The sequence below is a fragment of the Hylaeus volcanicus genome, chromosome 1, assembly GCF_026283585.1.
Source record: "Hylaeus volcanicus isolate JK05 chromosome 1, UHH_iyHylVolc1.0_haploid, whole genome shotgun sequence".
NCBI classification, from domain to species: domain Eukaryota; kingdom Metazoa; phylum Arthropoda; class Insecta; order Hymenoptera; family Colletidae; genus Hylaeus; species Hylaeus volcanicus.
Genome location: NC_071976.1, coordinates 22575173 through 22719351, shown reverse-complemented (window position 1 = coordinate 22719351; position 144179 = coordinate 22575173). Strand labels below are relative to the sequence as shown.

Sequence of the window (144179 nt, the reverse complement as noted above, 5' to 3'; positions counted from 1 at the left end):
TCGATCAAACGTAGTTCCTACAAAATATAATCTTCGATATTTGGCATGTGTCAAAACGAATTGCACCGTTGTTATACGTGAACCATTAATGATCGTTGCAAATCTCGTGATGCGCGTTTATTACGTTCCTCGACACGTATGAGAATTCCTAGGAGCACATCGCCCTAATTGTGGAAACGACTTCGTTTTCAGATAAGCCAAGCGCAAACGGAATATGGCACGATCTAATTCAGCCCACGTTGGTTAGATTGGGATTAAGAGGTTTGATATTATAATGCAACCGCAACGAAAGGCTTTTCCGTCGTTCAGGAATTCATCGAATGCTGTGCATTGTGCCTAAAATAAAATTCAAATATCTCGCCATTAAATTGATTGTTCACTAATATGTATATCTCTGATCAACTATTTGATGGCAGTACTCGTTCAAGACAAAATTAAAAATTACGGATGAGGGTTTTAGTCAGCATAGTCTTAAAAGTAATAATGGTCTTGATTCTAAGTTCTAACACTATTCATTTATAGAGAAATATGTATGTATTTATAGAGAAATAAAAATATGTGTATGGTATATATTTATGTTTTCTATTTTTTTGCTATCATATATATGCTTTTCGTATATAGACGTATCATGTATGACACAGAAACTAGAATGGTCTATCGGCGCATTAACGAATAATATTCAGTGATTTTAAAAATACGCAGCCAATCGACGCGGTTTAATGTTATATTCATCGTGCGATATCAGTCGGAGATTCAAAATTGTGAAGCTCACGGACGAGCGCTTTCCGTTTATTCACCCGTGTAATATATTCGCATGGAAACTAAAGCGGAAATCGTGGAACAACAACCTCGCACTCAAATTACACGCCGTACTCCGCTCTTAAAAGTGCAAATACAGGATGACCTGTAATTCTCGGTACATCTGCGATAGAGACCCCTGGCGAAGAAATAAATTCATAATATTTAATACAATATTATTTATACGAAGCTCTGATTTCGAAAAAGCGGGGATAAACATTTAAATTCCATTTAATATAATATTGTAAAACGCGTTACTTTTAATTTATTGGTTCATACGACAATTCATGGTTAAATAATTATTAATATAGTCTGTTAGTTAAATGAGAACATTGTGTTCAAAGTTTAGTATATTTGTAGTTAATTTGTTTTATAATTTACACTATTATATTTACTTCATATTGTTGGAAAAGAGGACAATCAAGTTTTCCTTAATTTTAATAAATTGATATACAGTACATATATCTTCGAATACATTTTTAACTATCTGAAATAATGAAATTGTTAAACCATTCGCATTTATGCTATATAGTTTATAAACTCGAAACATGTTCTTATAGATTACGTTCTGTAATGAAGTTAGTTCAGAAGTCCTAATCTACACCAAATATTACGGTTTTATTAAATACGGTGAATGTTCTAACATTATTGAACGGTAATATCGGTACTTACATACTGCAAGGGAATAATGGTACAGGGTCCTGCAGTAATTAGCAAAATGGCATCGAAAGGTTTCGAGAAACGCAAGTAGCTGCTAGAGGTCGGATCTGTGTTTTCAAAGACATTCGAAACTTTCAGAACTGCGAGTTTCGAATCGCTACGAACATTATTTGATAGTAGAAGCTCTTAAAAGTCTTTCTCGAAATTAATATTCTAGATCGAACTTGAAGACATGATTGACCCTGAGAGTCTTGGAACTTTCAATCACTTTCGAACATTTTACATAAATAAATAACTGAATATATAGATTCATAAAGCATGTGTTTAATGCATTCCCATAGCTAGTTTTTCGAAGTGACTGGTGGTGTAGTAATTAAATTTTATGTAAGATTTCATGTAATACAAATTTTAGAATTATGAGATGCGTACATTGTACGAGGTATAAGACCATTCTGAATTATTTGGTCGGTAAACGTATGGTTACTCGTTGTATTGTGATTACGAATTGAATGATGAATGAATGAATGGATATCTATGGAATAATACCATAATTTACTGAATCATATTAATGAATGACCTATATGGTATTCATTAGCGACAATTTTAGCAATACGAAACCATTATTCCTCTTCGACTGTTCACATTTCTCTTACATTTGAAGATTAATATTTTCAGCTAAAGTAGCTTTCATACTCTTTATTTATGTTGATCCATAAATGCATCGTTTGAGCTGATGCTTCGTAAACGTTATCATTTAAATTGTTATTATCTATATCTTGTTATTATCATTATTCCAGTATCAAAGAATCAGTTCAATAGTTCATTATTATGTGGATACTTAAAGGTATTTGGAAAAATTTATTTCTGTACGTTGTTTTCGAAATGAATATCAATCTCCTGCGCAAATTGTTTTAATTACTAACATTTCGCCAATTAATGTCATCGCAGCAACGTAGTTACCCTCCGCGTGAAAGCATCGTCGTTAAATTCACACAGCCTGTAAAGTGTCTTCGCACGTACTTGTGCATCAAGGAACTTATCACATACTTCAAAACTATGGGATACATGAAATGGCAAGAACTATTCGCAAGTTCAGAATACCCTTAATAAAACAAAGGAGACCGACTTTGAACTTTTAATTAAGGATACGGAAAGATAATATTTATACCATAATTTTTGCGTGGAAATTGCAGCTTCAAAGGATAAAGTTTTAATTATGCGAGCTAACTTTATCAGTACTGACACAGCTTCTTTGCTTTGCGTTTATTTTGTTTTCTTTGTACTTTAAACTCCTTTCATCCGTATCAAATATTTGTCAGAGAAAGAACGTATTAAACGTTATAGAATACATAATTCAGTGCTTCTGAGGAAAGTAAAATAAATTTATCGCTTCTAAGTAAAAGACTGACGAATATTTTTGTTGAAATCTCTATCGTCCCTTTATAGATATTTTATTTATAATACATTTTAGACTGCGAAATAACAATATTGAATAGTGTGTTTAGCGTTTAAGGACATTTTACATTCTTAGGAAAAAACTTTTGGAGAATGTTTAAAATTGCAGAAGGTACACCAAAAGCAAGTAGGAGGAAAATTATCCCAGCCGGTACTACATGTTCAGTGTTGGTTTTCATATATGTTAATTACTGTGGTCATTACGAACTCTAATTGACAATGATATATGTGCTGCTGGCCATAAAGTATCAGTAATGAGAGGCGACAAATGATTCATTGTCCACTGTAGTCGAGGTTATTAAATGGAAACACTACATACTACACTTTATACATATATTTAAAGCTATTTTAATAAAAGCTATTTTAAAGATTGCAAGTAAAATTCAGATAATTGTTTAAAATGTTCATTGAAAAAATTATTTTAATTCATAAACGAGTAATAATATTCGGTGATATTTATATGTTTCGAAATTCTCTTCTATATCGCAATGTTCCTATTGCGTTTTTTAGTTTCCAATAATTTAATTCCAAAACAATTGACTGCGTTTGTACTTTTTTTCACGTTTTCTATGACTCATTAGGAAATCTCGAATCCTCTATAATAACTTTCCTTCGTATATTCCTTCGATATTAATTCAACGGTTGTGTCATTATAACTTTAATCAAGATTATTACCGTGTGCTAATTAGTTCATTAGTCACGTCTAATTTGTAATTCATAAATCTATTTTTAGTTCTAATTAAGCAAACTGCTTACACGCGCGTCAATAAATTAACATTGTATAATGAGTGCCAACCATGTAAAGTACTATCAACTCTATTCTAAGTAATATTATATTTTGAACGATGAATGATAAAAAATACCATATGAACATTAATAAACACAGAAACAAATTTGATCCTTCAAAAGAAGTAATATATCAAAATAAAGATTTGCACTCTGTTTCTTTCTCTTGAACCGTTTACAACCACGTTACACAAAGTGTGTTATATAATCAGTTACAAATCGAAACCTTAATAACCAGTAAAGATGTTACAAAAGTGATTCTTGTTGATTAGTAATGGTTGTCATTAGTTTTTCAAGCCTCAAGATCACCATCAGATTTTAATAAAGAATACTTGCTTCTCTGCACTGTTATAAAAAGCGCAGATATGTTTTTGTTAAACGATTTTCAGATAACCTAACCTTATGAAATTAATTTTTAATACGGCAAGTAATATTTGACAAGGTATTCAATAAAAACCTCCGGAAGGTTTCCTTATAAACAGTTTTATATTCTTCGTTTTGTGCTTGTTCGAACGAGCAGAATAGGAGCATAATTTTAGTGCACGTCCGATAATATTCTGTTCATACCTTCAGGGGCTCTCGGTCTCGCATCCATTACGCAATCTTCGACGAAACATCTTAAGGAGAAATACTTATCGGGAAGAAGTGTAGCGACTGCAAATACGTTAGAAGACGCCAGACAAGCATAGTTTAAAGTAGATATCCAATATCGCACTTAAGCTTGTCATCACTGATATAAATCATGTGTCGTCGTGAGGGCGAAATATTAGAGAAGAGTTGTCAAAATCTTAACATTTCATCCTGTGTTTTCTACTTGACACCAATATCATCACCAGTTTGAGTTTCTTATCGTCTTAAAGTTACGATCTCGGTAACTGGTTTCTTAAATTGTACCTGTCAAAAAGATACCAGGTTTTAAGATACACCCTGTGTACCTTTTTCATTTATTAAACTCTTTTTTTTAAACTATTAATTTGCTTTTTAAGAAGACCCGATCACCGCTAGGTTCATCCCTTCGCAACCATCTACCAATGGTCTACCATCTAGCAATTCGTCGATTGAGAGACCGAGACAATGAGGGGAGAATTACAGTCGTGGTTCGGAGAAGTTGATTAAGATTCCCGGTACAGGAAACTCGTGAAAAATCGGAAAGTGCTTTCGGTGGACCGAGAAAGAATAAACATCGTTTCACGACGAGATCTGCCCGTTCGAACGGCTAACAGATATATTGATCTCAGTGTGCCCGGCGAGCTCTCGAAATCTCTAAACGCACTTGGGCGAAATTGAATTGCAAGTGACGGCAAACAATTTCCAACGACGGCGGCGGGAAAGAGCCGGATCGCTTTCACGTGCATGGCAAATATATGGACAGTCGTATTGTCCTGATGATCCGCGGTAGTAACGGGTGCAGCATTACTTCGATCGATAGGACAAGTAGGGGGTGTAATAGAGTACCGAGCACACGACAAGTACCGGGCCAGTATCAATCAGTACAGAAACGCTCTATCTGTGCGTCACCTATCAGACAGGATATATCGACGTAACTCGAGTAAATTGACGCGGGACATTGGTTTAGGCCAGCAATTGCCACGTACATTCCAGCAATATGTCGTCCACGTGCAGCAAAGATCATCCACGTTGCTATTCACATATTTCAATGGCTCTGTCGCGTCGCGGTCAACGAATGTTCCGGTTCCAGGTCACGGTAGAGAAGGACACCAGTCAGCTCCGTGGGTCCCTGGATTTTTAAATAAAATGCTCTTTTGTCAAGCATTGTTGGAATATTTCAATACTGCTGCGACGAATAATGGAACACTATTTGATCGATCCCAAAACCTCTCACCGTTGCTCGCTAAAATAAAGATTTTTAAGAACTATTGCGGTTTATCGAATTTTCCTATCTGTTTGTAATGCAGCTGTTGTTAAATTTGAAACTTGAACGTCGCCAACAGTAAGTAACTGCTGCTCGTTAACAACTTCTAGGAAGCTCGAAAAATGGTGATTTAATGTCTTCACTAAAGAGATTCTGAAGTAACAGACGTTCCTGGTAATTGAATGTTACCCCCTCACCTTTTCCGCCAACTGCCTCTGCTCATCCGTGAATTCCGACGATGGTAAAGGGTTAAGGAGAAGTTGTAAGATGCCCATACGGATGAGTCATAAGGACGAACCACCTGTTGCCATGGTTACCGTCTCAAGTGCTTTTGTGCAAGTTCCAAATTGTCAAGCCTCAGGAAATAGATCCAACTGAATTCTTATCTGACTATCTAGATGAGTTATTCGACGTTATCTGTGGTTGGAAAATTTGTGTAAATACAAAAACAACTTTAGCTCTTTCTAGTACAGAACAATACTCGTTTCACTGTCTGGGATACAAATAAACAAGACTGTTACTTTTTACCTACATACGATATTAAGGTTGTATTCTAGACTAAAGCGCCAATTTTTAGGTATTCATTTAGATTTTACGATATATTACATACATATCATTCTGATCATATCATTGCGAATTTTTTACATTTACATTCATATCTCAAGAATGTACTTAATTTTTTTTTAACGAAATTAATGAAAATTAAACGTAATATAAGTGATCTTGCCAAAAAGTAGATTTCTTTAAAGTTCTAGACTAGAATACCCTCTTAAAGTCATGGGGATTATGGTCGATATTTCGATTACTACTAATTTCGATAAAAATTTATATAAAATAACATTTTTCTACTAAGCTAAGTTTAAGTATTGAAGTTGGTGGATTTGTTGATCAGGATGAACGAGCTGCTAATTGCTCATTTGGAGGAACATTCCTGACTAGCAATCAGATGGTTGTTGGGGGAGTCTGTTTGAAGGTCTATTGATTTGGAGCAAGCAAAGTTCTCATGTACCATTAATAAGGACGTTTGCTAGGAACACATATTGGCTCGAGTCCGGTTGGGTCTAAGGCATAATTATATACGCGTAGAAGACGATTTGACTACTATAATCAAGTAAAAAGTAGAAATCAAGATGAATAAATAATAATTTTGTTTTCTTTTTTATTTAAAAAAAAAATCAGGAAGATGAGTGATACAAAGTGTTCAATATGGCCAGAAAATACGCTTGATAACTACTAACTAACCTCTGGAATATTTGGTTCTAGTATTCTAAGGGGTCCTTGTGGTTGATGCAACTAGCAAGCTCTCGAATGTTTGGTTCAAGCATTGTTGCGGATAAACGTAGCTCATATTTCCCCATAATATCGAGTGGTTGAACATTTCTAACAGTAACAAATAACTGGAGTAAACTTAGATTCAACTAAACATGAAGCGAAAAATCAGAGAACTCGGTTTAATTTATTTATAATGAAATTTTGAAATGAAATTTTTATAAGTTAAAATATACTTCGGTTGAACGAAAAATGAATACGGAGCACGTCAATTGTGCTCATAAAATTTCAGTCGTCAGGTTATTTATTTTTCGCTTAAGTCCGTACTTTCTCGTTTAATTTTATTTCCCAGTAGGCCGATTAACGATCGGAATATTGAAATTACTGAATTTCAGTTACGTTGAATTTCCTGTTAATCGCATGAAAGTACGTTTCTTCGGATTTCGTGCTGCTTTCAAAGTAACACTCGATCAACGTGTGAATGGGAGCAATCCGTAAGCTTGTTTCAACGTAGTTTCGCAATCAGTATTCGATTGACAAACTGAGGAATGTACCCATCGTTTAAAACCGGGTCGATGGTCTTGTCAACGAGTTCCAAATACTCGTACCCTTACCGTTATGACATTTGTTACACAGAAATAGAGTTTATGTACCTTGGCAATTCCTGGACGAAGTCAATTATTTATAAACGAATTATGTACGTCGAAACGAACTAAATGATCATTAACAGCAACAAAAGATGTAGGTTTAAAATAAATGTGGTCTGGGGTTACGTGACGCAGGTTGGAATTGGAAATCTGGCATTCATAAAGGGTTTTCTAAAAGAAGCTTTAACAAATTTTTTGTTATCAAACACAAATGGTATTAAACAAATCCAACTTTTTTATTTTAGTGAAAGACAATGTTGTTTAATACGTTGGCAGCCACGTCACCCATATATGGGTGACAGAGCTTTTCGCTAAGGAACTTCAGCAATTCATTTTAAAAGCTGTGTTGACGAAATCAAATTGGGATAAAATTCGTAAATTTGTATGAGAATACAAAAATAAGTAATACGACAAATGTTAGATTCTGTAGTCTGTAATCGTTTCGAGACAAAATCTTAGGCCTGGAGACCTTGTCGGATGAATCGGTTTGGCAGCCAACGTGTTAAACAAAATTATAAAGCCCCTTATAAGAAGTCCTTGTAATATAGTATGTAAAATATACAAAATAACAGATACATGATTGAAATCCTCTAGAGATAGAATAAATTTCTATTCAGGTTCTATCTTATTGTCTATTTCCTATACAAGTATGGATTTGCATGAACTGTCTCATAATTCTTTATGTACAATGGTACATCACTGTTGTATAGAATCGAATAGAATTGAAATGCATTTTCATGCAAATGGTTGACTGTAGAACGGATACAAATGGAGGAATCCGTCAATCCGAGTATGCGACAAACATTTCATCTTAGTAACTGCATCCACTTGGGCGGTGTATTTCGACGAAATTGTTCACTTCCAGTCTTAAGGTCTTTGTAGAGCGATGCTAGTGAAACGGGTCACGGCGTTCCCACATGAGATTTCTTCTTTTTCGAGACAGCGAAGGAGATAGGGAGAAAGAGACCGGCGCGCAGTTGGTCCCCTTTTACATGAGATCTTTTGTACTTAGACGAATGTTATCGGGGAGATTGAATTGATCCTTACAAATCGAGAAAGTGGCGCATCTCGCCGGTGCAGCCTTGGAATAAAATGGATGCAACTAACCCATGAGAATCCCAAAGAAAAGAGACAACAGGTATTCGTCCTGTATAGCGTTAACCAACATCGTAGTATCCTTTTCTTCTTTCCCAGAGGAATTCTCGAAAGGCTAGAGCCGAATTAACGGAAACCATAGCCAAGTTTGGGGAAACGCTCTGGAGAATTAGAATTCCAGTAGTTTAGTTTCTGCATTTTCGTTTGCCGTATAGATTCCTCTGTCCCATTTCGTTGGTATAACCTGTCTTTGGTTAAAGATTTATTCTATTAATAGTTGTTTGAAAGTTTACGAAACTTGGAAATACTACGCTGTATCGTTCCGCCAAAAAAAAGTAGTATAGGTAGCGAGAAAGAGACTGGGTCGCAGTCTTCTTCTAATAACTTGATCAAGGATCGTACATAACATCTATATCATAATTTCGGTGTATAGCGGTCCGTGTAAACATAATAAATGTCAGTCCTGCTCCCAGAAGCGTTCTGTCTTGGAAATTATCGCCAAAACTGTTTCCAACTTTCGCTGCAGTTATCCGAACACGGTTGAGTAACAAATTAACGATGGAACTTGGAACGAACCATCCTCGAGTCAGTTCGCGGGCTTCCTTATCCGAACTTCTAAATTCTAAGCGATTAGTTCAACTTTTGAAAAAGTTTCTTCAAGCAAAAACCACCCGAACCTTTCGATATTGGCCGGCGGTGAATTCATGAATTTTCATTAAAATCAATTGTTTGAAAGTTGATTCCTCGAGGTATATAAATATTCATACAATGCATTTGAAATATTCGCCGAAAACTTTAGATCGATTCGGTTCACGCAAATGGGAACCGAATGAAAGTATAAGGTAGTAATTTATCATCATAATGACAATTCAGGGAACGGTAACTGCGCCGTCCGTTTTGCTCTTTGACAGGGTATTATACTAACCGGTGACAAATGAATTCACGTCCGTGGACACGACGGTTCCATCGCCAAAAAACGCTTGTCTCACTCCTTCGGGCAACTTAAATTACGCGTCTGCCACGAATATTTACCACAACTCGTTCCGTTTCTTTACATTTCGTGTGGATCTTCATGCATTGTTCCAGTATCAGGACTTTCACTGATATTCGATTACGAACGAAGTAAGATAATAATCCGAAAATTGATTCTATTTCGAATAAAAGATATGCAAGTATTAGCATGTTACTTGCTAATAAAAAATTGGAATTTGATTTACAGAATGATATTATGTTTCATATTGCGCGAATCAAAAGTGACCGCTACAACAGTTCTCTCCAGTAACCGTCGCTAATAAATCAGTATTCAGTGTTCTTATTTGCCATTTACTATTCGAATAAAATTTTTCCATTCCTGGGTATTCAGACGAATTGTAAGGAATTGGGCTTGTTCAAGTGAGGCTGAACCCCAGAAAGCCTATGAGGAAGCCACTTTCGACAAAGGAAGTGAAGAAAGCTCGCTTACTAATGGGTCGAGAACATGCAGACTGAACGAAAAAAAAGCGTATAAGAAAAGTAATCTCTTCGGAAAATAATAGATTTCAGGTGTTGGGCCCTGAGGATCTCCAATCTGGTTCCCTCTAGCTCCTTGCATCGTAAATGAACGTAATTAATTTATAATTCGTAGTTATACAGTCAATCCCAAAAGTATTCGTACCTCTTATGTCTATTAAAGGAATTCGTCTAAATTAAATGATAGGTGTTTTTTTGAAATAAAATTTTCATTATAAATGTATATACACGTGTATAGTTTGTTCATTTACATATTTTCGTATTATCAACGTGAATATCATAAATTTTAACATACAAGCTTAATTGAATCTTGACGATGGAATTTACAAACGCACAACTTGTACGGCTTTGCTAATGTTCAAAGTAATTTACTTCCATTCAACAGTGTACCAGAGAAAACAATGTATCTTGGAATTCTGGCTTCCGTATTCTTCACCATACGGACGTCTGAAGTTGCTGTAGTAACAATAAGTGGAAATTAATTGGTACTTTAACAGATTACTTAATCGTCTGTTAATTACTTCATTTTAAAATTAAATTGGAATATGAACTTTTATATGTGTGACTACAACATTCTATTACAAACGGAAGGAGGGTCGAATAACGGATGACAAATAAAAATTCCATATAATTATTTATTCGCGAGATACATTTGACTGAACAGTTACATAAACAAGCTTTAATTGTATTTAATTGTATAATTCGTAATGCGAGTTTTATTGAAGAAATAATGCATCAACAATTATTTATCCTTTATTTGGTATAGGAAATTAGTGTTCAAATAATAAATTTGCCCATCCTTGATATGCGAAAGGATACTTCGAAAAGATGAGTCTTCAATTAGACGGATAACAATGACACGGAAATCTTTTTCTAAGATTTAAACATTCGTTCAGTTCTTTTTTAAAATTCATATTTCTTTTCCATATGTGCATAAAATGCATAAATCGCATATTTCCTAAGGCCGAATAGAATGCTGGTCGAGTATAGCAGACAGTGTGGCCACTTTTAATTTGGCACATGTTGAAAAGAATTGAAAACTCAAACGAACAGATGGAAGCAGGCATTTTCTGAAAGTAAAGTCCGACACAGACTCTGCGAATATTAAGTTTCAAAAGCAATAAGGCAGGTCTCAGAACTTCAGAGCAGTATTTCCGTCAGAGTATGTCGTACTTCTTAATTAACTACGATTATCCACTGCAGCAGTTGCAGCGGAGAATGAGTTCCATGTCTTACGGAACTTATTACACAAAAGATTTGAAACGTAATATACGGAAATTACGATTCTTCGAATGTAGAGTAATTACTTTATTGTGTTTCACATTTGAAATTCGTTTAAATAATATTATTACACATGCAAATATTATAAAAATTCTGAAAATAAAAGCATTAATTTGCTTTTTATGATGACTACAATTTTAATACCGACAACAAATTGATAATAACTAATGAACAGTTGCTTTTAGTTATCAGATATTTCTTTTGATTCAATTATTAAATTATACATGGATCTCCATACACCAATGGTCTTAAAAATATGGCACTGCAGTAGTGAACGCAGCAAACCCTTTATCGGAAAAATTAAGAGCTGACAGGTAAGAGAAATGGATGAAAGGAATCTAACTCTGGCATATGTCCAGGTTTCAGCACGTCTACTCCATTCATTATGTGTTCACGTGCAGGACTTTACACGTTAGTCGTTTGTCCTCGAAATTCCTCCCTTCCCTTTTTTATTAATATTAGATGTAGAAGTTAACTCGGCGCATTTTTAAGGTAATTTTGCTAATTATTTATAAAGAAAAACTGTACACATTCTAAGAGAGCACATATAGTTATAAAATCGAATGTCGAAGCAATTTGTGTGTTTCATTACTAAATATGAAGATTAATACTCTAGATTTTCACTCCCAACCCTGTCAAGATTTGTGAATTTATACCAAATTCTTTGTTAAATATTTTATATTTTGCACATTTGCACTGGAACGTCATTCCAGTAAACTGTCCCGAGGGAAATCTTCATGAATGGGTTTCTCCGGCGAGCACATCGCCGACCAATCGGATAAATCTATCCGTTTCACGGCTCATCACTGATCGACTGAACGCAACGAGTAAATCTCCTGCGGATCACATAAGTATTCGTACCTTCTCAAACGCTGACTTGGAACGATCAAAATATTTTTAGGGTAAAATGTAACAAATGTCTTTGTTGATAAAGATATACACTGCGTTAATAGAGCTTTTGATTGATACAAACGTTCTTGAAACATAACATTGCAACATAACAGAAATATATCAATTGCCTGGTTTATTGCACATACAGTGGCGGACAAAAGGAAGTTCAAAATAGTATTTTGTATCATATAATATTATTTAATTTGTATTATTTAATTCCTATTCTGGGATATCCCCTCACTCCATACGGCATATATACTCCTTTGTTTACACGATTCTATCCAAATGTAAATGTATTACTGAAATAATTACGCATCGAAACGCATTGTCAATAATTATAAACTACTGGACAAAATTAGCGGAACACTTTTTTAAATGTTCATAATTATGAGAGTTTTCAAGCGATTTCGGTGAAACTTCGTGAGGAATAGTCTTCAAGTCCCGGGTGTCTTCTGGGTGTGTGGAAAGTTGCATTGGCGAGGGTTGATGTTAAGGGATCTCTGTATCCGCCATTTTGAATTTCTAAATTTTGAGTTCAGATTGAGTTCAGCGACCTCACAAACCCCTGCATACCAAATTTCATCAAAATCGATCGTCAGAAAAAATGGATATAAATGTTTCTCTTTCAAAGAACTTTGAGGGATCTTCCAACCAGGAAATACTACAATGTTTACTATTATGTCACGGAATTTAGAGGGGTGTTCCTTCCAGGAAATACTACAATGTTTACTAGTATTTCTCGGAATTGGAACGGCCTTCCAAGGACGCTATATGTATATATATATGTAGGTCACAGCACCTGTCAGTCATTTATAAATGTCTATAAAATAGGAAACTTTGAGATGTCATAGCTCAGCGTGGAATTGTCCGATTCGATTCTACCAAAATTCAATTTGAAGGGCACAATTTCTACTACTTAATACATAGTTATTATCATTGTCAGATACTTTTAAACAATTGTTTTTTTTAAATATATAATTAGTAAATTCATATTAGTTCATAATTATGAACATTTAAAAAAGTGTTCCGCTAATTTTGTCCAGCAGTTTAGTACGGAACAGGTACTTCTTACTCCACGAATAATGAAAACAAAAGTTTTTGGAGAATCGATAGGATTCTGTAAGTGAAATCTTTTTCAGTCACGCACGTTTATGGAGTGGAGAATCGAAAGTCTAAAAACGTTATGGTCACGTCTTTCACGGAAGGGACATGACGATCGTCAGCACTTCAACAAGGTAGATTCACAAGTCCAGCTTGCTGGCTGGAAAAGTGCCAATCGGTTTGACCTACATTCGTTCGAAATGACAATAGAGTGAGCGGTACTCGTTAAGAACTCTGATTACCTCGAGAATGCTAAAACTTTTCTCGACTATTCTTGCGATCCGAAGTTCCTTTATCACTCTGATCTGTAGTATTCGACTCAAACATTGTACAACATTCATCCCTTTGTCTCGTAGCTTCACTTCAACTTAAAATTGCAAGACAGATCTTGCATGTGCGACTAGCAAAAAGAACTTTAAAAATGGGACACGTGTGCGATATTGCTTTATTTCAGCATACGGTTTGTTCGCCGATAAAATAGGTCAACTGAATTTATTAAATTTCTTGTCATTCGGTCGTAAATTCCGGATTCAATTTGGGAACTGTTCAATTGCCACAATTTTCAGCAATTCAAATATAGCGATGTTATCAGAGATTCTATCAATTTTTTTAAGTATCCAGGTAAAAAAATCTTTATCTTGATTAATAACAGGTAACACCATAACGAAATAATAATCTCGGTGACACGGGTTTCAAACATTTAAGAAATCGTTATTATTAATCGAAGTTCCAATTCAATTCAATTTTTTGCCAGGAATTTTGCTATTGTAAAAAATATAATTTATCTAAAACTTGGAAAGAACTTATTTAAAACTCATTTGGGGTATACAGGGTGTTTCATAATATGTAGACGCTTTTTGGATGCTACGGTACTGACACCAGTACAAATCGAAAGGTCATTCACCAATTTTTCGAACTGCTGCTTCGTTATCGAAATATAAGCAGTTGAAACTTGCAGGTGTGAGTGAAAAAGTGAGAAAGCAGATGACAAGGACGAAACGGCTGTACGTTGACGCTACAGCCCAATTGAAATTTAATTCGAGGATAATGCCAAGCTACCTAATGTCAACATTTAGCGAGGATATGTATGTTAATTCAATATCAAAGCGACACGTGAGATAGAATACAAGTTCACATTGTAATTCAAGGCACCGTTGTATACATGACTTCCGGAACAACATGGCAATAATCAGTTACCCCTGGGATACACCCCTGACGAGCAGGTATGATGTTGAGTCTCAAATTAAATATGCGACAGTCACGCAGATCGTCGATCCTTGGATATTAGTTCATAACATGAAGGACATCATGAATTGATATCGTTGAGTGGTTGTAAACTTCAGGTCCTAGGATCTGACATTCAGACATTCAACTTATTACAAGTACAAGGTGTCCTGTTTAAAGCGAGACAGTCCAAGGGAATGAAAGGAATGGAGTTATTAAAAAATGTTCATACAAAAATTATTTGGTACAAAAGGCCAAATTGTGTTGTGCAAATAATCTCTTTTTAAAGACAATTTTCTTTCGTGGTATTATTACAAGCAGAAAGAAAAAACTTTTTGAGTAAACTACATAGAATGAAAAAAACAGTTACACTCATCTATTGATCAAAATATCCAGTATGCATGAAAGATTTTATTTGGTGATATACAATAGAATACGGATATACTGATTGATTATTCGCTCCAACGAATGCGCACAAACAAATACAATAGCATTTATTCGAGCAAAGGCAAAAAATTGAATGAAACAAATGTAGTTAAATAGACGCAGGTGTTCATTTCACAGCACAGCTTTTCGGAAAGAGGTGAAACTAGCTAACACGTGTCGGACACAGAATGCTTAAAAATTAGATTTTTCATCTCTCTGCAGTTTTAACGCCCTAGGGAATAAAATCGACGGGTTAGCCCGAATGCGACAGTGCTGTTTGCTGACCCAGAACTGTAGAACCTAAAATGGGGAAACATTCCAGTAGTAACAAAGATTACACAGCGCGTGAAAATAGAAATCATTAACGACGGTACTGAAGAAAATTGAACACGTTTACATGTGATTTGAAATTATAAGAATTTGGAACAATATTATCTCAGAGTAATTCATCCATAAGTACATGATAATGTACTTAATTATAGTCAGATAGCATATTTTTGGTACATATTTGTATAATAAATTTTTCTTGAATTAAAATCTAAACGTAAGACCTTTTAAGATTTATTAAATAAATACAAACGATGTATTCAAAATGATACACAAAAAAATATGTCCTTGCATTTGTCAGATTTCTATGTTAAATATAATTAGTAGAAGAAAGAATGATTAAGTTATCTGCATTTTCTAAATGGTTGTTAACACATTAAAGTAGTGAAAATTGCGATCTTGTTTAAGTTATAATAATAGACAAACAGAACTGACCCAACCAGATCAGAAATTACACGAGAACAGGAATGGTCGTAAAAATAAAGTGGAACAAAAAATTCCAACGAAACGAACATTTTTTAATATTCACACGTACATACAATAGATACGCGTATTCAATAAATACTAAAAGTACTTCGCTTTAATACCTTATTGGAAAGGAGAGTATCGGGTGCAAACATGGGATCTTATATTTCAGGTTTAACTGTAATTAACTGTAAGCATTCTGTTGGTTTCGCTGCCATCGTATTGGAAGCACCCCAATTGCTATTATCGTTTCAGCAAGTATTCTGTACCGCATCACCGGCATCGCTTCCATAGCGGGCCAGAAATTTAACGACGGGTATAATTTCGGAACATCCTGCGAATAGCGATTTTGGCATGGCCAGGCCACAGGTTATACTACCTGTGTAAGTAATGTATTATTCTACCTGTTGCCCGATGGCTTTGCAGCCCATAGCGCAGAGAAAAGGGTTTGAACTCGCTTAAAGCTTCTGCAATCTTGTAGCGGAGTGACAGTTTCATTATTTAAACTTCGCCCTTCCAGTACATTGCTCGTCGTGCCCCTTGCTAAAAGATCCCCCTTAGGAACATGATATTGACTATTATGCATTAACATTGTCCCGCGCTACCTAATTTTAACCGAGCTTTTCAGCGCTACTTGAATAATTTATACTTGATTTTTATGTTTCGACAATGAAAGAAAAAATTGACAATGAAATATTCACATCGTTGAATTAATACTTTTATAGTACATTAGGCTATCACTGTTAACATTTCATCATAATATCACAAGTCTTTTACGTCCTGAAAATCTAATTTGTTAAATTCGCTATTATTTGCACATCGATGTATTTTAATACTAATACACTATTGACACAGTATGCGCATTTTTCACGTATTACTTCCTCCTACATTGACTATTATGCAATAATGAATAAAACTGAACCAATAACTACCATTGTTCCTAAATAACTAGAAAATTAAAAATGTAGTCGTACTTAATACATTATTATTGGTAACACGATTAAACTTACAAATTTTATACAAGAACACATTCTTCAAAATAATTCATCTTGTTGTCACTGGCGAAAAAATATTGACGGTTCCAAACGGCCCTGGAACAGTTGATTATTGACTGTTTCGAAATTCAGAAGACATAGGAAGTGCAGAGTAAATAGTTAAGAAACGTGGCAACTTGGTTGAACGTTCGAATTTAGGTCAATTGTGTGCAAGATTTACGACGAAGAAAGATTCGACTTTTAGCTTGCATGTGTCTTTTCCTAGACGTTTTCAGTGGAGAATTCTACTGTAGATACTAACTTACGAATGCTTGAATATTATAAGTGGTTAAGTTTATCTTCTATTGGCAAACACATGTACACAGCAAATATACAAGATATGTAAACTCTTAAACAAGACTGTAACAAATGATTGTGTCAAGTAGTAAAAAATAAACTAGATTGGAGAGATAGGGGTAATAATCTTGCAAAAAAAAAGATCAAGCACCCTAAGAAACTCAAACTAAGAGCAAAAAAAGAAGCAGTGCCAAATAACCTTCAAAAAGAAAAGATTGGAACAAGTAGTGAAATTCATTTCTGGCACAACCTTGCCATAAATCTTAAAGGCAGTAGTACGAGTCAATGCTTTCTGCGCCTTGTACGTGTAGTTTCAGCTATTAATAGCTCGAATGCACAGCCTCAAATATAATTTCGTCATTGTCGATTTTCGTCTTAATTTAATGTGTAGAATTCTTCCCTTTATATTTATTTACGATTTCACATCCTAAGGGAGTGAAGTCAGAGAAGCTCAATCAGATTTGTATCACCAAGAGACACCGAGACGTCTACGAAGGAACCAGATGTAATCTAAATCGCGTCAGGTAGGAAACACTCCAGGGTCTTTAGTTAAAAGACCGGACACCGTTAACCATTCATTAACGGCACCTCAAGGCGTGACGTCATTGGGTGTATTATTTGATATCCCATTCCCTGAACGGCATAACTCAATATTGGCCGGTTCACCGCCATTACGCGGTTCGGCTATTAGGACCTTCGTCCTCGATTATTCTCTAGGCCGTTGCAATTTCGATTCTCGCCTCAATCGTTTGTATCGATCTTCTCTCAAGCAGGAAATACGGTCACTCGATTACCTGCTCGTCACGGTTGGCGCTTTTCAGACGTCCATGCTATACATTAACGACTTACACGAAGGGACAATTTCCTCTGTCAAATTAACGAGTAAGTGATATCAGTATTAGGGCCTATTCAATCAAATGCCAGGTGCGTGCGGTGTAGTTTGAGAATGCGGCGCAACATGGATAGCATTCAATTATTAAAATCTTATCCCTATAAAAATTAAACCTAAATAGGAATTTATTTTATTCTGCAAATGTTATAACATGAACTCTACTTTCAATCTTTTTTATATTCTTGCATATTGTTTGCATTTTGTAGTTTCTTGCACATTCAAATTTTCTATAAATGCATCAAGATCCGCTGTTTCGTGGCAATTTCGCGTCGATCGATTGCCCGTCACGATAATTCAACGCGGATTGAATTCCTCGGCCGAGGTTGTAAATCTCGGCCTATCCCTCGGACTTGTTGTCTTACCGCGACGCGTTGTTTCCGTAAATTAATGCGGAAACAACTGTTTCGACAATAACTTGTTTTGACTTTCGAATTGACTATGCAAGTGACTGTTCGACGTATGTTTTCGAAGTTGTCTATTCGGCGTTCGTTTTCGAAGTTGTTTATTCGGCGTTCGTTTTCGAAGTTGTATATTTAGCATTCGTTTTCGAAGTGACGACTCGCTGCCGTCTTGACTCCCGCGATGGTGTCGGAGTCTCAGGTCACACGCTGATTGGTTTTCGCAAAATTGGAAAATTACCAATCAGCGTGTCCCCGTGTGCATTGGGCCCACCCTTCCTAGCTCCCTTAGAGCGTCTTCGTTTAGGAAGGGTGGGAACCTCGGTCGGTAGCGGGAGGACCCCGAAAGTCCGGCGATGCCGGGGCCTTTCCTCCAGGTGAACATGTGGCGTACCGAAAGTACCGTTGGATCCGAACGTGACCGTGCCAAAGCCACCCTTCGGAAAGACCGAGTTTATGACAGGAAAGCGGCCGTTGAGGACGAAGCAAATTGAAACTTTAACGTTATGGTAGGGCCATCGACTAAAATAAATTACTAAAACGACTCGAAATGTCGACTCAAAAACGGCTATTTGACGGTCCCGTCATAAACAGATTTTCGAAATCCTCGACCAAATGGTCCGTGGAACGGAACATTCGCAGTCTACTTATCACATGTCGTACTTTCTTAAAGAATTTAATATATTGCCCATAACTTTGAATTAGAATCTTATTCTTCAGAAAATTGTAATGTTTCGATCAATAATTTTCAAAAAAATCATTTCCTCAATACGTCAATATAAACTCGCGGCATAATTTGTCATATACATACGAATAGCTAACTGCAAAAGTGATCTCTCTGAAAAATTTAAATTTCACATGAGAGGCTGGAAACTGAACAGCCCGTGATCAGAGGCACTCAAAATTCTGAATATTTCCATAAATGCACACTGCTTGATTTCAAAAAGGTTTCGCGTCGAATTATCAAGTATTTTAACGAGGATCATCCAACATTTTTATTTTACGTGTGCTGCGTAATTCCACTTTTGGCAGGTGACCAGATGTCGCATAAAGAATATTGAGGTACTTACACATATTACTGAATGACGATTATTTTTTATCCTTAAAGGGATATCCTTATAGTTTTAATACAAAATTGCAAATGCACAAAATAGTTAAAAAAAAATAATTGTATGCAGAATTTTATTTCTATGAAAAATTCGCCTGGATTACTCGTGAACGTAACCAAAGGTGAGTCAAGCTCGCGAATCTACGCGAACCCAAAAATTATATAAGCGGTATGCGAAACTGTGCGAACAAGTACTCCGGATGATGAATAGCCGCACGAGATACGAGTTAATGTTGCAAGAAATGTCTACACCCCCTACTGTCCACAAGAATTGATAAATACGGTACGCAGAGGCGCCTAACCACAGAAACCACCGCTATTTCCATTTGCATTGGTTCTATCGCAAAAGCTCGTGTACCTTCCTCAAACGAATATTAAATGTCGAAATACGTACCTCCCCTGCTCATGCCGCAATTTCCTGTTATTTTGTAAACGTTTAACGAAAACATTGGGTAGATAGTTTCACCAACCGACACATTACACGTTATTCAAATCTATTTTGTTATTGTTATATTTAGCTACACGAAAACACCAATCATGAAATTTAGATGCGACAGAGCTAGCTGTAATCCGTTACATTAGAAATTTATTATGAAATAAGTTACTGTACCTGAAATTGTAGACTACATTTTGTAGTTAATTGTAGGACTACGATTACAATTATACAATGTAATTGTACGATTTTGATTAAATATGCGATTACGACAAACTACAATTATAGTTATAGTGACATCGTCCGTGTCAAGAGATTGTGACCGACCTCTGAAGAGCCTCACAAGTAGCTGACTTCCGATTTTAGTACAAAGGGTTGAAAACTCGCTGACGCAAGTGCACCGTATCTAAGAAGCGTTACTCTGAAGGGAACTTTGTTGAATACGCGACTATTAGAGAGTTTAGTCTCATTACGGTTTTGACCCACTTCGTCTACGGTTTCTAAAACTTTTGTTTTATAGTATATTGTCTTAGATGCATTTGTGGTTCATGCTACCATTTAACAAAACAACATTACTAGAACAATTGCAATTCTAATCCGTGACAATAATATATAAATTTGTATGAAGATTTTTACAGTTATACTTGTCCAAAATTATTAAAAATAAAAAATGTAAATTCTCAAAATGTATATTCTTCTTACAGTAGGTATTCAAGGACCTGGAAATCCGAGATTCTGGAAAATTGGACTCCAGTTAATCGAGGACCTACTGTATTGTAATGTGAAGTCGCTTCTAGAATCGATCGGTGGTGTCTGCCAAAAGCGTGATAAGACGTGGAATTATTGTTTTAAGTGTCCTCGAGAACTTAGACGCGCTCGGGCACACGTATTAAGGTCTGCTGGAACGTCCTGGAATGTCCTGCTAACCCGTGGGCTTAGAACAGTTCGAGTGACTTAAATGCAAGTTGAATTCACTCAAATGCCCCGGTGCACCGAAGGCCTGAAGCAGTGCGATGAAATCCTAGTTAACGTCAAAACAAGCAGTCCTGGAACCTCTTGGCCCTAGGAGAACTATCTGCTCTCTTCGCTAATTAAAGTCAACTGACATTTCCCGCAAAAATGATTTTCTCAGTGGCACTGCTGATGGTTAACGATATCCAATTAATTTTTTCTCCGGTGCCGCTCTCGAGGTTTTATTGTCTTCTGTACATCGTGCAGCATTAATTTTTCTTGTTTGAGATTAATACTGTACACCAAACGCGACACTTTTTTTCTTTTTGATAAGTTTCTATTTATTACGTGACTGGAACGGTAGATAGTATCACTACGATGGTGAAGCATACTTATGTCGTCTCGCAATATAATTTCAGTGGCTTAATTTCGGTACATGAAATGGCATCTGTGTTCATTGAATATTTTGTCACTTAAAGATTGATTTTGTGAATAGACCCCTCGCAGCGAAAGGGTTAAAGGTAACAAGCTGCGAATTCCTGAAATGGTTGGCGATAAATTCCACGAATCAGCCGCGTCTGTTTCCCACCCAATGTTCGGGGGTGGCTGTTTACGACGTTGTTTACTGAAGTTCACGACACGTGTGTCGTGTATGTGTCGCCATTGCTCAGGCAATTGTTAAGAACTGCTTTCTTCCGAAGCTGTTTCAACTTGTGTCGCAACATTTCTATTTTATTGGGGCTCGGTAAAATGATATTTGTGTGGATGTATCTATCTGCGAGAAATACTGCTGTCGTAAATAACACATTTAAATTAATAGCGCATGTATGTGCGAATGGTTATCAGAAAATAGAGTCTCAATATTAGAGAAAAAGTAACACGTTAAAAATGATACAAATGATCTGCATTGCAATCGATCCAAATGAAGTTCATTGTGCAGTGTTTTCTACATTAACACGTTTTGAAATCAGCATCCAAAGAAATGCAAAAAGAAAATAGACGAAGGGGATCAAATTATGATCGATAGGAATACTTCCACTCTGTTGTTTTCAAAAGCCAGGAAAGTATAATTAAGCCACCGCGCGACATGCACTGTGAAAGGAATCAAACTCCGCTTGCTTGCGCACTTGTTCCAGTTCCGATTGCATTCCCAGCACGACCAGTGATTGTGTTTTCCCAGAATCTTTTTTTGTTTTTCGGGATTCGAGAATTTCCGTATTTCTTTTTTACTCGCTTCTCTGAATTTGGGAGTCTAGTTCAAAAATTCTCGTAAATAACAGGAAACACAAGAGTTTTCGAAGTAAAGTAATGTTATTTCTGTACAAATACACATTATTTAATGTCGGACATTAATTTTTAATATCGTCTTATAGATGGACCTACTGTCTCGTAACTAATGAATCCTATATGTAGAAATCGAAAACTTCTCTTACCTGCAAGAATAACGTTCAGCAATACACGGATACGAATACCCATTACTACTAATCAATCATGAAATAGCAACCTCTGCGGTAAGATAATTAAGTAATGGATGAATTCTTTACGGGTGGAGAGAACTCATTCTGTTTACACTGAGCGTCGCAAAGGCAGTCGCAAACAAGGAGCCTTAAACAAATATTTGTACAGTCAACAGACACAGTTATGCAGTCCATTTCAAGACAACTCAAAGATATTCATGCATACAGTGTCTGAGTAAATTCTCTTTCTCACATTGTCACAACAATAAAATTAGTTTTGCACAGAGAAATTTGTTTAATTTTTTAGAATGAATTCAAGATGAGATAGACACATGCAATCTAGGCATAGAATTAAAAAGATACAAAGATAACATCATCTGTTCATCAGATCATAAATGTCAAGTATTAATTCCATTAAGTGAATGAGTTACTAATGAAACGATGAGCTTGCAATCCCTGATGAAAGCGATCATATAACGATCAAGGTATACGATGTAAGATACACTGCAAATGCAGTATCATCAGAGCTGCTTTGTACATTGTGCAATCAAGGGAAGCACTTTATATACAATATTGAAAGTGTTTCGATATGTTCAGGAACACATGCGTTCCGTATTGATAGTATCCTTGATTATTATGCAAAATTACCAAAACACAAAGGCAGACTCTAAAGGAAAATTCAGTAATGCCGAATACGTTGACATACTTTTTATTTAAGGTACGCGCGATAAGAATGAAACAAAGTTTCCTTCAGACGTTATGCAATCAAGAGGAGCATTACGGATGTAGTTCTGTGGCTTGTCTTGGCGTAGAATTTCTGTGCAAAGTATATGAAGAAACGAATTGTTGTAACGTGTGCTGCATTTACTTATGAAACAACTGCATCTATCGCTTGCTCGTTAGCTAACAGTCTACGCCACTGTATCGATGTTAACAGAACCATTTTGCGCATTCGGTAGCTCAAGCAATTAATAACGATCGACAATATTTTCCTGTACAGTTTTATTAACATTAAATGTATGAGAGACATTCTGATACTCTTCTTATTCCATGTTCTCTACTACTTTAAATTCTCTCAGAAAGAGTACAAAATTTTAATTACGAAATTCGAAGCGACTAAAAATTCTGTGGAATACAAAATAAAGAAATATGGTCAATGTAACGTGTTTCGTTAACACTAAATAATTTGTATTATAGATAAAGTGTCACACTTGTAATTTGGTCAAATATTAGTCTTGAACATTTAATCATCTTGATGTGAACAAAAAAGAATTAAAAATTCGGAACTAATTTATAACTTGGTAAAGAAATATTAAAGTTATCTATATTATATAAAATTATTAAAAAATTCTTTTAGCATTATCCCTGAAATTACGAGAGACGCCTCCTATAAAGGACTTGGTCCACTTTGAAAGACTGGATCATAAAGTAGGTGATCGTTGTTTGTGTCTGATCCTGTCTATTAATACTGTCTCTCAAGAGTAAAATAGAATGTGTGCCAGGTATTACGGTAATAATGCTGTTTCGGATACCCGCAGTCTTCGTTATTGCACGAAAGGATGTTACCTAAGCTGGTCTGACTGAATTGATTGTTCCATGGTTACTTTATTACGGAGCAAGTGACCAGGGGTTGATAAAGCGGATTATAAATATATGATTTGAGTTTAATTGCTTTCTGCCAAACTGACCGTGACTATTGCTGGGCCGACTGGCTGAACTGACCGATTAAGTGAAAGCCTGATTGGCATTCGTGTGTTCGCTAACTGCTGAATTCTAATTGAACTGTAACTCACGGATGCCTCAGTACTTCCGAATGTCATGATTGTCTGCTGAATTCTAACTACCATTAAGCTAATAAGTTGTGCAGAAGTTATTTTGCTAATTTCAGTGAGCATCATCGATTTGAAAGCCGGAAAAGTCTGATATTTGGAATTAATTGATAATAATATTAGGTTCGTAATAAAATTGTTTGGTGATGTATGAGATGTTTATGCTTTGAAAAATGCTTCGGATAATTAACAAAATATATTTGAATAAAATATAGTAAATTTGGGAAGCCAAAGAGGACGTTCGATATATAGGGTTGATCACTTAAGACAGATCACTTGAATACATAAACATCCGCAGTTTAGTCACGAAGAAATAGGAGAATTGTTTTCTTAAGTTCAGTGGATGGGAATACTGTGCGAGATATTCAAAGAGAATATAGGTTAACCTAAAAGCTATGTTCAAACAAGGTGTCAGTATTAATAATGTTTGCTTTAGGTAAGCCGATACATGTGTTAAATAATTTACTATGACTATACCGTCTGCCGTGCAGCCAAATTCTGCACAGATAAATTCTGTCCTCATTTGCCCCAGATAACGTGCAATGTAGCCCTTTTAGTTTTCACCCTTTGATGCACTTTTACCTAGCGTGCATTGATGCCATTTGTCGGCCAGCTGCATGCACCCTCGTGTAAATATGGCTTACCAAAGGTACTTAAATTTTCACATTGTGTCACCCTTTCACAATCCCGCTCGAGTTACCTTCGACGAAATTTATCTGCCAAACTCGCAATGATTGCTCTCCCAGCGAGCGATGGTTTCGTGTGTACATATTCGAAGCTGTCAATCGTTTCACGTACAAATAATCTCTGATAATAAATTCTAATTATTATCGTCGTGACATCAAACACTATTTGAATACCGTCGTTAGAAAGAGTTTATTATTTAGCATAATGTATATTGCACTATACTAAAAGTAAAACAATCATTGTAATTTTATTCTGTCGTAACGAGACACTGTCGTCTGGATCGAGACGGGATCCGTGGATTTTTATCAGTCCGACGATTGTTCTACGATAATATATATTTATAATAAACGTATCTAAATTCAATGACCGTTATTCTCTGCGACTCATTCTCCCACTCTGCGCCCCTACAAATAACCAAAATTAGCAATATATTCCTTATTAAGTGCAGGATCAAACTTCTATTATTACTATCCAATAGTATGGAATAAACAAAGATGCCCTATCTTCTTAATCATGTACCACAATCTGCTTTGAAGCCGGAACACAGGACTGTGTACACGAGACTGTGCATTAGTATGTTTGCTGTCCTTGCTGGCCCACTAGGTGGCATAGTAAATTCGTCATAATTCAAAGCTGGGAGAGCTGGCATCGTGGAAAGCTGGTGTACTCGTTTAATTTCCGTTACTTCTTGTAATTCGGCATTCTCGTTAATCCGACGGTGCTCGAGTCGCATATGTGCCGGATTACCGAGACTATCCCGCACTGTAATTCGCGTATGAAAGCAGTCACAATTTAAAACAGTTTACGGTATTCACTTTGAGATATACGGTATGCATACCTAGTTGATGTGGGTGTAGGACCAAGTTTCCTGTAAAGCGGCAGACGTTTGCATGGAGGGAACATCAGGGGACAACGGAACAACATGAAAGCTTAGCTAAGCTTTATGCAGCTTTGCGTAGCTTTGTGCATCCGCGATTTCCTGAAGACGGGTTATACAGCTTGCGTTAAGCCGAGTGATGTCAAAGATTACTCACCAGCTCCGTACTATACCTTGACCGATCGAATCGATTTCGACCACAGCTCTTCGGAATAGTTTGCAGCTTAATCATTCATTGAATTCCGACAGAGCATCGATTAAACTTCGGAGACGTATAGAATATACGTTTCGACGTGTCAGGGTGTGAAAACGTGCTGCAATATTAATGTTAATCTATCGAGAAGGACGGCAAAGATGAAACTGGCTGCGAAGATGTTACAAGTGAAGAGAGAAAACGCTGGAACCTGGAGATGCGATTTTAAACTAAGACAAAACAGAAGATTTTTGAAAAAGGTAAAGCCCTTGATTAAAATGATCGTTGGATCTGTTAAGTCGACACATCACATGCAAGTTCACCCAGATCTAAACAGTTCTTTAAGAACAGTCGTAGATCTTAGTAGGAGAGATGCAAGAATCTTATTCTGAAACTGGCGAGAAGAAGGTACTCATATTCGTCGAAGCAAGGATTCCTTCGCTTATCAAGAGAGAGGAATGAGAAGCTAAAGTAGGCGAAGACATGAATGGCTTTGCTAAACGAGTAATACAGCGACGGGTGTGACTTTTTCGCTATGCGTGATAATTAAACTGCAGATGTTTGTAAAAATTCAAATCTCTTCATAGATAAAAAAAAAAAATTGAAATTATTTCTTATTATTAAGTATTTCTCGTAAACGATGTAACATGCACATTACTGTTGATATTGTACATATTTTTGCATTTATGCTCGTTCTCATTTTAACATACTTCGAGTTGACATAAATGGATAAAATCCGCAATCTAATGATAATATTAACGGCAAACCGAGGTGGTATTACGGTATCCGGTGAAGCACCATGTACGTTCAGGCGTTTTCGTGCTGTTGTTAGGAGCGTACTAATTTATGCGCGGTAAATCGGTCAGCTTCGGTACCATGAAATGTTGCACGATATAAGTTACGTGCATGTAAAGTATCTGTTATGTAAATCGTCCAACGAAATGTCTAAGGTCCACGTGCGCGGTATCTCCGTCTTCTTCAGGCTAGCGTTGAAAATTATAGGCTGTTACTTTGGAACGGTCTATCCACAGGCGGGACACGCCGTGCAGAGACTGCCACGCGGTTGGAAGATTTGTTGGAGGTGGCGGGCTGTCTTCCTTAGTCGGCCTCCGCGAGAGACAAGTTCGGTCCCCGGTCTCGTCCAGGGTCGAGTTCGTTCGCAGGGCATTCATAAATCTTCGAACTTTAAAGCCAGACTCGCAGTGAGAACATGAGAGACACGACGATACGGGGAGCGATACGAATAAGTGATGTCAGCGGCCATCGCGCCACTCACCTTATTAAGGTGGGAAGCGATAGTAATGGATCCATCGATATTATTTAAGAGTGCAAAATAAGCGAAGTTTATGATTTTTTCTTTAGAGTAACGTGTGTGACGTGAGGTAATAAATGTTTTTTGGCTGTATTGTATTGTAAATGTATGACAAACAAATATTTTTGTATTCAATTTTTATTCACTCGTGTCTCTGATACACAGGTACGTAGATGTATTAGAATACTAATGCAGACAGAATACTAGATGTATTCCTTTTAATTCGATGTTTTAAGAATAAGCGTTATCTGAACAAATTTCATTTTTTCTTACATAGACAAGGAAGAAGGAATAATATTCATATATCAGAGAATGGTAGCGCATATAGTACGACCAAGAAGAAGGCGATTCTACGCGTGAAAACAAAAGAAAGAATAAAATTTCATTGTTACCGCAAGCGCCAAAACGCCTCCATACATGGCTGATTATGTTATTGTTTCTCACTCATTTCACGTCTAACATGCTTCGTGCGCGCACGAATGGGTCGTAATAGAGATACTCCGTTTTTTCCACTCCGATGTTTCTTAATTCATCGTCCTCCATTTCCTTTATCGTTTCTATTTCTTGCTTTCTTCTGCTATCTTCTCCTTTGATCGCTTTTCCAATCGCCGACAACACCATTGGAAGACCTACATTGGAAACTATCTGAGAATCCAGAAAGAAGATTGGGAAGAAAGAAAAGTGGCCCATCGCGATGGTCGTGTGGTGGATTTCAGCGTGGAAACTGGTAATATAAAGAGATAGTCGTTCCATAGGATGGGAATAGGTTTTCGAGAAAGGAATAAACCTTACACGACCGTCACGATCGATCGAATATTTCATTCTCCTGGCGTGGACGTAACTGGGATTTATACCATTCAAATGAACAAATCGCACAAGTCTTTCTCTAACTTTGTTACGCACCATTCTTTAGGAATCTACTCACGATACCAATAATGAAAAAAAAAACAGATATTCACGTCGAAGAAATGATTTTCTATTCTCTTGACGTCATTTCGCCGAATCTAATGTTGCCCCGTAACTGGCAAAGAATAAAATGGAAATAAAATCGATGGCAGACAGTTATACAGTTCTGTGCAGAGTTTGTGATTATTAGATTGCTAAAACAAACGCCACGAATCGGGAGAAATCGATATCGGTAGATAGAAATTGGTTTATTCATGATTATGACAGGTTTTTGTGGTATTTTTGTAGCCCATCTGCCTCTCCCTTCATCTATGGTTCTCTACCTGAAGAGAAATGCGGTGATTGTTAACAATGACAGATATCTGGTCCTTGTTAAAGAGAATACAGTAATTATCTGACAAGTCTTCTCTGTTAACGAGCACTGCGATAGTCGAGGATCAGAACGAACGACGTAATTTAGACACCTAGTCTGGAACAGATCCATGACAAATTGTCGATTTCATGGATGTCCTTTGTCAGATGTCTACTTCAATTTCACGCGCTATGAACTGCGGGAATTGAACGACTTAAGTTGCAATAAATTCATACACGATACTCCGTTTTCACTATTCAATTGGCGTACACTTTTATGAGTACATATCGCGCACAGAAATACGCTTGATTATCTATGTTAAAACTTTTATTATAAAATTCATTAATAAGTCGTTAATATTTATGCGACCTATTGTAAACTTTAATTCTAAGATATTCATTTTCTCTGTATGATGACACTATCATTGGTTAAAAATATTTAGCCAACATTGAATTGAAAGAAATGGAGAATTACTGCTGCGGATACGAAAAAATTTAATTTAGGTAATCCCGATGGTTGGAATTATTACAATCATAATTTAAGAAGAGAAGAAAAATTATCGAATCGTCGACAAATGGGTCGTCGGAGACGTCCTTATAGACGGGGTAGCAGTTAAGTTCCACGCGAAGACTGAATTCAAGTTTTCACAGTAGTGAAAACCCATTATTGATTGTATAGAGTTAATCGACGAGCAAATGCGAAAGTATGCTGAGTAAAATTCTGACGGAAATATATTTAAACGTGGTAATGTAGCTGCGCATATTAAAAAGTAGGTTGAAGCGTACTTTTCTACTAAAAAAGGAAATTCTTTTGAAATGTTCAGCAAGATCTCTTGACTTAAACGTAATTAAGAACCCTTGAGAAAAATTTGCATGAGGTTTTTGAATAAAGGAAACGAAATTTCAGAACATAGAATATTTTTAATGTGCGTTCTACAATAATAGCAAACAGTTTGTCGAGAAACAAAAAGAATTGTAAGACAATTTACAATCACTTTTTACACTGTCAAGTAATTTGTCTTTAATCTCAGGCCTAACGAAGGCTAATGTGATAACAAATGATCGGTAAAATAATGTTTGTCCTTTTACGGGCTCACGTTTATGCATGATATTTATGCATAATAAATAGACATAGGACACATAATGTGCGTTGACCTTGGTAGTTTTAGTGTCAAGATAGCTTATCATGCAAATAAACATGATCATACCGAATGTATAGCATAGACATATCCTAATTTACTCGTGCAAATTGCATTCGGCACAACCAAACGAATACGCTCGGCTGATCGAAAAAGTATAATTAATTCTCGAGGCAAATGTTACAGTTGGCTAGCAATTTCCTGCTGATGACTCTTCACATCTTTCGTTCCGTTGTGTGCCCCAGATCCACTTCCACGATTTTCATTTCGCCCCGATGAGTTCTCTGAAAGGTAGGGCATCCGTCTCCTCTGTACTTTCTTTTCTTGAATCGTTCGCCTCTCCGACGAAATTGGGACTAAGAGAATATACTTACCTAGTGCACAGTGCGCAAGGTCTTCTACTCCAAGTGTTCTCGAAGATCTTCGCTCTCGCGGTACTTTTACGAGCGCTCTGACCCAGGCTTTATCGTTTGAACATAAGCCTTGTTCTGCCAGTACGAGTGGAGGACACATTTACGGTTCCACGGACACAAATCTTGTTAGTTCTTACACCTTTTCAATTGGTATCTTACAGCATATTCGATTGATATTCAAATTAACACTCGGAGGGCTGTAGTTTCTGAATTTCTCAAAGGACCACCAGCGACTTTTGTTACACACATATTATGCTGGTTATCTATAGTGTTTATTTTCAAACTCAAATTTTCTAGCTAATGTGAAACTATATAATGTAATGTACGTTTCTTTTTTTGGCTTGTTACAGGTACTAACAGAACACAAAATCAACTCGAAGACACACTAACCAACCATAACCTTCGAGTCTACGCACTATGATAATTCTGAGGATTCCACCGCATCGGCTTAAGTCGTGAAAGCGATTTGTAAATAACGTGTCCCGTAAATGAAAAATCGCGGATTTCATTTTTAATTAACGCACGCTTATTTAAACCACTAACGCACCGTGGGTTCCGGATATCCAATCAGCGGAAACAGTACCTTCAGAATCAATTTAAATACTCTATCTCTGAAGAGAGGAAACAACGTGGTTATACGCAAGAAAGGGTGAGCACGTAACAAAGTCAAAAAAAAAAACTCCATTTTCTCTGCGTCCCAATTTCTCGGTGAGTCATTCCGTTCGTAATGAAAATTGAAAGCGGACCAGTTTGCCTTTTGGTATTGCACAGAAACAGGCTAAAATCTCTGCACGCTTATTTTAACACCAGTCTTCTTGTTATTTAGTACCACAGTTGAAGAAATACCGATGTAAAATTTCGGTAAACGCCATGAGCTATTAATTAAACAACATTAACAACAAAATTTTCAGATGTAGTGATACAAACATTTAAATTGAAATGATCGAAACTAAATAGAAATGAAGTCTATAGTGAAAGCTATTCAAAATTCATAATCTTTAAAATTGCTGAACGTCTACATATGTTATAATATTGAATTTTAGAATAATACACAAAAGGAATATTATTAATACATTACTTACATAAATATTACGTATAAAGTGATGAAATGTCACACCTTAAATGAATTAATTTTTGTACTTTTCCACTGTATATACCGATGCACTCAAGATTTCTTGGTATTTGACGATCGAGAGATCAGTAACAAAAAAACGAATTTACGAATGAACGATCTAGTATGTCATCGTAGATTTACAAAAAAGTGTGAAATTCTCTTATCTGAATACTTGTGTCCCTTAATTAGTTCATATAACGGAGATTCTACCGTATTTAAATTAAACTGGCTGAAGACTGTTTGAAAAATTTGCATTCGGTGAAATTCGATCAAATTTATTGTTTTTTTGCATCCTGATAGAAACTCAATTTGCTACGGTGGTTCCGACGAAAGCACCCTCTTAAATTGCAATCCTCATAAATTCCTGACTATTCGTGGCGAATTCCGAGAGTGCGAGTGTATTCAGTAGGAAAGTACGCTGCTGGCAGGCGTAGAGTACGGAAAAGCAGCAACATTCGCTGACATCACGCGTCTGTGTGCAATCGATCGACTCCAAATCCGTAGTGACAGATAATGCTGGCAATCCAGAGAAAAAAATAAAAATAAATGGATGGTCGAATTCGTTTTTTACGACGAACGTGCCACAATGTGGCCAAATCGTTTGAAAATCTGGAAATAAGCTCCAACATCGTGGAAAAATAATGTAATTGAGTAAAATCTCTGTAGACTTGTATTTTCCATAGAAAGAATTAAAAAGGTATGAAAACTATGACTTGAGGTTTCCCCAATTTCATACAGACAGCAACGTATTACAAAATCAAAGTTGAACAGTGATCGGTTTGGTGTAAAATGTCCTGTAAATCGATTGAAAAGTAAAAATAGGAAAAGACCACAACGAAGGAGAGACGAAATTCATTGCAGGACACTTCGAAGAAGCCTGCGACTGCGTCACCAGGAGATCGCGGAGCCCTCCTCGAAAAGAAGGAGCTCCGCACAAGAAGGGGCACGTAAACGTACCCCTGGGCCCGCCGTGGTGTTGTCCGCCGGGGGTGGCGGTGGCAGCGGGGGTGGAGGTGGGTGCAGACGACGTGACTTGGAACGACGTGGGGGTGGCGGTCGGGGGGCCCCCTGCCTTGCCACCATCAGCTCCTCTGTTGCAGGAGGCGCGGGGGGTTGTGGCCCTGTGGTGGGGCTCCCCTCCTATAAAAAGCGTCAAGGTATCTTCTTCGTCCCCCAAAAAATTGAAACGTTACATTGTTGGAATTTTTATTCGAGTAATAATCTGTAATGTTTCCAAAATTTTCTGTTGAAATTATTCTTATTATTACTAAAGAACAATTTTTTGTTTAGTTAAACCAATCTGCATGCGTTATTAAATAGTAGTGATTTCAACTTTGCTGTTTGTAATTAGATTCACAAGAAATTATAATATAATGTTCGTTTGACTGATTGAAAAAATTAATTACTTGCAATACTAGTACATACACTACTTATTATGAATTTTGAGATCATTTTGTTAATGATTGCTTGTATTATGCAGTATAACAAACAATTTTTAATTTTAAACCAAGCTATAATTAGCTGTTAGTTGCATCCAGTGTGCAGAGATGAGAAGTTGGCTACCAGGTCTGATTGATTCTAGATCTAGGAGATTGTATTGTTACCAGTCAGACTTGCTAGCCTACTTCCCATTTTTACACATTACTAAATCTGCATGAGTAGTAATGGCTCAATAACTGTTTTATGCTAAATTCGAACCTGAAATGACTTCAGTTAAATTTAACTTCTTCAACTTATTTAAAACCGTACTAAAATTCAAATTTAACTATTTATGATACCACTTTGATGAATTTGTAGTGGCTGTGGAAATAAAATAATGTTATTTCAGTGTTAGTTCAGTGATCAAAACATAATATTTGTTTAAACATTTCACACCATTGTATATTTTGAATATATTTTACCTATAGAATATTTTATTATCTTCTTTGCATGGTGAAATCCACATTAAGTGTATTTCTATGTAATAGTTTTTTTTTTCTGGAAACATACAGTTAATAGCCACTGAAATAAATGGATATTAATAAGAGATTATTACTCTAACAAAAATGACCTCATATGTATACGGATACGAAATTTAATAAGCATTTTTTCATTAGCCAGTAGTTCCATAAAGCTTCGTTCGAATCTGCTTTCAATATTAAACGACTAGTGAAAATATCACTTTTTATCTGCAAAATAGTAATTCTACTGAATATCATGTCTTTTCAACATTCGTAAAATTTGGTACATACTACATGTATGAAATTAAATAATAAAAATAGAAACTATGCAAGAATATACCTTACATACACTTTTGTCAATGTGTTAAGGTTATTATTTAATGAAAGTGGTGTTTTGATAATAACGAGGACATTGGATTCGTATGCTGATCGAAATCCACCGAGGCGAAAATGCATATGCATCTCATACATGCGCTTTACGTATATTTTAACGACTGTGGATAGCTATAACAATGCTGTTATACATTTTACGTCAAGCGGATTGTTAGAAGGAACATGAAACGTGCAAGTACAGTATGCATAATTCCAACCCACTAAGAAATACGTGAAGGAGTAATAATGGCAATTAATATAATAATTCAAACCGTAATTATGAAATTACTAGTTACTTAGTTTTAACAATGTAATAGAACTCCATCCATTGTATTGTATAATTTGTAAAACATCACTTTGTTAGACAAGACCATAAATTGTCTATTCATCACATCCACCGACGGTGCCCTTAGATAGACATCTTATTCCATGTCCTAAACATCTTATTCCATGTCACAGCGTATCTGGGTCACCGTGGTCATTCTACACGTCTGTATCCGACATTTATAGTCAACAAGCCCGGATCTTGATTAGGCAGCTTACATCGTCGAACATGAAGTCACGATATCGCTACATTATCTACTGCTTTTTTTAAGTCTTTAGAACATTTTAGTTAACGTATTGATACTTTTTATTTCTTGAATTTATCTTTCTTATACTTTCTAATACAAACCAGTCGCGTATTATAGAATGTGTGTGGATAGTATTTAGAATCAATGATGAAAATTATTGAGAAATGTTATTTCACTATTACTCAGAATAGCATATAATAGCATAAACTAATAACTAGTAGCGGTACTATGATCCAAATGCAATTTATACGTGAAAAGACGGATTTCCCTCGCATTGTGAACATCACTCAGGGGTTTTATAGCTCTTTAGAGTAGAAACAGAAAGACCTTTTCCTGCGACCTACGACTGGGTTAATTTGTACAAAATTTAGGTCGCAATGAAGACGGCATTCGCTCGAAAGCGCACAAAAAATGGGAACTCTTTATGGATTTTTTCTTTCTTCTAAAAGGTGATAATTCTTGTCTTCAACATTGTTCCATTAATGTTAAAGTTACATTTTCACGCCGTTTCATTAAACAATGACAAATATTTATCGCAATATAAGTATTATTTTGCGATTATATACAAAAATTACTACTTTGCTAACTTCCTTCATCGGAATCATAAAAAATAAGAAAGAAACCTCGTTTATTCTAATCAGTGGAATTTTCTTCAAGGATCAATGCTAATTAAATTAACCACTAAAACAAAAGCGAAAGTTTTGTTTTGAACAGAACTCTTTTGTCTCTGACTGACACAACTGACGATGTTACAATATTGTTCCTGTAGAGTTTCTGATAAAGCGTTAAAACAGGTTAGCAAAGTACGTCCCATTGAAAAACACTCGCGTGATTCCAATTAGCCATTACTGGTGAATTGATCTACATTAGCCTTCAATACTCCGTTCGCAACCTCTTGCGGTACTGTATTCACGTTAAGTGCTTTCAATTTAATTCAGTCTCATTGCATCTTTTACCACACTGTGAGCGTTAAACCAGTGGTAGCTTTCTGTTACCGTAATTGATTCGTTCACTTTTTGAAAATCAATTCCAATCCGATATTACGTAAGAATGTATGAGGCAAATTTGAAGACATTTTTAATTAGAGAAAGCAGAAGCATAGCTAATAATTTTCCAAAAATTGACAAAAATTGTGGTATGAGCTTAGAGAACAGAATCACTAGTGAAATTTGTTGAGTTTTAATGGTGAAAATGGTGATTCCAATTTTCGATAATGCTAATGTTTTATAATATATTTTCTTAGAAAATGTCTTCTTTAATAAAAAATTTAAGAACATAACTAAATAAAAAGTCCAGATACATTTGTTACGTTTTACTTTGAAAAGTCATGCACTTTTCCTGACCGAATTTCATCAAATCCCTGTATTTGCCTCGATGTATTTCGATCAACACGGTATTAATAACAATGCTTGGAAAAAGAGTATTACATATAAGCTGCAGCGAATATCTGATAACCAGTGTTGCACAACCTTGTTAGAAAAGATTAAGCTGCTTTATATCTTTAAACTTTTACTATATCGAATTAAGAAACAAAGGGTTGAAAGTGGAAAAAAAATAATGCCAGAGGTACAGAAATATCTCTATGCAATTTTGAACGCCATGAATTCTTTAAAACCTGTGCCGGGGAAATCTGAAACTAAAACTAAATTACGTGCTGATAGCATTTTAACGCGATTCCCGTGTTCTCGTTAAAAATTCAGTTATTTTCGCGTGACGCCACCAAGCACGATCTTCATTCGCGATTTACCCAAAGCACCAATATATCACGACGGATCCTCCCGTTTAAACTCGAGACACCCTAATTTCTCAGTTGCGTTGGCCTAAGTAACTATGTCTGTAACAGAGGTTTTGATAGAAGTTACGTCGGTACCTCGGATCAACATGCACCCGAAATACCTTCCCAAACTATATTTACCGTCCGCTGTTGCGTGCAAGGCCAGGAAACGTTAATGCTGTTCTTCGAGTTTGAGCTAACCGCGGGAAATTGGGGAAAATAAGCTCACCGAGACTAAGAAAACTACCAGCCAAGATGATAATAATACGGTGCCTCTGTTACGTACAATAACGCCGTGCGAATAACTCAACTCGTCAGATGATTCTGCTGAATAACTGAAAACTTATTTTAATGTTATTACTTGTGGTGCTCCTGTATTTTCGAAAATACGAAAGTAAATACTGGGTGCTTCGTTACGAAACACGAGAGGTAAAATTTGTCGGAAACAAGTGCGCTCATTAAACATCAGTAATTTTCAGAACTAACATGTTACTATCTTTCAACGTAATGATGATAAAAGTAATTAAAATTCATGATCGATACTGACACGTTTCCAATGAAATGTATTATTTGGATAAATATTTCATATTGTCCCCTACAACTAAAACCATGTATATGCTAGATGGACAATAACCTACATTGTATTGTACGTTCATGACTCAAAACAATATAACCACCACTGACGAAATTAGATTATTATTAATTTTTCTATATTTGCATTTGGCATAAATGCATAAATATCAACAGCTATAATTCTGACAATTCGAAAACTTCTTAGAAATACCTTTTTAGAAATATATTAAAGAAGCAATAGAAATATCGACAAAAAGAATTCAAATTCAGAAAAAAGGAGTGTCCCCTTAAGCAGTGACAACTCAAACAGTCTTGGTCGTTTTGGGTAAATCGCAAGCCTAATTCCTGAACGTCTTCATAGATTACGTGCGAAACCCACGCAAATCGCTAAGAGTCTTCGCGATAAGCATAATTCGGCTTAAAATTCTGAAGGTAGCGGTGCCGCCTGGGGTCGAGGTAGCCGTGAACGTGACAGAGGTCGCGGGGGCGGCGCGAACCTATTCGGTTCAGGCGTCGCCCCCGCGAATTACGCTTCAGGATTGCCAGGCGTAACGCCGGAGCTGCGGGAAGTTGTGAACATCCTTGGCGAGAGGAACCAAGTCGGCACGCTCACCGGCGTGGGACCACCGCCTGGAGCCGTGGACAACGACGGCCAGGGGGACGAGGAGGAGGGCACCTCCCCGAAAAGGCCACCGAGACCCCTCTACAGAAGGCTGATTAATTACATTCGACAGGCTTGGACTGGCGTGAAGTTTGCGCTAGGTATTATATCTATGCTTGTGGATGAAAGTGACTTGATGTAAATGAGATTTGCATAACGAGGGTGATCGCGTGATTTGCATGCACGAACGCACGATAGATCGAAACTGTTTCGAATCATTAAAATATGAAGTTTGGCTACCGCGATATACGCAAACTTTCGGAGCAGAGGTTTAGATGCTGGAAGCTATGATTAAACTGCAGAATAAAGAATTGATGAACTTTACGGTACGACTCTGCTGTAGGTTTCTTTTTTATGAATTTTTATTACATTATTTTGTCATGTTAAATGTAATGGTATTGTTACAGAGCTTCAAATACTATTAAGCAGACCTTAAAAGTTGATTTACTGAACATTAATATTCGACAAACTTTTTTGTTGAAAGCTAAAATTTAGAAACTATGAGAACTAAAATTAAACCATCGTTAAGTAAATCTCTGATTCAATGTATTATTAGATAGTGTTAGAAAGTGTTAGATCACTTAGTGCACGATTTTGTGTAAGTAATCTAAGAAAGAAACGGTTTATAGTAAGTGTTTTCAGAGATAACTTTAAGTGTCTCCAAAGAGCACTTCAATAAGCATAGCGAGTACGGATACTTAGAGAACTGACTGTGTATACTAATACAGAAAATTTTCTTCTAAGGTGTACTCTTTGTCTGAATAGGCTGATAGTTAAAGTGTTACTTTCGATTAAATATTATAGACATCATAATAGTCAAACGACACAGATCACAAGGAGATCATATATAAATTTTTCTTCTCTAGATTTATTATCAAATTCTCGTACCTTGGTGGTTTTAAAGAATTGACCCAACAACCTGATTAATTTATCCCACACGGAGCATTAAAATGCACGCCACTGGCGTATGAGAAATTTAAGCGCGGGTATCAAGCAGAATAAACGCCAGGTCGGTTATACGTTTCCCCAAGTTCGTGCCAATTCATTGCATGCTCTATCGTATCCGTGAGCTGCATCCCATTAAGTGGCTGAAACGCATTTTCTTAAAACGTGTGAGTCTCTTGAGCTTCTGTTGCATCGAAGCTAGGGGCCACTCACGTGGTTTACCGCGGATCAATGTTGCATGATTCCTACATGTTTCTTTATACATACGTGTGCACTCGCCACTACTCTACGTGTTCCGAAGGTTATTGTGTTCGACTTATCTTCAATCGGTTCTTTTCCGATACTTCGACGAGTGGCTATCATTGCAGAGAGCTTTCTATTCTCCCTGGCCAGCGTCGTCGTACGATCATCGAGAAAATTTGAGGGAGACACTCTTAAATGTATCGTGTCACATTTAAATTAAACTAATGAAAAATGTATGCCACTGCAGGAATACAACTGTGAATTTGTAAACAGCGTGACCCATCAGATGCTACTACCAGATAGATGCTTCTATCAGTGTAGAATAATTTTTCTAATAACAATCCAAGGTTTCAATTTGTAGAAAAATTTGATTTATTATAGATATAAAGTAAAATAAATCGATGTTTTCCATTAAAATAACGGGTGCCGATGACGTTCTTCGCCGTTATATGCAAGGCTTTCCATCCGTACCGAAGGTAACTGAATTCACGAGAACGTTTTCCTGGCTGGAATTCAACGCCTCGTTTAATCGAAACGAATAAAAGCATACGTCGATTCCCATCCAAACAACCTGACAATAGGTAGCACGGCATTCGTGGAAAATTCATTTAAACACTAAAGTGTACACGTTCGTGATTGGTAAGTACACGCGTGTCGATTGCACGTGTTTCAGATCGTCGCTCGTGTCAAGGCAGACGCGGATATGTGAATGTTAATTACAACGCCTTTGTACCGTTAGACTAAAACGTTGCTATTACAGATTCTGAGTGAGAATTGTAGAAGCCACTTTGTTGCCTGTGTGACGGGGTCACACAGTGTAACTAGGTGTTACGTTACAAAGGAAATGCGTCGAGCTTGTCATTAATTTCCTATCGGAATTTTAAAAGATCGTTTGATGTATTTAATAATCGAATTACACATTCAGCGATAGCGCGTTATTCTGGTTAGTGGAAGCATGAAATTGAGCAATCTCAAAACTGGGTTAGGTTTATCTTCCTGGATTTTCACTGTGACACACGACGCCTGGGTTAATAGACGTGTGCCATAACCTAAGATTGCAACGAATCCCCCGAATCAAATTCTCCCACGTCGTGAGAGAGCATCGACCATACTTCACGCGAATTTCAATTACGAAAGCGCATTCTTTCGCGTTGCTGTATCGCAACGTGGACGAGATTTATGCCATAACCACACCGCAGCTCGCAACACCATTTTTCAATCTCCAAGGAAAAAATCCAGCCACAAACAGTTGTTGCTAAAATTGTCTTACCGTTCTCGTGTCTTTTTTATATATTTTTCTATCGCTTATTTAGTACTAGAACTACTAAGCTATCCTGTCTATTAATATTAATTACTTTAGATGGTAATAAAGAAAAAACAATGAGTTAATTTTTGAAAAATGTCAAGTACATTAAAGAAAAATGTGTCGTGTGAAACTTCCAATTTCTTAAATGTTTCTTCTGAAATAATATTTGTGTATGTAATTCTAAATTGGCAAAGGAAATATTAAGAAATTTCGTCATTCAATATCGTAAATTCCCATCTATATATCCTGCATCGACAATGCGATTCCTTGAAACGATATGCTTATATTGCTACCAAGAGACCAAGACTATCGCTAGTAGTAACATATCGTCTAGGATCAGACATAACTGTGCTCATAGATAACATTTGGGACAGGTTAGACGATCCTCACGATAGATAACGCAAATACGTTTATGTAACATTTTCTAAAGAATATCTTGTTCAATGAAAGTAAAGTAATATACATAATTCTGATATAAATATAATATCTTCAGACTGAACTGATAGGAGTTTAAAAACATGATTTGTTTAATGAATAGGTTAGATATTTCTCACGTAAATGAATATGGAATTTATGGAAATATAGATCAATGTAATCTAATCAAAATGTAATCTAATTAATGATCAACAATTACGATTGCCGTGACACCCATTCAGTGATTAATGATTATGATTACTGAGTAATCAGTGCGCGTGTTTAATGAATAATACAAATATAATCAAAACGTATGTAAGCATCAGGCATGATTAACCTGTTGACCATTACAAGAAGTAATTAATTTTGAATCATGATTCAGTTATGATTGAAACGAAAACATTTCAAACTTTCGTACATTTTTTATATGGACAAATTCTTTTATTTGAATAACAACTACTTTGATTTTTCAAATTTTCACTTAAACAAACATGTTAATAAATTGAAAAATATACAATGTACCTCGATTCATTCTAATTATACGTACCGAGTTTTACAATAGTATGTATCATATACATAAACATACGAGCGGGTAATTCTGCGACCTACGAAGTTGAATCAGGCGACGTCTGTATCGGATAGAAGTTTGTTAATATAGTTAGCTGTACAGCATGTGGAAAATGTGAATAAATTTCGTTCCCACGATTAACAGAAGAATCGTTTATTTTAACTTCGCAGACTCGGAATACGAGGAGGAGCAGACGCCGCGATATAGACCGGATTCTCTGGCGAGCCTTTGTCGAGCAACGAGATTCACCGAGGCCGAGCTGAAGAGGATATATCGTGGCTTCAAGGCAGAATGTCCCACGGGAGTCGTCAGAGAAGAAACTTTCAAGTGCATCTACTCACAGTTCTTTCCGCAAGGTGGTAGGTACATTATAGTATAATATTTTTAAAAGTGTTGCTCTCTTCTCTATTAACGTTGAATCTAAAGCAACGGGGACAGCGGGATTGTAAAGCAAGGGACAAAGTATTGTTCAGAGCTTGCCGTGTCACTTTAATATTGTATATTTTTCAATTACAAAAGGTATTGTGATCGTAATGAATAATGATAATTTTCATATAAAAGCAAATATACACATACGTGTAAATATCCCTCAGAAAGTTAAGGTGGCTAAAAATGATCAAAGTGCACCCAGAGCAAAATTAAAAAACAGTTATTTCAAGAATAGTTTCAAATACAACATCCGCACCTGTGTTGCCTTTCACTGTTTATTTAAAGTCTGTATGCACATTTCAATTCTCTGCGGTTTACGGTAACACGGAATTTCGTCAAAAAAAACATAAGCAACAGAAAAGATGTATGCGTGTAGGTGCGAGAGAACAAAAAATACAAAGCAAGGAAAAACAAAACCGAATAGAGCAAACAGCCTCGCCACGTTGCGTTGAACGTGCATTAATAGTATCCATGGTAACAAACTCCTACGTCAAAATGGCCTAGTACTTCATGCATTGCACATCCTCCAGGAGCGTTAGCGATATCGATACCCCTGGAAAAGTGTTTTTGTATCTGTTTCGAGCGTTTTTATATGCTTTAACATCCGTAGGCGAAACACAGGTTGCTGTTAAAAGACTGGTAAAAAATGTTGCTTTATCTAATATAACGAGAAAAAAAATTCAAATCAAATCCAATTCAGTGCGAGTACAATTGGTATCTAATCATTTCTTAAACAAGCGTGGCTGTCTTTTCTTATATAAAAACTTATTTTTGCATTTAATGGCCTCCGTTTTCCTATCTTACTTAGATAAGTTATGTTTGATACATCTCGTAGGTAGAATTTAAACGTTGAAATACTTTTTAGGTAGACGTAAGTACACAAGACAGTCATAGCACTCTGACAGTGTCGATTTTTCTTCGGGAACGGTTTTATGGGTGAAAGCGACATGTCGTACCAATATCATGATTTGTTTGCTGTTCGCCGTAAGAGGAAGATCGAACGTGAATTTACGAGCGGTAGACCCGAAAGCCTCGAAAAAAAAAAAATAGTGAACGACAAATAGGCGTATTTTATCCGCTTATCTCTTGTCAGCGCTATTCAGCGCATCGTGATACATCATGTCGAGTAGTATTAATTTATGCCTAAATTTCAATCAAAAACGACTGACACTATAAACTATACATGACAAAAAGTTCCATCTATATGCAAATGTCGATTCCTAAAATTTCGAAGGGAGTTTAATATACTATATTTATATGCGATAGCTAATCTAATTGTAAATAAACCTACATGACGGAACTATCGTTATATTTTTTCTTTTTTAATGTATTGATCATAACTATGAATGTGTATTTTTTATAAGTATAACTTTCAAGGTATTCAACGAGAACATAAGCAAGCAAAATAATTTCAACTTTTCGTGATAAATACTATAATTTAATCTATATTATATTATAAATATTTCTCAATGATTTTACAATGAAATGTTACGAGTACTCCGGTCACATTCTAATTAAAACAATGAGTTTTAAAAATATATGGCTTCTACGTGCAAAATGCTATTAAATACTCGCAATTTCATCAATTTATTCCTTTTTCAATATCTCCATGACGTTAATGCAGCGTATAATATATTCATCAAATTATTCCTGCGTACAAAGTGGCGCGTACCAATATAAATTTCAATAATGGAATCCTGATGCACCTGGTTGCATTATTCTCTTTGCGAATAAGTCAATGATTATTATAATACTTCTGTAGAATATATTTAATATCTAATGTACATACGACCGATGATATTCTTTTAGATGTATGGGACATTCCGTCATATAATAGTCACTTTTAAAATATTAAGTTTTCATAATAAATAATACTAATTATCTTTTTTCATAATTAATAATACTAATTTCAATTTATACAGACGTATGAAATAATTAAGTGTATGATATACGAAATTTTATCTACATAATCATAAAAACAACCCCAATCTATTAAACCAAACTTAAATGCAACCTTAGTAATCTTAGTAAATTAGTAGCCTAGTAACCTTAATGGTTGGGGAGACCTTAAATAAATTCATTTAAAAAAAAGTCAGTATCGTCGGAGTCTCTTTTATTTTATTACTTAATAACACTTGACTGCCGACATGGCGATACCGTCGAGGAATATTCATGTAGCCATGAATGCATGAATGTCCAGGAGTCAGAATGATCACCCGCAAGCGACTATGCTTCTTATCAAAGAGGAACATGTTTGTACTTATCTAAAACCCCTCCAGCATATCGAGAAAGGTAAACGAAACTCCTACGTGAAATTCAGGTCAACCTCGTACACCGAAATGAAATTTAGACGTTTGAAACTGACTAGGCGAGCGTACAATAACAGAACATTCAAAGATTTGACAGTCGATCGATAGTCGAAATTCGAAGAAGTGAAGGAGTCATTAAAATTAAGAGTCATTTCTGCTCTGGATTATTATGTTGTTGATTTTGCAAATTCAGTTACCAATATTATCTGATTCTTACACAATTGTTTCTTCAATGACGAAATGTTTGTTGTTAAAACACATAAGTAGACTGCGGATTTTTATGCAAAATAAAATCTTCGCGAACGTGCCTACAAAAATTGAACCTAAATAGGAATTTATTTTATTCGGCAAATATTATAACATGAACTTTATTTTCAATCTTTTTTATATTCTTGCATATTGTTTGCATTTTGTAGTTTCTTGCACATTCAAATTTCCTATAAATCCATAAAGATCCGCAGTCTACACATAAGTAACTATCTTTAAGCAGGTTTTCAAAACAATAATTGAACCTGGTAATGAATCGAACAAAATTGTTGAAGTTTGAGTAGACCGGTCAATTTATTAATGTATAATGCATGAGAGTTGCAAACAGAAACAGATTTCATCGTTCGAACAGTATACTTTACAAAATGTTTAATTGCTTCAATTTAAAGTAAAATTGCAATAGAAGTCGCAATCCTTAAAGTCCATAAACCGTTATACAGCTTTGTTTGAACTCAGAGATCATAATTGGAATAACGTAGTTACAGAATAAAATTGTTATTTAATTCTAAATGTGTCAAAACTCTATCTTGGCGGGTGAAATTGAATATTCTTCTAGAAGGAAACTAACTTATAATACGGTTTGGTCCAGTCCCTCTACTGTAAACAGGGAACTCATACAAAGTTCTGTGAAAGGAAATACGAGATCGAACGAAATGTAAGTGAAGAAAGTTATTGTTAGTATTCGATAGACAACCATTTCCATTCTTCCGAGTATTTCGCAGAGGGTTCCGCAACCTTGGAGCACGAAATATACGAGTTTGTTTTTCAAACTTTGTCTCCTTAGGAAAAGATGGGTGGTTCTCGCAGTGTCATTCTTTCAAAATTAACATTACTAGGGCAATTCGTTACGCGAATTTCGACGTTTGCTATTATTTGCTGTTTATATTTGAAATTTACCCAGAATCTTGACATGCAATATAAACTTTTCTAAAATTAAAATAATAACTTAAAATAGATGAATATAAGTGTATGTATGTAAATGATTATATGTGTATCTTAACTTCATTTTTTAAATCGATTAAACAAATTGTTGACGTATGAACAACAATTGTGCCAATTGTGCGACAATGTACAATTTCTTGTCTTAACTGAAACTTATTTATAACCTTTATCTGCCTCATTTAACGGAATAACGACTTCTTTCTGCGCACTCGATGCAAGAATGGTATCTTACTCGACAGAAATGGAGTAGTGTTTCAGTTAAGTAATTTCAAGCATAAATCTCTTTTTTAAATGAGAAACATTTCCCTCGGATAAGTGGAAGTTATTAACGAACACTGGCTGGGTTTCACTTTACGAGCGACAGTAGATTCGACGATCTCAAAAGGTTTCTGAAGAAAGCCATCGAGTGTTTGCCATCTGGGAAATTGAAGTACTTATTAAGGCTATCCTTTCAGTTTTTAACGGATATGCAATGTCGTTACGGAATAGCGATTCCGTTTTCGACAAACATTTTCCAAAGATAGAGTTGACTATTCACATTAAGGGACCGTTATCGTACGCGTGAAAGAAAAACAGATATTTTTTTAAGAATTTTTATTTCACATAACACTCATGGAGTGGCGATATTTTATGCGTACTAGTAGGCATACAAAACTATATTTCAATAATCTGTTATTTATCCAATTCTCAGTTACTAAAAGGTATTCTGAAAATGATATAATAAACTTGTGGTAACAAAATTATTGTACCACAAAGTTCCTCGCATCATCTTCCAAATATCTGGAAAGAATTAATAAATATCTATAAATTAAATGATTTATAAAATTTTATTCTAATTAGCATATCTTATTTGTTTGTACAGCCAACACTAGCCAGTACGCCCATTACGTTTTCAACACCCTGGACCAGGATCATAGTGGTATCCTAAGTTTTGAGGTAAGTTCCTTATCCCCATTACTGAAATAAATTTTAAGTGTCAGTGATGAAATTTCAAGTTAACTTATTGTTAGTCAATTTAAATTAAATTCTCTTGGAATTGTGCAATAAGTAAATAAGCGAGATTTGATTAATAAGTTTCGTACTTCTAACAACATTTTATGTAAGCTTTTATTATTTTATTTAAAGTTAAGCATTATACCCTCAGGATGTTATGAAATAATGCTATTCTCCGTCCTCTATTCATCGTAAAGCATTGCCAACATCGAACAATTAAGCAGTCCCTCGTTTCAGTAGACAAGTATGCTGCAGACAAATATCCGTTGCAGATTAACGCTAATTACCAGGTAGGATGCCGATAACGAGCAGCACAGATCTAGATAAGTTTTCCAATCAATAGCCGAGGCCAATCAATCCATGATTCGTGGTTAATTTGATGATCGATATAGCGCATACTCGTCTCCCCGTGTTTACGATTTCCATCGCAGCGCCGCGCCGTGAAATAAGAAAAGTAGAGGAATCGTCGGGGGATAATTACCAACTAACACAATTATCTCTGGTGGCTTCGGGCTGAAAATGTACTTTGTGTAATTAGCCCGTGAGTTACTTTAAACTCGCATATTACCGCGTCTCTCTCTCTCTCTCTCTCTCTCTCCTTCTCTCTCTGCGGCGTACGTTTTCCCTCGTTCGTTCTTCTCCTCTTCTTTTGTGCGCGATAAAGTTCATACGTTCGCCTTTGACGCCCTCGCCAGTTTAATTGAGTCCTTCTATGAGATTCCTATAAGCGAGCGTGTTTGTGGAATAGTATACATCAACGTTAAAATATGATCTTCCGTTTTTCAGCAAAGTTAAGATTTTCAATGGTAGAGGTGCTCGAGGCTTTCACGCACCGGTACTTCATGGTTGATACTAACAAGCCGTGTAAGCGAGACTTCAAGATTCAAACGACAGACCGTGCCGCGTCACTGTTTCGTAGTTTTAAAGTTAAGATTTTTACTGTCTTTCTGTAACTTGACATTCAGGTCAAATATTATCGTGTAAGTTCCGAGCGACGTTAAATACATGGTGGCCTCTGATATTTACTTGTATAATGATAGAATGACGAGATTAGAGTTTATGGTTGGTCGTAATTACAGTACGTCATACACCGGGTTAGCTTTCAAAGGGCTTCATATTGGAAGTATACGAAATTATTCATGACTCGCAGGTCTCTCTAACGTATACTATAAATTGTTTTCACGTTATTATAGTTAATCACACGATTATTCAAATGTAAAAATAGCTCTTACCCCCTCTCGATAGTCTGTAATGTATAATCAACAAGATCAACATTTTTTTACTAGATGATTCAAACTAACAAGGGTGGCTATCGATTTTAAAAACTCAAGAAATTTTAAAACTTGGCTTGAGCTTCAAGCTATCCAACTGTAATAGGAAACCATTTCTGTCTGGCGTTGAAAAATATCTCAAGAGGGTGAAACTATCCTTGGAAGAAATGAGGAACTCTTTTTAACGAAATAGCTTTAGAGTGATAAGAGAAATATACAGAAAATTACAGGAAAAATGGTTCGATTCCTTTTCTGTTTAAACAATTGCTTGTTTAACGAATTAGTGTTTAAACACATCAAACGAATTTTATTTGCCTCAGTTTATAAACTTTAAAGCCCAACGCAATTTTCATTTTTATTTCTTTTATGTATCTAACTATTCGAAAGTTATTTACGAAAAAATATCTTGCTCTTTTTCAAGAAATAGTTTCATCCCCTTAAAATGTTTCCTAGATTCAGAAGAAGATAATTTTCTTTTATACATCTTATCACTTTAAACTTATTTAGGAAGAACAAAAAACCGTGGCGTGTTTCAAGGGACAGTTTCATTCGCTTGGAGTGTTTTTTAAATCCAGAAAGAAAAATAGTTTTGTGTTAGCGTTGGACAGCTTTAGGTTCGGACCGGCTTTCAAAATTCCTGGAATGTTCGAGTTTGATAACCTCCCTTGTAAGAAGATTACGGGGAATTTTCGTCTAAACGGTTCTAATGCTGATGAACGGAAGATTTCCCTCTCCAATTATGTACGTTATCTGGAAGGTGACCCTCTATTAGCCCAGCAACACTTTTACGTAGCATAAGCCCCTATCAAGTTCAGTCGCATTACGAGCTCACCCTGAAGGTCTGCAAACGCGAGAAGATTACCGTTTCCCCTTTACAGCATCATACTTTTGGCCGAGCGATTTTCATCTTACGACAACACGACTTCTCCATCTTCAGCTCTTCCTCGCTGTCTTGTGCTTTCCTGGCGTGAAACTTGTATCCTTCTATGGACAACGAGGAAGACATAGAACGACTTTGAACTTAATCGTATTACTGAGCCAAGCTTAAACACTGCTGTTCTGCCTGAATCTTAGCACATTTTTTTGCGGCACCCTTCTTGATCGAGTAAACATTGCTCGTAGAGATATCATGAGCATAAAATTGAATCATGAGATGCTGCAGAAAATTAGGATCACGTCTTATACATCTTGATATTCCAAATTTTAAAAACTCCACTCTCTGTATTTGAAAACTAGGGATGGATAAACCTGTAACTGACATATAAAATAAACCAAGTCCGGGAGAAGGATTACTGCATCAAAACCAATATCAGTCAAAGAGATTGGAAGTGTCCTCGCAATTCAATTAGTTTTTACTTTTTAGCAACGTCCGTTGATAGTATAAAAGGTTTTCCCCAAGAGGCTTTAGGATTTTGTTTTTTAATAACAAAATGCGCCTGTCAGCATAGTCGTAGTGGATCACGAGAGCTTTCAATTAAAATGAACAAATCGGATGTATTCCATGCAATATTTATTTGGCATGTATTGTATTACTAAACAACATTTATTTTTCAAACAGACAGCAAATGAAACAGTATTAAGTATTCCATTCCAACATCGTTTCACACAATCGTTGAAAATGAAGGGTTTTTTTTTAAAGGGACTCCAGGATTTTGTTTCATCATGATAAAATACACCTGCCATCGTTGTTGTGTTGAGACGCTTAATAGATATAATTATAATTATGATTATTATATAAAATATATTCCATGCCATTTGTGTTTTATCAAGAAATAAAATCCTAAAGCCCCTTTTGAAAACTCATTATATCCCACCTTTAGAGTTTCAATCCTTTATGCCCAATTGAAATCATGTTCGACGTTCCGTAACCGTTGGCGTAATCGCCACAGCCTAAATCAACAATCGCTATTTATTCCGAGCATCGCTGTTTGCAGTTGAGACTGATGTAAACGCACTCCTCTGTTTGCGAAAGAGGAATTCCTACCTTGGCGTTATAATGCTTACTTGCACTACATACCTATAGCTTATTTACAAACAAGTTACCGCATACAGCAGTGTTAAAATCGAAAATTAATACCCACGTCGCACTCATCGTTGAATAAGCATATATCGATGAAAATATTAACATTACACGATAGAATAATACAAGTACTGAAAAATAATGAAACATTAAGGATTGAGAATTCTCAAACTACAAGGTGCAATAAAAAAGAAATTCGGGAATTTCTAAAATATTCAGAAACAATAGATTCCAAGATGATAGAATCATTAAATGTACCGTATGACGTTGCAGCATATGAATTGCAACGTTTTCTGATCGGCTGCTCGAGGACTAAAGCTATCCACAATTTAATTGTTGAGCATCTGTGGCTAATTGAATCGACAACAAGGTACATTCTCCGTCGACTATTTCAAAGTAGAAAACGCTGACGTAACTGGATTTGCCGTAATTGAAGCGTTTACTAATCCAATTTGTCCCATGAACATGAACTCTAAAGTGCTTTCGGCCGTGTCGTATACACGCCACGACTCGTACTGCAACCCGTCATTATTCATTCTTTTTGCAATTTTCAATTACCCTGTATTCGACCGAAGATGTCGATGCCATTAGTGTTAGCTCGAGCATACTGTGCCCACGATGTCGAATAGTACGCTACAAATTGCTCCGTTTAGCTTCGTGCACGAAAACAATTTATTCATAACCGAACAGACTCTCCACCTTAACTCTTGTTCGCTGCAGATCGTTAGTAACCATTCAGGAGACTGGAGAAAAATTGTAACATGGCTGTTGTGGTACGGTATACCAGACCTCGAAAGTAAACTTGGTAAATACAAACGATGTACCGTATTTTGCAAGAGGCCTTTACGAACCTCACCTAAGAGGTCGTCACACAGTTATATAATATGCCGTCGATTTCAAAGGTAATTCAAAAGAAGCTTAAGGATTTTGTTTTTCATCAAACACGAATGGTATGAGGTGTATCTGGGTTTTAAATTTAAAATAAAAGTACGTCTGATTACACTTGAAAGTAAACAATTATTTCTATGACTAATCTGACAGGCGTGGTTTCGTTATTAATATTAAGACGGTTTTTTCATAAAATTGTTTTTGAATGTGAATAACTAGAAATAATCGTTGACAAAATATTTCATCAGAAATGAATATCAATAAAAAATATATACATGTGTACAGATCAGTACCTTTTTTACTCAGAATTCTTCTAACACTTACAAAAGAAACATATATGCGTATGTATATATTATACATATATATAATATAATACATGTATGATCCTCTAACGTTTCTCTATTGTATTGAAATAGGACAAACAGGTCAGCTATTTAAAACGCGAACTTTTTTGTTTACCGGCGAAACCCTGGTGTTCCTATTGTTGTGAACGCTGGCGATATTGTGTTAAAACAACAAAGGAATGCGGTAAAAATGTTTGGGAATCAATACTAAACTGTTAGGGAGTACTCGTTGCAAGAGGAACTCGAGGTAACATGGGCATAGACGAATTTTTGCTATAAACTAGAAAGGGAAAATGACTCGGAAATTTTTAATAAGAAATGATCGAAGCTCGAAGAAAAAGTCACTCTTTACAAAATATTCGTCTGCCTTCACTGATTATCATCATGGAAGTCGTTCCTCCATTTCTAAAAAAATCCACTTTTCATCCTATCTAGTTAAGTTACCTCTCAAGTTCGTTGATGTCTTTTTACTCTTTTTTTTTTACGTCACAGGATCCAATTTGCCACGCCAACAGCACTGACGCTCTGACGAACAGAACTTTTTGATCTATGGGAGAATCATTAACCATCCGGGGGCAACATACACCTTAATGCAGATGTCCTTTAAAACTGAGAAAAAATTATTCTAGTTCATCTAATCATAAAAGGCATCTTAATTTGTTTTTTCTGTCATGAAAATTGTTTGTTGTGCGTATTATACTCCAAAGTTAATTTTATTAAACGTTAACATTTCTCATAGTTTTTACCAAAAATAGAATGTACGCAAGCAACAAATGTACTTTGCCACAGTCAAAAGAACAAAAACTGTAAATCTTAGAACTCTCATCTAACGGTATTCACTACCGTGCGATGAATTTTTTTTTGTGACGAATTAATTAAAGTCTGAGTAGTTACGAAAGTTCCTGGAAAGACGAATTTAATTTTTATCTCCAGTGGACCCCTTATCTTAATTGAAATTTCATCGAGTGGAGAAACTGCCTCGATTCTCTTCAAAATATAGACAGAATTAATGAGCACCTTTCTTCCGCGAGTGCATTTCAAAGTGTACCGGAGAATATATATATGGAATACACGGAAGTTATTTATGTGCCGTCGTAAACGTTCCCTTCCTACGGAAATTCAAATACGTATGAGTGGTACAATAGAACAGACGCGAAAGTTGCGAACTGGTCTCCTTCTAGCGCTGCTGAAAGTTCTCCTCGAATTTCCATAATAATTGTTCTATCAGGATTGGAAATAGTTCACAGGCTTCAATCGTTTTACGATACACCATGTGGAACGTATCCAACTATATTCTATGTGGGTCATTCCACGACAAATCGATCACTTTTTGTGGTCGATGCCAAGGATTGTATTCAAATTGAAATATCGTGTAGTTCGCGTAAAATGAGAGTATGCTGTATATACTAAAATTGCGGTTAGGGGATACGGAGAAGAGTGATTAAGCTATCATTTGACTGGTTTCGAATTTGGTTAAGAAGCATATGGCGTTACTGCATCAGTTTTCCCGACTTATAAGGAGAATTGCTTTTTCCCGAGCCAAAAAACGATTTCTTTATTGTTTTTCATTGAAAAAAATGCAAGATTTTAATTTGAAATTTTATACATGCATTTATTACTACATTTTATTACGATGTACAAGTTTGTATTGAACGACTTTCCCAAAAATGTAAATGTTACAACATGTTGAACGTGACGTCACAAAACGAACATTAGTCCCTGGTTGGCATGATTTCTACCGTTCAAACAAACTAAAATAAAACTATCACGACATCGATCACCGAAAGCGATCAATTTGTCGTGGAATGACCCATGTACAATTGACGAATTCGGTTCGTTCTTGTACGCGTATATTTTCATTCTGAACCGAGTTTCCAGCTTGCGACTTGGCCAACTGGAATTAGAGTTTATTACCCGTGAGAAAAGATATTATTTGATGTTACCGTTGGACAGACACTTATTGTACGATTAAATGGGCTTTTCGCGTGATCTCTCTGGTTTCACGTAATTCCGTGTTCGCGTGAAGAAAAATTGAATTTAACGAAAATGGTGTGGTGTCTGTTGCAACAGAAAATTCTCTACTGCGCTTATTTGTTACCTCAAAAATGAAATAACAACATTCAGTTATTCTCTGCAGAGTATTTCAAGGACAATTAATCATTATCCTTGGAATAATCGTTCCAACCGCGACATCTGCACCTCTAAATCAAACAATGTTTTTCTCTGACACACTGTATATAACGATAATTCTATGAAGAAGATGGTAAATATTGGTACGAAGATGAAACTGCTACTGCTGAGAGAACCAATTTCGTTTTTATTTTCCAGGATTTCGTTACCGGCCTCAGCATACTGTCCCGTGGTTCCATTGACGAAAAACTACGTTGGACATTTTCCCTCTACGACATCAATGGCGACGGCTGTATCACGAGAGAAGAAATGACGGACATCGTGACAGCTGTATATGAACTGATGGGGAAATTTGCTGATCCAAATTTGGACCACCAGGGCGTACGTGAAAAAGTAGACCGTATGTTCCAGGTATGAATTTTTCATTTTTTTACTTCCACGGGGAGGAACTTTAAAGTGAAAGCTTAAATTCGGTAAAATTACTTTAGCGATAGAAAACTAGCCTCCTGTTCGTCGTAATCATCGTAATCTTAATCAGGATTCAAAGTATTTGAACAAGTTAGAACCCGTTTAGAAGAATGTATTTTCATTTAGGTTTCAATTCTTTTCTGTATCTGTGAAAATATGAATTTGAACTATCGATAAGAAGTTCTCGCGAGTGCTGATAGCCTTACTCGTTCATTTCAACGAAGGAAAACGAGTGCCTGCTTGTAAAGCATCGACCCAACTTCAATGATACAAGAGAAATTCTCCTTTTAGCGGTTGTCACATTGTTAGCTGCGAATGACAGCGTCTGCAAGGATGTACTCGTACCCTTTGTTAGCTTTCTTCTGCGTTGAATAAAGGGCGACGCAATTCGTTCTATAGTGACAATTTGTGCAAACACTTTAAACGAGTTCCTGTTATTTCTTAGGGATATTTAGCTTTGGCACGTGGTGTGTCAAATAAAAACATGAAGAATCCTTTTTATTAAGGGAGCAGTGTTTTTTTGAACGAATTTTGAGCAATCCTCATGATTTTTTTGTTGGTAGTTGAAATGCTTAACATAAATTTCGACATTTAGTACGTTTATTTATGGATGTATGGACAAGATTTGTTCAATTTAAAATTGCCTTACTTCATTTGTTTAGATGATAACTTCTAACTTTGTTCCGTAACTTGGTCCCTAACTTTGTCAATTTTCCAAATTCGATAAAACTCTCTGGGTGATACATTTTTCAAGGTCTACATTTTGAGAAAATGCCAAGGAAGTAGATCTTTTGAAAGTTGTAAAGTGAAATACCTTAGGTAGACATTTTCATTAAGAAATATTGACACTGAAACTTTATACATAAAAGATTGACATACTTCTTAAACATTACTTGTAGAATCTCTATTATTTAAGAAGATAGACTCACATCACTGCCATATCGAACTACTCGTATATCAAATCCGAGGTCATTGTTGTTGGAATCAGTCGAGAAACTACATACGACTATGTCAAGTGTAGATTGACTATGTACAAATCATATTGGAGAGTGACTGGGGACTGAAAATGAATTATTCAAAGACATTTTGCCTGTTACCTCGTTAACCCTCGTCGGTGCTCCTGCTACCCAAGTTTTTCATAACGAGTGTGCCAATTTTCTTTAGCGCCCAAAGTGGTGCAAGTTTGGCAATTGCAGAGAGTTTCCACACCCGCGGTTTCTAGGCATTACGTGCGAGAAAGTTCAGAAATTTTTAAGGGAAAGCCCACGGGGTACGAATCCGGGCACACGTGGGTCATCGGGCAAATTGGTTATAGTCGCAAAGTAAACGGTACTGGCCTCGTTACACAAAATTGCACGCCATGTCAACAATGTATAAAAGAAAGTCTTGTCATACCAACCAGGAACTATGAAGCCATTTTAAAGATAACTGTTGTAACATACATAACATAGTGTCTCTAACATACTTTCAAAAGTATAAGATGAGTGATGCATTAAATTTACATTAAACAATGCAATGTTAAACAATTTTCTGCGAGCTAAATAAATTTCCAACTTACGTCATAATTAAAGCCAACAATATATAAATATCGTGATTGTTTATAGAAGAAATGCATTTTTCGAGTTGTATCACATATTAATGAATAATGAATGATTATTTTTGCTAGCATAAATCAAAGATCTATCTCGGTGCGCCTAACAAAGAAGATAAACTTTATTAAAGGGAAGGTGAAAAGCATGAAATTTAAATGTATTCAAATAAGTTTCTGATTTTCATCAAATGGAGCGCGTATAAAGGGTGGGCGGAATACGTAGCGCAACCAAAAAGGGGATGAGTCGCTACGTAACAATAAATCGATGATATGGAATAAAATTGTTTCGTACAGGACTTCGTTTCCGAGAAAATTGTTTTTGAAAATTCATGGACGGTACTTCTATTTTGTTGTGTTCATAAGTATCGACTGCGGTGTGATGTTATCTCTTTTAATTGATTCACATTAGTTACACAGAATAATAAGGTCGAGGGAAACAGTTATTATTTCTGAAATTAATATTAATAAGCAGACCACGCAAGTTTATGCATTTATGGTAAATGGAAATGTGGAGAAATCTATGAAAATGTGCACTAATGCAAAAATATATAAAATATCGACAATAATGTACACGTTGTACTGTTTAGAAGATGAGACATAGTTTCATTTAAGTTCGAAGTAGTCTTTTTATATCTATAATAAACATTAACTTGCATAAATATTCGCAGTCTATCAACCCTTGGACTTTTATTATGTTAAAGTACCAACCGTCAAGTTCTCAATTATAAATGTTAATGTTGGGGCTCGTTTGTTAAAAGAACAATGCCATCATCGAACCGACTGAGGAATTACAGTAATGCCTGCCATGAAATGACCAAATCGGGACTGCCAGTTCAGTTGAAAACGGGTTAGATAGCGATTCCTATCTCGCACCTGGTTTGAATTCGCACGTACCGTTCGAAGAGGAGGGTAAATGAGATTCAACGTCAAGAAAGCGCGATGTAGAACAACAGCAAGCGAGTTTCGTATTACGTACGTTGAATAAATGGAAATTTGATCTCGCAAATGTAACTTAACTCGTGAGTCTCATTACTGTCCAACGTCGCAATTGTACAGTATAGTATTTTAGCAGTTCTAGTTTTAATGAATTATCCATACTACAATTTTTTATGAATGAAACCTTTTGCAAGGGTTTAGCGTTGCATATGATTTAATAACATAACTAATATTAAATAAAAATAAAAATGTATCTATTAGTCTTTTCATGACTAAATACAACATTTTAAAAGACAATGTATATAATACGTATATAATTGATATTTATGGTAAATGGAAATGTGGAGAAATCTATGAAAATGTGCACTAATGCAAAAATATATAAAATATCGACAATAATGTACAAGTTATACTGTTTAGAAGATGAGACATACTTTAACTAAATTTTGAACTAGTTTTGAACTTTGACTAAATTTTGAATAAGTCAGCCTACGATAACCATAATAATACTATTATATTTATTTTTGTATACAGTATCTCGTATAACATTTTACAGATTTACATGCGTTAAAGTGTAAAGATAAACGTATTCACGAAAAGGTGAACGTAAATCAATGATTCCAATAACGAGCGAGCAAAATTTAATTTCTCATTGAAAGTCCATTCAACGCTTTCATTTCGTTTGTGCTCTTCTCTGTCTTTCTCATAACAAAGTTTCAACAAAAGGCAATAAAAGCATCACGAGGCGAGGTGGAGCAATCGGTGGCTCAATCGATGCTAATTAATCTGGGGGGAAAGCGGATGTAATTGATGCAACCTATAGCGCACGCAATTCGTTATCCCATATAGACTTTTAATTAAAAGCCAGTATTTCATAGACCGTGGCGAAGGGGTTGCGATAAAATCAGTCCCATTGTTTCTGAAAACCGTCTACTAAATTATTGAGAACCCTTCATGTCTATGTGCGTAGACACATGTGCAGTTCGTATAGCATTTAGAAACAAGGTCAAGTAGATTCAATTATGCATGAATAATTTTGAAACTGTTATCTGTATCGGCAGGAAATCGAAGTGCTTGAAATCGCACCGTTTCATTCTGCGTGCTCCAACTTTTTCTGTTTGAACTTTCTAGTATCCAAATAGAAATTTCATAATATTTTAATTATATTTTAACTATTTTATCCAATTTGGTAATACTTTGGCTTTAAATGGTGTATAGCAATAATTCAGTATTGTCAGTCTATTATAAGAAATGGTGAACGCATTTTACTAGTAATGATTATTATATGAAAAATGATGAAAAATTAAATAAAAAAAGCACCTACGAACGTTAAATGAACAGTGCATTTTCACCGTGTGTGGGTTTATGGCACATCAATTGCCTCTGGGAGAGGTAGAATTGGACTGTCTTCCTGGGAAAGTTGGCTGACATTTTCGAGCCAGCCTCGTGCCTTTAGGAAACATGAACAAACAATGGAAGCGAGAATGGTCGTCTCAAAAACGGCATTGTCACTTGTTGCCCGCAGCGTAAACGCAGTCAAGTGCCCTTAAGTAAATCTTAACACCCGGGTCACTTACCTAGGTGCCTACATCAATTTAAAGACTCCCAGTTCATTAAAAAAGAATTCCTCTTTGAGTAGTAAGTAATATCTTTGGTGCAAAGTGCAATAGTATTGACTTTCACTCCGAATCTGATAGTTGAACTCATCGATAAGTCTTTTGTGGTATATCCTACCACAAAGAGTATATATATCAGTTGATTTTTAAGCGAAAATATGTAAAAATCTACCAAATTTTCAAAAATTCGTAGCTTATAACCTTCGCAATAATACAACGATTCACAAACACTTCTGCTATGATCATTTTTTCTCAGATTCTTTTCAAATATTTCAATACGACTCTGTCTTTTTCGGTTTCAGTTAAATATTACCTTCCTGCTATACTTAACAGTGTTTATTATTGAACCACATATATTGGTTTTGAGGCCGCGTACTCCATTGTGCGAGGCAAGAATTTCCGTGGTAAGAAGTATTGTAAATATATATACATATAAAGAAATAAAGAAAGATATTTGCACCTGTTGCAGAAAATGGACGGAAACAAGGATGGAGTAGTGACGCTGTCCGAATTTTTGGAAGCTTGCCGCGCGGATCCGGACATTTCAACGAGTATGACAGCTTTGGACACGGCCTTCTGACACTCGGCACGATCACGATACACTCCATGGACCTGAAGGGATTTGTCGATTTGTGAATAAATCGCTCAACGTTGTTCCGTATCTCCTGGAACGGGGTGAAGAAGAACTTCTCCCAAATTGATTAGAAAAATCTTCGAGCGATAGGGGGATTCGCATCAGCACCAGCGAATTTCGAGGATTGACGCGTCACGAGAGAAATCGTTATAGATATTTTTCCTATATCTTGTTTAACACGATCGTCATTGAAAGATCCAACGCGCGTAACGACTCGCCGAAATATCGCTTTCATCGGGGCGGTTTCACATCGAACGACAAGACGAACGGCTCCCTCTAAATCAAAGGTCGCATGAAATGGTCGTGAGAATAATGATCATCCTTTCGAGAATTTCTAGTTGTAGTCTCAGTATGCGTATCGCTAGACAAGAAAGGACTAGACGAGAGAGGATTAACATATAACAAAATGATAAAAAAAAAAAAGAACAAGAAAACCGATACTTCGTGGCTGTTAGTTGTCGCGAATGGAAATTGTTATGGACTGTTTCCAGTAGTTCGTTTTTAAGGAACGCGCGCTACAAACGATGAATGAACACGCAGATTTAGGAAAAGCTATTAATAGTAACAAAAAAAAAAACACACACACAATTCCTAACGACGATGAGGTTAATGAAACTTTAATAGGCGGAAGTTGGTGTTTAATGTAAGAAGACAGATCGTATTCCCGTAGCACAGTGCGTCTTAAGGGAAAGAGAGGAACATTTTTGCGAAATAGCTTGTTAGGATTTCCAAGTACCAAAGAGCACGCCACCGAGACTCGACGTCCGAACTGAACGCGGCATTGTTTGTGCCAAAGGAATCGCTGTACCAAGAAAGAAACGAGAAGCACAGATATCTCGACACATCGTTTGTATAAAATTAATAATTGAGCTTAGCTTCGCCCAGTTACGTTTCTTTTTTTCGCTTAAAAGAAACGATATTTCAACGAAAACCCGTTCGCATTGAGTCTTGATACCGAGCGGCAAGCATGCACGGTATTAGAGCATGGATTCTTGAATGCTCGCGTACCAATAATAACGTAGCCTAGTTTTTTACAATAACCATATTTTTTACGATGCTTATATTTGCCGCGTTAAAGCGTAGTGCTCGAAGTGTGTTTAATTGAGACTATTCGTCAACGTAAGTTTTAATAACGTAGCGAAACGCAATCGAGGTAATTGTAATTATCGTCTCGTGGTGACAGAGTCGTAAACTTTTTTCTCTGTTTCTGTTTGCGATACCGCAAGGTTGCAAAATTATGCATCAGGTATCGTCTGACCGCGTCCAACGAACGCGGTTAACCCGAACTTAATTCGCTTTCCAAAACATGCGTATCTGAAATCGTCAGAAATATCAGCTCCAGACTTTAATTCTGTATTTTCGAAACGATTGTAACTTGGCGTTTGGTTTTCAGTTTGCGCGAGAAGATATTAACGTGCGGAGATACTATCTTCGCGCGAGAAGAGTACTATAAGCCACGCCCTGTCTGTCTCCGCACGCGCCATATAGCTGTGAGACAAAGTAATCATTGTCATCATCTTGATTTAAAACAAATAATGATTGACGAAATATTAAAAACGGTACATCTTTTATAATTTATTCAATAATGCTTACGTTTTCCTCCAAAAAATACTCAAATTGCGTCACATAAAATCAATTGTAGGTACACGAAGTTGTACGAATACGTACAATATAGGTCGTACGAGAAAAAGTAATCATTGTTGACTTTAAAATTCAAATGATTGGTTCAAATATGCTATTTAAAAAGATGGTGGCTGTGGCGCATCCCACGAAACGTGGCTTGTAGTACTTTTCTCGCGCGAAAATAGTAGGTCACTTATGCGACGCAAATGACTTTCTTTGAGCGACGCAGGTTAAAACGGGTAGCCGTAAATCTCGTACGATTTCTGATGATAATAAAAAGGAGAATCGGACGTGCTGACAGATGAAAGCACGAAAAATATTAGAAAAGTTATGAGCAGCGTGAATGCGCGAAAAGATGTTAGTATGAGACGTAGAAAGTATATCGTAAATCCCGCTGGAACAGCTGGCCATGTTGAGCAGGACTCATTGTTTCTAGTACGTAAGCGAGTAGACTAAGCGACATAATAAAAGTATTTATTTTTGTGACAGGTAAACGAATTATTAACCACGGTAAGATATTAGCTCGTAAAGACTGTGTGCTGCTAAAGAAAGAGAGAACGGAACGGGCAAGTATTAGAAACAACAATGAATGAAGGAAAAGAGGCGTGAAAGCTCTGTTGATTTCTCATTCCAACGATCTTTGATCAGGAATACTAGATACCGAATGTTATTGTAATTGCCAACGTTTTGCGGTGAATGGACCAAAATATCAGGTGATCACGACTGTCGATATACAGGGTGTCTCACGAAATATAGTATCCTACAGAGTAGGGGATGATTCCGCGTGAAGAAATAAATCAGAGATAGAGACAAAAGCTTTGCAGTTTCAAAAACAAGCATTAATTTATTTCAGAATGCTCGATTCCCCGATTTGAGGCATCATCGCTGTTTGTAAATATTATAATTAAATTTCATTTTTAAACAATTGACAGGATTGAATGGTACTACCTAAGGCAAAAATTTGTTTATATATAATTGAGAACTTGTAATTGTAACGTTTAGGTTATAAATTATCTAACGAAATTTCCATAGAATATTATTAATTATTTTCCAACATGATAAATAAAATAACAATTAAATATAATTATAATATTTGCAAATATCTATCGAAAGTTGTTCGAATCTTTGAGACTGCAAACTTTTGTATTTATTTCTAACAATTGCAAACCTTTGTATTGATAAATTGGAAATGTAAATTAAAATTTTTTCGTGTAACTTCATCTTCGTCAGAATCTGCTTTAAAAATTGATCAGGTATGTTAATTAGGGGAAACAAGATAAAAGCCAAAAATATTAAAGCATTTTTCGATATTTAATCGTTTTTTACTGTGCATCTATGTATATCCATTAAAACTTTATTATTATGGTAAACATTAATTATATTTGAAAGAAATTTGTAGTGACGAAACTATATTATTTTAAATCCATTCGTAAAAATTGGTTGTAGGATTCAATACAGTAAGTTGTGACATAAATTAACGCATGGAGTAAATAGATGCGTAAATTTAATGTTTGGTAAAATACACGCGTACCTGACAAATTTTCCAAATTTATTTGATCAAGAACGAAACCTTGCACAAAAAAGCTTCATTTTACATTTGCAATTTCTCTTTTAAGAATCACCCTATACGTGCTAGTTCTACATCTGACAGTATACACTACAGTGGTCGCTCTTTAACTGTCTTCTACCTTTTTAGCAATCGCGTAGTTATCTCCGCCACTTTAACTGCGTTTAACTCTCACTTTTCCTCGCTCTTGTTATCCATATAAATAATCACAAGGAAAGTTCGGTAACTCAGAATATCAAGATAAATTTGAAATTCAGAAAAAATGTAGTTCAAACGATGCTAATAACGTGATTATATTTTCTTCTTCAATTATTATATAATTACGCTATATATTATATTCGATTATTATATAATTATTAGATGGAGAAACTAAACTTTATATTCATTCATTTGTAACTTTAGTTCAAGTATCATATACAAAGTGCTGCACTTTCTTTATCAGAGGCGAACATACCTAACCACGCCCAGTGAAGCGCCTAACTTCACCATAACCGTGATGCCCCGATCCAGAGCCTGCGACAGTAAGAGTGGCACCACTGTATATTTAATCATTTTCCATCACTGCCTACTTCTGAATTAATGTAAATAAGGCGGATTATCTTGATAAACGGAACGAGACGCAATGCATCGAAAATTCGAGCCCATTATAGCATGATGAGTATTTCCAAAAGAAAGAACTACAAGATGCTGTAGAAAACACTTAAGCCGAATGTTAAATCATTCCAGAGACTACTAGTAAAATTTTCTTTTCCATCTTCCATAAAACGTTGCATCAGCCTCGCGTTTTCTTCTGATTGTGGGTTTCTTAAGTACTATACAGGAAGTCTCATTTAGTGTGAGCACCCTAAATGTCTCCGTTACCTTGAACGGAAAAAATTGTTCTCATAATATAAAAAACTTTTCAGTTTCTCGAAAAAGTATCTCGAAGTCAAGATATTTATGATGGTCACCCTAAATGAGATAGCCTGTACACACGTAAACACGATGCACGTATAAACAAAAAAAAATGGAACTCAACGGAACGAGAAAGAACACGGAAATGGATATAGGCACAATGGTATACCGAAATTCACTGCGTGCCATAACTATAAAAGCAGGTCAAAATTTTCAGATTTTATATGTTTCTAGTAAAATCTATAATGTTCCTTCACAGGCAGCGCTAGTGGCTTTCGAAGATTTTCGTAACCTTAAGTATACACAATCTACTCGATTTAACTTAATTTACATCGTAACGTGTGAGATTCATAATATTTGAGATGGTATCATAGTTATGGCGCACAGTGTAAATATTTCTCCGATTTTTAGCAGCGCCTACACTTGGGACATAAAATTTACGTATAAAATGAGGCAAACGTCGAGGGTTGCCTCGTATCAACTCGATCACTACCGCATGTCTTTGAAGTTACTGAAGTAAGTATAGAGAAGACAAAAGAACGAGGTGATTATGTTGTCTAGTGATTTTCAACCTCAACCAAATGTTAGATATAGATGTCAGAGAAAACACGTAAGGTATTTCTCGTTTAACGCCGTTAATCGAAAATACTATAGGTCTAAACATTAGACTCTAATGTGTTGATAGGCTTCTTTCTTGCTTTACGAAAAATGTCGAAGCAACTTTATTATTTTTTTAAAAGGAGATTAGACTAATCGTACGATCAAATTTCTTCGGATTGTACGTAATAGAAACTACGTAAATACTAATAGATGGTGAAAATAATAGTGCGATATTAGAAAGTCTATCGTTTGGAGAACACAATTCTAATACACAAGGTGTTTCTTAATGTCCGGAGAAATATTGCAAGGCTAAGTTTAGGATCGAAATTTAAAAAAGAGTTCGTATAAATGTATATTAGAGATCTTTTTATTTTTTAACAATATTCTTAGTGTACTGAGTATTCAAAATATCAACAGAAGTTCGGTGTTCGTTGACAGGTTGAACTCTTTCTAATAGTTTGATAAACCTTTACACTTTCTCTAAAAGAAAACGCAGAGAAAGACTGTAATCAACATTCCTTATTGTCTTTGGACCTCGAATCTATCCCTGCAATATTTTCCATATGTTAATGAACATTCTGTATATCAATCTATCTTACACTCACTCGACATACATACGTGTCAATGTACATACACACACCAATGCACACAAACACGATCACATAACACAATAGCGAATTGTCTTACCTTACTTATAGTGTGTTTAGCGTCTTGCGTCTGTTAAGACCTTGTATGTATGATTAGAAACTATTACCGACCGATAATTATTACATTAATGTCGATCGTTGGCAGAAACTATAATATACGTATTTGACGTGTGTCCCGTAGAGCGCTTCGAAGAAAAGACGACAGATAAAGGAAAGAATCAGAAAGTATTTTAAAAAAAAAAAAAAAATGAATTCCATGATGATACGAAATTAAATTGGCAATTTCGCACATGGCTGGCATTGATGTGTAATTTAAGATATACATCGTACAAATTCGATACCATATATCGTGAACAACTTATCAGATTATATAAATTTTACTTTCTCGAGCAATTTAACAGAGTATTTTTCTGGTATTTTTCCTAAGGACCAGAATTCGTATTTTCTAAGGCGCAATGAAGAAAAAATATCGAGAACGTTTCTCTTAAGTTTATCGATGTAGACAATAAGAAAAAAATTAAAGGGTGACATTTGTATTTTATCGAAAGCGTAAGAATCGGTGTACACGTATCAATCGTGCGTCACGATTTTTACTTTGTAAAGGTTCAAAGAAAGTAGAGAAAGTGGTAGAACGTTTTCGCCGGTGTGGCTATCGAAACACTTGCAGCAACAATTTTCGAGAACACCTTACAGCGAGATCGTCAAACAGATCGTTGATTTATATTTGAAAATTGTTACCAAATGTTTTATAAATCTGTTTGACAGTCTTAAAATGTAATTCCAGCGTTTGCTCTATACAAATATAAGCAAATGTTAACAGCCTGATTCTTCACAGTTGATACTATCCGAGGCTTCGGTGGGATAAACCGTGTCGCCAGCATTGCAGCTAGCTTCTTCAGGGTTCCTCGTAATGAATTTTTGAGAAAAAACATTTGCTATTATAAAAGATAAAAATGAAATAAAACCACGTTATTTGAAATAATTTTCGAATAATATCATTTCAAAATTGCCCAAGCTGAGTGAATACCTACCTACAAGTACAGTAATATCTATCAAGTTGAGACAAATTTCAGTGTGTCATTGAACCCCTGAAGAAGCTAATTGCAATCCGATGGAACGTCGGCATATCTTACTTATAGGACATAATGTACACCCGAAAGCCTCAGTTAGTATCGATCAAATGTTTCAAACGTTTGCTATTTCAAAATCACGATACTGGCCAGTCAGGTAATCACAGAAGGTATTTATGGAATACTGAACGAATGTTTGAAAAGCATCTACTTCTAATCATTTATTAAGCTTCACAAAAATGTTTCGTGAAATCAACGACTAAATAAAAAGCAAAAGGATCTCGATTCTTTTTGCGTTAATTGGTGTTTACGAATTTCGACGTTCAAACTTTATTCGCTCTACGTTGAGTAGGATAATACACGATCACGTGTATTGCTTCACGATATTTCCCAAAAGTGGAGGCACCAAACTTTTGAATAACGTTTCAAAACTTTCTGTGAAAGGAGAGTTAATTCTAATGTCAAGCATTAATATGTGTTAACTCTTTGGGGCAGAGCATCGAAGGATGAAAACACTATTTAAAATGCACAGTACTTTTTTTTTTATCACATTAAGTACGCATATTGTATTGTTCAAGTAAGAATGAATCATTTAAACAACGATAATAGCTATATATTATGTCGCTATGCGGTATATTAGTTGAAAATAAAAAAAAAACTGAATTAATCAATTCATATAGTTTTCAAAATTATAGTCCTGCATGTAGGAATAGGATATTTTGAAGTTTCTATATATTTCTAACAGTAAAGAGGCACTTTACACACTAAGCATAGCCAATTTGTCCTCAAGCCACACCTTAAGTCAAAGAGAAAATTTTGATTCTACGAGAATATAAGGGAAACTCGAATAATTTCGTGATATTATCTAAGTTCCTTTTCTTGAAAATTCAAATAAATACATATCGATAAGCTTCATTAAATGGCAACAACTAAGTGTGTATATATGTACTGTAAATAATATTTTAATACTTTAGGTAATCATCGAAAGAACAGACATACCTATTGATTTATTCGAATAAGAATAATTTAAATCTAAATATTCTTTGCACGGAAAACAAATAAAATTTGTGTTGTATTCCTATAGTTTGATACAGTGAAGTGAAACACCACTCCATATCAAATTTTCCATGGCGCATGTCACCGTTTCATTTTTATTATCTTCGTGTTTCTTTCTCCGGTGTCTCGATGTAGGAAACTTATTTTCTTGGTTTACTGTAAATACATTAATATATATAGCTTTTTAATATCAATTTTTTCTTTCGGATATTGTTTGGATGTTGAAAATCGATTGGTTCGAGACGTTTTCATTCCTAGATGGCGGACCAACCTCCATTTCATCATTTCTAACAAATTTATTTTCTGAATGAAAATCGGAGACAACCATAATATCAGCTGCTAGAGCATTATTGGACCAAATTCCTGTTTTACGAAAAGTCCTGATATTTTTATAATTCTATAATTGAGTGCCGATCCTAGCAAACTCCTAACGTTGTTACGCAAATCCTAGCAAATATTGTAACCCAGAAAAGTTCAAATATTATATCTAAACCTCTATTTTATCTATTTATATTACAAAAAGGATCAATATTTTGTATCAATAGAGAACGTAACTTCGGTTATCTTATCCGTAGACATTCACAGTTAACACAAAAAAAAACTGGCACTTTAATAAATAGACTGCGGATGTTTATTCATTTATAACAAATGGAAATATGGAGAAATCTACGAAGACGTGTGGTAATCAAAAAATACATACCACATAGAAGATATGATACTTTCATTTAAGTGTCGATTCTTTTTCTGTATCTATGAAAATATGAATTTGCATGAACATCCACAGTCTACTAATGATAGAAGTATACATACTTTGCGTTGCACAAAACAGATACCATCTGATTACCTCGGTATAATTTGATATATCCGAAAATCCGCTCATATTATTTTATAAATCTAAACTATCACAGAATTAACATCAGCACGAAATTATTCAAATTTCCAATACACTAATGCTTATCAGATTGAGACTTAATCATAATCGTACGGTCTCAACTCGAAGAACAAGGGAACCAAAATTCAATCTGTTCTTATCTCCCCTCAAGGAATATCGTGCTGCTGCTTAGCTGTTTATTTCGTATATCAATTGAGATATTGAGATGACCTCTTTGCAGAAACTCATTCTACTAGAAATATGATATACAGGATGTCCTAAAAGTGTTGGAGTTCCTTGAAAGAGATGGTTCAGGGGGTGATTTGAAACAACTTTTTTTTAGCGAAAATGTTGTCCAAGGCTTCGTTAAGGAGATATTAACAGAAAACCCCGACTAATCAAAGCGCGGCCGCCTAGCGCGTAGCCTACGCTACTGCGGCTGTCTAACGCGTAGCCTACGCTACTGGGTGGGCTCGGGGTTTTCTGTTTAATATCTTCTTAACGAAGCCTCGGACAACATTTTCGCTAAGGAAAAAATTCTTTCAAATCACCCCTTTCAAGGAACTCCAACATATTTGGGACACCCTGTATACAGCCTGTATAGAAATTTGATAAGATGTGTTGTTACTTTGAATGAAGTCTATTATTAGCACACTGTGGCCCAAAGATTTAACAAAAAAATTGAAGGAAACTGTCTCGATTAGCTCCACTATAAACGACAAAAAGAATCTTAAGGGGTACAAAATGCATGTAATATCCCATCTGTTTTAATGTAGACAACACTGTATGTGAATAGGATTCAACGATCTATCTTCTCTATACGAAATCTATCTTCTACTTAATAGCTAGTTGCATCTTTAATAGAAGATATTTACGGTGGTGTCTACTAGGCATAGTATAATTGCTGAACAGAGAGATCAAAATGGTATAGATCCGTGCAAAGGGCTCGATGTCCTGAAGAAATAAGCTAGCTAACGCGACGAATAATGTTGGATAAGTCATTGAGCCATTCGCGGTCAGCATCAATATTTAAGAGAAATTATTAAATAGAAATATGGAAGATTATGGTCAGGCTGTGCTCGCACTGGCTGACAGATGGTCCAATCATATAGTTTACTTATATTCATAAGGAGAATATTGCGAACATTAAAATATAGACTAACTGTGTTAGACGGTGCACGAAAAATTACGGAGCAAACAATGTTACATTTTCCTTTAACAAGGATTACAGGTTCCGTACGATGTACGAATTCGACAAAACCATTGAGGAATTTCTGCTTCAAAATACATATTTTAATTTCACATTTAAATAGTAGCCTCATTTAATGGTTTTCTATGGAATATTCCAGATATAAAAACACTGAAACAATATCAATATTTGTAGTAGTAATATGCAAATTTAAATTCACATGTATGTCATCAAGGTTAATAATAATTTTCTTCTCTTTTCAAAATTGCAAACACTGTAACTTCGAAGAATATCATGTCTTTAACCTTGGATTGGATGTAACTTCGGATAATCGCATATTTTTCATTACTGACCAGTATTAGTACAAATCGATATTTCCAAAGTACCAAATAATTCTACATGCGTGTAGCTATGGTAAACTGTTCCAAAGTTTCACGGACGTCCATCGTACGTGACGTGCAAATTTTCAGGCACCGTATTCTGATCACAGTTAGTTGAGAAAAAGAGAGAGTACATACTATACGACATGTTAAATATGACGGAATTTAAACAAAGAAAAAGAAAATGGCGAGAAAGTGGTAAAAATATTCATATGACGTTATATTTTCGGTGTAAATCAAGTGTATATGTATATATCCGTGGTAAAACTACGTATATCTTGTACCTATAATGTACCGCCGGAAGCAATCCCTCTTTGGAAGCAATTTTGCAATTCAAAATTGAACAGAGTAAACCATCATGGATTCGTCAAGGATAATCGCGTGCACACGAATTCGTGTTTTTTTATTTCTTTCTTTAACCGTATAAGAGGACTTGTTTTCCATCGGTACGAACATATAACGGACTAATCGTTTGAATGTTGATTGTTAAATGTTAGGATAGAGAAACTTAAGAACATGCCCTCGCAGCAGATATTTTACATCGAGGACACACGTTTCGTTGCGTACATGATTATGTTAGATTAGCAAGATTCTTTCATCGAAATGAAACATCGATCATTACTTATTTTCACGTTAGACACATGTTCTCGAGGATTACTTGAACGATACGATATATACGATTAATCTTTTTCGCGCATTACGTATCTGCTAATATATATTGGCCAACTTAAAAAGTAATGTCACTTTGCTGTTTACACATGTCAACAGATTTGTGTCATGTGTAATACCGAATATTCTATTAAAATCTTACAGTATTACACGAAGCGTGTAGAATCAATAACCACCAAATCCAGTTCTCACAAACATACAGAAAGATAATGAACTCCGAAATTCATCTATGAATTCAAACTAAATCGATCAAATTTGTTTTTAAATGACCTACATGGTCATTTTTGATAATAAAACACGGCCTATAATTGTTTCCATCTGTCAATAATCATAATGTTACCAATTGAAATCTAGAATATTTTATTTATATTTAATATATCTGATACAAATAAACAATTATTTACGAATAATTCGGTTTCCCTTTAAAAACAATTACATTTTACACTCACGTAGAGGAAAGAAGTCCTGAATAAACATCAAATTAATTATTTTAATTGAACGCCAGAAAAAAATAGATAAATTATCATGTATATAGTTTAGAAAAGAAAGATCTGTGACTTCTGTGAGTTTAAATAATCGATCGAACGCTTGTTAGCAGAAAAGGAAAGATGAATTGTCTGGTTTAAATGCAGTCACTGCCGCAATTTGTTCGCAACGAAATTTACTTCTCGCTAAACATATTTTGACACTGCCTCGTGGTGGTGATCATACATCCAAAAACTTGTATAAACAATTGTTAAATTTGATTTAAATATTAACTCGCCTATAGCGACGATTTAAAGACGAACGAAAATATTTTCAGTTTGAAATCATCGTTTGAAACGCAGCGTTCACAGCTACCTTATTGTTAGTTATGTGAAAGTCTAACCATTCGTATAATTATTATCATAATTAGTTATTATACTATACTTGAAGGTATGTAACTATTTTATAAATAAATAGATAATCAATGTTCAATGATTTGTATTCTGTATCTGATATTTTACCTGTGGAAAAAAGAAAACTTACTGCATTCTCTGTAATGGGGAAAAAAATATGTCTTATAAAAGTCATAATCATTTTATTTCAACTGTCCATGTATGTACAGCTTATTCTATTATTTATATCACTTAAAATTAGTATAATACTGCTATGGGTCTTTGTATGTGTATTTTATCAAACATTTTCAATTAGGATAAAATGCATTATCAAATTTTATGAACAATTTATTTTGTATTGATACATCACTGTCATCTCAACATAGAAACTTATGATACAGTTCTTTTCAAGTAAAAAGATTACAATATACTAATGGTGAAGAGTGCATCTTTATAAAAATGTAGTCTACATACTTATAAAGAAATTATGAAGATTCCAGCTTCAACTTTTCCGTTAATTGTAGACCAATATAATCCCAATATCTCCTCCTTGTCTGATCATATTTTTCAGATAATTCTTTACATAGCTAAAGTTACATATACTCATAAGTAACATTAATAATTAACAAATATATGAGGAGCTAAGAAGACAAAATACCTTTATAGCATTATTAATATGAAATATCGAATTTGGCGACTCATACGATATAGGTACTTCTTCAGAAATGTCTATAATACAAGCCAGTAAATGATTAACACGACGCCCATTAGAATACAATTCCTCGCACTTCTGTCTTACTTTTTCATTATAAGCCAAACCATCGTTATCGTGCATCAAAATTCTGAAAACATAACGTGTAATTCACATAATATCTAAATCAACTAATTTTCTCTTTTGCTAATGCTAATAAATGATAGTTAACAACAGTACCCTCGTAGGTAGTTCCATGCACTTTCATTTTCCACCACTAATGTTATTTTATCTAAGGCATAATCAATTTCTCTATCAATTACATTTTGTTCGAATTTTGTTGTATTACTTATTACAAAATATCGTTGATTCCAAGCAGAGTTATTGCGAATATCTTCGTCCAACAATTGTTCCACATACTCCAGTTCTTTACTATATAGGCTGTAGATTATACAGATAAAACATTTGTTATATTGGATCAATTGAACTGAATGCAATAACATTACTTGCATAATATTTTTTGAACCATAATTGTACAAAGAAAAAAAAGATGAATGAAATATACTAACTTAAATGTTTTTATAATCCACTGACGATGCTGCCAAGTATGATAATTCTTTGCATCTTTTCTTAAAATACTTTCAGTAAATTCTAATTCTTCACTACCATCTTGAAGCCACTCAACAATAATTTTTCTATGATGCCAGATTTGATAATTTTTAGTATGAATATTTATCAATCTTTTAATAAACTTTAACTCATCTCGTAATTCTTTTCCAAGAGCTTTAAGTATCTCTCTCCTATATTGCCATACTGTATAATTTGCTGGATTAAGCCAGATACAATTTGTTGTTAACTCTAATGCACGCTCTGACTTTTCACCAGACTTTAAAATGGCACGGAAATAATCATAGGATTCCCTAACTTAAAATAATAACATATGTGAATAAAAGTATTTGATAAATATGCAAGTCATTATTATTTTGTCTTTTATTTGACTAATGTTACATAATAAAATATCTACAATCAATTTATAATAAAATGAACAATATAAGTGACAAAAAGTTAGCACATCATTTTAGTTTAACTGTATAATGATCGCTAACCAAATATATTATAAATGTGGTTAGAACAAATGAATTTTTATTGTAAATAATTCTTAAATACTATAAAAGTTTTCCACGTGAATTTACATACTTCATATTAATTGCATTAATACACTGTTTGCTGCATTGTTTAACATTTATTTTTCCCCATAAAATTAGTTCCAATATAAATGCGACAATTTAAATTAAAAATATATCTTGAATGTATAATTCATTAAATGATCATACACTTAATAAGCATGATGCTTCGTTAAAAAATTCCATTTTAATATTATAATGTTACAAGGATATTTTTCAATGTATTGTAATGTATACACAGTTAAAGTGAGGTTATGCTTCAACATCGATAAGGACATAAAACTTTAATAAGAAAGAACTAACAAACAATATGCCACTCATATAAGGCAGATTATATATAATGAATGAAATACTTACAATTGTCGGAATAAGAAATTGCAACAATAGGATTAGGACCGTCGTCCTGTGGTACAGGAATCACGTCACTCCATTCTTCGCGATCCTTGTATGACACCCAATTATTTATATCAGAACCATCTTTGTCATTCAGTTCCTCGTTGTAACTATCCGACATTGTTTCTCTTACAAAATATCGTGTAACGATATATATAAAATTACACTTTTACAACTCAGTTCCTATTCTGACTACCTTTTCAAACCTGTTAAACTTTTCTTCATCTGACTTTCTGAATCACTCCAAGTCTCTCAAATTATACCATAGATGTCTCCTGATGTCTCCATCAAATGAAACGAATATACGTATAACTACAAGAACAAGAATACCAACTACAGTGGTATTCATAATATTTATATAACTATGTAAATTACTGTATAAACCAAAAAAGAAGTTAATAAAAAAAGAATATGTATTTAGTTTGGGATGTGTTAATTGAACTTTAGAAAGGTTCTTGGTGCTTATTTCAAATTGGCGAGAATAAACAGCTGTTCATAGCCCTCTATTGGTGAGTTCAAAGATGCGTCGTCGCAACGTAAAACGACATCCATGCGTCATTTTGATAGCGAAAGGTTTCTGATAGTCCACATGCCACCTTTGTCACATGTGTGCTTACGTGGAAGTGGCGGTATAGGTCAAGTTTGTATGTGTTTTATGGTGATTTGAAAGTGATCTCCAATACGTGATTTAGTTATCTTTTGATGGCAGTGTTTACGTGTCGCGTGGTGCCAACATCACTACAAACATGAGTAGTGCACCACGTAAAGTGAAAAATCCGTTGTTGTCAGCGGCTGGCGATGGTTTTCCTTTTGAAAATTATGCTGAAAATGCATTGTTGGTGCCCGTTACACCTACTACACCTGCAGTACTCCGCGATGGTGAGTCAATGGACGAAACACCTGGGCGGGGCTTTTGCAAGTTCATATTTTCATAATCTCTTTGACACGTGACAAAATGTTGTAAATGGTGTCTGTAGATTTACGTATGTTTGTTTTTTCCTTCATTCTATTCATTAATTCTCACAATACTTTGAGTAACGTTTGTACCTAACCAAACGTCTGTCACGAACTCCGTTTGAAGTAAACAAATGTTACGTTTGTAGTGTTAATTTATTTATGTTAATTAGCGTCATGTTTTCATTAACAATGGTCTACATTCGTGTCTATTTAGTGTGAATCTATAATCTCTTCTGATGTGATGTTTCTTTTGTAATCAATGTTATCAAATGGAATAATATAATTCTTCAGTCCTATATTAACTAAAATTGTTTATTCAAGGTGTCATGCTTATAGTGAAGGTTATGTTCTAAATTTTTGAATGCATATTTGTCTAAGATTGAATACAATTAAACGTAAATATTGTATAACCAAATTATGCTTTCGCCATTAAATTTATCTCCGAACCATATTTGAAAGTCATGCAATTGAACAGTGATAATACATATCAAAATTTATTAATAGGTTTTTATGTACATTCCTTGACATATGACATATATATAAAATTTAGTTCTAATATTAATCAACATTATAATGACATTGCATTTTTAATACATATTATGTTTTTATATTGTTTATTACTACAAATATTGATTAGAAACTAGTTCTTTCAGCTTGCGCAGGAGGTCTAGATCCATATCTTTGTGTATAAGGCAAATCGAGACTTTTCCTTCTTCGAATGCAATATATGATTGAGATAATAATCAAAATGATGATAAATAGGGCAAGCAATACTCCTACTGTAATAGAAGCTATCTCTGCTTCCGACAAGTTGTTCCATACTAAAAGAATATTCCACATATTATATGTAGTGAATGACATGTTTTGTTAGTTTATGTATTTCATGATATTAACAGTAACAATTCTGCATGTATTCATTCAAGATATGTTTGTTTTTACTTCAAGATAATGAAAAGTCAAAGTTTAATTGTGCAAAGGTGAAATTAATTTTAGTAAGATTTATTTAATGTTTATATTAATTAATTGGTTGAAAAATTGTACCAATGCATGTGATAAATATAATGTAAACATTACCTGTAACATCTATGGTTTGAGTATTATAATTGTCCAATAAGTCTATCGCTGTAATTTTAACTGTCACATCGCAACATGTAGCTGAATAATAAAATTTTATAGGACTTCTTGTACCACTAATAAATTCTGATTGTGGATATATTTCATTAGGTGATGAAATGACACGTTGTAAACCTGTTTTGAAAGTGTAACATTTTAATATTTGTTATGATTGTCTTGGTTTAAGATTAAAATGAAATATTTCTATTAGTATTCAGTGGCTTAGACTCTATTGAAACGTGGAATTGATACCTGAATCATAATCCTGAATTGTAATGTCCATACTCCAACGAGATTTGTAGCATCGTCCTTTTTCCAATTTTCCGGCACAGTTGTTATTGAAAGAATATTCCATTTTTGGTTTCACATCATCGGTTAACTACGTGTTATTATATAACATGTAACTATATGTTAGATTTACTTGTATTTACTCTAGAGTAAATTATAGAATGTTTATCCTGCGCTTTAGTTTAATTTTTTGCGAAGAATCACCGCTTTTCGGCTTTATTGACAATAACAAACTTTCCTCTGTTTATAATTACCTTTGAAAGTGAGCCTTGCACATACAAGTATACAGATTTATCCTTTATTTCTGTACCCTGTATGGATAATGTAACTGTATTAGCCGTGTCCGGTGCAGCATTATCGGGTATAATCAAGTCCACTGCTACGTTACTCATTTGTCCAGGGTATATCCACGCACTAGAACAAACAAACATTCATTTGATAGGTAGTGTGAAAAGGCAAGCAAATTTGATTTTTAATAAACAGTACAAATTTCAGATAGATTTGTAAAAAAAGAAAATTATATAACGGAAAATAAATTAAACGCAATAAAAAATAAGGGAAAACGTTGTAAAATTGTTGAAACTTACTATGTTGGTTGGAGGTTGTACACCCTAAAAGGCGTACTCCTCACTCTGAATCCATATCTGACGGGCAAAACGCAGTTATTCATTACATCGAAAACTACTCTGTGTATTGTTCCAGGCGTGACAAGCAAATTCGAATTTCTGTTGACTTCTATGAGCATTCTTTTCTCGTCGATACTATTCTCGTTTCTGTAATTTACCAACTCTTCGGATAGTTCTCGATTGTCTAAAGCCTCTATCATATTCATGGACGTACGAGCATTGTTCATTACTGGTGTTTTGATATCGATGCTTTCAATCTGTTCCACCGAGGATCTTGCATGAATCTCTTGTTTATCCTGAATCGAAAACATCAAATTTTACAGTGTAAGAGGTGTCATTACTGTGTAAACCTGAATGTTTTTTAAAATAATTCTTTTGTTCGAAATACATATCTAGCAAGTGATGAAAAGTCATCATTTAAAAGAATTGGTTATTTATCGATGTTAGATAAAAATATTTTTATATCTGGTACGAAATATGCTTTGTTTGCTTTGATACGTCGAATTCTAGAATCAAATTTTTATGTACTTCATGCGAAGAGTTGTAGGTGTACAAGATGTGCAGAATTATTTGAGAATTATTTCACAGATGTAGTTTTTTTTTACCTCCGTTGATATCATTCCGCCGGAAGATTGTTTATCATCGCTGGGATAATTGGAAGTAGTTACATTCCCACCACCCACAAAAGCAGCGTACTCAACGTAGTTAGCGAGTATATTTTCAGTGCTGGTGGATACCGAGGAATCATTCTCGTTGGAATTTTCCGCTGACGTTCGATTATTTAGTTCTTGTGCGAACGATTCATGCTGTCGAGTAATTTTTGTGTCACTGCCTAGGTCAAAGTTGTTGGTTGCGTTTGAATTTTGTTGTTCAGCTGCGACTGCCTTTGACTCGCTTGCCTAAAAAGATTCACCAAGTATCTATAGTACCATCTTAATTTATTCGTTTGACTACCATACGATGACAATGTTTGCACGATCAATTTACATACCTTTTTAAAATCATCGATCGTTTTATCTTTACTTAATTTTATGTCGTCTTTTGTTACAATGGCTGAACGGTATGTCGTATCTGATGCTCCGCCGAAGTCTGTAATGTTACGAATAAATTTGAGGTATTTTTTGTTAGCGTTGAGAAGATATTAAATTTATTCAATTTCTCGGCAGAAATATTTGAATTAATGAGTAGATAACAATTCCACCTAATTCAACAAATTGCAGTCGTATGTTATTGTAGGAATAAGGTAAGTAAACTTTAATGTTTTTTAAATGGTACACGATGCTCATATATCTAAATTAAAATGCCATTATCGATATAAAACGTTTACGAAAAATCAAGCGTTAGTTTAAAAACGGATACAAGATATGTTTAAAATTGTAGAAGTTGAAGCAAAAATAAATAGGGGGAAAATTGTCGTATTCTACAGTATTGTTTTTTTGGAGAAGACCATGAGGTTTGTTGACTATTATATTTATTATTTCTGTAGTTGCATGATAGTTCGTTCTCATTTAACTCGTTTCAATAGGTGCAAATTATTTTCTCAATTAAATGCATAAACTGCTTGACGGAAGCAAATACTTTTTGTATACTGTTGTTACAGACAGCTCTCATCATTGAGAAACTGAAATGAATGTGTTTATGCATGAATGTACTATGCATGCACTAGAATTAGCCGCGAGATAACAAATTTACATAACATTCGAGAAACGAAACATGAAAAATATCCAGATATTCCTATATCAGTCATTTAGAATATTAGAATATTATCGTGTATCAGTTACAAACAGTTGAATATCATTTTAGCATTCGAAGTTAAATGTATAATTTTTTGAAAAGTCTTGGTACTCTCGAAATTTTAAGAGCTGTATTAGTAGAGAAACTACATACTTTAACTGAAAAAAGATTCGTAAGAAAGATATAAGATCGATAAATATTACACCTTTATGGTTTTTGCGTTAATAAGTGTTGAATTGTATTGTGTTATATTGTATTTTTGTATTTGTTCCCCTTGGAATTGCATCTTAACATTCGAATTCCTTCTTTCTTCTTTTACACTTTATTTTCCTACTTTACCTTAACTCTCCTTCATCACTACCTTATTTCTAAAACTATAATTTAAAATCATTTTTAAGTTATAAAGTTTCATGTATGTCGTATCTAATGCTTAACTTATGAACAATGTGTATGTATCTATGTTAATGTTTATCCACATTTTGACGTTACAAAAACAAGTTTCTTATCACTTTCGTAAAGTTTCTAAGATAATAACAATTACATAAGTTCGTTTACTATTCAGGGTGTCACTGATACTTCGGAGTGTACATATTCTGTTTACACACTATTCGTACGATAAACAAGATCGATGTATGCAGTTAAATACAATACTGCACAATATTACAATGTTTATGAATTATTTATTAAAGTTTCTTTTTCTGAAGAGAGGTTAGCAAAAAAAGGGGAAGACACATCATGTGGAAACGTATAAGAAATGAAATAGAATTTAACAACAAAAAGTTTCATAGGAATAATTGACGGTGTATATTAATTATCATTGAAGGTGGTAAGTGTCCACATACATATTTATGAACGGGGTCTATGAAGTAAAACAGATCCGTTTTGAGTGGAAGTGGAATTTCCCGTACTAGGTCAGACTTGGTCAGTTTCAGCCAGACTAACAATAAGTACTAGTCTCTCGTCACCGTCTAAATTTTTTTTTCTCGTGGTATCATTCTACCTAATGCTTTAGCTTCAGCACAATTTTGCATCTTCTCTTTCAATCACGTTACATTAGAAACAAATTAATATTTCACAATAAAGTTTTAAGGAAATGGCTAACTTACTTTTTTACATCATTATTTACACTTTTTCAGTACGTAATTATCAATAATTCTCAACCTTCATTTATTAGTAAATAAAAGTACGGTATTCATATCACAGAAACGTATCATCGAAGCCAATATTTTTTCTTTGTATGGTATGCATGAAAAGAATTACGCGTCATACATATCTGCGTCATCCGAAGCCAAAGTATTATTATAATTCACAATTGGATCTTTCTTTTTCTTTAGAATACATGGAAAACTGTGCTTGTGCGTGATTACAATCGTCAATCGTTGTAGTAAATTTAATCAACAAGCGTTAATGGAACGGGGCAACTTATAAATACTGCAGTTTTGTAATCATAATGCCTTTGACTTAGCTCGTGTTATCTATTTACGCTACTGCATGCTGTCATATTCAAAACTAAAACCAATAAAATCGATAGCCCCGATAGACTAGGAATGTATTATCGATAGTACTTCACTACTACTAGCAAGTTCACGACTAAAGTTGATAAAAATTCTCCTTTGAACTAAAATCGCTTATTATACAAAATGTTGGTTTTTAAAAGTTAAGGACTAGGAATGTATTATCGATAGTACTCCACTACTACTAGCAAGTTCACGACTAAAGTTGATAAAAATTCTCCTTTGAACTAAAATCGCTTATTATACAAAATGTTGGTTTTTAAAAGTTAAGGGGGTATTATCGTGTAGAAACTTCAAAAACTCGATTTTTATTTTTTTACATTTTCTTATCATTTGGGGTTTTGAGAAAGTGCCTCTAAAATATTAATTTGAAATTCGTAGAGCTCTCATAGCTACAGTGGCTTAAAGGCTACTCACCAGTATTAGTGCTAAATGTATAGCAAACTTTAAACGCGTTTTTCTCGAAACGACATTTTTCAAGTCGGGCGCACGTTTTTTTTCAAAAACTATTGGACCGACCGACTTCTGGTTTTACACACATTTCGAGGGCACCATCATCTATGGTCTGAACTAGAATTATACCGATAGCTTGAATATTTTAGCCCTGGTCTCATATTTTAATTGACAATTTTCCGGGAAAATTAAACCTTAATTTTCAAACAGCTGCGATTCCGATAAAAAATTCAGTACTTACTTAATTCTAGTTCAGACGATAACTACATTCATATAGATTGAAAACCAAATTTGTTTTTCTGTCTCAGACGACTAAAACCGCCACAGCCTGTGCGCCCGATTGAACGAGCGTCTCACGCCACAACCTGCACAACAGCGCATAACTTGTATAGATTTCAATGAAGTATTTCATAAAAATTTGTGTTGTTAGTTGAAACGTGTTTTATTATGTATAAAAAAACCATGATACTGTAGGTTTGACAGTTTTCGCAAAATTAATTCCTAAAAATTACTGAAAAAACAAACTTCTAGACGATAATACCGCTTTAAAGCCTGCAAAAGATACGCGAGCATCTCCCTCTATCCCTGACGAGTTTTACCAGTGATCTTATCTATCGAGCTATTTGTAACTACCCGCTGTTCTCCATTCTTTCCCCATTCTAATCGGATCTAAGGAGAAAAATTCGCGAATCTCGTTTCTTCCTGATCTCCAGCGTGCGTCAGCCGAACGGCGTAGTTGGCGAGCAAAGGGCAGCCCGCGGCGTTCTTGCACAACTGTGCGTATCTCTCGGCCAGAAAGCGTCGGCTGGTTTGCCAGTTGTCAGATGACGCGTTTCGAGCGAGTTTCGCATACACGTCGCGCTAGCGTAAGCAAGCTCGCCGACAGCTCGCGGTGCCAGTACTGCTGGGTTTAACTTGGGCTTCAGGTTTTCCCGTGTGCTTACGCGTCTCATCGTTTTTGCGCGTCCCCGAAAGTTCATCGAGCAAGCCTTGAGATTGTGTTAGTGGCTGTGTTTTAATTAAGAGCATATCGGAGTATCAGCAGTGGTAAGTCGATCCAGCTTCTCCGGCAGCGAACAGTGTTTATATTTCGATGATTTCGCGACGAATGGTGCACTTATGAATCGATATTGTTGTTCTTCCTTTACACTTGTAGTAGATCATTAGCCAAAGATGGGTATAATTGAATCAATGACAAATGAATTCGATAAACGTATTCTTGACGTTTGCTTGATGGATCGATTTAACGTTTGTTTGTACTCTATGAAATACGTCATTCTATAATTAGAATGTTCAATTTTTGTTGAAAAAGTAACGCAGAAGCAATGCTTATCTTTTACTTGTTATATGAAAATTTTATTCAGACGAAACTTTCGGTCCATCTCTTATATTGATGAGGTTAATGCTCTCGCTTGTGATATCGATAATCTTGTCCAAAATATTTGTTGTTTGCGGGATGGTACCTTTATGCAAGTTTATATTTCGAGAATTTGGTTTCTGGTTGACACGCGAGAGAACATAGTAATTTGGTGATTATCGAGTTGACGTTTAAGTTTGTACAGTTCTATTTGAACACTGCTGACTTTTATCCTCATAAAAATTACTTCGGTAATACATATATAAACGTGATCGACAAATTCTTAGAAAGTAAATGTTATGAAACAGAAAATGTATCGAAGATCCTGACACCCGTACACTTAGTCGTAATATAATAGTGAAAACATTCAGAACCAAGATTATGGTACGTCAAGTTAACAGAAACAGACATTTCCGACATTTACTTCCGTGTGCATTTAACCAAGGTTTAAATGCTTTGCAAAACGCTAGAAGTATTTGTGCCGTACAAGGAAAACATTATTGCGGCAGGCCGCCTTGAAAGTGAATTGCACGTTTTAAAGCGGATTTCAAGATGAGAGTGAGAGTGAGATGGTGTGCTTCGGCGCGCCAACCGCATCAGTGCTAATCAGTTGTTGTTGGTTGTTTTCCTCCATTTAAACGGTCTATTCTGCTTCACACGATAACCCCACTCATATAATTTAATAAACAATTTGAATTTTTATCACAGATAAACCGTTTTCAAAATATCTGCAGAAGACATCGAAGTACCTTATCAAAATAACACGACTAACACCTAGAAGCCTCAGTTAGTATCAACCGTGACGAACCAGGCCGTGAAAGTCTCGAATATCTTACACAACCCTGCTTATTAACGAAAAGGTTCACTTACCATTTAATCGAGGTGCCGGAAAGAATAGTTTATCTCTCGTCTCATCTTCTGCTTCTTCGACGAAGCCCTCGACGGCGAAGTGGTATTTCGAATTTTTCTCCCCCATGAACTTCATCCACCACTCGCCAGGTGGCGCGTTGCGCGTGTCGATTTTCATCCCTTCCGTGTCACCTTTACGTGTCCAAGAAATCATTGTTCCGAGCCACGGCGTTGTTGCATCTGTCAATTACAGTACACGGGTACGTTAATTATTTACCAAAGCATTTTAGATGCTGAGAACCGGGACAAGCCGTTCCGGAACGAGCGTTTTCGAAGAACGTGCGGAGAACGTCGCGCAGCCGTTCTAGAGACGAGAATTTCATTCGCGTGAGGATAATTGGCAGTGGACGCAGACATTTGCGATTCTTCGTGTGCCAAGCATCTCGCCTAGCTTCCTATTAAAGTGAGGACAATCGCTTGGTGAAATGCAACGTGTGTGTGGTTTGGACTGTTTGAGAAGGCGATGCGGTCGATACCATGAGTGGTACGTGGAGGGTGTAAGACACCGTGCTCGCCAATAGTAGTAAACTATTAAATATAGTACAGTATAAAATATTACAGTAGAACAATAGTTAGGGTAAAATATTTGAAGCTTTTATGAATCGTTTCCACAAAGTTGATATTAAGGGGAGAAATCACATTGAGAAGCACTCGTAAAAAATTGAATTTTCAATTTTTTTGACAGCAGTTTAGTTCATATTATTAGAAACCATGTCAACAATATAAGAAAAAGTTTCGTTGATTTCAGATAATAATGTGTGCTCAAAGATTTCTGTGTGTATTTTAAAATATACGTAAAATATTCTCATTTAATTTCGTAAAGTTTTAGTTCTAAAATAAAATAAAAACTGTTGATAAATGCTTGAAATTGAAGTTGTAGCATAAATGAATAAGAGTTGGAAACTGCTTTGTACATGTTTCACCAAAAACCTTATTTGGCTTTGATTAATTAAAACACGACAACGAAACTTTTTCACTGGAAGGTCTCTCGAATGATATTCTTGACGCAACACCGTCGTAGCAAATTACGTTTCTACGTGAAATAAATGTGCACCTTGTTGAACAATGAACACGGACGGGAAATTATAGAGATCTATTAATTCACGTGTCAGAGTACGTTCCGAGCGTCGACAATTATTTTTAGTTTACGCTACATAACAAGATCGCTCATGTAGTATCGAAACACGTGGCGCAACGTTCAGCCTTCACCTCTGCGTAGACGATCGATCGATTAATTTACCACTGATTTTTCAAGATTCTTAAAATTCTGGTTTTCCAGTATTTGGCGAGAGATGGAAAAATACTTACTCGTAGGTATTCGAAGAGCTGCGCTCGAAATATTTCCATCGACATTTATGATAATTCGATTAATCCTCCTGTCGACTGAGAATTTTATCTCCATGCGTTCGCTCACGTTGAACTTTTTCGTGATTGTTATCTAGAAGAAATCAATTCGGGTAATTGATCGTTATTAACACGAAATACGATTGCGTTCTGAGTTCTGGTTTGTCTGGATAAAAAATTGATTCACTGAGTAATAGCATTTGCTAAAAGTGCAAATTTGCAATTACATCTTTGAAATTTCTATAATGATTTTTTAATATTTTCAAACATTATAGCGCTTTAAAGGGCCTTTAATTTTACTTGAAATTGTAATTGCGCATATTTATATTTCAAACAGTGATAAATGATGGTGCCAAATTTGAATTTCGTGTGACTATTTCTTCTCAAAACACGCATTCCTAATAACTCATTTTATCACCCATTAAACCAGAACTTCGCTTTATGAAAATTGCTGCACTGACATGTGTTTGGATTCCAAGTGTGTTAACTCTCTCAAAGTCGTCACCGTTTTGTTTGTCAATCTGCATATTCGCATACAATTCTCTTTCTGTGTAATTCGTGCGAGTTCCTGCTTCAGCTGTTTCGCAATCCAGGTCAAGGTAAATCTAAAAGTATAAACAAGATTACGAATATTCTTGGGAGGATAGCACAGTGGTACAGCAAACTATACCTGACATTTTCTGGGAACGTTGTTTGAATTTTGTTCGTCGGTCGATCTTACTTCTGGCATGGTTAATTGCAGGTGACCTTTCGGAACCGTATTATCTGAAATATTTTATCCGAGTTTAAGATAATTAATTCTCTGCTCACTTCTCTTTAGCAGCGGTTGTTGATAGTCATTGTTAGAAGGGGTTTAACTCTCTGGGTCAATAAACAAAGATCTGCAAAATATTTACTACTAGTTGTATCCATGTGGGTAAACACCAGTAATATGCGGAATTGTTTTTCACGTTTCACTTAAAATCTCTCAATGTGTGTATAATTCGTACGAGGTATGACTTATCTGTTGTTTATAACCGATTTGGAAATCAATCTCTGTTTTACGTCATTAGAAGAATTTTTATGAGTTTCCTTTTACCAGTTTCGCATATCTTACCCGCTGTGTCAATGCCATTACTCGACCAAAAGATGTTAATGTATTGAAAGTTATCGTCATCTGTGTTGCTTCCCTTTCCGATGCAGTACCTTTCGGTTAAAGAACGATATTAGTGTACCATTTGACAACAATCTTATGATTCAAGGTATTACGTGTTCTTCGTTGAACTACAGTATCGATTTAAGAAAAATTAGTTCGAATCAGATAATCTTTTGTTAACGTTTTTTGTTTCCTATTTATAGTTCTGTACGTGAAAAAGAATGGCCGTAACATCTTTACACATGACTTTTATTGCGTAAATATAATTATTCCCAAATTCTGAATTTATGGCACTTCAGTCATCGAGGTAGAAACAAAAATGAAACATTCTAGCCATGGAAACGTGAAAAGACTCGAAATACCCTAATTCTAAAAATAGCGTTTTTTCGCCCGCATGCCATGAACATATGCACCAACAAACTTCCCACGTTTTTCTTTACCACTTCCAGTGTAAACATTATCCAACATAGTTTATCCAAAAACCTCACCTAGCACACTCGTCCGAAGAGAAAATTACGGTTCCATCAGGGTTGGATTCTTTCGATTGTTCGAAAAAACTTCCAGTCCGACTTCCTAGCGGTGTGATCCAATACGGCACTTCCGTTTGAATTTCTAAACTTGGACGACGCATTTTTTCACTCGACATTACGTTTCGTCTCAGGAGTTTGAGATTATCTCTCGTATCCACATTGTCAAAGATCGTGACAGTGTTTACTGCTGTCGCAGCAACAATAATTGTCGTACACGTAACGCACACTAGGTAACACATCACCGGGTAACGTAAGCACACTCGCGTTTTCATGATGCGTCTTTCAGGGGTAATCTTGACGGAAGACTGACAGTGAAAATCGACCGGTTACTTATAAAGTACCGGGCGTCATCGTTTACAAAAGGGTAAGGTGTTCGTAGTTACGTCTACGATAACACGACCGGTAAAGTAAATGTAGGCGTAAACGCTGCCCGTTGACAATCGCAGGTGTTTGATGTGCATGCGTGTACAGGATGTGATCGCGTATAGAAATGGGTAATTCGAGGTCCGACAGGATGCCAGTGCGATCATCCACGTAAGAAAAGATACCTCGTATCTTTTACCATTATCTTCGTCATTGCGACTTACGTCCATTGTATCCTGTTCAATATTGACAGTTTCTGAATAATCCAACTGGGACTTTGTATATTGGGGCAATTCGTGGTTAATGTGTCATTTATGACGTGGACCTTCAATTGTTGCCATTATTGCTGACGAAACAGTGAATTTTGTACTATGCGGTGGGCTCATTGGTACGTGACCTTATCACACAAGGTTGTGGCGTTTCTTGGTATAGTAATTGTTGGTAAAGTATAAAAGTTCGTAAAAGGGAAGATTTGGTTACTTGATGATGACATCATTGGATAATCAGTTATATTAGAAAAGTGTTTTATTTTGAAAACGGATGGTTCCGTAGATTTTTAGATTGATTATACTCGTATGAGATTCTATAATATGTATACCTAAAGACTACATCATTGATACAAAATTAACAAAAATAAAAGAAACAACAGCATTGAAGCTAAATAAATATAATGAAGAATGAACAAAACCATAGAACGCACGGTGAAGTATTTGGTCTCGAATAATTTTGACTCCATAATTTCTATGTTATAACTATCATACTATTCAATTGCTTTAACGTGGCAAACTCAAAGCAATAATTATTTTTATAAGCAATTTAATTTAGGTCAATCAATTGTACTACAGAAATTTGTGATAATTTATATTATTGTATTTATTAGTCAAAAAATAAACAATTTTATCAAAGATTATGGTGGTTTAAATGTACTTTGTAGATGTTCAGGAAAGTTGGTGGTTTTTTCGAGTGTCTTTTAGTAGTTTTCCATAACGAGTAATCTGTGTCATCATTAAGAGAGAGGTTTGAAATGTAAGGGTAAAATTCTTCGTTACAGTAATTTTGAATTAGTTGCTTCTGTTGGAATGTTTATTTATAAAGAGTTCGTACTGAAGTCTTACCTCTTTTAAGCATCTGCGGTAGTATAGCCAAAACTGAGTGTATAGTGACATTGTTTGTAATGTCTGTAGCAAATACTGTGGTTAAGGAACATCTAATTCTAAAATGGTATAAAGAGCGTAGAAGCGATGATTTCAGCTTGAAAGATAAAGAGCGAAGTGGAAGGTCAGTTAAGATTAACGATGATCACATGTTCACATTAAGTCAAGGTAAATCACGTTTTCGTCGAACTGATCACGAAAGATCAGATTCTTCACAGTTGGAGAAACGAAAAATATAAACAAGTACAATGTTTGGATCCCGCGCGAATTGTTGCGCAAATCAATGTGCCAGTTGCATATATACCAGTTCCATAGCGTAAATAAAAAAAAAAATAAAAAAACTGAACACCCTGAATATTAGCTTTGTACTGCATCATTCTATTTCAACAAATTGTACCAAAATTTTAGGCGAAACTTTTCGTTGTTTTCAGATGCTGAAGTGGACAACTTCGTGGGAAAGGAATCAGCAAATTCTCAGAATTCACCTAAACTGGTGACTCCAACCAGTACAGATACCGAATTCACACCTATACCTTTACGTTCCGAAAACGCGAAAAGTACAGAAAATCAGCCCGCGAAGCAAGGCTACTTCACTTCGATTCTTTCGTCTCTCCCAAATTTGTCCTTATCGTCGATTAAGGGCGATTCCTCGGGAACACAAACAAACCAAGGATTTGAACACGTAGCCGGTGTACAGAATACGAATCCTTATGTGCCTTCGTACGATAGTCGTGATACTTTGAAAGATACACCGTCGCCTGTAATCCCTAATTTCCACGATCCTCGACGCACGAATTTTGCGGGATCTGGCGAGGTTCTAGCCGGAAACATTGCGAATTTATCAACTCCACCGCAACCAACCTTGCCGCCTACAATTTCTTCCCCGACCGATGGTAAGTTTTCATTATTTTCTAACTATAGTAGATATCTGAATAATACGATTAAGAGGGTACTCTTTTTTTTTTTTTTTTTTGCTAAACTTTACTTTGAGCAATACAAAATTATGGACTTTTGTTTTCACCATTTAGTATCTTTTGATGCCTGTAACGCAAAAATACAGGTTTTAATGTTAGGAATCTAGCGATCAAAAAGATATGCGTATGTAAATTTCAGCACTTTTAGCGTAATACACTGGTTACTACGACGCCATGTTGGCTTTTATCTATGCTCCGTTGATCGATTAAGTAGGGATGACATTAAAATGATAAAACATGTTTTTGACGGTCGAAAATCGTTCTAGTTTAGTTTTACTGAAAAATTCTGCGATCAAACGGAAATAATAAATTGAAAGAATTAAACGAGGACTGATCGTAAGGAATCGAACCCGAACTGGCATTGTGCAAGTTCATGTCAAAATCTACCAGTATACAAAGTTTCAATGAAATAGGTAATTCGAAGGTCTTGCGCTTTCTTTGTTAGGAACACGGACATTAATATGATTGTAGTGATGCGGACGTCAACACTAAAAAGCTAACATTAAATACAAGACTTAATATATTAGTCACGTAAAACTAATATAATGTCTTTTTCTTTCTCTCAGGACCCATTTCGTATCGACTTGGCAACCAAAGACGTCTTAAATACGCACCGCCGCCCGATTTGACAACGAGCACATCCAAACAATATTCAGCTTCGCCTGTTCCATCATTATTTACTCCGCCGAGTGTTGTGACGTCGACTATTTTTAATCCAAACGTACCAGTTGTCTCGGCTCCAAGTCACCAGCTGATCGACAATCCGATTTCCACTAATCCATCGTCGTTGCAACACTCAACGCCGGAGCAATTGTCCCAAGACAATTCTTTGCAAGTGTCAGTCAGATCTAGTCCGATAGCGACAGGAGTTCCTTGTAGCTCAACTGGTACCCCGCGAAGCGTGACGCCTCAAAGTCAGACCTCTGGTTTCGAGAGCGTTCCTCTGTCTGGAAAATCAGGACTCTTTGTGTCAACTTCTCGACCCATTCCTTCCAAAGTTCTGGAACCTGCGACCCCTCAAAACACACCAGCCAATGTCTCATTCTCTGGCTTTGATCTGTATGCGAATCATCCAGACCACTTAACGACGCTTAATTCAGGAAAGGGAGCTGCCGCAACAGGAAACCGAGTTGCCACCTCCTCGAACCAAGCGGTCTCGCACATTTTACAAGAAAATACAGTCGCACCTTCCGTGGAAGTTAAAGCTAATTCGACGTTTGCTCCAATTTCTGCGGTTCAAGTTACGGAAAAATTGGAACACTTGCTCGCTGAACAGAAAGAGGATTCCACGAATTTACCTGCTGGGATAACAACCAAACCTGACGAGAGCACAACAGAGGCTCAAGTTGTCGAAACTCCTAAGGATACAAAGTCAAACGACACCGAAGGAAAGAGCGAATTAGTTAAATCTGACTCAGTAACCGATACGATTACTAGACAAGTTTCCGAACCGTTGCACCCACCGATAGTTCGTCAGGGACCGCATACAGCGAATGAAAGTATTGATACATCGCAAAGTCATGGTGTGTCGTCGTATATACCATCCTTCCAACAATATTTTCAGACACAACCTTCTGCGTCAGGTACCGATTTCTTCGCGGAGAAACCACCGACACAGCAGAAGCCGAGTCTGAGCTATTCCACGGCTGAAGTTTCAGTCCCGAGTACATTTTCTGATCCTTTGAAGGCATTCGCACAGCCTGCTAGTTCGTTTTTCGATTTGTCGGGAATTAACAGCCCACTCTCTCCACCTCAGCACAAAGAAAACATTGCGAATGCGCATGCCGATTTAGCAACAGCTCCTTCGATAAAAAATTCGCAACAGCCACCGTCGGGCACTCCGTTGCTTTCTAATCTCAGTAGTGCTTTTGTACCTGTATCTCAGGCATCGTGGGATATCAATAAAACCCCTCAAGCAGAGACTGCGAATGTAACATGTAGTGCGACGATTCAGTCAGTACCTCCTATGCTTTACAACCCAGCACAATTTCAAAACGATTTCTACAAGCCATCGTCAGTAAGGCATCCGTACATTTCCCCTTTCGCACAACCAGCAGCGAGCCAAGCTCAACAATACTTTGAGAATTTACCTGGATCGGTACAAGTGCACGACACAGCCGGTGGAAACAGTAATATATTCCTGCCCACATCACCCGCGACTACGATCGTACCTGAACCGACGGGTTCGGCTACTCTAAGTCCAGTGCAAATGTCAATTAATCCGTTATCTGGGCGACCAAGCTTAGATACCGTGCCTCGCAGTTTTCAAAATTTGGTAAGGAATGTATTATAAAATTCTGTAAAAAAGAAAAAGATAAAATTTTTACCTAGAGAAAAGCAATTTCCCCTAAAATAAGAAATATCTTCTATATGGTGAATAAAAATAACAATTATTAATCGGTTGGTAATAAATTCCAGGCCACTGGTACCACAGATAAACGCATGCCGTACAGAGCAGTGTACCATCATTGGTTCTATCGGAAGGAGGTGGAAAATAAGGTGCTATGGCTTCCATTTTCCATGCAAGATAGTTTACAGTTAGAAGAGGTGCATAATTCCTCCGAGATTACCCCTGAAACTACAGTCGCCACGGATGGTGGTCGTTACGATGTAGACATTTTACGACGCCAGAGATCCCCCGTTTATTGGAGCGGAACACCAACAGAAGTTAGACGATGCTCTTGGTTCTTTAAAGGACCTACTGAATCGAAATACATCCCTTACGATGAAAGCACTGCCGCGAAACTCGAGGAAGAGTATAAACAAGCTTGTGTCGCGAATAGCTGGAATCGAAGGATTGATCTGAACAATGGAGAATACATTATTTTCCATAGCGCCACCGTCCAAATTCACTACCTGATTCCCAGTTCCCCAGAATTGACAGCGTCATGGGGCAATACTGCGGTAAATTCCCTTCAATTATTAATGAGATAAACGAAACACTTAAATGGAAAGTGAAATATCAGTCTGAATACATTCAAAGATTTTCTACATCGTTCATTTTTTCATTGTATAATACGCGTGGTGCTGTTGGAAATGTTCAATCATGATTTGTACAGGGTTCAGAGGACAGTGCATATTTACAGGGTGCTGGTAGTAGGCCACGAGTGCTAAAAAGGGGTGTCGACGAATTTCACATTGAAGATGGCGAACCTGAGAAAGTGGATCATCTTATGTTTCTCGTCCATGGTATAGGAAGCGTCTGCGACTTGAAATTTCGGACCGTGGAGGAAGTTGGTATGTTTTAAATAAAGGTTTATATTAATTGTGATTTTATTATTACTACAAAAGGTATAATTTTCTTATACCTATTTTCTTAGATTAATGTATAGGATGGTACGCGTGTGTTTAAAAATATTTCACAATGAAATTTGTAAACAACCGAATACTAATTAACTTTTGTTCCAAACATTATTTCGTCCAATTACGACGAACACCCTGTACTAATAATTATTCTTGAAAACTGAAATTAAAGCTCGATTTAACTAAATCTTGCTAAGTCAAATGACGATCGATGATAATATACATTGCACAATTGCAGTTGACGAGTTTCGAAGTATATCACTGCAATTGGTTCAATCGCATTATCGAACTGCCAGCGAACAGAGAATTGTGAACAGGATAGAAGTTCTACCAATTTCTTGGCACACGACCCTTCATTCCGAGGATACTGGAATCGACAAGAAATTAAAAGCCATCACGTTAGAGAGTATACCCAAGTTACGGCATTTCACCAACGACACATTGCTCGACATACTTTTCTACACTAGTCCTGTGTACTGCCAAACCATAATGCAAACAGTTGGAAGTGAGGTGAACAGGCTCTATGCTCTTTTCAAAGAAAGAAACCCGAGTTTTGATGGAGGAATTTACCTTGGCGGTCATTCGTTGGGTAGTTTAATTTTATTCGATCTTCTGTGTCACCAAAAACCATTACCGGATGACAATACGGATGTCAATAATGCTGAAGCTAGCGAAGAACAAGTTAGTAAATAGATTTTAAAAATGATTTACTATTTGTATTACTGAATCGAAACTATTTTAAATGACGATACTATTAATTTAAGCATAATAGTATTTATAATAGTTACTTTAACGTTTCTTTTCTTGACTTACTTTTTTTTTGATAATGCAATTTTGAGAAATTATTCAGAACGATACTTTGTTTTTTATTACAGACGGAGGCAGATACTGATCCTTCTAAAACATTACCTGGCCGAGTTTTAAAGAGACGTCTTAGTAAAAAAATAAGTTATGTGATAGGTGCTGCCGGAACGGGTCAGCCTTTTATACATTATCCGCAACTGAATTTTTACCCACGTGCCTTTTTCGCTTTTGGTAGCCCAATTGGTATGTTTGTAACAGTTCGAGGCATCGATATGCTTGGGGAAGATTTTCTGTTACCAACATGCCCAGCTTTCTTCAATATATTTCACCCATTCGATCCTGTAGCCTATAGAATCGAGACTCTTATTAATCCGGAAGCTTGTAAATATCGACCAATGTTAATTCCTCACCACAAAGGGCGGAAGAGAATGCATTTAGGTAGGTAACCGATCAGGTTGCATTTTCTTTTACAAGTTTAACCCTTTGAACGGCAAAAGTATCGAACAACGATATATCTTCGTGTAGTATGGAAAGGGTTGATGCTTCTATAAAGTAATCTTATTTGCGAAATATACTAGTTTATTATTTTTTAGCATCATTGGTGTCGCCTATACTACAAATATGTTCCTAAAATTCTTACCGTTTGACATCAATTAATTTGATGTCTCGATGTGTTTATGTTGTAGAATTAAAAGAAACAATGTCACGTGTCGGTGCGGATCTGAAGCAAAAGCTCCTCGATTCTGTTAGAAATACATGGAACTCTGTGTATCAGTTGGCTCTGTTTCATAAGCCAGATAATAGTACACTCGAACGGGAAATTGACAAGGTTGTCGAAGAGCAAATGCAACAAACACCAACCGTGCCGGATCAACAGAGTAACGACGATGGTGGAGCTGACTTTAAAGTAGGAAAGTTAAATGGTGGACGAAGAATAGATTATGTACTCCAGGAAGCACCGTTTGAATACATTAACGAGTACATTTTTGCCTTGACAAGTCACGTCTGTTACTGGTTAGTATAATTCTTTAGATAATACTACATTTCGATAATACTACATTTCATACGTTAAATGCCATAAGGGACGTGTAAACATTATTAAAATGCTTTAAACAAGTAAACCTTAGCATCGAGTTATAAGCATTTAGACATTACGGAAATATTCAACTGTATTATTTTAATTACGTCAAATTGTATCGAAAATCTATACTCAGACTGCAGATTATAAATGTCTGCGTTTGTTTAGGGAGTCTGAGGATACTATGCTGATGATGTTAAAAGAGATATATGGTTCAGCGGGCATTCAAACGGACGCTCAACTCCCTCAGCAGACATTGTCGATAGAGCGAGCAACACCGTCTCCATCTTTGATGTCGTTCGCATCGACATCTACTAAAGGTGACGCAACGTCATCCGTACCTGTTATTGGAATGGATCCTACTGCACCTATTTCGGAGAATGTTGTTGTCGGCCCCCCACCAAAGAGTGGATTTGTTAAGAAGTCATGATTAAAGGAGAATTATTCGAAGTTCGAACAAATTTAGCGAACTCAAAATTCGAGGTGACGGTGAATAACTAATCAGAGCTAATCAGGTTGATGCTGGCATTGTACCTGACATTGATACAAGTCACTAGCTATACGAACATTGAAATTACATTTTTTTCTTTGTTTGACAGTTTAGCTGGGATACTAGCACTGCTGATTCTGTTATAGCGTTCCAAAATTATCAATCAGTGGATTATTCCCTGATGTGATTTGGACGATGAGTGATTATCATAGTTACCAAAATTGGCCTACGTTACGTATTTGATGATACACATGAATTAAATCACAAATTAAAATCGTTTTCTGGAATGAAAAATTAAAGTCAGTTACAGAACTTCGATTTATATATGCAACATAAATATTTTATAATATTTAATTAAGGATTTTATTAACCGAATTGGTATTCAAATTCAACATATTTGGTAGATGGAAGAAATGTAGCACTTGTCATTTGGCATGAAATTTACGTAGAGAACAAGCGGTTAAGTGAGCAAGAATGAAACTCCGTAATATGAATGCAAGTTATGCAAATTCTTTATGTGGTTTATTGTAAATATATGATTTATGAATGAATATCAATTAAATAAGATATACAAGTTTTTCGAAAATATGCTTGCATTATGAGACTTCACACGTACGTTCTCAGATATGCAAAAAATTTAATAAAATACTGTATTCTTTTACTTGGCAGCCTTTTTTACCTTAAGTCATCCTTTCTATACATCCCACACTATTATTACAGATCCATTTCTGCACTTCAATTTTCATTAACATATTTATTTTATACAATAGTCTCGAAGTCGAAGACGTGTCTCGAATGATTTTTCGAACCCTGTTGAATAATTTCCTTGAAATTGTTTTTAAAAAGCATCGAAAGCTGTTTTTATTTTTTTATATACGAACATTACAGTATCCCAGTTTACCGAAATCTCAGGTTTGTCAGCGACGATGATCGATCGATTCGAGTAAAATTTGCCCAGCTTTGGTCTGACTTATGCAAAAACCAATGGTCCTATTACAGGCCGGACCCCCTGGTAAATACAGACGTAGCACGAACATTAACATCAGACGAGCCTTCGACAAAAAAGTTTCCTTCTCTTATCGTTCGTTTCCTTCTTCGTGAAAAATCCCGACACAGGCGTGGTAATCGCCAGACGGATCTTACGTGTCCTTTGAAACGGTGTTACACGTCCAGTGGGATCATCGAATGGCGTTACCTTATCGTGTGAGCAGTTTTTAGTTAGCTGACATAAAAAAGAATGCTTCGGCACATGCTAAGGTATCACGAAACGCTAATTAATTGCAGTGCAAGCCCACAGGTTGCGGGGGCTGCTTTGCATTTTGCGTGCAGTTCCTCGTAAAACTACATGGCTGTCAGCCCGGGCGAATTTCAAGATGATTTATCGTCTTGGCAAAACTAAGTTTTTCGCGATACTTCGTGGCTTCTCGGGGACTCTGAAAGGCGCAGGCAATGCCTTCGCGCATGCAACTACATTCATCGGCTGTACAACTTGTACCGTTGCTTATGCGACTTGACGTCGTTGATCGACTCGTGTTTTATGTCCCTTCCATCCAGCTCGAGCCACTCTGAAATATGTTTCCTCTTCTCGCCTCTGGAATCTCGTCAACTGAATTTCCCTGCGGGTTTCACGTAAACCCGTTTTGTGTAGCTTAGCCACCGGTATTTATGTCGGGTAATGAATACCTTTGGCTGCAACTTCTACCCGCGCGCACGCCACGTTACGATTTTATAACCTTGTGTATCTATTTTAATGGCTGCTTCTCGCAGACACGCCATGTACTTCCTCTCTTCCTTTTTTTTTTTTATAGCTAGTTAAGTGTACATGTGTCTAAATACTTTTTTTCTTCAATGTGATTCGAATTTCGATTATCCGAATATGGAATGGTAGTGAAATCCTCGAGTTTAGTGTATTGCTTGTGTTCATTGTATAGATGCATATGTTTAAAAGAAGAGGAGCCCTATTTTGGAAAATTTTATTGTTATTATTTACTGTGCAATTTATACTTTTTCACAACATTGTTGTTATGTAACGTTTTAATATAGCTCTGAACGCAGGTTGCTTTCAAAGAGAAGAGTCTCTTCAAACACAACCGCATCAAGAGATGGACGTTTATGTCTTGCGGTGGTAGCGGAAAGTGTAAGGGCAAGATTTTACAACGGGACCTGGTAAAAGTGATTTACACCTTGGAAAAACTCCATGACGTTTACGATATCTACTCGCAAATTATTTATGGCCCTTGCACGTGTCGAAAAGAACTCTACCAACCACACTTTCCATCGTTTCTTTAAAAAAAATTTTAAATGCCTATACAAAGTGTAGAAATTATTTGTGCACATTTACATTCAATCAACAGAACTGTATATTAAGAAAAAATATTTACTTATCATTTTGTTATGTTAAATTGTCATCCTTTTAAGTTCTCAATCTGCTTTTACATGGATTACAATGTAATATAGATTACAATTTAGTGTATATATATAGAAACATTTACTGGCCATTTTGTTATGTTAAATACTAACCTTCATACTATCGAAATACACAAATTGCTTCGACATTTGTTCCTATAACTGTATGTGCTGTCTTGTATGCTCAAGTGCTGACAGTGTTCTGGACACCTACTTTATATCGACGCAAGCGCTAAGAACTTGCAATTTTCTCCCCACTCGCTCGTATTCCTTTCCACTGTGGTATATTGCACACATTGAGCCCTCCGCGGCTCTGGTAATCGAGCATACAGGTGTATTCAAATCAAATTATTTTATTCAAGTTTATGCGCGAGTGACACAGTGTTTTTACCGGTTGACAATTCGTCGGGGTGAAAAGTTGTCGGGAGCATCATCATGACGGACGAGGCAAGACCGAGAACCTTGTAAGTGCACCCTACATTTTCGAAAGTGTGTTTGCCATCATAATTGTTTTTGGTAGAGCAGTACCTTTCAATGTATCATTTATAGAACTCATTGGCAACTATAGTGGAATTTATTCCGTACTGTGACACGTACAAATTTTATTTAACCTCTTATTGCGACCAACAGAAGGGTTTTGTTTTGACCGACAGTGTCACGTGGTTGTGAGCGATGGTTTTGTAAATCAAAGCTGTGAGACAGTTGAACCGATTTCTAATAAATTTATGAATTTTATAAATTTGTAAGGAATTGATTTGAAAGTTTAAAATATTTATAGATATTGACAAGCTGTCGCCGATAAATGTCCTGCAATTAGATCTTATCGATATTCAATGGTTTTTAAAATTATTTTAATTTCGATTGGTTTCATGTGCATTACGTCCATAAATTTCAAAGCTAAGCCGTTTAAAATAAGTCGAGACTAACTTCGCCTCTAATGCCAATGACATTTACTGCTCTATTCTTATCCTACCGATTCTAGAATAGTAATAGAATAGTTTGTTTCACCGTGTCGTTCAACAGAGAAAATTTCGTGCAATTTGAAATAAACTTCATAAACGTATTCACTTCGTGAATCCAGTTAGAATTCGTTGCGCCAATATTAATCAATGTTTATGCGTTTTTGGAAATTTGGATTTTTGCCTATTTTCGTTTTGACTTCCCAATTGTACACGTAGATTCCTGGCACACATCCATCTCACGCTATTTTCTGGAATTACAGACCGTTCTCTGATTTTCTTTATCAAGATTTGGCGAGCAAATTCGAATTTCAAATTAATCTTCAGGCTTTTGGCTACTGTACGCATTTACGACCATCTTAATATGGTCAGCATCTGCTATAATAACGCGCTGACACCGCTAACAATTTTTGGATATCGTTCGTACTCCAGTACGTACTTTCTCATATACTTCTCTGCGTTCGTATGATTCTTTCTTCAATTCTATCGTACGAGAAGATCTGCAAAGTATCAGCAGACAAAGTATTTGTTTAATCGGTCACCAATTTTTAGTGAAATACATTTAGTGAATACATTCTGGAAAATTTTATATTTTATATTTCTTCATATTTTTTGAATTGCTCTATTCGATTTCTTAGTTGCATGATATACAGGGTGTCCCAGCCTAAGTGATACACAGCTCTAACTCCAAAACTATCGGCCAAATGTAAAATTTCAAATATGGAAATTGCATGGTAAAATGGAGCTCATGTTTCAGTGCGAAGGAATTTTTGTTAACTTTGTTATTTAACGTGATACGATGGTCAAGTTTCGTTTTTCAAATGGAACTATATATTTCTTTTTATACCATGTGATAGTACTTTTCAAGACGAATTCACTAAGCTTTAATGTATTTACCAGATTTTTATTAGTTTTCAAGCTATAACGCTTCAAAGTTTGCTAATTTTCAAGGAAAAATCTCGGTTCGGCCCCGGGCGGTCCCATTGATGCAGTAAGCACCATGTGGTTCTTGAAATCGATACGGAGGGTCTCGCTTGGGATTCTAGGCCCAGAATATTTGGATTCTTCCTGTTTTCCTTCCTTGGGCCTAGAATCCCAAAGTACTACCGCATGGTATAAACAAAAATATAAAGTTCCGTTTGAAAAACGAAACTTGATCATCGTATCTCGTTAAATAACAAAGTTAATAACAAAGTTAATATCTCGTAAATAACAAAAATTCCTTCTCGCTGAAACATAAGCCCCATTTTACCATGGAAATTCCATATTTGAAATTTTGCATTCGACCGATAGTTTTGAAGTTAGAGCTCTGTATTACTTAGGCTGGGGCACCTTGTATGTAGAGAAACTTGTACATTTAAGGAGACTGTTGAATTATATATGTATTCAAGAATTGTACAAATTGTGGAGAATTTTAGTTTATTTCTTAGATTACTTGTTTATTTGCTTTGTATAAGTAGCATAAAATTTCTTAAGACATGCAATTAAGAATCTTCATTCAAAATATTTTGAACTTTCATTGGCATTAAATTTAATATCTGTACAATGATATTGCAATTTGTAGGATAGACTTTTGTAACCGGTGGCATCTGTCATAACACTTTACTAATTTGATAATTCTTCTATCGCCAATATAGATACGTCGGAAATTTAGACCTAAGTGTTTCGGAGGACTTACTGTGCGCTCTCTTCTCCAATATCGGTGTCATCAGGGGTTGCAAGGTCATCAGAGATGTAAGAATATTTTTGCATGCTGTGTCGGATGATTATTTTTCTAGTCTACGTTTTCTCGTTTTTTCTTCTTTTCTTTTTTAAACTGAAAACGTTTTTGTTAATTTCAGTTTGTGAAACTGTAAAAATTGAAAAATAAATAGCAGCTCGTTTGAGATTACAACATTTTCATCGTTGATTCCCTGCTAATGGAGTAAATGTGTACTTCATTCTTTTATTTATATATGTTCATTTGAGACTGCTGTACATTTCTTAAATGCACTAACTATGTGCTGCAGAGAAAGACAAGGGGGTTGCGAAACTGCTGAACTCTGCGCCCTTCTAGGTCGGCAGGTCCATAAACTTAAGTGGCTGAATATTTCAATGTCTTAGGGATCGTGCCACAGGAGAATGTACTCCTTGCAGATGCTTGAAATTATTCGGTCTAAAAGCGAGACACGTGATATTCTAGCCCCATTAAGGAAGTTTTAACGTGTAACTGATCAGACCTTCTGTAGAAAACAGTGATTCAGAATCCGAATTACAACCAGTGGTAGGCAAATTTGATTCGAAAAATAATAGAAGAATAAATTAAGAAAAATGATGTAGTTATTAATTCCCACATTTAAATACATAACAAAATCGAACCAATTCACTCGAAAGCAACGTAGGTAGCGACCTTGATCACGAAAGAAAGTCAATAAATACGAGAAATTGCAGAAATTCCATTTTCCAATGAAACGAATTTGTACCACTGTAAACGTCTCAATTGTTATTCTGCCAGACCATAAGTTTCTTTATGAAAACTTTTGAGACATACCCTATAGTAACCATAAACATAAATACTTATGCATGTCGTCTGCGGGTACCGCGTCTCTTTCAAGACGACGTTCATGTTTTCAGAGGTACAGGCCCGAGCACGCGTTTAGGTGAACATCGCGAAGAGAATGAAAGGCGGACGAACCGTTTTGAAACGAAAATCGCGAAAAGAACGGACGTCGCAGACAGGGCTCGGGTGCACCAAGAAATCACCGAGGTTTGTACACTTTTCTCCTTGATTCTCGTAAGATTCAGTCTGTCTACTTATTTTTCTCCACCTTTCACCCTCTGACACTCATTATATACGTTACTTTCATTTCATACTGGTGGATTGCATGCACAGCGCCGAATAAACGTGCGTTTCACGTGCCCAGTTCCATGAGACTTAACACTACGTACATATCATCTGCTCGGTGTGCACATCATAGCGAATTTTCTTTCCTCGCCGTCACTGTTTTTCGCAGCTCGACTTCCCTCCTTTTGAAAACTGATAATTTTAGAATTGCGAAAGCATATTACTAATTGGTGCATCCCATTTGCTCCCTAATGAATATTAGAATGTTCATATTCATTGTCATTTTCGTTTTTTTCACTAAAAACACAGATTAATAAACTGAAAGAAGCAAATACAACTTTCCGATGTGTTTTAGAGATTAGTAAATATTCGCGTTGCTGTGACACTCGCAATCACAGCCCCATGTTCCAAATGAAAATGAATGGAACGAGGTAGAGGAATCTCGTTGATCGTTAAATCCAACCCCTCAACTTGATGCCTCGCACGATTACGGGTCCCTGCCACCGTTCGCAAACATCCATGCACACTGGGTATTAAAATCGTTATTCAGTAAGGTACTTTGGACGTCGTTTCGTCCGTCTCGGCATCGTTGTCGTCTGTGTTGCCATCTCTCCGGTAGTTAATGTGTATCAATATTTCATGTATTCCGCATAAGCAGCGTGGCAGGTATCTGCGTTTATTAGCTATAAATCCTCCGCAGGTGGGGCTCACCCCTGTAGGATTTATGGTTTGTGTTCTTTGTTTTCGTAGGGCGAAGATGCGCCTTTGGATAAAGTTACGTTTTGGGTATTATGGTTGCGGCGTTGAAAACCGTTGAAAGTGATACCATATGTATGTAGATGGAAGAGAATCTTTTTCAGTTGTTGAAACTCTATATAGAAGAAATATTGGATGTTGAATAAGTCCTCCATTTTCAATGGCATGTGAGATGTTTGTTATGAAAACTGTGTAATTCCATCTTTCTTTGAAAGAAGAAAAGAAAGAAGAAAAGAAGAATTCTTTCTAAATATTAAATATTCATTTACGCTTTAATTAATGATGACATATTATTTCTAACATATTATTTTGTATACAATCGTTCGAATAATGAACAACCATTGATATCGAGGTTTCATTGCTAGAGGCCACCAAATAATTTGCTACATATTCTCAATTAGTGTTGGCACATACAAGAGTGAAATGATAAAAACGGCAACTAAGTTTATTTCTGAGTATTTTTATCCACTTTTGGTTAACGCAATTGCAAATATCAAAGGCACACGAGGAACTGAAATTGTAGGCGACAAGTGTCGCGATGATGGCATTTGCCCCATACGAAAAATATCGCAGAAATTTAACGAATGCATTTTCCTCGATTACCCTTTACGTGTAGGCGTTAAAATATTTAATTAAATTTTCGAATATCCCTGAGCGCTGCGTATTCCTGTGCGCCGTATTACATGCTAAACTCAAGGATGGCATCCGTGACACGCAAAATACGCGGGATTGCAATTAAACAGACGTCGCACGTATTTGCATCGTGGCACAAAATCCATTCGTGACTCAAATTAATAGAATATCGTGCCAGTCCCTCAAAGAGTTGGTTTGAAGGTGCGGAGATTGTTGAAGCGTCAGTCTACCGTGTCGGAGTTGTAATTCACACATCGACACAAATCAACATTAAAGTCTACACGTTTATTATTTCGAGGAGGATCGGAAAAGACGGAATTATTTCTAACAAATTGTTTAAACTAACGACGACAATTGTTTAGGAGAAACTCTTTTTACAGGAGTTTCTTTAATTATTTTAATAATTAGATAGATTTATTCGTACTTTAGCGGCTACATTCCATGTAAGAGTATTTGAACTAACTTAAAAACTGTAAACGTAGTATGTGTCGGTATGCCTGAGGCGGTTAAAAGTAATCAGGGTGCATCAGTGAAGTCACGCATGGTGCTCGATCTAATCGCGAACAAAGTACATTTACGGAATGCTTGGATTTTCAGCTGTACAATTATTCCGGTAATTAACGTTGGCGGGTCATAAGTGTAACATGCGGCTCGAAAGGGCTGGGCCCACCGGAGTTTATTACAAAGATATACGAGCTGTGCCCGCGCACACACGTCCACGTTATTCACGTGTTGCATATGTAGTTGCATGGCATCGATAGCCGCCTGGAGCATTCGAGCTATTTCCACGGATGATACATGTACCGAAAACTATATTGAACGCTTGTAAAGTGCGATAAGTTATCGGAAAATGGCGCGATTAACGCGAACGTGACGGCTTTATTCGGAATCCAAAAATTCTTCGGCGGTGACCTCGCGTCCGGATGAAATTATGATCGATCGTATGTAATTAATGCTCATTTAAGCAGTATAGTAAACTTATTAAATCATGTGTTCTTTATACTGCAACGTTTCGGCTATAAATACTATAATATTTTCTGTCATTTTGTAGTTAATTGTAACTGAAATTTTTTAACGGTAGCCTCTTTAAACAGACCTAACTCTTCTCAAGCCTAAAGAGATTTAATTAGTCTTAATGAAGGAGTATAAATTTGGCGTTATGGAATTTTAATAAGTAATCTCAGTAGAACTAATAGGTAATCTTAATCTTCATGTGGAAAGGTTTTTTATTTATAAGTATGGAAAAGATGGAGTCTTTTATTTATTTATATTTTATTTAATTATTTCGAAGATATTCGACTGTATTATTCAAATAACCGAACGGACTTTTGAATTTCCTGGATTTAAAATTTCCCGAATGGTTACTACATACATGTATCGACTAAAAATGATAAAAGAAATATAAACGAATGCGGTGGTATTTACGTGTCAAATGCTTGTGGATCTATCGTAGAGGTAGCTTGGCCCAGAACGAACATCGTTACAAATCGATCAAAGGTGAGACCGCGTGCAAGCCTAACATCGGATATCGGGAGAAAAAGAATAAAAGAGCTGTTGGGGATGGGGGATGGGTGTGAGTCGGGTTTAGCAGTTGTCAGAACGGCTGCTGAGCAATAAAACGATAAATCAGAGGAAAGGAAAAATAAGGGGCTAAAATAGAAGAAGCTTGTAGAGTAGATTTGGAGACGGGCCAGAGGAGCGTACAGTCACCGGGTGACTCTGTGGCCTCCGCGGCTCCCTCTTTGCCTGCCTCCAGCTAGACCACTTTCTTCCATTACCTTTGCTCTTTTTACACCTACGGAATACCGTTTCGCGCGCTACTTTCGCATCTGTTTCATTCTTTCTTTCGGTGTCCACGGTCCTCTCAACCCCGTTTTCCTTCGTTCGTTGATGCCTTTCGTGTTCCTCCGTTCCTGCTGCTCCAACAACCCTTCCTTCGTACCAGTCACCACCTAGATCTAGTGTACGTATATGCATAATGTTACGACTTAGCTCGGAAATCGGACGATAGTTTATAAATAGATTTCAAAATTAAATTCATTTCATGTTTCTTAACGAATTTCGACTTTTTACAATTCTATAGGACGTCGTTTTCATTATTTTTGACTTGAGGAGAAAAAGCACATTACGAGGGCAAATATTAATCGTTTTTCGTAATTTTTTTTTAAAAAGTAGAATTTATCTAATTCTTTTTAATTTTGAGAATATTTTAGGTATGTTTCACGATTCAACAATATTAAAAAAAAGCATCCATTTCAATAGCATTAGATCTTCCTTATTTCGAAGCATGTATCTCACGTTTAAAGCAGAATTCGTTAAAAATTTTATCACAATTGGATTCCACGTCAGTGATAAAATATGATAACGAGAAGTTTGTGAAACAAATCCGACGCTTCGCGATTGTTGTAATCGGAGTTTTTATGTTTGAACGAGACAGAGGTTAATTACAAAGGCTCCATTACATTTTTCACTCGATTCGATTGTTAACGTAACAATGGAGTTAATAACGATGTTCCACGGCATTACAGTAATCGAAAACAATTTTCGATCGTGCTCGTTCCCGTTGCTAATTAGTAAATTAATTAGAGGGACCATCAAATAATGGCGTTTGGAAACGATATATATTCAGCAGTATAAAACGGAATTACTGCATAGATTGGCAGGAACGTGTCAATTAGTCCAACTAAGTTAACACGTGTATCTTGCAGGCTTCAGTAATTAGCTGGAAAAATGTTATTTCTATAATACAACCAGAAGCACGCGTTTGTGGTATATCTATTTAAATTTTATTTCCCCCGAGAAATATTTCGCTCTGCTTATTTCTCTGTAGCATTGTAATTATGAAACTTTATTCGCTGTCATTCTGTTGGAAAAATTTTTCCCTTGAATTGTTAATTGATAATCCAACACAAACATTTCGCACGAGGAATTGAAAAACGAGAAACACGAAAGTTTTGTTTTTAATATTTCGCGAACGCGTGGTGTGTTTTCGTTTCCAATGTTGAACTGGATCCTCCTGGACGATGTACGTCGTATCCAAACAGTGGAGATATACATATATGACCCGAGTGACGCTAGCGAGAAATAGGAAATATTGTTATAGTTTTTTAAAATAGTAATAAAAACTAATATATGTTATTGTTACGCTGCGGATGTTTGTACATTTATAGTAAATGGAAGTTTGGGGAAATCTGCGAGAATGTGATTGTAAAAATATATGTAGAACTATATAAAATATCAACAACACCGATTATATTTAAAAAATAAGGCATACTATCATTTAGGTTTGAATTCTTTTCCTGTATCTACGAAATTATTAATTTCCATAAATATTCACAATCCAATTATCATATTTTCACCACCGATTGACGTTGCAAACTTAGTTACTTCTGGATTTATTCAAGTGATATAACTTCAACTACTCGGTCTGTTATTTATAAAATACGTGTTTTCGTGGTATTCAATTCAAGCTGAAATTATGATACCTTCTCCATCCATTTGTCTACGGCTCAATACCTCTTCCTTCTTCCGCAAATTATAATAATTAAAATAATACACTGGACAGATCAGATAAATTTGCGTATTATTTTCACAATTTGTGTTAGGAAGAACAGGTATTACGTAGTCGACAAATGGGGTGGACGAAATAATGTAATTTGGGCTGAAATTGGATACTATGGTAAAACGTAATTCAAATTTACGGATAAGAAACTAAATTATCGAAGCAAAACAAAGACAATTTAAAAATATCTAAATGCGCAATAGAACTTTTTCGGAAGAAAGAAAGAATACAAAATATTGAAAATGTTTTATCATATATCTTTATAACAAGTACATATATACTTAGCTTGGCTTCCGATGATAGGCGTAAACTGAAAATACAGGTACTTTCGTTTGTTATAACGTGCAATTCTTAAAATTTCAATAATCAATTTGAATTATCGTCGATTATGTTTGAGACTAAAAAATTTTGTTTACAGTATCTTAAAATTAACTAAACGGGGACGAGGTACGTTGTAGTAAATGATACCAGGACGAGGAGGAAACCGAATGAAATTCGAAAATGGAGGCCGCCAGGAAAGTGGCGATGGCAACGTTCCCGAGAGAAGTTTGGGACATCAACTTTCTTCTTTACCAAACAGGTTCTGAGTCCGAAATGTATTATGTTTGAACTTGAAACACGTCATCCGAAAATCGATGCACTGATTGAAAGCGTTATAATTTTTGAATGAAACACTTTTTTTATTTATTTTGGAGATATTCCCCATACAAGTCTCAAGTTTGTATAATTTAATCATTCTTGATCCGTCTTCTACATTGAAATGGCGAAAGTGTAATTCTATATCGAAGGGAATAATAAAGAGAAGGAAACGAGTTATAGACTAAATAATGTGAGAAAATCTAGTCCAATTATTTTTATATATGTACATAGTTTAAGGATCACGCCATGTCTTCAGAATTAACTTTATAATTCTCAATATATATTCATTAGGTATACGTTTCACTACTATACTGCAATGAGCTTGTAACCAATTAGAAGTTCATTTTACTTTTACTGTTGAATATTAATATATATTTCGTGAGTTGATTGAAATGGAAAAACGTTAGAGAAACGAAGTACCACTTTACAATTACAATAGAACATTCGTTATGCGAACTAGCTGGGGGACAAAAATGGTCAGATAAGAGAAATTTCACTTAATAAAACACGTAGTTAGTACTTAATTTTATTTAATACTTAAGAGAAGGGTGGTTCCATTAAAAAAATGAAGGTAACCTTGATAACTTAAAAAAATGACATAAGAACAAAAATGTTTTTGGCATCGTGTGAGCCTCATTGACCTATTCAACTTTGTCCTTATTAGGAGGTCTAAAAGAAACGGTTTTTCGTGAATTTTTTTAGGATGGAAACAAATAATTAATTCTATCGAACATTTTATCCTATTTTCATACATATTTGAGTAGTCTGTACAAATTTTTTCAACAAGATATACTCAAATTGAGTCGACTGCGGCGCACATTTATAGAGCACCTCACAATTAAAACCACCTATTGGCGGGAAAGATGGAGGTCGTAATTTTGGTTTGACACAAAAAAACCAAAAGAAATTTTCATCTTCATACATTTCTCTTCTATGCGAACTAAGAAAAACCCGCAAAAATGGTGAAATGTGAAATTACTGCAAGTTTGAAAAAAGAACGAGTTCTTTGAGTGAAAAAAAAAAACACTTTAACTTGATAAAAAAGTCGTTTAAAATTTTTTTTGTATGAATTTTCTTAGTTCACATAGAAGAACAATGTGTGAAAATGAAAATGTCTTTTGGTTATTTTGTGTCAAACCAAAATTACGACCTGCATCTTTCACGCCGATAGGAGGTCTTAATTATGAAGTGCTCTACAAATGTGCGTCACAGTCGACTCAATTTGAATATTTCTTGTTGAAAAAATTTGTACAGACTACTCAAATATGCATGAAAATAGGATAAAAAGTTTGATAGAATTAATTATTTGTTTCCATACTAAAAAAATTCACGAAAAATCTCTTTTTTCAGATCTTCTAATTCAGGATACCCCCTTAAGAACAGCAAATTATATTTGAGGTGGTAACGTTAAGTGACTCAGACTGTATAAATTCCTCTCTTGCTAAAAAAAATTCATGAAAATCATTATAAAAACGTAGTCCTAAACCAACCCCCCCCCCCCTTAATCGCGTTATAGGAGGGTTGACTGTATAGGAAAATACTACTGACGGTTCAATGTGCATCAAAGGATTCCTCTCGATCTTCGATAAGATCAATCAATCATCACCGGACCGAAGTGTGATCGGGCAGAGGAATTATTAGGTTAGAGCGCCCGTAAAGATTTGAAATCGATTCCGTACGACAGGATATCCCGCAACTCGAACGTGACGGTGGATCCATCTAAACGGGGATCTTTCGATTTAAAGTCTCCTCGTCGGAAGTGTCGAGGGGTTGAGAGGCAGGGGCGCAGGTCCCGATAGGATATAGGATAGGGAGCGTAGTTTCGTCAGCGCGAGAGGTTCAGGTTTCCAGAGGAAAAGGGAGTCGGTGAAGGCCCTTTTCGCTTTTCCTGGAATTTTATCTGTCTGACGGAGGATACCTCCGCCTTACCGGGGGTACGAGAGGACGGGCTATAATACCGGCAGGGGTAAGATAAGACAAGACGCGATGGAGGGAGAGGGAGAGGAGTTCGTCCATCACTACAGCGAAATTCCGTCCGCAATCTCTGAAGGAATCTTTGGTATCTCGACAGCCAGCGGGTGTGTACAACCCTCCGGTGTACAGGCTTATTCCTCTTAGCCGGCGTCGTAGCTGCCAGCCTCGTGAACTTCGTGAAAGACGCGCGAGTTCGCGCTAGATAGAAGAAGGTCAGCCGGCTCTCCGACGGATGGACAGAAAAGTACGAAGAAAACAGCCAACAAACGAACGAACTAGCCCCGACGTTTCTGCCCGGCAACAACGGGGGAAGAGAGAGCAGCGATTGATAGAGCAATAGTTTCATTTTACGATGAGAAAACGAAGCAAACAAAGCTGGGAACAGCACGGAAATTCCTTTCCTTGGTAGCCGCTTCCTTTCCTCGGCCCCTCAGCTGGGTGTCGTGACTCCTAGCCGCCTTTACTTTTCTTCGTTGCCTTTCTCCTTCTCGCAGGGCTGGTACCCATCCGTGATCCGCCTTTCCATCGTTTCGTTTCACGGGGCACCGGACTTCGCCACGGCCTTGACTGACACGGAAATTAAACGAACGACCTACATTTGCCCGAAAATCTGACGTTTAATAAAGAACCAGTCGTGCCGTTTCTTTCGTCGGCGGTTGCACGTGCTAGTTGGATTTGAATTAATTCGTGCGCTATTACCTGGCGTTACGGACAACGGGAAGAACCGACGGGACTTGTTGTTTTATAAAAAAAAAAAAATAGTCGTTGCTATAAACAAGCTGTTCTGTTTCACACAGAGTCGTTCAACCGTCTTGATTTTTCGTGAATCTGTCGTTAGCCAAATAGCGACGAATCAGCTGTTGCAAAAATCAATATATCGATTGGACGTTGACACGGCTAACCAGACAAAGACAGAATTAATATACAGGGTGTCCTAAAAGTCGGGGAGGAGCCGGAAATGGGGGGTAGCTGAGACGATTCTGAACAACAATTTCCTTTGCAAAAATGTCGGATGGGGCTTCGTTAAGGAGATATTAACCGAAAACCCCGACCAATCAGAGCGCGCGTAGACCGTTCGAGCGGCCGCGGTAGCGAAGGGTATGCGCTAGGCGGCAGCGCTTGTACACGAACAAGTGACTCGGCGTGCATCGAAGGACATTGACGCGGCCGCCTAGCGCGTAGCCTTCGCTACCGCGGCCGCTTCAACGGTCTACGCGCGCTTTGATTGGTCGGGGTTTTCGGTTAATATCTCCTTAACGAAGCCCCATCCGACATTTTTGCAAAGGAAATTGTTGTTCAGAATCGTCTCAGCTACCCCCCATTTCCGGCTCTTCCCCGACTTTTGGGACACCCTGTATTTCTCGTTTCACTCATGTTGAATTCATTTATCTTGACCCATTGACAGGGTTCCCCGCATACTTGAATCCAATTCACTCGATTTCCTCCTCTTTTCCCAAGAGGGGTCAACGAAATAATCGAATCGAGCTGCAGTTTTTCAGTTTTTCAAAGACTTTTGACCGAAAACGATCGAGCTTATCAGACACGGTTCTGATCAAAAAGTTTTCGTGTGAAGGTAAACGGACGCGATATCAGACGCGGTTCTGAATTAAAATTACGTATCAATTGCTCGTTACAATCCTTGATATTCGGCTTATTCTGATTGTACAGCAAGCTTAGTAAGATTGATTGATTGACTGAGGTCGATCATCGAGACCTCTTCAACCATCGTCGTTTTTCATAATCAATCAGTCGAATGATGCTAAATAATCTTTGGATTCAGCCAATTGATATATCGAATTACGAGTGATTGGTTGAATAGGGTTCAGCACGGAACTCAACCAATCATTTATCGTTCTCGACGTGCGTTGGTCGTAAAAGAGTCATAATATCGCGACTCAATCAATCGCGACGATATCGAAATTTATATAACAAGAAAAACGACGCGTCTAGGGCAGGAATTGTCAGATGCAGTCCTACCGATGAGTCTACTGACAATACATTTGAATCAATCACTCAATATTAATTTGGCGAGTGATAATCCGATTGTTTGTATCCTTTAAAAAATTTCAGAAGTAAAAGTATGCAACACAAGCTTTACCCATGCAGCGATTGATGAGTGTAGTTCCGCGTAAAGTACTCGAGTGTAGTAAAGTTTTATTAGCTTATGAAGCACTGAACTGGTTCTATCCTTCCCCAACTAGACAGCTAGGAGTGCGATGATTGCGTTAACTAAGTCCTGGAACAAGATCTTTTCTGTTTGTTGATTGTTTAATTGAACAAATGTCATTGGTAGCGATATGTGCACAGATGGCGTTTATACGAAATGCATTTAATTCTAGCGAAATCGTCAGTGGCTGTAAGAGAGGTCATAATTCCCGTGATTTTCAATCGGTGTGATGTAAGTTAATAAATTCCACGCGGTAACGAGTAAACTTCTGCTTACGGGAGTCCGTCTTTTATTTGATTGAATAACTTCAAAAGTCAGTATTGCAAGACGACACAGTTTTACAGCGCTATTTGCTGAAATATTCATCAGAAAAAAAGAAAGGCGCTCTGCTCGCGTTCTGTCCGAACTTGCTGACCTAATACATTCCCGAACTTCGTGTTGCTACTTTTTATGCGGCACTGGGTTTATAACTTTCCCACTTGTAGCATCACCGAGTGCCGTATTTTTTCATACTTCAAGAGAACTCGGAGTGTCTCGTGTAAGTTCAGAAGTGATATACATATAATAAACCCTCCCATGGAAAATTTGAATTTCTGTTGCGAAATGAGAAACAGAATGATTCTGTAGTATCAGAGTTTCTCTTGAAAATGAATGCTTCAAAATTGTTATTGACCATAGTGGTTTAGTTTTATTTTTTAAAATACCGGTTCGTGGAACTTCCTGTTAGAAGGGATATATTAAAGTCAAAATGAAATTAGCGAGAAATTAAACTATTAAATATTAAATTAAATTATTTAATTTAGTCAAATTAGTATAATGTTTGGAATGTACAAAAATGTATTGATTCCTTCCATCTAAATCCATTAATGTCAGCTTAACGTTCCTGAGATGAATGGATGAATGAAACGAGAATGTTGTAATTCTTTAGAGTAGACATTTATATGTTTTCTCTGAATCAATTCATCATGCAACTGCCATGAACAGTGTTCGTTATCCCTGTTATTAAGAACGACGGCGTGTTAAGTAACGGCGCTGTTAATATGACGTTATTGTCGCGTTGTTTATTAACAGTGGCGCCATGTCAATTACCTTGCAGAGGAATTTGCGTAATAAGAAAATAACTTATCGTTCATTTTCTCCAAGGATCCTATAGGCTGGATTATTTTGGTCGTGTACCAAACTTTAGAAATTTGCATATTTCTGATCTGAATATATGTCACGCTTGATCTCGACGCAGGTAGTAGATAGGAAGAAAACTCGATTATATAGACACCCAATTATAATTAAATTCCTATGACTGGATTGGTTTTAAACTATTTGTAACTTGTAGGAAGTTTCTACTGGAAACTATGTTCGTGTTGGTTATATTTATAAAAATGTACACGTAGAATACATTTGTAGTATATGCACACTGGCGCTCTAAAGTTTGGAGGTTAACTTATAATAGTATTTTTAAAATAATTTGCATCGCTGTGAATTTTGATAATGCTTGTTTCCTCATTTGTCAAATGGATATATTAAATAAAAATACTGGAAAGCTTATTGCCAGACTTTATATGTATCACTTCGAGTTCACTGTTTCAATTCTCGTTTTCCCACGAATTTTACACGCGGCCCAATTCAGAAAATCGATTCATCTTACGTGTACGAATTCCGAGAAGGTGCCCGTCAACGTTGAACAGCGACCAGGGAAATTCGATGGTTTCCAATGCGTGACACACTGCTGGTTTCAAAGCATTCGTCCGTGATCGGCGTAGTAGCGCGCCGCCGCCGTTACGATCCGTCGATCACTCGACTTCTCGTGGTACACAAGTATTACGTGATGAAATCCATTCCTCTCTATAAGAAGATTAAAATAGACGAATGTCTCGTGTCGAGTGGAGAGGACGAGAGCGGACACTTTCACCGGTTTTGTCGGTTCCTCGTTCTCGTGAAATGCCTTTCGACTTCTTCCAACGAGGATCGACATGAAGCAATCATCTTTGTGGTTTGGGAGAATCGAATTCGTTTTCGTTCTTTTTCCAGTCCTCTCGACGACAACCACGGTGAGAACTCTCATAGCGTTTTCCCTGTTCGTCTTGTAATGTAGCTATTCGATGAAATGCTTTTGTAGCGAAGCATTTTTTGTTACCAATCGTACAAAAGAATGGACACAAAGGGTATATAGCATGTTATTCTTGACGTTATGTATATTTTATATTTATATTTATTTGTTTACTGTAGAAATGAATTCTGTGGATTTATATTTACAGATGTATAACTATGGTTTATGTAGAAATGTTTAATCGACAGTTTCTTATGTTGGAGTACCAACATAGTTGACGCTTATAAATAACATTTATTTACAACTATTTTCTTAAAACGACACAAGTAGTACCAGTTTGTTCATTCCACTGTTTGAAGGAAATAAAGGACATTTCTTCGATTGTTTCCTAGCATTAAAGCTAGAATCTGTCTTCCTGGTTTTCTTATAAGGAACAGCCACTGAATCGTAGTACAGAAAATAAGAGTTTCATAACAGAAACAAAGTAACGTGGTCAAACTTTTTCTCTAAATGTTTTATAAACATTTAAATAGTTTAACACAGCTTGATGTACCATTTAAAGTACTTATAATTCGTAAATCTACAGAACAAAAAATCTATAGAACAAATTATAGAAAACTTTTTGAGTCGACGGCTCGGTGGTAATCTTGCGGTTTTACGCTTTCCAGTGACTGCGTATTGTTTCAGAATAATTATCGATCACGGTTATCATACGACGAACGCGGGTGACAAATAAACATAAATAAAAACGTCGTTACGTCAGCACGGATCGTTGAACCGAACACGTTGTCGTACATTGATCTCGTTACAGGAACGCAAACCTGATTTCACGCTCCGTATCGTCTACGTAGCAACGGAAGGGTGTAGGAATCTGGACTGTCTGGTTACGGTTACGATCAGTTAGGCTTTCGACCACGTGAGACAGCTCGACACCTTGGCCTTCTGCCCTTCCATCTCGTTACGCAGCCGTGACTCTGGCAGATCGCATTCGAATTGAATTGCGGAACTTGGACGGAAACTTGTTCATTTCTGAACGACGACCGATCAAAGCCGTGAAACGATCGCGTGAACGTGTTACAAATTGCACTTTGAAGCGACACGCTCGCCGTGCAACGATTCAACGAATTAGTGTATCGCGTTACGCCTTGTCCTAATTGTCCGTCGCGCGGCGACAAAATCGCGCGTAGCTGAGCCCCGACAAGAATGGCTCTATCATTGAAGTAAATAAATTATATAGAATAACGATAGAGAACTTTCTGATTACTGAATCAACATTTCAGCTAAAAGGTGGTGTAGCGTTCTTTAGAAAAAGCGCATAAGTAATCTAAATAAATAGTCTACTTCTGGATCATAAATATTAAGTAAAACACTTATTCTCAGTTTATTTTGACTCTTCGGTATGAATGTATGACTTTTACATTTTACTATTGTAAGTATACAAACGCTCTAAAAAATATTTCAAATTCGCGAATATTGAAATAAAAGATACGAGAAGTAGGTGATCTCCGTTCGCGAGTAACCTTGCACAGATGTCAGATAATCATATTCCAAAGATATTCGTATGTGGGCCATGATCGAGCCCCGGGGAGTGTGTCAGAATTCCCGTTTAGTAAGTGAGTGGTGTCCTTTCAAATAAGAAAGTGGTCCCAATATGAGATTCCTGTGGCATTGACTCGATTTTGGAAATTGTTACAAGAACGTTAATCAAGTAAATTCGTTTCGAGAAAGTTAAGGCGAACACCGACGACGCGTGAAACGTGCGCTGCAAATATTGGCCGTACTAATAGAAATCGAAAATATTGAGTTTTGTAAGAGGAAGTCACTGATAGACTATTGCTCCGTTGCATAAGTCGTTCTTTAATATTTGCTTTTTGAGTTACACCTTCGCATTTGGAGAAATGTCGTAACGCGTAGGTGATAAGAGAAGAAGCACTCCATGTGTTACGCAGTGATTCTTGAAAAAAGTTTTCCTGCTATTACGTGGATTCATAAAAAGCGTAAAAAAGGATATCGGAGTGAATAAAACAAACACTGTTGCGACACCAATGCGAAAATTAAGCTTCACTGCAGCAGACGTGAATTTCAATTGACTGAACACGCTGGTGGTTATGTTCAAATGAGTGGTTATAATTAGCATGAAACTAACAAATACGTTTTATTATACGCGAAATTAAGTTCTATGAATGTTTCATTAATTACAGGCAACCGCGCAGATTCCACCCCATATTATCCGAGAGGTTACGCTAAAACTTTGTACATTATCCAGTACAATAAGCCATCAAGCCATTCGTCATTAATAATTCGGCATAGTTACATGAGGAAATATTGATATTTCGCCCTTTTGCTTTCGTATAACACGCTTCCGGTAAATAGTGAACATGGGAAGCCAGTGTTTAGCTTTCAATAATAAATTATTGTATTACGATAAACTGAAGATTCACTCATTCCTATGGATATTAATGTACAATAATTAAAAAGATAAACGAGACGATACTTAAACATTGAAAGGATAAATGTAAATTAATAATTTTCTTCTATAATATCTCGGTTATTAAATTACGTTCATTAAATTTGACTTAAGGAACATTGGACTCGATGATTTGACTGATAAGTTTTTCGATCAAAAATATCCGGCATTTGCTTGAAATATTCTTATAATTTCATTGATAATAAAGGTTAATTGTACTATTATACCTGAAGACGATTCTCAAAATACAGTTACACAATTACATTGAATAATGTACACTGAAATATTTGGATTTTGTAATTGGTATGAACTACCATGTTATATCCGTGTAAATTCACAATAATCTTTATCGTTGTAATTAAGTATCATCCGGCTGCCTGCATGCACATATTTATACGACTTGCGGGCGCAAATGATGTCACCAAGTGTGCGCGACAGTACGTCACAAAATGCAGGAAGTTATTATTCATTCGAAAAGAGAGTAATCGAAACGGAAGTCCTCCTTAGTCGCACGTCATCGAGAAAGGAAATTTCTCTCGTCGATACGTGATTCCGTGAATGCACTTTCAGATTTGGTGAACGAGACAGTGGGTTCGAGTGCGTACGTGCGTCAGGCCTTATGAATTTTATCTTCTCTTATCGGATTTGCAATCAGGCTTTACGTAAAATGAATATTGACTTACACTTGACGTTAAATTTGTAAGTTTGGAATGTCGTAGCAATCAAGACTTGTGTAAAGAGTATATTTACTTAAATGTACTGCAAAATTGTTAAACTTTGAATTTTACAAGTGTTTAATGACAATGTTTCGACTCAACATTTGGAATCGTTTTCAGATCTATGTATCAAAATATTAAAATTAAAAATTAATACAGAAGTGTTTCGATGAAAAAGCAATCACCTGTGCCATAGGTTATTATGGGCAATGATCATTGTCGTGATCATTGGATGTGCATGTCAACAAATTTAAAAATACAGGAAATGATGTGCATGTCGTCATTATTTGAGTAGGAACTACTTGTCATGATAAGGAAAATGGGATTCACAAACGTTGAGAAAGTAGACATGAGAAAGCAGTACAGACAAATATTTTAAATGCAAGAAAGTATCCTTATCGAAAACGGAAAAGACAAATAATAGGAGATAAATTTGTAATGTTGTTGATTGTAATCCAATGTTAGCTTTCCTTTCACGAGTTTGCAAGAGTACTTTAGTGAATGTTAGCTGTGGACTACACGTGTCTAGTACTTCTTTGTACACTTCTTTCTAAATGGTATAACAATTTAACGTCTTATACATTTTTGTATTTGTGCACATTCTCATAGATTTGTACATACATTGAATTTTCTGATGGTATTTGTGAGAAGTGAAATCGTAGAAACTTGATTTTATAATATCAATTAAACGCCACTAATATTCAGATGTAAAATATTTATGGGGATATCAAAGTGAAGATTCTGCACGGATGCAGTTTTGCGCGAAAGTAGAAATGATTAACAGATTATGGCTTTATTATAGCCGAAAATTTATGAGTCTTGAGAAACACGATACCCTTCTTTAATTTCTTGTATGTTGTATCAAATTTTATCGATATTTCAAATATTTATTTGAAATATTAAAAGTTCGAGACCATTTGCTAAGCCGCACTGAAATCAGTTCATGACACTTTATAGTCACCAAACAATGTTGCCGAGGTTATAACAAATTGTAATTTAAATATACCTTATTTTCATACGTTATTGTATATCATTAATTAAAGTTGAGTAATTTCTGTTTCATCAGTGACTTTCTTGCATCAGTGGCTGTAATCCAGTGCTTCTCATGAAAAACTGACGAATAAAAGACATTCTTGTGAAACTTTCCGTACGTTCGGTACCTTTCAAGTGAAACAGACACCAGCCATTGTATTGTTAACTTGTTCTCAAGTAAAGTAATACGACTCTTGGTTTTTCTAAATCCTTTTTTACGCGGTGGTTGAAATTTCTTACACGAAATGCAAAGTAGACAGCCGATTGTTTTCCCAAGTATGAATATTCTTGCGCATACAAGCATGTGGAAACTAGATATTGCTAAGTGCCAAGACACATTTCACAAAGTAAACGAGGTGTTCCCTTTACCTGTCGAGTCTAGTCATCAGTTTCAACGTATGATGTATCACTAAATGTATTGAATGTCGAACATTTGTTTATATTTATCGACGTAGCTATATGTTACCGATTCCTGAAATTTATACCAGTGGCACATCATACTTTTACGGCAACTAAGACAAAATAAAATTTGATAATTCATTTAATGTAATGTTCAATCTAATACGACATATCAGATGAAATATTAATCTTTTATAGTATTAGCAGAATATTCTAGAAATTACTTCCGTCTACAATCCAATTATTTATTTGTCCAGTGAGATTGAAATTAAATTACCTCGTTGCGAAGTAAGATACAGAAAATCATTTGTCTCACTTTTCGCGCGCTTCGCGACAAATTGTAAATTGTATACGGAACGAATTCATTTGGACACATCCGCAACAGTGTGCGAATGGAGGTAAAGGTTTCTCGTGCCGAGATAACTGCTCACGGTTTTCTCTCTCCGCCTTTTTCGTTCGTCTATTTTCACTTCATCCTTTTACAATTTTCCGTACCTCTGCGATGAGTAAATTTCATTTAAGTAATACCAATTACAAGGCAATTTGATATCTCTTTTTACCGTTATTTATTGTTCCTTCTACCTAGATTCTACGCAAATATCGTGACATTAATGATTAGTTTCTTGCATTCGAGTAGTACGAACTTGTATCCATCTATCTACGTTTTTTTACCATAGTTGGAGGAACAAAACTATCATTCAAAGTTACAATCATTCACGTGAACTTGGCCATGTGTGTAATGACGTGATTCAAAAACTGAAATCGAAAATGTGTCGATTCGAACGAATTTAAAGTGAAGAGATCGCTTTATGGGAATACAAATTAATACCGACAAATATCCAACAGTTACAGATCTGTATATAACACAGACACCGTTCGCAGTGTAATACAAGCAGAAAACATAAATTATTCTCGTGCTCGAGCCTACGCGCGCCGGCAAATCCTGTCGAATGAATGAAATCCTTTCAATTAATCCTGAACAACGCGGTCGGAACTATGCGTCGCAAGGCCAGCGATCGATCAGTAGTCTGTACGTGACAGTTTATTCAGCTAAATCGAGTACACACCATTCTTATTCAGCATACATGCGGCCTGTACACGAGGCTGGAACTTAATTACATCGCGATGAGCATTTACAACGCAACAGTAAGAGCATTTGTCTCGCTGCTCGTGAGCTCTAACGACAAATTGCGAATTGCATTCGGAACGAATTCATTTGGCCTCGTCCGGAATGGCGAGGACGGAGGTGAAGGTTTCTCATGCCAAGACCACCGACAGTCTCTCTCTCTCTCTCTTTCTCTCTCTACCCCTTTCTACCTTTCACACCACCCCTTCTCTTTCTGTCATTCTCTTTACACCTATGTTCCTAAAGTGACCACGTTGTCCGTCTATAGCAGGGATGCACCAAACACGGTCCGCCGATTGATATAAGGGTGGAAACCACCTTGGATGCGTGAATATCATAGTTATATTGAACAATTGTTTTCCGAAACAATTGATGTAAGAAGAGAGCCTAAGACACTCCATAGAAGGCGTTAAAGGAATAAAAAATGTATTACGTTTGCTAAAAGAAATGTAATCTTGAAAAGTATTCAAGTGATTGCATTTTATTTATTTCCACAAAATCGACGAGTTAAATTTTAATTGCGTATATCATGGACATTACTATTCTGCACGTGTGCACCAAATTTAAAGTAAATCGGTTCAGAAGTTTTCTTGGAAACGTGCACGCCGTTCTGGAAAACATAGTTTCGAGAAAAATCGATTTAAAGTTTCAGTTGTTCGAGTGTACCTGCTCGAATATCAGTCGACTCGGAGTGCTCTCTTCCATAAAAATGCTTATATCTATCCGATTTCTTTGTATTCTTGAATAAAACTTTTTGAAGAACAATTTTAAGATTGTGTACTCTGAGAATCAACAAAAAGTTATTGTTTAAAATTTGTATCACGCTAGATCCTCTTAACTCTTCGCGACACACGATCTAGAAACAAAATTAAACTCAAACTGCAGAAGACTGCTGTCAACTGCTGTCTGTTCTCACTTATTCAACATTTGGCTTTAGTTCGTGCCACTACCTACCAAATGTAATTAAGACTTGCGTCTTAAGGGGGTATCCTGAAATGGAGGTCTTAAAAAAGCGGTTTTTCGTGAAAATTTTTACGATGGAAAAAAATAATTAATTCTATAGAACTTTTTATCCTATTTTCATACAGACTACTCAAATATGTATGAAAATAGGATAAAAAGTTTGATAGAATTAATTATTTTTTTCCATCCTATAAAATTTCACGAAAAAACGGTTTTTTTAGACCTCCTAATTCAGGATACCCGCTTAAGAGACAGCGATATACAAAACGGTTTATATCGGCACTTCGTCTCCTCCTCGTAACTTCTTTAAAAGTACATGTACATAAAAGTAAAGTACATTCATAAAATTAAAAAAAAAAATTCTATTCCTTTTTACCCGACAAAGTGGATAGCCCCCTTAAGTTGTGCACCTCTGATCTATCAGTTATCTATCCACCTTCTCTTTCTTCGGCGCTTCCTTTCCGCGACGAGTGGTTGCCCGGTTGCAATTGCCAGGCAGCCGGATTTTCCGGAGAAAGGGGACCTCCAGTGCTCCCAGTCGACTCGGTCCGCGAACCGGAACGAATCGTCTCGTGCACGCAGCGTCGCGTCGCGTCCCGTGACTCTGACGAGCCTCAGGCCCAAGCCTGAGGGCTTCCACGGCGCGTGATCGTTCGACGATTTACCGATGGGAGGTTTACCTTACACTTGGTTTAGAAAGTACAGCTCCCGATCACGTGCTTGCTCTTCCAATTCCCCTTCTCGATCCAGCGTATTTTCCACCACTGTGTCGTACCTCATCTGTCTCCTTCCACCGCACCCATCTGCCTCGTTCTGGGTTGTTTCTTCCTCCGACGATCGCGTGATACGTTCCGACAAGGTACATCGGCAGGTAGGCCAAAGCACTCTGTAATCGTGAGCGCGGTCACGATTCCTGTGATCGATGGAAGAATGAAAGTTCTGGCTGGCGAGATCAAAACCTGCTTCGAAGCTGATGAAACCGTCGGATGCCGGGGTTCATTGGGTCTTGTCGTTGTCATTGGTGTGTCGCGTGCCAATCCTTTCGCTCTATTTTCTCGCGATGCTTTCATGTTCCTTTTTTTTTTTGTCCCCAACCTTCCGCGTCGTACAATAATATCCGACTGCATAGAAAAGATTTTGTTTTCATTGTTAAGGTAAACTACGGAGACGATATTTGCCTGATTATTTATATCGTCATTTATATGATTATTTATATTAAAAAATTGTTTTTATACAATCTATACGAAAAAACAAGCCCACACTTTGAATAGGTTTCGTTATCATTTCTTTGTAAATATATAAAAACTAGCTTTCTGCGACGAATTTCTTAAAACTATGCACTTTTTCTTATACGACCTTCTCCCTAGACGAACAGACGGCGTCAGCTAATACGCAGTAACCAGTTATAATGCATAACAGGTGCGGAGCAAGTTCATGCGACAAGGACACTTTCACAAGTCTTCGGCGGCCATTTAATGGCCGTTTAAAACTTCCAGAAGTGTTTAATGTTTGTTTTAATTACTCCGCGCATAACTATGTTATTAATTAATTCAGTTAATTCACTGTATAGGCAATTTGATTACAATTAACAAAGAACGTATCTGTCGCGTATGACCAGTATAATACAATACTATTCTTTGGCAAAATATAAAATTTGATAAATTCAGCACTGTGCTTGTATCAATATTTTGTCATTTCCCTAATAAGCGTACGACTGTCGTAGATTTGGTAGTTCTACAAGTAGCGATAACTGCTGTCATTGTAACGTGCCATAAAGGCATATTGTGTATACTACACTCCGAATTGTGCAGGGTACTCATTCACGTGTGAAACGTTCGACAATAATAGACATTGAACCTGGGAACAATAGTGGGAACAATCACGTTAAGTTCGTGAGAATGAGAGTGGTGTAAGTCATGTTTACCTCATTTTGACAAATTAAGATCTCAAGTATGGTACTCGACATAAGGAATGGGCACACAAAAATGATTCAAATTTTGTCCTGGTCTATCTTCCACGATAGATACCGAATAAAACCAACTTGTGACAATTTATTCGTGGCATTTATTTGATCGAATAGTGGAATTTTGGTTGAACAGGAGAACAGTAATTTTAAATATTTAATATTCTAATTCAAATCCCAACCGTTATTTTATAAGTAATGGATAAGACCATTTTTAATTTTGAAAAGAGGCATTGTCAGTTGCTAACATTCTTTAAGATTCTGTGGGTTAATAATAATCGATTTAATCAAATTCTGGCAATATGTCTAAAGAAAAAGATCTACTTGAGTAAACTCTCCACTATTCTTTCAATCTTTGGTGAATACGGAAGTTTTAGTTCATGCGTATATATTTAATGCGAGCACGATGAACTCTAGAAAAGAAGTATAAGCTCGGACACGTGTCTTACTTCAACACTTTCACGTCTGTTCAGGTGTACAACTCCAATACACGTATAGAGATGCTTTAGTGGCCTGTGAATCCCACGCTCGGAATTCAGTCTTTGGAGAAAGTGTACTCCGATTGGGTGACCGTGAAGGTGAAACAGTTTGTCTGGAGAAATACATATGTACGCGCAGGCTCCATCAGAGATGGAGAGAGGCCCAGGCCCACTTACTTTTCGAAGGGCTACTCAATATTTTAGAAACTTTCAATATATTAAAGATACTTATTTTTGTAAGATTAATTTACCACTCCTTGACCATTTAAGAAAAAAATTGTCATAAAAATATATTGAATTCTTTTGTTTCTACGAACGATTAAATTAAAGTGGAACCACGTGTCAATATTTTCTTTATCATTTCATAACGTTGGAACTCATCAAATGTGCGATATGTCATCATGGCGAATTCTGTACGAAAACCACAAGATGTTTCTCTTGACACCTTTTCGATTCACTCGTTAACCTACTGCACTGCTAGAGAAATATCGAAAGCTATAAACAGCAGTAGGCCATTCAAAACAAGAAAGTAAGTATGATAGGTATAATTAAAAATATGACATGTATCTCTAAAGAATCTTTTCGTTTAGTTAGCTCTAAGAAGAATACAATTTATGGGAGATGGCACGAGTTATTGGAAATTGTTGTTATTTTAAGAACATTCCCGTAACAAGTCGTTTTGCTTCATCTGGTATTTAAATGAAATTTTGCCCAACTGTGGGCGCAGTTAATACTACCTGCTGAAAGCAAAATGTCTTTGTATTCTTTACAAGGAATAGTTGCGTACCTTTTGCATATTTCAAGACTAGGCGTGAAACGGAATAAGTACTTCCCAGAACGCCACTTTCGCTTATGGTTACTTATCTGTCGAGGGTACATGTCAATATTCTTATACGAGAAATTGCACGCATGTTCGCGAAGAAACTTCGACACACATTTCTTTTATTTAAACAACGCATTGTATTTAGAAACTAAATATTTTCTGTCATTAGCGAAAGATTTCTCCAAAGTATAAGTAAATGAAGGGTTCATGTGTCATGTGAAAAGGTATTTATTAATTGTAAACGTTTTAAAAATACGCTGTAATTTCAAACTGAGATAGTTACAATAACTATGTTTAGCCAACTCATAAAACTTCATGCATAATGCTCATTTCCTAAGTAGAACAAGAGAAAGACCAAAGAATCTTTTTCAGAATTCAGACAAAGCCCTAATTTATCGATAGACGCGTGTGAATACCTTACATTATCAATCATTTACCCAGAAATTAAGCCGCTTAATTTAATTAAAACCATTCTGTCCTCCTTTCATCTTTCTGAAGTAGGTGGACTAATTGCGTTTCGTCAAACCGTATCCTTTCGTACATCCGGCGTACTGTCGCTGCCATGATCGAACACCGTGATTTCTCTCGGTGATTCATTCGAATTGTATTGGCCTGGTGAAAACTCTGACGTTTCACGTTTAAATTGTAAATTTCGATCCGTTTCTGGCCGCTCGATCGAGGATATGGCCCAGAACTCCGTAAGGGTATCCTATGTCGCGGTCGCTTCCTGTCCAGCTAACCGGTGACACAGACCAGCTTTCCATTCACGGAACAAGTAAGAGTTGCCGTGCATGGTATGCAAAGATGCAACCCGAACACGTGGATATCGTTGCACCTATAATGAAAGTTCCGTGCGGGTGCGGTCCACGTAAATGGAGTAACAAATTACGACGTTACGTTTCCATTACCAGCAACAGGATATTACACGATCCGCGTATTACGCTTGCCATCGTTCAGCTGTTAACGCACCGCGATCCCCTGATCCATGACGGTAATAGTATCCTGTGGTTATTAAGACACGTTAAATAATAGATTCGTTTCGGTACGATGTGTGTAGAAGATTACGGTAGGTCTTTTGAAGTAACGTGGAAACGAAAGCGTGACTGTAATCCGTTTTTTGTCGAATGACAGCGGAATGCTTTTTGTACAGTACTCTTTGTCGAGTCGTCGTCGTTGTCGATTATTGTATAAACTTTTTTTTTTGTTAATCGTAAGAGAGAGTAAGTTTGCAGAATTTAATTCGAGTCTCGTGTATAAGTTCGGTTTGAAACTTCTAAAATGTACACGCTAAAAAACAAAACTCGATAATTACAATATTTATGAATTACAAATAAGAGTCCGTTCTCTTGCAAGCACACTAAAATGTTTACAGAACATTTAACCGTCATAAATTAAACAACGAAGCTGTCAAATGTCTGAAGGTACACAAATGATTTGAGGTCGTCGCGAATAGTTGTCGTTTAACCATCATAGAACGGGATCGAGGTTAATTGGACGCCAATTCTCTATAAACGATTTAGGCTTTCCTACGTACCTTGTCATCAAACGTGACCGCAAATGACAACCATTACACGGACTGGAGTGAACTGCGCCACCAATGTCGTGATAGGGGATAAGTACTCGTGGCAAACAAACGGAAAAAACGGGGAAATAACGAATTTATGGGGAGAAGCCACCTTGGACGCGTGACAATAAGAGCTATATTGAACAATTTTTGTTTCGAAAAAAATGTAGTCAATAGAAGATTTGTTCGCTGGGGTTTATTAAACATACCCTAAGAAATAAAGATTAATTTTTCATTTTATTTTTTAAACGAAATAGTGATGCAATTGGACAGCAAACACAGGCCGAAACCAAAGAATCATTGGAAACATCGTCTTACTCTGTTAAAGATTGTTTAAGCAAGGTAAATATAAGTAAATGTACTTTATAAGGTTAAAAAAACTTTAGACGTTTACAACTGGAAGAAAAGGAAAGTGTTTTCCCGCAAAAAACCGTTTGTCTAGTCGCGTTAACTATTCTTAGCGCTGCATTCTTCGGGGAACACACTCGTTCGGGCGCGAATAAAATTCGAGTGGTCTGAGAAGTTTTGGGGGAATAAAAGTATCCCTCTAACTTGTGACTATCTGAGTAGAGCCCAGTAGATGATAGGCAGAGGAGGGAGGAAGGGGACTTAGATGATAAACTCCGGTAAAACACGAACGCTGTAAACTTTCTCCAATAATGGCCGACATCAAGCCAATTTTGCGCCCGCGTCATTACCCGATATATCGTTGGCGTCGACGACGATGGAAAAAAACGTTGGAGCCGCGATGCGAATGTGAAATTCTAGTTGTGGATGCGACTGGGGACTTTACGAAGAAAAAGTACGAATCGCGGTTCTAAACACGTACACGTGTTTTACTTTTGTTTGCCGCGATAACCGACGGTGACTATTATTGGCCACATACTTGCAAGTTTTAGGTCGTTTTCTGAATCATCGACGATTCCAACAGCTAGTGATGAAACTGTGACCACGTTTGATGCAATCGGTTTCTATAAGATTTGATTAATACTCATGCGAAGATTTAATACGAATTATATATGTCATTGAGTCATTTACTATGATCGAACCCTAATACTTGTAAAACTTTGAATAGCACTTCTGACATTAAGGTTCGTATAAAATAAATACAAAGTTCATTCACGTAATCAAAATTATATTGTTATTTATTTATTTATTTATTTGTGTCGCTATCAATGCCAAGAAGTAACGTAAATGTTTCAAAATTCATCTTTAAACTTTGCATACTGTATTCTTTATTTTTCTGTGAGCTATTCCTTCCCTTGAAAATTGTTAAATAAAATGACCAACACGCGTACGATTCTTCCATGCTTGTTTCATTTATGACACGGGCATAAACGGAAGTGAGCTACGAGACTCGAGTGAGCACTTGATTCACCGAATTCTCATTGTTGCATTGTGATGCTCTCGAGTGTCTCGTTACATTGCTCGATTATGGAGACAGCCGTGTTACGAAAACTCATCTCGTTCCTGTTTACGAGGACGAATTTATGGAAGGGAAATACCTCTAGCGACGTATTCCCTTTTTCCAACATTATGGGATACGTCTCTTGCACTGGCTGAAGTATGCTGCTTCATCATAAAACAATGCTTGCATACACTTTCGTGTATCATGAATTGTACAACCATTCCGTTTTCTTGTTGCGCGTTTGCTTTTGTAAAAGTCTATAGCTGCAGAATATAGTGAATCGTACAGTACCGTAGTTAGTAAAGTACAGTACCGTAGTAAAATAATATTGCTCTCCAGGTAATTTTACGAAAAAGTCTTTGTAACAAAAGTTCATTGGTATTCAATAAAAAAATCTCTTTTCCTCTTTCGAAACCTCTTTCGAAATGACCACTTAATATTGACAGAATGCTAATAATTGAATTACACAATGGTAAATAATATGGCGAGGTCGTCACAAGATTGATAGACAGTTTAATACAATTTACCTCTGAGTTTATCTTCCCTCATTAGTATCTGTCAGTTGTTTTACTGTAGCATTTTGTCTAGCAGCCAAATATAATTTTAATTATGAAAGATTGTGGATCTTATTACCATCGAAAGTTATTCTTTTTATAAAGAGAAAAGCTGATCAATGCGATTTAATCAATTCCTATCAACGTGTACAGAAATTGACAGGAAAATCATAGTTTATCCGCAAATACACAAGAGCACATATACAAATATATTTATTTTTTCGGAATTCAAGAATTTTTACAGAAGTAAAAAGAAAATGAATTCATTTCGGTCCTAACGCAATCTCGTCACTTGACTTGTTTCTGTGGCACGATATAAAAATTTTCGTTGAGTTATTGTTCCGACGTTTTTTGGCGAAAATATTTTTTTCGTAGAAACAAAGGTCTTTGATGATATTTGTGAGGCTGTGCGAGCGCAGTTTGCTATGGATTTAACAGAACTCCCTTTAAGGTTTCATTGCCGGTAGGTGTACTTTTAGTGACATAAACCAAACATTAATTCGACCGAGTCGCTCCTGGATACCCCGTTGCGAATTGGACCAGCTGTGCTCATACACTGGTAGCCAGACATTCGGCTCATTTACCACCGAGATCAGGTGCGATAAGCCAACAGCCTCTGATAAATGACTCGTATCGTTGTTTACCAGATTTTCCGATATTATAATAATTTCCCCCTAATTAATCTGCGCGTAGTGGGATCTGCGTATTGATTTAGTAAATTGGTTCACCCCGTTAATGATTCACGCATCGGTGTTCTCCTTGCTAACCATATGAAGAGTAGGAGAATGATGATCATTTACACCTTGGAATTCTCGTACCAGTCTTCGTCATGTACTACAAAGTGTCTAATGCGTTTAGAGTTATCGATCTCGTATGGTATGTTAAGTAGTTATTCATGTTTTTGTTAGATCAATAGTAACATTAAAATATATCAAGAAAAACATATTTTATGCTCAGAAACTATTAAGTGTCTCAGAAACTATTAAGGAACTATAAAGTCGTCAGAATTTTATCCGGTCATTTACGGACGGTTGATTCGTCGTGTATTTCAACTACATTAATTTTATCGCGAGTTAAAAGACTCTCGAAATATTATTCTCAAATAGAGCCAATTACCACACCGAGTGTTACTTCATCGCAGTTTGTGATATAATTGCTGTACCAGACGAGGAAAGGAAAAGGTATTGGAATTTGTCGGGTCGTTGAAGTTTTCACGTCGAAACGGTCATTACGTACAGTGATTTCTCCGAACGTTTGTCACATGAGTGACCTCGAGGAGAAGAAAAAAGAAAGTTCCACCTGGGCGTATGAGATGCTGCCGCACCTGTGAGCATTCCTCTCGTCGTGACCCTAAAATTTTAATGTCTATCTCGCGTCCGTTTTAACCGTGGATCAACCAGGCCCGATAGCTTCCTCTTGATTTCTTGGATCTCTGTATAACTCGGGTCTGCGCACGGTAACGCGGATGTATTCGTAGGCCTTGAACGTGAAAGGGAGTGACATTGCTGATAATTACCTTTTGAATATTCAGCGAGAATTTCTTGGTCAACCGACTAATTTACGCATACCGTTCGTGGCTCCTAGAGAAAGTGTTTGGAGACATTCTCATTTTTTGGAAGCTGGTACATAATGATCAATCTATCATTATTGCGTTTCGTGGATATTTACAAATGGCTTAGAAATTTTCTAGAAAGTCCAACAGATTTTAAGTTGTTACAAAGAAATCAGAATGAATTTGTGAAATAAGCAAACAAACACTGTGAATCTAAAATGGGGAGATGAGTTATCAACCAGACAACCTCGTACTGCTTATTAGAATCGCTCTTGACTCGATAAACAGTACAATAAACATGCCTACTGATAACTCCAAGAATTTCGAAAGTCGTATCAGGTATTACCGCTAATCCAAGTACATGATAACGTGGTTACAATATCAAGTGCGATAATCAACAATTTCTAAGAGCTATCGAGGACAGTACAATCACTAATAACTTTATTTTATATTATTCATGTACACGCCTTTATTATTATTAATTAGACAATTCACTTAATAAGTAAGTATAAGCATACTTCATAAATGTGTACCATTCGGTCTGATATAAGTTAGTTTCTTTTTATTATGTTTTCCTATAATTTTCGAATATTTTGAATATCCCATTTCCTAGTATAGTCCATGCTCTGATTCTCGACTAATGTAGAATATGAATTAAATAAAGTAATGAAAAAGTGTCGATGAAGGGGTTTTGAAGACTACCATTATCGACAGCTAATTTACTACAGCGAAACTTACGTAATGCATTTCGAAGAACATCCGAACTATTGCGTACTTGCCGGTCGATGACCTCTTCGGAATGAAAGGTGAATATAAACCTGATACGCTCTCCTTTTCCTTCCTGTAGCTTATGCTTTCTCAAGGATATAACTTTATGGAGTGAAGGGCATGACATTTAACTCGATACTACGAAGCGTTCATACATTTTGTTCATCTCAAATTTTTGTAAGGCACTGTATTTAATAGGTGTAGAAATTAATTATGTGCCTTTCTAACTTAAACTTACCATTTAATTATAAATAAAAACCATACAACTTTTAATTTTCCTTCAGCCAACACGTTCCAAGAGAGTAATACTTATTGCAAAGAAGTGAAATAAATGGAGTTTGAGAGTTAAAAACATAGCTAGAAAAATCACAACATATCGTTGGACAATTAATTACAGTATATGTCCCAACTACTCACCGCTACCAGTTTTTCATAGCGCGGGGACTTTTAGCAGAAACAATTTTGTTTGCGGCTCTTTTGTTATTTCGGGCTTTCCGCGGGTTCATCGGTTGGTACAGCGTCGACAGACTTGCTGTATGTAACCGCGAGGGGCGGCATTTTTGCGCTGAATTATTGATGCCAACGTAATGGACCTGAATGGATCTTTGCGGATATATACACCGCTTCATCTTATATGCACACGTTCGGAAACTACGCCTCTCCTCTCTTTTTAGACATATACCGAGCGTCTGCAGAACATGCACGGAGTACACGAAGCCGAATTAATTCAACTTCATCCCTCGATGCCTAGGATCCCTATCTGAAAGTCACGATCAAGGGGAGGAGTCACATATAGTACATACATATATAATACAAAATGTTATTTTACTTATTAAATTACTTTCCGTACATTTTTGGTTTCAATCTGTATTATATAAATTGTTTTTCCGTCAGATTCAAGTGATCATATCTAGCAAACTAAATGGTAAATTAAACCCATATTACACACAGATGTTTATTCAGATATCAATTTAAAATTTTTAAAGTTATGAAACGATCTGAACTGTTATCATTTTTGACCAAACCACCTTAAACACAAACGACTATTCGTAACAAAGACAAAGTAAAACAATAACATTATTCTCGCTTCACAGAAAAATTCTTAAACTCATCATGTGTTTTACTTTGTGTAATAATCCCATTGTACCGTAACCATTGTACGTTAATAGCTAGCTAATTTAGCGCAGCTGCAACGAACATCACGAATTTGGTCGAAGATACTTGAAACGAGACCTGGGAGAATGTTTGGAGCAAAGTAACGCAGACGTGCGCCTGTTGGATCTCCATGGATCGTCTACGTGCATCCGTTTGTTTCGTTAATCAAAGTGGGGAACATGTATCTTGTAATTTGTAGCTTACACAGGTTCAGACGAAAGAGGAAAATCCGGCATTCCGAATACTCCTGTTGTATTAGTATAATAATATATATATAAGGCGGATCTGGAAGCGAGCGTGTGTTCATGGTAGAACGCAACGCTTACACGAGTCGAATTTCTCTTGTAACTAGAATCGACGGCCGACTACGAATTGCAGCCTTTGGTTACGACATTGTAAACCATCCGGAGCTAACAGCAACACGTTCTGTTTGACTTTGACACAGGAAAGGGTAGTTCACGCGTGTTCGGATTTGATCCCCGACTCGAACGACTCGCGGAGCTGTGAAACAGGTCGCGTTTCTATTTCATTGTACTTTGCTCTTCACTGCGAATTACGTTACTATTGTACAGTAATTAACTGCTTCAAAAAGAATTTAGTTACTCGACACTTCTTCGTTTGTAAGCAGCTAACACTGCTACGATTCAAATTCTTATTTCCCTTCTAACTTAGCAAGAAAAAATGTCTGCTTACTGTTTAATCGTTTTATAATATAAGTATATATTATATTTAAGGTAATAAAAATAAATACATTAAAAAATTCTAAGGCACAGTTCAATAAAAAGTACCTCCTTTTCTAAGTAGAATATGTCTAAACGTTTAAATATGTACAGAATTAAAAAATATGTTGAATAGTTTTCGAGTTGATGGTGTAACAAATAATTAAACAGGCAAATAAACACTGTAAATATATTCTTCAAGCATTAGTTTCAGTAATCAAACAAAAAATATTGAAAATTTACATAAATATAGAATTAAATTCCGTTCAAATCGTAATAATTAATTACAACACCAGCGAGTGCTATAGCTGGTAGTTGCACGGTGTGTACAGAATCATGTCGCATTGCGTAGAATGTTTTCCGTTCAAAGTCACGACATCCATTTCCATGCATCATTGATTAACGTCGAGAGTGTACTTACAAGGTAGCGTAAAAAGTATCGTGGGTTTTGATGGACAATTCCATTCATTAGCCATTTTTATACTGCGTCGAATGTCCTTTTAATTGCTATTACGCAATAGGAAATGGCGACAAATGATATTCCGTCCGCTGCGTTGCCTCCACTTATTTATAAGTGATATTTCCGAAACTTGACAGTGATGTAGAAACTAATAATAGTAAAGACGACAGTGTTGTAATATAATGTTTTAATAATCTCTGATTATTCGAGCAGTAGTATTTATAATGTATACTTGAGTTTTAAAAATGAACGAGTACTTTCTGATGATGCAATGATATACAATACAATTAAATTGCCCCGTACCGTTATGTTGTATAATAATCGTCATTAAAAGATGATAGCGGTAAAACATTTCTGTCATAAAGGTTCATCGATCTTGTTTTTAAGATAGATATAAATAGCGAAACCGTTTAGGGATGACTAATTATATTTTATTATTTAAATATATTTCTCACAATTTAATTTTTTCATGATACTTATTGTATGATGAAGTAGTGCAATTAATTAAAAGAAAAATGATCTTATCACATTTTATTATAAATCACTCAAGTTTTCTCGTATATTCAACTTCCTGTAACTAAAGATTCCTCTACCTCGGAGTACCTCTGCAATCGATTTTTCTGATCTTATGAGTGTTTCAAAGATTCTTGGTGAAGACTTTCTTGATGTCAATAACCGTAGCTTTCTCGTATATCGTACATTGTTAACGATAATAAGATGCTTTCTAATTTTTGAATAAATCTCTATCCAATTTCTGTAATTAGACCTACACGAATCTGTTTCCATGCTTCCTCTTACTTGTTCTATGCTAAACTGTGACGATTAGAATCACTCGTAATTATTATAAAAGAATGTTTTTTCTCTGACCAATTGGTCAATTATTTGAGAAAGCATGGAAAGTCGGAACAAAGATCTTACAGATTTCTATAAGTTTCACTCGAATAACTTCAAGATTAACTACAATTGAAGATCTGTTACACAGGATCCTGATTTCCTCCGAATTTATCGTTGGTAGCAGAACCTCTCACAAATTAAATATAGCCTAGATCACTCACCTTTTACAGGTTTTCGCGTTCATTTATAGGTTTCCAGTATATTTAAATGAACTTTCTATTGCTTAACGAGTAATATTTTTGGTACAAACGGCAATATCCAATACCTATCGGTGAGATTTAGCTAGCAGAATAGACAGCATTCAATTTAAATCTGATCAAATTTATATTTTAGGAGGATCTCGAATGACTCCAGAAGTCAACCTTGAGCAGAACCTATCTTAGTGATAAGATATTTTTACGCTCTGGTCACCGGTACACGATTTGATAAAAGCAATACTTTTGGCACACAGAGCACCATTACTGCGGTACATACTGGATCAGCTATCGGACTCATCGGGAAAGCTGTTTCAGCAGATCCTGCTTTCGTCATGATGCTATCACTTGCTCTCTGAAGCGTTTTAAATTGATACATAGGATACCACTACATAATTAGTCTGAACACAGTTTTGAAATGATTGGTAGCATACTGTTGTATCGGACTAATAACACCTAAAAGATTTCGAATTTTAACACACTACTAGTGTTCTGTATACTAAAACTATATTAACATTTAGTATTTATCAAGAAATAAAAATTCGAATGGTCGCGTTATAAGATTCTCTCAACAACAAAGGATCGACTATTTGGCCGAAAGAAAGCAGTTCTCCGCTTAAGGCGTCTGGCCACCCTGAGCGCTCGCCAGATGGGTACTATTCTTAAAAAATTCATAAATGCGAAAGTATAGAAAAAAATATTTGTATGTTTTGACACATACTAAAAAACGGTTTAATGAACACATGAAAAATTTTTTGAGAATACAACAAAAAAATGGCGGCGGTTCGAAAATTTTGGTGAAGGCCTTCGGGACGAAACGCGCGTGGGTTGTACCATCATTATATTCTTTAGGTTGCATGTAGAAAAGAAAAAAAAAATTAGTCTGTTTCTGGAGTTTGTCGCAAGAGAGTAGCAACTGGATTTTTTTTTTTACCATTAAAGAAATTAAGGTGAGCCGAAGAAATTTTTGTTTTATTTTTCACCGAAATTTCACGAGAAAAATCGTCAATAAAAAAAAACTAATCAAGTAATCGCAAAAATCCATTGCTACTCTTCAGATAATGTATCTAAAAGTAGTGTGTACAAATTTCAGAGCAATCGGACCGATATTTTACGAGATTTACGTTGTACCATTTCGAAAAATGTAGTTTCGAGATAATCCCAAAAGAAAGTAAACGTACGGTTCGATTGCTCTGAAATTTGTACACAATACTTTTAGATACATTATCTGAAGAATAGCAATGGATTTTTTCGATTACTTGATTAATCTTTTAATTAATTTTTTTTTTAAGAACAGTACCCATCTGGCGAGCGCTCAGAGTGGCCAGACGCCTTAATCGTATGAATCGATGATCCAACCGCAGGATCTCCTGGTCAGCGTAGGGCCGAGATCCGTCATCGGTCCGATACTTCCGAGTGCATCTTTCTTCGGCCAGTCAGAGACAGGGCTAGCCTACTTTCTCTGCAAAGAGAATTTTTAACCGATGTGTGAGGGTTCCCTCTCCCGGTTTTCTCGTCCTGAACGTCCTCTCGACTCTTTCCCTCTCTCTGACCCTGCCTCCTTCTCGATCCATGTCCCCGTCTCTCTTCATTGCTTCTCGTTCTCTCGCTCTCTCCCTTCGGTCTCTCGTTTCCTCGATTTACTCGGCTAGCTCAGCCGAGAATTCCTTCGACCGGTGCCCCTCTCGGAGTCTATATAAGCCGTGTGCTCATACGAGACTGAGCATTTTTTTGTGTTAATAGTACGGAGTTGCGGTGCTCCTCTGTCGAAGAGGCAACGGGTTGACAAGTGTCAGGATGGTGTGCGCGACGCGATACGGAAGATCCGTGTTCGATTAAAGCCGAGAAGAAGCCTGGGACGTAGGCGCACGCCTGCTCCTTTCATTCGAGTGACGAAAAAGTAAAAGAACAACCTTGGAGTTTTGTTAAATTTGTGTTCAGTGCGGTCAGCGATTACATCCGTGCAACATGATTCGAAGCAAGGTAGGTGATCGGGGAATTAATTCTCGCCTTGTCACGTTACGCTTCGGGCGGCTCAGTTTTCTGTTCGACCTTTGCATCATTCGGTGCAGAAATTTCCTGTTTAGGGGGATAAACAGGAGAGAAGTGAAATTGTTAGCTTTTAATAATAATATTTGGATTTGCTGGGAAAGGAGCTGAGGTAGCTGTGTGATAAAGAGGAGTCGAGTAAAAGTATTTATGTTAATATTTCGTGGTGTCTTGCGAGACTTCAAGATTGAAATTTGGTATAGAAATTAAGATTTTTAGTTAAGATGGGGGAAATAGTGTAACCTCTGATTTTTCAAGTAACGTGTACCATTTATTTCTAAAATATTTATTTGATGATTACATGGAAGACTTTCTTCGCCAATTGTATTGTTAAGGGTCTATGAGAGACTGTTTTGGAACTGTAATGAAATTACACTTCGAAATATGTTATGTCTACGTTATATTATAATATTTCCAACGAACGAAATGGAGAATATTTTTATTTGTATTGTTCTGTATATATTATTGTAGACATTATATTCAAATAAATCGAAAATGATACAAGTATTACAATTTAAGGGTATGTCGAAAGTGGTCCAATTTATGTAACGCTCATCTCCCAGTGAATAGAAATAATTTCAAAGAATCGACTCTATTGACCTACGCGTATGTAACTCCTTAACGAGATTAGTTATCAGATAATTCACAAACAGTTTGAGGTTACCGAGGTGATCAACGATGTGTTATTGCACCACGAATTCTTGACTGTCGCAAATCACCGGAAGAACTTGTCATGAAAATAGTAGTTCCGTTGTAAATGTCACTTTCTCTTAAACAAACTTGCGAAACTTGTTTTCCGTTAATCGTTACTTTATTAACTTGCTTTATTGTTCTTGTCTTTGGATTGAAACTTCATGACCAAGTTAAGGTTACTTTAACGGTAACGCCAGTAGAAAGGGCAAGGTCAAATCGTTGGGAAATGCAGTATAGCTGAAAAATTTATTGAAGAGTATTTATTTGAACAATTTTGTTGTATTCATGCGAGTAATAGTATAGTGGAACTTTATATGTACAAGTGAAAGTTATTCTACTGTGTTAAATGGAATTTATATTTCCAGCTACTGAGCAACATAATCATTTTTCTATTAATTATATTTAATTACTGACCGGTTAGTCTCGGTTTACTGAAGTGTAACGGTAACAAATGAAAGTGAATAGTACGGATCAGCAGTAACGCCGTTATAACGTGAAAGTAAAATTCGTTTGAGTGTTGAATTAATCGCGGATGTAAATGTTACATCAAGCGTTTTATGGGGATAAGTAAACGCGATGAAAGTGATTACTACTTTTTCTATTCAATTAAGTCTAAAAGCGTAGAAAGTAGCGATTCGAGTTTGATGTTGCAGTAATCGACCGATAATTATAGACAAAGATAATAATGAAATGTTAAAAATAAATAGAGAAACTGGGTAGATTGAGAATATTTTCAGAAGTAACAATAACCACTGACATAACCACGAATTAATATTAATTGGATACGACAATATTAATTTATTTTCTTTAGGGGCATAATCATAACAAAATTTTTAGGGAATCTCTTCTCGAGTTCCCATTTCGAAATATATTTGTACATACTGAATACATTCTTTTTATATTGAGTGGGATATCGTGAACAAATAAATAAATATGCTAAACAGAAGAAGAAGTTCCAGTAAACACGGGCCTACGTATTTCCTGTTTCGAAGTATAAGCTACTTTCAACTCTGACATCAATTTGTCAGACAACCAGCATAGACTAGAAAATGTGACAAATACGTGGGAAGACTAATACACGCTAGACTGACGACACAGTCGACAGAACAAATTTTCTCGTTAAGATTTCTTTTGTTTTTAATTTTGCATAGAAAACTGTAAAAGGTACTTGTAAGTTCACTTGATAAGGGTTCGTATATGTAACCCAACGTCGTTGAATAGTACAAATCTGATGTGTTCTTATTATCAAAGTAACTATCAATTTTGTTTGCGGAGATAAATGTGCCTAGAAGTTTATAGAATTTTCTTTCCTTTTTTTTTTTGTTAAGTAATTATTTGACACTTCGTGTATTGCCTTCTCTACACTATGTAAACTACAATTAAAATTTCATAGCTCGGAACCAAAGGTGCGAAAAGTTTGTCAAGTGCTTGAAATTCTCTTCGTAACGAAACGTTTATGGTATCGGTAAACATAAATTTAAATTCGAATCCATTCACTCTTAGGAAACGCTAAGTAAAACGCTTTCGTTTTGTTTTTGTGCTATAATCCCACCGGACTTTTAATTTTTATTTTCTACAGTTTTTTAAGGTTTTGTTGCTATTGTATTTTCAATCATTGTCATCGTACTAATATAAAATATAAAATTAAATCACTTTTTTGCTTTGGATTTCATTCTTCGATTCATATATAAATGTAATAATAAATTCAATATTAAGCTATAATGATTCAAAGAAAGAAGGAAGTTGGTATAGACAATATCAATAATGTGTAGTCAGAATGAGTGAAGTATTAAAGAGTACAGAAATCCACGATAAGATTTGCACTCTGTGAATCTTCATTTATTAAAGTGCATTCTCTTGCTGCACTTCTGGTGAATGCATTTGGGAGAAAGTGTGGTTTATTATGTTAACCTTGGATCTCGGTCACTGTCCCACTTAAGACTTCCAAGCACGGTTTCTTGATGACATTTATATTTGAAAACATACACGATTTGTTGCTTCCTGTCAATCTTTTACGAGACAGAAGATTTTACTACAGGTAAATGAACACTAAATAATTCAAAAAACTTTATGCTAAATTTTAACAATGCAGCTTACCAAGAAGCACAACTCAGAGATTTTATTACATACATAGTTCATCACTGCATAAAATTGCGAGGCATTGCAACGTTAAGAATCTAATTTACTTTATTTTCTCGATAATAATGTTACAAACTTTCGATTCATTCAAACTTATTCAGTTTTTCCATGTGTCATTATTAAACGATACAAGTCAACTCGTTAACAATCAGAAAATAAAGAGAAAACGTGATTTCTTTCAACGTCGTATCGCACGGTGTCTTTGCAATTAACGTAATTATTCACGGGCGCATGCGTTTATTACGTATAGAGAGTAAATGCAGGTTCACATAATTTTCACATACGTCGGGATGACTGCCTCGTCTTGCGCCAACGGTGGTTGTAAACTAGCTTAAAGTCTCCCACGGCCTTCAATACGAAACCGTAGATAATGTGTGCGGCACGAGCGAAATGTGTACACGATACTAAGCTACACTTATGCTCCCGACGAACTAATTAGAGCAAGGGATGCTACCAGACCAGTTAGCTAACTCCCAAATCCGGAAATTGTAATTTTGCACGCTTGCTCCTGAGCGTAGCGCGTAAAAGATTTGAACAAGTTCAGGAAGAAAACACTTGCATAAATTCAAATTTAGGTGACAGAAAAGGGAATGTACACATTTTGTAGAGATGATGAAAATAAAGGGATGTTGTAACACCGGAGTGAAATAAAAATCTTATTTCCTGTAAGCTACAGCGTAATGTATAATTGCAATGCAATTATCAAATGCTCTAGATCTAATGCAACCATCGACGAAACTACTAAGTTCACCAAATTGACAATATTAAATAAGCTAGTTCTAATTATGACAACCTACACAGTTCTTTAACAGGATGGTTGTCACGTTGTTGTTGTACAAGCACAAGTCACGAAATAAATTGTTAAAATTTAATTTAATTTTTGTATGAATTAATATTCAATATCTGGATGTATTTAATTTATATTTTTCTTTGAAACGGTGACGATTTTTTCCAGATATTTTCTTCATAACAGCGTCATTTTAGCAAAAATTAATATGTCGAAAAAGTCCTACCAGTAAAACCCTAAAAGTCTGATTTTGGTTTTAGATGACAGTCACACTGCTGTTCGTCCTGGTGATCGGGCATCATGGTCAGGCAGTGATTAACAAAGCTCAAGCACCTGGTAAAAGCGAAGAGAAAACAGAGAACAAGATTAAGGCTGACGACAGGATAAGTAATTCGTACGGTCCACCCTCTGACGAATACGGACCTCCAATTGGGATAGACTTCAAGCGACCAGCACCAGTTTACGGACCACCGGAACTGGTAGGGGATCAAGGACCAACGCCGATATATCCACCGCCGCCGCCAGACGTACCACCGCCACCCGTCTATGGTCCACCATTGTCTTCGTATGGCCCACCGCGAAATATTAAACCACATTACGGACCACCAAAACAAAGTTTCGGACCTCCTCTGTCCCCTTTGCCCCCGAAGCTTAGCTACAGTTCACTGAAACTTCACTACGGACCGCCAAAGCAACACTATGGACCGCCGCATTCATTCGCATCGTTCAGACCACCGAAAACTCAGTACGGGCCACCACTGAAATTCAGTTCTGCCGTCTCCAATCAATACATAGCCGTATCGTCTTCAAGTCACGGACCAACGAAACCAGGACACGGGCTTCCTATCCCCGTGTCTCTGGATGCATATGGACCACCTTTGCAGCAAATCGCCGTTCAGTTCAATTCCCAACCTAGCGACAACTATGGACCACCACTAGGACCGTTGCATGCGTCCGTGTCTAGCCCTCAGTATGGTCCTCCCACTGGTGACGCTTACAGCCTTCCGGCACCGCATCCTCCTCCAGGAGTACCAGCACCACCTACACCACCGGATATAAAATACGACGGTTGGCAGCCGATCGCAGGATTGGCTAATCAACATGGACATTCCGAAGAAAATTATAGACTACAGCACAATGAGCATCACTCGCTGGAAGGCTCTTCTGGGAATCTACACGTAGCGCAAACTACCTCGCACGCTGTTGCCGATAATCCAAACGTACCGAACGATTCTTACGGAGTTCCGATACATAACCCCGAAGCTCAGGACCTGAAGAGTTCCGTGCATTCGGGTTCCATCGAGAACGATGGATTGCCGCCGCCTCCGTTACCGCAGTTCGAGCCTTTCCACAACGAAGATCATCCACCGAAGAAGCACGAGTCCGAGGAGGTCGTGTCTGATTTACAGTACGACGTGCCAAAGGTCAAGCCCCTTTCCATCGTGAAAACCGTTGGATTCGAGTTGCTGCCTAACGTATCGCCGTTAAATTCGGATCACAACGCAGGGTCATTGCCAACTTTGAAATTACCAATTCTTGACGGTGGATCGCATCATCATCATCTGGGGGGCGCCGAGATTCACTCGTTTCAAAACGTAGGGAACGACTTACCGCTGCCACCCGTGAATACACTATCTGGTAGCTATGGTATACCGTTGCCAAGCGTTTCCTTCGGGAAATTGAACTCCATTGAATCTGGAATACCTCTACCACCACCACCTTTACTCGACACGTACAGCGCACCTCCTCTTTCTTCCTATTCATCTAAGGGACCCTATCCAGAGTCAGGCCGAGCAGTATCGTTTTCTTCATTTGGATTGCAAGGCGGTTCACTCTTCAAGCAGAACTTCCATCATCATCGTCCTCACGGATCGTTCAGAGCTCCTCTACCTCCGCTCGGCTCCCTGATACCGCCCAGAAATCGCGAACCGATTAAATTTAAAGAACCCATTCCCAGTGGACTTCTAAGCAATCTCAATCGTTACATACCGCCGCCGCGATACTTTGACTCACCCAAATCAACAAAGTCCTATATTTCACCATTCTCGTTTGAACAGCAATTGCCTAGTCTCACTGGTCCGATCGCTTTCAACAAATTTGCTGCCAGTGGTTATCATTCGCCAATAGCAGCCCCGAACGCGCAATACGGGACGCCATTGTCCTTCGGCGACTTCAACACTCCGGCGCCGGTCCTAACTTATGGAGCACCGAACTTTGGACCCGCTTCTTCTTTCGTTTCAGCCTCCATTGGATTCGGAAAGAATCTATACGACGGCATTGGCAATAGCATCGCTACCACTTATGGTACTCCTATAGTGAACGCACCGTTACCTACGAGCGTTGGCTATGATTGCGGTTTCCAGCACACAAGTGGCGGAGCGCAATATAGTTTACAAGACACAGGAGTTTACGCGCCAGGCTTGGGATCTTATGCTCACAGTTTCGCCACTTCCTTGTCGTCGAGTAACTCTCTTTCCTCTGATCTACATCAAAATTCGCTTCTCAAAGTAGAGCCGTCGCCACACTCGTTTGATGCCACGCAATCCGCGAGTCAGTTAAACCTACAGAGCGGGCATAATTCCAATTTGAAAGACAGCTACGGGAATCCAGTGGATGGAGCGTACAATGGCCTCGAACACGGTGACAACGTGTTGTCCAGCGATCACAGCCAATCAGCCGATGTTGCAAATGTCCTTTCGCCACCTCCTTCCACGCAATCTCTCGAGGCAGGTCTTTCGAGTCACGAATTCAAACAAGAAGATGGAGCAAGGGCCGAGGCATTGGCATCGAGCTTAGTCGAGCAAGGATTTGGACAAGCAAAGAACCATGGCTCGAGCGACGTGGATGCTAGTCAATTTCTGAACACTCACGAAGGCAGCGAGGCTTTGTCCTTGGCGAAGGGGTTGGCTGTTACCAGTGGAGCCGACGGATTTGAAATTCAGGGATCCAAAGGAACGTACACATTGCAAATTCAACCCGCGGATGGAGGACTAGGAACAGAAAATTCGGACGGCAGCATCAGGCACGATCAAGTGCTTTCGAACGGACTTCTGCAAGATATCCTCGCAGCTATCGAGCAACCGAGTCAAGGAAATATCCAACTCGAAGGTCTTCCAGAAGGGCAATCCCTGCAACATATTTACAATGATTTGCCACGGACTAGTAGCGCAGATGCACCAAAAGGACATTATATTACCGTGGACAATAGCGAGCAGAAAAACAATGCCGAAGCATTGGTTGGATATGCTAGTGACCGGAAAGAGGCAGTGTTAGACGAAGCAGATTCAACGAAAGAAGAGACCGTTGCTCTCTTCTTCAATAATCAGTACGCTGACGCACGAAAGGAAACCAGGTCGGTAGCGAAAAGCGAGTCCGTACCTACCTTTTCTTCGGAGGAAAGTAAAAGTGCCGATAAAGCAAAGTCCTAAATTATTTCACGCAATTCATTTATATTTAGGAACCATTTAGGACTTTTGTTGGCAGTGTACGATAATTTATGCAACAGCGGAAAGACTTATTTTCTTTTGCTACACCAAGTTTGTCGAAGTCAAACGTTCCTGCCGTGTTAAGTGAAGCCTTTTCTTCGATTTCAAATTCTCTCCTTAAGAATTCATTATTTATGATTGGTAACTCAAGTTGTGCTGCTAATTATAGAATATTTAACATTTTGTTACCGGTGGTCGTAAAAGCAATTCCAAACCGCATCGATGCTTCGCATTGCTCCAGTGTATCGTTAGCACTCCGAAGACGTTTCCGGTGTTTCGAAGGGAAGAGGTTGCCGATTGCGTAACTTTTTTCTTTTCGCGAGTGCCGAAGAACGATGGTGATAATTGTTCGTTGGATGGTGTACCGATGCTTGCCGATTATCACCGATCACGAAACGAAATTTACTTTAGAGATTCTCGTTTCCCGCCAGAAGTGCTATCATGTTAAGCAAGCATCAGCGGAAACCTTTTTTCGCACGGACAGGTTCCACGTTCACCAAGGCAGATCTTATCGGACCCATAATTGCAACGCGAGAGGGATCCAAAAGTCCTGGAGTGTTCCTCTGTTCGCGCAAGAACGGGGCGTTCACCTCTTGGAAGGGGTTTCACTCGAACGAAAAAGAGCAAAAGGTATCGAAGTCATCCTCCTCGTGTAGTTCAGTAACCGTGTCACGGCCATTCGCGAATGTCTCAAGCGAGACAACGAAATTCAGTCATCGGGGCTTAAAGACGATGACTCCGTACTTTGCAACACAGATTTTGCAAGGCATTTAGGTCACTGGGTTACAAATTGTTCCTCTACGCGGAACACGGCAAGAGGCGCGCATCGGGCAACTTTCATCGGTCGTTTGAGACGCGGCAAAACGATAGGCAGCCTCGCGCTTCCACGTCTTTAACCTTCACCGAGGTGAAAGTTCAGAAACTCGTCTAACTGCTTCGGGTAATGACTCTTACCTTTTGCGAGAATCGCGTTTCACGTGAAACGCATTGCCCGGCACTGAGGGCGTTTAGACGCAATACACACGGTTTTGCATACCCTTGCAACGATAACAGGCAGATATACATACATCTAGTCCGTTGTTTTCGATGAGATACGCTGTACCAGTTATGCATTAGAGGAAACAGACTTTTAGGTGAAAATCCCGTTTTGCAAGAAACGTCACTCTTCGCGTTGATTTCTATCAAAGATTAGAGCACTTTAGCTGAAAATTTAGTTCGTCATTTTTCGTCGTTTATCTCCGCTAATTTATAAGAAATTTTACTAAATAGGTATTTCAACTAACACTTTCAGAGCAATTTACATCCCTTGAATAAAAATATGTCGATAAGAAAATATAATTGTTTAATAAATTTCAGTGCTCTATCTGTGCAAAGTTTCGCAAAAATTAGCGTGTAAAAATATAAGCTGTAGTCTTTGAATTCAACAGAAGAAAATGTCAAGAAAAGATAGTCAAATTTTGATCCGTTCTAATTGCTATTCGGTGTGTTCTCTTCGCACGTATTCTTGCGAAAAGGTATTTGAAACACAAGTATGTATTATTTAAAGTAGAGAGATGACTTCGTTTAGTAACACAGCTAGGAGTCTTTCCAAGTGAAACCATTTAAAAGTACAAGCACCCAAAGATACACACTCTACACTCACAAAGTCACTCTTGTATAGAGCAGTAGTAAATGCAGATGCCCGACACATTGATAACCTCCGCGATCACAGTCTGAAATATAACCACCCGGCAGATATAGGTAATAAAATGTTAACGCGTTCGCTTGCACGTCGGTACGTTGATCGACGCGGGCTTAGTGCCGCTGCGTATCGCCGTGCACGCATTTCGTATTCGGTGCAACCTTAAACTTCTTGTACTTTTATAGTGCTTCCTGGCAAATGGTTATGCATAACTCAGTGTATTGCAGATACGTAAAATAAGTAAAGCGTACAAGCTTAAGAGATGCTCATTGTTAAGAAATACGCAGTGACGATGCTGCCAAGCCATAAAATGCATCAACTAGCTCCTAACTTTTAGACACCTCTCTCCTTTTCTTTTTTTTTAACGAATTAATTTATTATTTTATACGCAGCGTCCTGTGCGACAGCGCGCTGTCGATACTGGACGAACGATCGACGTTATTTTACTCGTTGAACGTAGCGCGCGTGTGACTGTATCATTTATATGTGTAACGTCGCGATAAGTATGTAAATATATGACGTATTTGTAAATAGAAAGGTACACTTATTCCCGTCCAGCTTTCCATTATTCCACCCTTCTCCGATTGTTTGCCACCATCTTCGAATCGAACGTAAAGGTTGAAAAGCTAGGCAACCGCGGCTGTTAAACGTAAGCTCACCGCGAAAGCCGCATACGCATGGACGTCCAATAGCAATCCCAAGCATCTGGCGCTCTGTTTACCTCGATTGCGCCGTTTCCTCTTTACGTTTCTCATTCGAGTGGCCGTAATCTCGACTTTCAGCGACCGAGAATCGAGTTTTCGGGCAGTGGCTTCATTCCCAAACAACGTTTTTCGACGACTGTTCCGAAATAACCGGGGAAAGTGTTTCTTACGAGGAAACAAACAGGTAGGTACGCGGATACTTGACCGCTCGGCTCGGAATTCTGGCACACGGCAACGGTGAAACGAAAACGTACGAGGGGAATTAGGCATCCTCCTCTAAGTAGGATTACGGTTATGTAAATGAAACGCTATCGCGCTGGTTAAGTTAGCGTGGACAGTTAGCGTCCCGGTCTCTCTGCTCGTTAAAATCGCTTTTCGCACACTTTCCATCGGGTCTCCAGTTCCCTTCCGTTTTCAGTTCGTTTCTTTCCCTTCCCTTCGGCTACTCCGACCTCGCACGGTTCTCTTCGTTTCCTCCATTATTCCGTTCTTCGTGCACCAGACAATGCGATCATAAGGCTTCCTTTGCAAACTGAAACTCGACTAAACTATGGGAATGTTCGCACGTTTTCGGTTATAAAACCGGGCGTGCACCAAGATTTCCGCTCGGTTAATTTGACCCGGAGACGTGTTAATTGTTGGTCTCTCTGACTCCAACGCCTTTTGACATGACCCGTTAAGTAGCAAGGCCAATAATCGCGCACCACCTGAACCAGACATAGTGCACTACGTATACCGAGCTGCTCCGCGTACCAACCGGCTTCTATCACTATGGATCATTTTTTTTCTCTGAAACAACTATTTCAATGCTACCTTTCAACTGAGTACACTGCAATTTTAAAGTCGATTGCAACTGGGGATGAAACCTTGGTTTTTTATTATAATCCTCTTTCAAGATAAGAGCCGATAAAGTCAAAGTCGGTCAGATAATGAAAAGAGTACGGGACAGAATGTTTAGGAGTTACGAAGACATACTTTTAACTGACTTTTAACAAAGTCATACTATGGTAAACGGTGGATATTGCGCCACTTTATCATGTTCATGCATAAAAGAAGAAGGACGAGGAAAATTCAGTAAAGAGTTGCAACTCTTCCATGAGAGTCAACAGTTAATACGGTTCTTGTTGTGAAGGCAATAATGCAAAAATGGAAAAAAACTCAGGTAACATCCTACGTTTACTTGACTTTTGAATATGTGACATTCAATAATTAATTTAAGATACCGTGACATGACTTTTCTGCGAGTAGAGAGATGAAATAACTCTCTAATAGATTTCGTTCTTTGTTTTATATTAAATGCGTACTTGTTGGTAAACTTCTACATGAATTTTCAGGTAAAAATATTTTCTATAACGTAAATGAAGAATTTCATGTATCCACAACTAGATTTTCCATTTGGAAGAAGGTAGGAAGTAAGCGTAAGCGAAGTCTATTCGAGCCATTATACGCTGCATGAATTCAGAAAGAGTAACGCAGCTTGAGATGGAGTTCAAACTATTTGTGATGCGTACGGTGAACAGATTTTAACCTTTTTGCATCGAGAAGCGGAAAGCTTTGAGATACCCGTATCACCGAATAGAGAGTAAGTCGTAAGCGACAGTCCTTTTAAATCTCTTATGCATCAATAATCTAAATACGTATAACCCGCAAACTTAATGGTACGATAATCCTGGATCAATCACTTCTACAATCACCTACAATAATCTGATCATGTTCTAAATTCTGTTGCTTTAACTATGGCTTATGCAAATTCAATGATTACGTACATATTATTCATAGCTACCTGGCAAGACGTAATTAGTGTGATGCAACTGAGGCCTACTTTGATACTATAGGCACAATTGCGACCTAATACATATCTCCTTAGTGGCAATAGGTATCAATCAATTCAAAATTGAACGCTTTATCTGATACCTACTTCGTTATAGCATACACGAACAATCAGCATTAAGAAATTATTTTCCATATAGAGTGAAATTAGGTAACAACGCCTCGGAAATCCGTTTCTACTTACAAATTATTTTATGCATTTATGAGACAAAATTAACGAAAACGAGATCGAGACGAGATCGAGATTTATCTCGTCTCGCGCGCATCATTATTGAACGTGTTTATCGTTTCAGGCGTGTTATCCAGGCGAAATTAGTCGAATACCTTACCGGCCACCGTGTACACGACGCGGCATAAACCTATTAATGAATTCGAAACGTGGCAGCATTCCGCATCGCTTGCGAGATGGACTCAAACTCAACCCCTGGTAGAAGTTACGACAGTCTTTCTGATTCTTTCCAAGACATTCCTTCTGTTTGCTTCCTGTCGCTTCGTTACACGAGGAGATGCATCCGAACAAAACTGGAATTCATGTCGCAAATACTAAGTCGTAGATAGGATCATCACGCACGAAAGACACGCAAGACGGTGGTTCTTCATCGAAACTGTCGTAACCTAGACACGGGTTTCCTCTTTCGTCGTCGAACCCCTACGGCACAAACTACTTGGCGAACGAAGTTAACAGCGAAGAAGACAAAATACCGTAACGACCGTCACGTCAACAACGTCGAAATGAATTTCGTTACTGCTCAAGCAACCACGAAGGAACGTAACGACTTCCTTCTCGTGTAGCTTTAATCGAGAGCCGTATCACCGGGTACTCGGTTCTTCGAGGAGGGTTGGTGACGAGGAGGGATTCCCAGAGATCTCGAAGGACGGTTTTCAGGGGTAGCCGGGGGGAACGTATGCATTTCTCGCGGAGCTCGGAAGTGCTTTATTTCCATAGTGCGCCGGTATCCGTACACACCGATAGTCATACTGATCTCTAGAGGAACGTTGTTGCCTCCTGGGTGGTATATACAGAATATAAGGCGGCTTGACAGGGAGAGTCTCCGGCGTATCGTTGGCTGGTATGGTTGGCTGGTATGGTTGGCACAGCTCGTTCGCCGAAGGCTAAATTTTCTTTCTTTCGGAATGACAAGTACTCGCTAAATAAAACTTAAATAATATAATATTCATTTATTTGTTTTCACCTGTTTCTTGAAGAAATGTTTGATTGTAGGCGAGGATCCAAAATCTGATATCTCATACATGTATTTTGTGTCATAGTATAAAAACATTGATTCGTAATAATTAGACTGCGAATGTTTATACATCTGTGACGAGTCGAAAGTTGGTAAAATATTGATATTATTATACTAAATCATGAAACGTATTACATTTTGGATATACTTTCTAAATTAGCATATGGCATAAATATATCAGATGTGCAGTATCGTAGTTTATAAACATCGATTGTCGGAGTATGCATATTTGTTACTTTTATCGAGTGAAACGCTGAACTTTCAAAGTGACTATTTGATTAATGTGAAAACACTGCATTATTGGATCGTTGAAAGAGATTGTTGCTCCTTCCGCTGTAAATGGAGAAAGGTAATGCAGTACGTTTACCGAGAAGATTTCAACGACCTGGTCCAGAATAGCTGATATCTTCAAGAACATTTTTCAAACAAAAGGAGCTCGTCGTACATAATCATATAATTTCTCGCCATCTTAATGGGGACAATTGGTGCACCGCACTTGAACGTTTTAATAAGATTCAACGTGTAATGTGCGCGGAACGAAACATTTAATCTACCAAGTAAAATACTTTTTAGAGATATAACAGTAAAGCAAAACGTTTTATCTATGATCTACAACTTTACGATTCCAGTAGAGCGTATAAACTAAGTACAGCGTATCTTTCATCGCGTCTTGTAGCTTCTAAATTCGATGTTGACTGACTTTCTAAATAGTTATCCCAAACATTCATACAAATGATACATAATTCTATAGAACACACGACAAATAATGTCATTAGAAATATTTTAGAAAATTGTTGATATTGTTCACATTTAAAGAAGACTTAAACAAAGAAAATGTGGTTTTTATTTCAGTTTGGAAACTAAACATAGTTTTCAGTGACTATGCCTCGGATTCTTAAGAACAATTTACACACATATCTAAAATACAACATCAAACAGACTATAGTCTCATCCATTTAATTTACATTGTACGATTACGAGATTTGCGTACCTGATCGCTGCGACTACAAGTGTAAATTGTAGATTTAGAGAAACTCAGCAGAATTCACGTTTCGGCCATTGATTGGCATTCAAATACAGTTGAGGAGTTGAGCACTGTGTTGACAAGTAGGAGAAATGGTTACTTAGCAACGAGTGCCGTGACTT

At 36.6% G+C, this 144179-nt stretch overlaps 5 protein-coding genes across 14 annotated transcripts; 3 read left to right on the top strand and 2 right to left on the bottom strand.

Moving 5' to 3' along the window:
- The first annotated feature begins 28441 nt into the window (after positions 1-28441).
- LOC128884913 (uncharacterized) lies at positions 28442-61497 on the top strand. Its single transcript, XM_054138597.1, has 8 exons — positions 28442-28567; positions 31882-31895; positions 31937-32211; positions 36862-37191; positions 40737-40925; positions 45376-45449; positions 52358-52570; positions 57240-61497. Exons 1-8 carry the CDS (start codon positions 28442-28444, stop codon positions 57348-57350), a joined length of 1332 nt encoding a protein of 443 aa, XP_053994572.1. The 3' UTR covers positions 57351-61497.
- A 1785-nt stretch (positions 61498-63282) lies between these two features.
- Positions 63283-71365, bottom strand: LOC128883531 (protein farnesyltransferase/geranylgeranyltransferase type-1 subunit alpha). Its single transcript, XM_054136013.1, has 5 exons — positions 71060-71365; positions 70088-70442; positions 69759-69959; positions 69486-69669; positions 63283-69414 (listed from the first exon to the last, which is right to left on the bottom strand). The coding sequence occupies exons 1-5, from the start codon at positions 71214-71216 to the stop codon at positions 69313-69315; spliced, it is 999 nt and encodes a 332-aa protein (XP_053991988.1). The 5' UTR covers positions 71217-71365; the 3' UTR covers positions 63283-69312.
- A 308-nt stretch (positions 71366-71673) lies between these two features.
- LOC128883506 (SEC23-interacting protein-like) lies at positions 71674-91882 on the top strand. 9 transcript variants are annotated; one of them, XR_008459021.1, is made up of 10 exons: positions 71674-71974; positions 85004-85465; positions 86113-87821; positions 87965-88450; positions 88606-88783; positions 89088-89530; positions 89725-90091; positions 90340-90667; positions 90900-91214; positions 91336-91882. XR_008459021.1 is itself a non-coding variant. In XM_054135978.1 (9 exons), the coding sequence occupies exons 1-9, from the start codon at positions 71842-71844 to the stop codon at positions 91159-91161; spliced, it is 4341 nt and encodes a 1446-aa protein (XP_053991953.1). In that variant the 5' UTR covers positions 71675-71841; the 3' UTR covers positions 91162-91882. The 9 variants fall into 9 exon arrangements, 3 of the variants coding, with proteins under 3 accessions (XP_053991953.1, XP_053991919.1, XP_053991963.1); XR_008459029.1 differs by having other exon boundaries at positions 90900-91220; positions 91368-91882; XR_008459025.1 differs by having other exon boundaries at positions 90900-91220.
- Positions 71990-84997, bottom strand: LOC128883525 (uncharacterized). Its single transcript, XM_054136001.1, has 13 exons — positions 83014-84997; positions 82487-82575; positions 82061-82155; positions 81852-81995; positions 81355-81484; positions 80008-80226; positions 75071-75168; positions 74685-74978; positions 74041-74375; positions 73708-73867; positions 73418-73544; positions 73127-73300; positions 71990-72873 (listed from the first exon to the last, which is right to left on the bottom strand). Exons 1-13 carry the CDS (start codon positions 83325-83327, stop codon positions 72686-72688), a joined length of 2367 nt encoding a protein of 788 aa, XP_053991976.1. The 5' UTR covers positions 83328-84997; the 3' UTR covers positions 71990-72685.
- Positions 91883-97269: 5387 nt separating the features above from the next.
- LOC128878720 (uncharacterized) lies at positions 97270-139779 on the top strand. 2 transcript variants are annotated; one of them, XM_054127185.1, is made up of 2 exons: positions 97270-97332; positions 134350-139779. In XM_054127185.1, exon 2 carries the CDS (start codon positions 134350-134352, stop codon positions 137515-137517), a length of 3168 nt encoding a protein of 1055 aa, XP_053983160.1. In that variant the 5' UTR covers positions 97270-97332; the 3' UTR covers positions 137518-139779. The 2 variants fall into 2 exon arrangements, with proteins under 2 accessions (XP_053983160.1, XP_053983151.1); XM_054127176.1 differs by lacking the exon at positions 97270-97332 and adding an exon at positions 129692-130404.
- The last annotated feature ends 4400 nt before the right edge of the window (positions 139780-144179 follow it).

Excerpts from the sequence above, each read along its gene's own strand:
- LOC128884913 (XM_054138597.1), top strand. The coding sequence starts at position 28,442 with ATGACAGGTTTTTGTGGTATTTTTGTAGCCCATCTGCCTCTCCCTTCA. Across the intron at positions 32,212-36,861 it reads CGGTGGCAGCGGGGGTGGAG|GTAGCGGTGCCGCCTGGGGT; the intron begins GTGGGTGCAGAC and ends AAAATTCTGAAG. Across the intron at positions 52,571-57,239 it reads AAGTAGACCGTATGTTCCAG|AAAATGGACGGAAACAAGGA; the intron begins GTATGAATTTTT and ends CACCTGTTGCAG.
- LOC128883531 (XM_054136013.1), bottom strand. The coding sequence starts at position 71,216 with ATGTCGGATAGTTACAACGAGGAACTGAATGACAAAGATGGTTCTGAT. Across the intron at positions 70,443-71,059 it reads AATTTCTTATTCCGACAATT|TTAGGGAATCCTATGATTAT; the intron begins GTAAGTATTTCA and ends TATTATTTTAAG. Across the intron at positions 69,960-70,087 it reads TGGATTATAAAAACATTTAA|CCTATATAGTAAAGAACTGG; the intron begins GTTAGTATATTT and ends TATAATCTACAG.
- LOC128883506 (XM_054135944.1), top strand. The coding sequence starts at position 71,842 with ATGAGTAGTGCACCACGTAAAGTGAAAAATCCGTTGTTGTCAGCGGCT. Across the intron at positions 88,784-89,087 it reads TCGGACCGTGGAGGAAGTTG|TTGACGAGTTTCGAAGTATA; the intron begins GTATGTTTTAAA and ends GCACAATTGCAG. Across the intron at positions 90,668-90,899 it reads ACAAGTCACGTCTGTTACTG|GGAGTCTGAGGATACTATGC; the intron begins GTTAGTATAATT and ends GCGTTTGTTTAG.
- LOC128883525 (XM_054136001.1), bottom strand. The coding sequence starts at position 83,327 with ATGAAAACGCGAGTGTGCTTACGTTACCCGGTGATGTGTTACCTAGTG. Across the intron at positions 73,545-73,707 it reads TGCAAGGCTCACTTTCAAAG|TTAACCGATGATGTGAAACC; the intron begins GTAATTATAAAC and ends AATAACACGTAG. Across the intron at positions 73,301-73,417 it reads AATTCAGGATTATGATTCAG|GTTTACAACGTGTCATTTCA; the intron begins GTATCAATTCCA and ends CTTTCAAAACAG.